Here is a 143,419-nt window from a genome sequence, read left to right on the forward strand (position 1 = left end):
ATGATGCTCCCATCGTACATCTGAACAACACAGTCGTAGCCATGGGAGCACTTGAGCCACGACTCATTCAGGTGCTCATAAATTCTTATGTGACTTAGAGGACGAAAATCACTCCTATCCTATAAAGGGGAGTTGTAGAGAGGCTCATCGTACTCAGTTAGACCAAACAAATCATCCCATTTCACTATCGGCCTCCCCCCTTCTTCCTCATCCCTTCTCGTCCTTACCCTCCATTGATCGTTGTGGTTTCAGTTTCTAAGTACATGGGCCTTCTATAGATGTGTTGCAGCAACATACATCCTTTTACCGCGGCATAATATAACCGATAAATTTGTGTTACCCGCACACATACAACTGTGATAATAAAACATGTATTCCTTTTTTAGACCTAGCTTTTTCAGAATTAGTCTTCTCATCAGTAATCTTTTCATAGCAGTTTTTTTCAGGCTTAGGCTTTTCAAAAGTAGCATTTTTATACCTAGGTTTTTCAGACGTAGGCTTTTCAAAAGTAGCCTTTTCAGTTGATATGACTACACTTTACTACATAATCAACTGTTTTCCAGGGTCAATTTTTATGGACTTAGTCCATGCACCAGTCCGAAATCCACTGTATAAAAAGATGATCTCCTGCCTACATGTAGAACCAAATAACTAGCATCAACATTCACAACTCCGACAAAAATGGCGTCCGATCCTTTCCCCAAGAAATACATGTACTACATCTGATGGGGTTAAAGTGTCCATGTGCTGATGTGAAGATATTTGTAGGGTGATGAAACACTTCAAGTTCTCCTACACCTATAGAAGGAGATTCTTCCTGTGTCGTAACTATGTGTACGATCCACCCTAGGGAAGCATCAATATTGGCTCCCGCCGTCAGGTAATAACTTCTTACTAAACTATTTCAAAAAAAACTAATATTTATCACTTAATATTTTAATCTTCATTGCAATCGTCTCTACCACTATGTAACTTATTACAGTGGCTAAACACTAAGCAGTCGAAAGTAAAAGTGTTCATCCTTCACACTAAGCACTGCGCTACTTGTAGATGCTTCTATAAGATAGAAGACGACGAGAAGAAGGAGGTTACACGTAAGTGTATTCAGTAGGAAGGAAGGAAGGTAACCACATGATTGTTGAGACACGTGAGGTGGAGATCGGGTGGAGATGGAGAGGAAGCGCGGGCACGTCAGATGCGTGACACAGGACCTAAAGTGGTGGCGAAACGCGCGTCTGCCGCACGTCCACAGCATGGCCAGAAGCCCAGTAAGGCGCAACCACGGCCCGACCCCGGAACATGCTGCAGCAGCCTGGCGCACGGCACGGCCGCCTTGCACGTCGGTGTGCGGGGCTGTCTCCAGGTCAAGTGGCCACCTGCCGCTTCCTTGCGGCAATGGTGATCCTTGTCCTGGATTACAATACGTGACAGTGTGACACTGACACCCTCTCGTGCTGAGTATTGACCCGCTGGGCGTTGCAAATTCTTCGCTCTCACACGTGCGTACGCGTTCTTTCTTCGCTTCACGGTTTTGTCGTCTGTCCTTGCCGGTCTGTCCGGAGCTGATTCGCTGTCGTTAATACACAAAAGTAATGTTCTTGTACCTTGCTACTTCTGCATATTCAGTTGGAAGATTGTGATATCCCCGGAAACATTTGTGCAGCTGATAATCTGGGCTCAAGAGTGAGTCGACCCATTTTAATTAAGCTAACAGTGACAAAGATATTCGGTTTCTGTGGCACGATGCAGTTTTATATCCTCGCAAGATTGTCCATCCACAGGAGTGATCATTTCGCAACACACGTCGTGGTGATGGGGACGAGGGTCAGAGCGGTTTCTCAAGCCACTGGCCCTGCAAGACTGCTAATCTGAGACATGCCATGCAGGAGCCTGGAACCCTACACGGCTAATACAACTTATTCCGAGCAGAGACGTCAGAGATCCACATGTTTCCACTGAAAATAAAGCACACGCAAGGTACTCCCGGGTCCCCTCTTGGCCGTGTTGCTCGTCCCTGCCTGCATTCTCCCCTGATCAACAAAACTACAGTACATGTGCCGTCTAGTTAGGGACGGCGAAATTCAGACATCTAGCGGCATAAACCAACTGGGATTCTGGAGACAGCAATGATGTTCAGGACACGATAAATTTCGGTGCCAAGAAAAGCTCGTAGGTTGGTGCGTTGCATTGCCGTGTGTACATTCATACATGTGAGGCACATGACTACCATTTATGCATATGCAGTGATACTGCATTGCTGGTTGTACTGACCTTTCATTCAGGAGGTCGGACATATACGGCGCAAACAGAATCAATAGCTCAAGTACATTGGGATCCAGTGTACATTCATACATGTGAGGCACATGACTACCATTTATGCAGATGCAGTGATACTGCATTGCTGGTTGTACTGACCTTTCATACAGGAGGTCGGAGATATGCGGCGCAAACAGAATAAATAGTTCAAGTACATTGGGATCCAGTGTTCGTAGATCTTTACCCTGCACTCATTCAAGAACCTCGCGACATCATGCCTAACTCTATGGATCAAATTCAGTAGCAAACATAGGAAGTGCAGTCTGCTTCAAATATTATATACTCACAAAGATTGTGAAATATACTGGTGACATATGAATTGAAACCCCACATCCCTTTACATAAATGTCACCCCAGCAGACGAAGAAATACATGAACTAGAGTATGAATGCTCCTCAAACATACACAATACAAGATATTAAACAGAAAAAGGGAAGCAAATACATCACCCTTCTGTTTCTTCTGAAACTTACGCTGTTATCTTTACTGCGACCTCTGCAGGACCAAAGTGAAGATGAAACTAGAGAAAATAGTCATCCATGGCATACATCAATCATTTTTCTTGATGGTTTGATCTGTTCTAATGCTGGCCCTTCTTCTTCAGCAAACCACCAAATTTCTTCATCAAAGGCTTCTTTTGTTGCTGTGGCTTGATTGCAAGCTTTGTGCTGTTGTTCATCTTGTCTATGGACAACATGCGGCCACCAGAGGCAACGTCTCCCTTGTTGGACTCCAAGTCAAGCTCTGATTCACCATCTTTCTCCTTCTCTGTAGATAAGTCATAGTCGGTGACCTTACTGTTCTCCCACATTTTCGCGACTACCACTACAGGATCATCTTCCTTGGTATTTCCCTTGTCACTCTCATCTTTTGGACCTGTGCCATTTAGCACTCTATCTTTTGCATTTCCAAGCATGGAAGATAGCTCCTTGATTTTTTCTGAAGTGGTCGATTCTTTGACCTGCAGATCATCATTCTCCTGTTTTATGTTCTGCAATTCATTCTCTCTGTCTAATAGCTTTTCTTTCCAGCCCAATGCTTCAGCTTTTGCTTCATCCTTGGCTCTGTTGGCTTCCTCTACCTGAGCTTCCAATTCCTTCAGCTTCTCCTCCAGTTCAGCATTTCTATTTTCCCAGCCTCTCGCCGCCCCTGCTGCCTTATCCATCTCAATTCTCATTGCGTTAATTTCTTCTACGGACTTGTTGATGGAGCTCACAAATCTGACCTCTTTGGATTGCCACTCCTCAGATGTATTTTTCGCTTCTGCTTCCATTCGTTCCACCGTTTTCTTCAAGCAGACTCTCTCATAGTTTGCTTCATCAAGCATCACCTCGTAGTTCTCCTGGGTGTTCTTGAGATTCATGTTGAGCTCCTCTATCTGTTCCCTGGCACGCTCAATCTCTTCTTGTTTGTTGAGGTACCTCTCCCGTGCCGCTCTAGCTTCGCCGGACATTTCATGCAATGCTGAGGCTAGATCTTCCATAGCCTTCTTAACTTTCTCATATTCATCTTTGCTAACTTCTAATTCCATAGCCAGCTTCTCCTTCTCTTCGCATAATGACTCAATCTGTGAACTTGCATTGTTCTCACTGTTAATAGCATCCATCTTCTCTTCTTCCAGTGCTTGGAGTTTTGACTGAAGCTCCTTGATCTCTGCCTTCAAGTCAAATGCTTCTTTTTCTGCAACATCAAGACGCTCATTTGACGCATCAATATCTTCATTCTGCCTAGCTACCTCATCTTCCAAGGCCTGCAACTTGTTGTGAAGGTCAGAAAGTTCAGATTCTTTCTCCGCGAGCAAGGCGCTTGCTGCATCCAATTCTTTTATCACCGAATTCAAGGAATCGACCTTCAACATGTAAGACTGATTGGCTTCCTCCAACTTGATTTCCAGTAATTCAGCCTTTTGCTTCCATTCATCAGCTAGCTCCTCTGCCTCAGTTTTGGCCTTCGTAGCATTGGCAACATCAGCTCTAAGCCCTTCAATCACACCTTCCAATTCAACTATCTTCTCTTCAACAAACTTTGCTTTTTCAAGCTTGATCTTCAGTGCAGATGCCTCCGCCTCGAGCCTCCTGATTTGCTCAGCTTCTTGCTCTTTGCTCTCTAGCTCAGTGTCAAGCAATTCTTTCAAGCGAGAAACCTCTGCATCGAGGAGCTCCACCTTGTGAGCATTCACTTCGCTGAGCCTGGTCGCATCGTCAGCCTGGTTGAGCGCCAAGTTCTTGGCGTCGATCGCATCAGCCAGCTCATACCTCGCCTTCTCGAGCTGCTCCACCGTTGATCGCAGCGCGGCAGCGTCGGACTCCTGCTGGATCCGCATGCTCTCTAGCTTCCTCTGCAGCTCCTCCTCCTTCCACTGCATCGACTCAATGCTCGTCTGCTCCAGCTCGACTGCGCGGAACATCTCGGTCTCGGAGGCCTCCTCGGCCTTCTTCCTTGCAGCGAGCGCGACCAGCAGGTTCGCATTGGCCTCTTCGGCCAGCCGCTTGGCATCCTCCAGCTCCTCAAGGACCTTGCCCTTCTCCTTCTCCTTCTCCACCAGATGCTCCTTGGCCCTCTTGAGCTCCTCCTGCACCGCAGCGAACTGCGCCTGCAGCTCCTGAGACTGCTTCACGGCGCTTCCTTGCTTCTGCGGCCATTCGAACGGAGTCACACATAGGTCACAACCCAATACCTCAAATGGCAACAAAGATCACACAACACTAAAGAATCAAAGAACTCCTACCTCGGCAGGGGGCGTGCTGAGCCGGGCGAAGACCTTTGGCGAGCGGCGTTCACCCGAGGGTGGCTTGTCAACCGATCCGGGGGACCTGTCGGCGCCGCGCCGCGCCGGCTGCGGGGTGCCATTGGTCGGCTTGGCGGGGCCCGGCTTGCTCGCCCTACTCCCCTTGGGCGTCGGCGGCGTGCCCTTGCCGCTCTTGGCGTCAGCAGCCGCAGATCTGCGCCCAAAGAACCAAACTTTTTGCTCAGATCAAGAACCGAACCAAGCAAACTACCAGGATCTGCAGCCGAAACAAAGAATTATTGCGTAGAATAGGAGAGATTGATGCAGATACATGCTTACTTTGGTCTGGCTCCCAGCATTGCTACGGTTGCCGCCGCCGCTCTCTGTGCCTCCAGACGGGGAAGGTGGGTGTGGCCTCGGCGCAAGGTTGGAACGGAAGAAGCAGTCGGTGTGTCGTCGGTGTTGGTCGCTATGAGCAACAGCACAGCACAGGGCAGCCGTATTGGTAGCTAGGGCCTAGGGGGAGGGGGAATAGAATCTGATCACTAGCATTGGCGTCATCAACAGCTAAGCTAAATGTTTATGGGTGATCTGTGTACGGGTCTGACGTTATTAGGCTGGGGAGAGATAGTGAGACAGTGACTGAAGGTGAAGGTAAAGTGTAAAGCAGAAAGAAAGGCAGGGCTTGGAGCCTGTTTAAGCTTTACATTAGTAATGCTTTATTACAGAGAGAGAATAAGATCACATTGTGTGGCATGGTTAACGAGCAACTTTACTTGAGCTTGCAGCTGTTGCCCCCTCTAACCACCGAGAGCAAGCAGACAGAGAGTGACCGCAGAAAAAGACACCACCTGCTTGCTTCTTTTCCACTCTTTCTTCCTCCCCTCGCTTTTACAGAGTAGTACACCGGTGTCTCTTGTGAATAGCGGCAAGCCAAGCGAAAAGGCCAAAGCGGTCAGGTGATTCCACAAGAAAACACCTACGCTTTAGCTACTTGGCAGCGTGGTGACCATGTTTGCTCGTGTAGATTTCATAGAAATTTTGCGGGACATAAAAAAAAAATCAGGCGCTCTCTCGTGCGAGTTCTGCATTCCAAACACACCCTTAATTACCAGCAGAAGCTTACACGGCATTTGTGGCCGTACAGTACTTGATTGGAGTATTTAGCATCGAACATTTCCACATAAACACCGTTGTTTTCATATGGGCAACGTGATCCGGTCATAAGCATGCGCCGGTGTCCTCCGTCTCTGTCTCCTGGGAACCCGTTCTGCGCACTAGATGAGCCGGCATTTGTGGCTAAATGTTGGCTAGATTAGTGGTTGACGTATCGCAGAAGCGCATTAACTAGTTACAACATGCTCGAGAGGACTAGGAGGCAAGGACAGGAACGTGCACTGTGGGTGAATTGGCATCGGAATTCGGGGGGCGTTGATAGGCCGTGTCGCGGCGAAAGCTTGACGAAGGTACGCTACCGCGCGCAGCGATGCTGTCCGGGAGACCAGAGACCCAAGTGGTCAAGAAACAGTGAACACATGCATGCGAGTCAATGTGAAGTGTGTGCCAGTGCTGTCGTCCTAAAACCTCGTTAACTACTCTTGGAGGTACAATTGCACCGGCTGATAGAATGCGGCCAACGTGCACGCACTAGAGCAGCGTATGATAAAATAATGCTGCTGCGAAGGAGGATACTGCTACTCCATTATGAACTTTTTTAGGACAGTACTGCATTATCAAATGAGTAGAAGAAAACGGCTTGCTCATCCTGTAAATGCCTGAATGGTACAATAGCTGACAGCTATTCATATATGTTCTTACTGTAAACTCTGGTTCAGAGAATTATCAATTCTCTGCTAAATGATTTGTTTGGCTGGACAATTCTCTGCTAAATGATTTGTTTGGCTGGACAGGATTCAGGGGTTTTTCCTCCTATTATCTCCTCACAAAAACTAGAAAATATTAAATATGGTGTCGTATTGGCCCCTTGCCTGCCACTGCTATGCCTAGTATGAACTAACTAACCCATTTAGGTATTTTCTTTCATCAGTAGCTAAGATGGCATAAGACTGAATCATGTTCCACCCTAACAAGTAAACGAAGCTTTTCAGAGGACGCCTCTACACAAGTTTAGGTACAGTAAAGCAATCCAAGTCCATCTATTGTGTTGGCCCACTGATGCAAATTGCAAAATCGAAACGCAAATTAGTTGTGCAGTATATGCACGATGATTTGGATGGTCATGCCCAGATAATTGACACTTTTTTTCTCGTGGCTTTTATCATGCCGGCTGCCGGTGGCTAGAAGATGAGACGTCAATGTAAGCACAAATTCCTTTCACCGACACAAAAAAAAGAGAATATTAATTCTTCTATTCAGAAATAGTAGATATTTTTTAGAAAAGTTAAATTTTGTGTATTTTGACTAATATTTAATCAAATTATAAGAATATCTAGTATATAAAAATTATACAGCTAGGTTTATAATTTAAAATGATTTCACGCTATATAGATTTTGTAGATATAAATAATATATTTTGTGAAAAAATCTTAATCAAAATCTAATTTTAAAAACGAGCCAAAAAAATGTCTACTGTTTCACACGGATGGAGCAATATGCTAAAATAACACAAGAAAAGAAGACACTTCTTTTGGCCTTTTCCTTAAAAAATTTACAGGATTCTAATCTGTATCCTGCATACAAAACGTGCATCTCAGACCAGTAAACACAAATCACATAACCCCAAGAAAGAAACAAAGCGTGCGGAAAAACCAAAGAGCCGCAACAAACATACACGCACAATACATGCCTGATTAAGCTAAAGAAAATTCTACAAAACTCTACATCAAAAGATACTTATGAGATTCTAATCTATATCATACTTTTTTATTCAACAATTAGCACGTGCAACTAAGAGTAAAATAAAATACGCGTAGCATACATCTTTGAATTTTCTTCCCGATTAAACTTCAAAAGAGCACTTATTACAGCGATGGGTCCCTCCTTCCCAGACAAATAATTATCTTTTTGATCAACATGATCCACGCATGAACGATCAATCAACCTCAAAATCTTATCTACTGCCTCCTGGAGCCAAATAGCCCCCAGCCGGATCTTCTTTTCTTTCAGCAGCACATGAACTGGGTCTTAGTTGGCATGGAAAAGCAAGGGCCAGACGGACGGTGGCCTTGAGAAATCATTTCCTGTTGCTACAATGCTACAGCCAGAGGCACCACCGCACGAGGCCACTGATCAATCGAACATTGCAATCTTCCCAGTGGAACAGTGGCCACTGATACTTGTGTTCTGCTTGGATACTATTAGAGTAGCAACTTGTATTTTTTTAATTTAGATCAGTATATATACATATGTATAGATGATAATATGTAAGAAATTTTTTATATATTAGGGATATTACACATAGTAATATATATATTTAACACCTTTTAAACTTGGAGATTAACCATATAAAGTTTGGAGAGATAGAACGTGTGTTGAGTTATACTTATATGTCTTTGTGAAGAAATCAATCTACCGAAGCTCGAAGGAAACATATTGAAGAGCATGAGAAACTAAATTGAGATGTGTCTTGATTTATCTTGTGTGATGAGTGATTGATGTTTGTGTGGCTTTTGTTAGTTAGCACATGCATGGTTATATACTGCAATATTGATTTTGTCTAACCAAAGTTGAAAAAAATTGAAGTTTATATCGTTGTCTCAGTGCACAAAGCTTACACTCACCAGATAGTCCGGTATGAGGGTTTTTGACCTTATCGGATAGTCCGATGTGTGGTAGATGTGAGCATCGGAGCCTTTCAACGCAGAGACAGAGAAAAATTTATTCACCGGAAGATCCGGTGTGGGTGAGAGTGGGCACCGGACTAATTTTTCCACAGAATGGTGTAAATATGAAAGTCTAGTGCGGTAGCCTCACCGGATGGTACAATGTGCACACGGGTGATCACCGGAGGCTTCACCGGATAAAGATTTCTAGAGTGGTTGAAAAACTAAGTTCTGTTGATGATGTACTCACCAAATAATCCGATGATAGGTGTGTAAACACCGGAGAGTATCATCGGAGGCTTTCGGTTCTGAGGCAAATATTGAGGTGTTCACCAGATTGTCCGATGTTGGGATTTTATGATCACTAGACTAATTTTTTCAGAGAGGGATGCAAACTGAATTTCAGTGGAGTTGTACTCACCGGTCCGGTGGTGCACTTATGTGAACATCCGACCATCGGTTGTTCACATTTTTGTTACGTCTGATCTTTTTTAACTTGATTTCGATTTGGACTAACATGTGATGATGTTATATGGTTTTGGAGATGCATTTTTGCTAGTCTCATGGTATGCAAATGATGGATGCAAGTTGGCGATCGACGGTGGGTGATCAAGGCTAAGTCGAGTGCTTGGTGCCGGATGATCAAGAAAGCCAGGTTGAGTCAAGGATGATCCTAGTGATACATGTGGAGGTCAAGCAAGACAATAGATAAATGTTGATGATGACAACGTGTTGACAAAGTCAAGCGAAGGGGATGACAGTGCAAGTGACAAGGTGACCTGAGCGATCAGGAACGGAAAAGACTTGCCAACGTTCAAGATCGCAAGACGGAGAACACGCCTCAACATACAAAGACTTGCTTGAGCTCAAAGTAAGCAGTCGTGAGTCACGCCTTAAGAAGCATACGAGTCGGTTTCCCAGTTTGGCCACAAAACCATGTGGGGATAGAGTGCATGTGGCATCATCGTGAAGCTTGCGTCGAGACGAAGCTAAGTTATGAAGACGCAACGGTCGTCCGATGCATAGAGGAGAAAATTGACCAAAATACCCGAGATGGTAGGTAGGAATGCCCCAAATGCAAATAAACCCTTGAACTTTCCTATTTTCTATAAAAGCCCCTATCTTTTTACACTTTAGTCCCTAATCTTTTCTATAATTACAAATAAGTCCCTCTATTTTTACAAAAGGTCTCTAAACTTTCTATTTATTTCAAATTAAGTCCTTTTCCTTTTCAAATTAAACCCTAAACTTATTTTTAACGTAACTTTGTCTTCCTAGCTCCGTTTTAAGTGATTCTTACTCCATTGGATTCATTTTTTTAAGCTTTGTCTTTTTATATATGTGTTTGTTTTGTTGTTATTTTATTTTATGTATTGTTCTTAGTGTGTTTTGTTTGTGTGCTTAGCTAGTAATTGTGCGATTTGACGACAACGTCCCAAATCAGTTTGAGGAACATCAAGACTAGGAGCTAGAGTACACTAAGTAGCTGCAAGAAGAAAGCAAGTGTCCTTGATAATCTTGAACCTATATTTTAAATATTTTATTTTACAAAATTGTATGCAATGCCTGTTAACTTGATGGGTAGTCATCTATGTTAGGGTTTATCTAGTTCTTCCTTTACATTCCTTGAAGCCTAAGTGGTAGTTGAGATTAGTCTCTTGGGTAGAATTACTTAGCCATGCTTTGGGGATATTGGGGAAGTGTCATATACATGTTTAGAGGACATATGAAATGGTGATGATAAACTTATTTTAGTAACATGTAACCCTAGGACTTGAGCAAGGAGTTAGTTTGATTGGTTCATGTAGTGGACTTGTGGATACGTTTCAAGAAAATGTGTTAGGATTTGTTGGTTATTTTTCTGTTGGATAGTCTTTACCCAAGTATCACATATAAGGACCGATTCATAGAGCGATATCCCAAGAAATACCGTACCAAACACGAGATCAATATGGGTAAGGCTTAGCATATCGATTAGACATCTGACTGGCATTCATTGAAGTACTAGGACCTAATTGATAGGCCATGCTTCGTAGTGATTCTCCTGGTGGTACACCACTTATGTGTGTTAAGTATCTTGCAAACATGGCAATATAGGTACGACGACTCGTGGCTAAAAGTTGGATAACCTCTGCAGAGTGTAAAACTGTCATAACAGCCATATTCGCGGTTACAAGAGACTTGGATCTTCACGTGATTAGTTGTCCATGGTAATGGTTTGGCTATAGGTTGGTGATATGGGTGATGGTTGGATGGTTATGCTTTGTAGGGTGGTTAGCCTTGGATAATATCTAGGTGTTGGGTTATATTCACTTAATAATAGTTTAATGTTTTTTAATTACATTATTGTTTTCTTTACTTGTATTTGCGTAAATATACCATGTGTTAGTCTATTCTTATTGTAGGCCTGCATATCATTATCTTTCTCACACTTAATGAGTACTTTATGTGCTCACCCTTGCTATCTCCTATAATACATATATTGCTCAGTGGAAGATTTTGAATATTTTCAAGACAACGACCTGGTATACTAGGAGTGTGTCTTCCGACCGGTTCCTGTGGAATTGCTTGGTCACCAATGTTTCTGTTCCGCTGTCGTTGTTTAGATGCTTTCGTTTAGCTAATAGGTTGTTTAGGTGAAGTCTTTAATATAAGAGTTAAATGATTGTAAGTTAAAAGTATTGCTTTTGTTACTTCACATGTGATATTTTTATGTGTGTTGAACTTCCTAGACACACATAAACCATACTTGGTTTTATCTGTTAAAACTGAGTATGACAACCAAGCATCAAGGAACTGAAATGGTGCTCGATGACATCCTGAAGAGGTGACAAAATTACGGTGATAGCGCAAAAGAGAAGCAGTAGTAGATGACGAGAGTGTAAAGGTAGCGGCAAGCAATAGCGAGAGCGCAAAGAAAGCGGCAAGCTGCTAGAATTTTTTTCCTAGGTTGTGTTACAAGAGGATATTTTTTAGAGCCGCCTAGAACAGAGTTGAGAGGCAATGGAGAGGAGGTAGCCGGCGGGAGAGGATCATCGGCGAAGAGCCAACCAAGCGTGCGGGCGGATGGCCGAGCGGCCAGGCTGAAGGTAGTGTCGGCCAGTTAAGTGGCACGCGGGAGACATGTCGGTGGTCGAACGGTTGGTCTAGGCGTAGCCGAATCCGATTCGGTTGTGGATCAATGGCGCAGCGATGGGCAGATGCGAGCAGACCCCGATGAATCGACAGTGCGTCGATGGGTGGACGCAAGCAACCGACAGGCTACCAGTGGGTAGGCACGCGGCCAACAAGCGGGCGTGAGCGGTCCACCAAGCGGATCAGGGACGCGCAACGGCGAGGGAGAACCGACGGCTCAGACGAGATCGGGGATGGGAAATCCGATGAACTATTGTAGATGAACAGTAGCTAAGGAAAAAAGATGCCTAAAATTGCAACACTCGAGAAGAAACGAATCATAACCCTAAATTTTGGCTTTGTATGCCATATTAAGAATAGCAACTTATATTCACTAGAGGCCCTGAACCAATATATATACACAGGTTACAATATAAAAAAACTTATATATTGTATATCTATTATCTGCCTAGGCGTATTGTAGTTCACTGTTATGTCATCCCCAATTATAATTTCAAAAGTAATATAGTTACGATCCACAAGATATGCAGTTACTACAAATATACATGGTCGTAACTCGGTACCTTCTCTAATCATAATTATGTATTTTATATCATGCGATCGTAACTTGTTCACCTCTGAGCATACCCTAGTTACGATTCTAAAAACAATATAGTTACGATTCACAAGATATGTCAGTTACGATTCATATAGTTGTTATCATAATTCAATTATTTGTGTCATCGTAACTAACTATTGTACTAATCGTAACTGGCAGATATAATAAGTATAGGAGTGATCGTAACTATCCAAAAGATAGGGCAGTCTAGTTATAATCGTAACTATACATATGATAGGTTAGTATAGTTGTGATCGTAACTGATTATTTTTTTTAATCATAACTAACAGATTTTTGAGTTGTAACTCGAAGTAGCGCAACAATAAACTACAGTCCATATTGTCGGAGGGTGAACTCCTGTCGCAGGGATCCCGAGAGACCCCTTTTTAGAGATTCGGCCGGGGGGATGATCCTGGAAAAGCTTGTTTGGGAAATAAGCGGGAACGGAAACAAATGCGATGGCTGGCGGGAGATGATTGCCCAAATGCGAGGAAAAGATGGGTGCACCGGGGTTTAGACAGGTTCGGGCCGCACGGAGGCGTAACACCCTACTCCTGTGTGAGCGCTATATTTATCCTTGAAGGGAATTCTTCAAGGATGTATCTGGTTCTAAGGGGAGAGCCGTTTACAAAGAGCTTGAGGCTCTCGTGTTCTAGCTTGGCTAGAGCTGGTTCGAGCGTCTGCGTCCTCTTCTTCACACACTTTCGGTTTCTTCGGTCTTGTTCGTCGGGGGGTCCGGGTCCTCTTTTACGTGTTCTCCATCCTTTCCTTTTATAGGCGCGCCGACCTCAACATATCCTGAATGGGAAAGAGGGGATGCGAATGCCAAGGTGCCACGGAGAAAGGCGCAATCATTTCGTCTTGGCGAAGTGACAGGGGCGGTGGAGAAATGCGGTGCGCATCCGACCACCCGCCACTGTGGAAGCCCTCGGACGCCATAAAGGGGGCCCACCGGGCAGCCTCAGAGGTGCCCGGTGCGCCCACCCTGTCTTGTTCTTCTGCCAGGGCAGGGTGGCAGGCAGAGCGCTTCGATTCTGGCAACGTTATCCCGAGGCACCTGGATGAAACGGGACTGGACCCGTGCATTTAATGGACCCACGCCCCCCTGCCAGTGCATGCCAGGGTCTGACACTGGGGCGTGGGCAGCTGAGAATGTCAGGATGTCAGGATGTCAGACCGCGCGTGCCTATTAAATGCGGCATTGGGCCTTTGACTGGATGACACCCTGACGACGGGACCCTTCGGGTCGTTGAATGATCTTGCGCGAACCTTCGGGGAACCGAGTCCTCGGGGGCTGCCACGTGCAGCCCCGAGCACTCTCCCCCGAGTACTTGAGTGAGACCTTCGGGGAACCGAGTCCTCGGGGGCTGCCACGTGCAGCCCCGAGCACTCTCTCCCGAGCACTTCGGTGGGACCTTCGGGGCATCGAGTCCTCGGGGGCTGCCACGTGCAGCCCCGAGTACTCTCTCCCGAGCATTTCGATGGGACCTTCGGGGCACCGAGTCCTCGGGGGCTGCCACGTGCAGCCCCGAGTACTCTCTCCCGAGCACTTCGGTGGGACCTTCGGGGCACCGAGTCCTCGGGGGCTGCCACGTGCAGCCCCGAGTACTCTCTCCCGAGCACTTCGGTGGGACCTTCGGGGCACCGAGTCCTCGGGGGCTGCCACGTGCAGCCCCGAGTACTCTCTCCCGAGCACTTCGGTGGGACCTTCGGGGCACCGAGTCCTCAGGGGCTGCCACGTGCAGCCCCGAGCACTCTCTCCCGAGCACTTCTCTCTTGGTATTTGGGCTCTACGGATCATCGGGGAACTAGGGTGCTCGGGAACCAGAGGCGGCGGCCCCGAGCACCTTCTCCCGGGACTTAGCTTCTTCTTACCTTGCAGGGTGGTGACATGTGGTGGATGGCCGGCCTGGCCTCAGGACTTAGGGACCCCTGGTTCTGAATACACCGACACATATATATATCACGTTGTCGAGTAGGCTGCCTACTTCCTCAACATCTCGTACTGTTTTGTAGGAAAAACAATTTAGCTATAACTGATAATTTTTTAGTTCTAACTGGAAGTGATACAATAGTAAACTACAATAAAACCAACCAGAGGTGTATATATATGGACTGCAGGCTAGAAGCCAACCAGAGAGCTGCCCCTGCCTCCTTGTAATTGGTATGGGTCAGTGTCATCAGAATCGCTTGATTTGGGAGTCTCGCCAGTTAGCAACTTTGATCAATTTCACGCGATGTGATTCACAGTCCGGCGCGCGCTGAAGTGTCCTGCATCCCATGCTTCGTTTCGCAGTCTCCGTCGGTTGTGCCTCGAGTCAGCTCTTAGCTGTGGACAAATAAGCCGGGAGTAGTAGTATATTACTACGTATTAGTGCTGCTGATACTGGAAGACAGTTCCAAGATGACAGCACAGGCAGGGCCTAAAAAGACTTAAAAATTGTAGGACACGGAAAGACATCTGCTGGTGCTGGGTGATGAAGCCTATCAAACGAGGAGAAAAGAGAAGTTGTCAGCACAATGAAACAAAAAATTGGGGTGAGAGAGGCTCGAACTCTCGACCTCAGGATAACTCAAATAGCTATGAGACCTACGCGCTAGCCAACTGCGCCACCACCCCTTTGTGCCCAATGTTTCTAATGTTACACTTCATGGTGCACACCCTTATGCCTTATACAAACAAAATTGGTCGCTTTCATGTAATTCTGAACATATATGTAGCGCTTGGGCTTCTTAACTGACATCCTAAATCACCTGTTATAGCAGGTTTTCGCTGGCGCACTTCCATGAGAACCGGGATAAACTGGGGCCGATACTTGAGCAAGTAGCCGTGCATGGTGTCCGCGATGGCGCTCTTCACGGGACTGCAGCTCGCGAGGCATCCTCTGGTACTCCTCCCACCTGGGAACTCCCAGCTTCGCCATGTCCTGGCTCAGGCGCTGCACGAGGTTGAACAATCTCGTGAACTTGCCGTAGCGCGTCAGCTTCACCATCTCCGCTGTGGCGGCAAGTTTCACCCCGAAGCGATCTTGGATGTAGAGGCTGAAACGCTTCTTCCGGAGCCGAATCCCTCCTCGTCTCTTCCTCGGTTGCTTTTCTCCAAACTCCATCGGGCCGCGCAGGTGTTGTCCTAACTTTACCCGGGTTTAACTATATAATGATACGAAGGGCCGGTAGTTCCAGGTTTGGCTACGAATCGTGGATTCACGGGAGTCTCACAGCGATTGGAAAAGAAACTGGATTAATTTGCCTGTTCAGTGTAAATCAACCTTTCTTCCTGCAAGTTCTGAGGTTCTGCCATTCCAGCTCCTGCATGAGACCTCTTCCCAGATTCCCACAAGGGTCAGCAGCCAGATCCTTACGTCCCTTTTTCTCCATTCTTGAATTCTCTTACGTATGGTTAGATTGAATTCTGTCAAAAAACTGGAATAACACCTACTGGAAGCTGATTAAAGTGGCCAAGAGTAGGGATAAAATACGTATATTGAAGTTTCACATGGTACACAGGGACAGTATCAACCATCCATGGGAGCTGGAACCCGCATCGGGAAAACGCAACAGCAGCGAGACAGCAAAATATAGCTGACTAAACATAGCAGTCGGAGAAAACATCAGTGACAAAGACGAACAAAATTGTCGTTTGTTCTGCTACGGGAACGAACATAACAGTGACATGTACAAGACTCAGCACAAAAATAGATTTGATTTCTTTTCGCTGGTTGGTTCTATACAGGATAAGCACTGTTCCATCAAAGTATGCTACCTACTAAACAAAATGGACAGTTGGTACAGGTGCGAATCCCATATACCATAGTCGTGCGATGACACATCAAAAGGAAGCAAAAATAGAAGCTAGATTAACTAACTCTTAAGCCCTAATGTACCCTGAAATCAATCTAGCCAGCCATAAAGGCTATGACAGCAGAATTAGATTAGCAGGGAGTGGAGGTGGCATGGATGCCAAACAAAGATATACAGCATGAGTCGCAAAAAAGAAATAGGATATACAGCAATACTAGATTTTTGGCGCTCAAACTTTGCTTGAAAATACCTAGTATTGAAGAACCAACTTCCTTTTCTTTTTGTCCACAGGGTCACTTGCGGGGCATCTGCGAGAATCCTGCTTTGCATTGTGCTGTGTGAGCATGCAGTCCAGGAAACCTTTTCTTCGTGAGGCTGGCATGCCCCTCATCAAACGTGTTGCATTCGAATCAACACAAGGGCCCTTCATAGCTTTAGATGCAGATGCAGCCTTAGCTTTCTTCACCTTCGATTTAAATTTCACTTCCAGTTCCGGAAGCAAAGGAGTTTCCTCATCATCTGTAAATGAGATACGCAGAAACATGTGTCATTAAAAGGTGAATGAGCAATGTAGCATGTAAGATGATGAGCGGGCCAGGAAAATGTTCAGATCATGTGCAAAATAATTAGCACAACACTGCAACAGTCTGATGTTTCTAAATGAAGATATAGAATCACATTCTCTAGGATAAGCCCATTAAACATTGAATCAAGAAGTAATAATTATGCAACCAGACAGTAAACTGTGGAAATTATATGAAGGTGCATAAGAAAGATGCATTGCAAAACCCATATGTTCACAACAATCCTAGTTGGAATAGCATGCTTACCGAAGTCCTCAAACTCAAACACACCAAGATCATTATCAGAGAACAGTCGCTTGTGGCGTGGAGGAGTAGAGGGTCTATCCAGATTGGTAGTTTCAACAGTACTGGGACATCTAACAGAGGCATCATCTTGGAGAGATGCTCTGCATAGGCTGATTTCATCTTTCATATTATTGACGTTGGAAGCATCAAGTAGACTTCTCTTAGATGGCTCCTCAGGAAGGAATGATGCTTTGTATTCACTGGTTTCATCTTTCTCTAATTCGTTGCACTGGCTGGTTTCCTGTTTCTCTAACTTATCACCTGAACAACTGCTACTAACTTCACCAGAAGATGTTGAACAATTTGCATCAATGTTCTCCAAAACTGACACAGGAGATGCACCACGAGCGTTCTTGGCATGTAGGGCATCCTTGCCCTCTAGCAAACTGGAGAACCACGGGAATTTTCCCTGCCTAACATAGAAGAGAATATATGCTTCCTGGTTTAGTGCACTTGCCTCAGTAATAGAATCAACCTGCAACAGAAGCAATCATTACAAGGGTGAAAGGATTCATGTCATAAAAGAAATAACAACTGACTTCTGGCACATACATGAGAGTCATTCATCAAGTGCCAAGTGTTTGGTGACGAACGAATTGCACAGACATAATGGCCATAGTTAGGTAAGCCCGAATGCTCAACAACACCATAAAGATCATATTTCAGCTCCCCCTGCATGTGGAGGTATAATAAAACATCAAAATGTACCTTAATAGTAAAACTATTAAGGCCTCTTTCAATGGAGTGGACTGGGATCCAAATCATTAGCCTAAAAATTCCTAGAGTAATTTCCCTCTTCCAAACAGGCATTTTTAGTAGCAATAAAAACTCACCGCAGTGTCTGGGTTGCTGTGGAATGGTTTCAAATCAAGCTCTGGTGAGTACACCACATGTTTGTCAATCTTCTCAATGGTATTCTCAAGGGTGGTGAAACGCTTGAGTTGAATTGCAATGACATCCGGTGCTTTATCAAGCGTAAGCTGCTTGTTCTTACAAACTTGAGCGTTGCAATGCTCGCAAGTGAGCTTGTCTTCAGAGTCCCCAATCTGCTCTACCTTGGTAAAAGATTCCAAAGCATCTACAAGGTGATCAACCTGATCAATCTCCAAGCTCAGATCCAGGAAGGGCTCAAACGTCTCTGAGCTGTGACCACACTCGCAGCAAGACAACTACATATAACAAATAGATAGCATTAGTTGCAAACTTGCAATGCCAGTGCAAAGAGAACAAATAAGTGACAAAAAACTAAATTACCTGGCTTTTCAGTTGGCCTCCAAAAACTTGCTTAACCATACTTTCTTCATCAAAAGATGAGGACTTGCCCTCTGACCCGGGATCAAGGGTGCACTTATGCAAGTTATCCAGCAAGCAACGTAGGAACTCATGTGCATCTTCTTGCTGTCCTGGCCTAAAATCTGAAGATAACTCTGGAAAATGTTAAGGAACCCCATACACCAGAATTCCATGCAAAAGGATTATAGCAAGTTAGCAACAGTTAAAAAGGATCCAATAGCTCAGCACAGTATTTCAATCAAGACTCAAGAGTAAGATGAACAGAATGGTTGGGGGGAAGCATGAGGGTGTGAACTAAAAGCTGCCTAATAAATTTCCAACTACTGACACACATCGATTGACAAATTTAACTCTTATAACATAGCGTATATGAAAACAGCAGTTGTAATGGGGGCAAAATTAAACAGGCCAAGCAAAAGTTCAAGAGGAAAGGATACTTCTTAAATTATCTCTGAACTTCGCTGGCATTATAACAGATCCAGACCTTCGAACGGATTCGTCAACATGCTCTTTAAGGGCACATAAAGAACAGAACCCATCTTTGTTATCTGCAGGTTACCAACAATCCTAAGCATATGGAAAAGAACATCTGAAAAACTTTTTTCAGACAATAATAAATAATCATCAGAAACTATCCATACATGAGCATGGAGTGGAATGATCAGTTGAGCAAAGCTTAAGAAAAAGTGGGACTGTATGAGTGATGCACTGAAGAGTTGCATTTAGGAAGCATGTGTTCCCCATATTGCTAAGACCAGCTCCCTGCACATAGAGAAGTTTTGTAAAATAATAATACAGCCGTAAAGTGTGTCAATAATGTATCAAAAACTTAGTGCAGAAGATATTACATACCACAGATTGGGGTTGCCTTCTATAAGAAAATGAAAAAGGAAATTGCTTATCTTCTGTGTCACAAGGTTCGATACCAATCTATTAAACAAATCACATCAGTACAAATGTCAGTGTAAGGAAGGATCAAATCAGAAATCTAACAAACAACAATGCGATAAGAAAGGGAGGAACTTACGTTTGAACTCGGCTGCTCTGAGCTAATAGGTTCTGCCTGCTCATTTGTTTCCCCATCTGGCACACCAAAGTCATCCTATAATGTAGCAATAAGAAAAAATTAAGGATTTTCTGACACAGAACAACACATAAAGAGATGTATGGAATTATAACTGCAGATCAGCTGGCTGCAATCTGAATGGTACTCAGTCATTTCAGCTTTAACTTTTACACACAATTAAGCAAAGTTTTAGTGCACAAATATATTAAATGTGAGTCTTTATCACTATCCAATCATGAGACTCGAAGAAAAAATAATTTAGCTTAAAGTGGCAAGCTAAGACTAGCTTTATACTATGCAGTTCTAAAAGATTTAGGTCACTTAGTGAGGATTGTGCAAACTTTCATAGCAGTATAAGAGCACAGAATAGAAATACGAACTAATGAAGTACATGTTCCCTGAGGTTGATCGTAGATAAAAATGCCAAGGCTAATGCTTAGTACCATTGATTGGTCCATCTCCATTGCATCTTGCACCAAAGTGACTTCCTTATCTACTGGATCAGATATGCTCTGAGACAACACATCCGTGAACCAGTTAGCAAATACCACTGTCAGACGAGCCCAAACAAACTCACCAGAGCAAGCTCTTAGATAAAGGATGGGGGAAAAGCACACACCTCAGGTTGAGTTTGTTTGTTTTCAGGAGAAAAGGATGCAATCAGCATGGGTTCATCAACCATTGGATTCAGGCTACTCTGTATCAGAGAACAGGCATAACAACATAATTACAAGACAGTAAAGACACAATAAATCTCGAGCTACTAATTACAAGCTCACATTGTGATCATGGTCATTGGAAGCAGGAGCACAAATGCCTTCCCACGATTTTGAATAGCTCTGTAAGCACAGCCAGGGAACCCATAAAGACAAGTTAGGACCTTGTGCATAATAACACATAGACACTACGAATTTGTACAGGAGCATGAGTTTTGTTAGGATCTTACAACAGAGCGAAGCGGCTGGCACATGGAGAAAAATGGTTGGTGCTGCTCAGTATTCTCACCCCCATTTTCAGCACCGACCCCCTAACGAAAACAATTTTCACGATTAGATCCATATGTTCATGATACACAGATTACGGAGGAGTACCGTCCATGATAGGCTTTGCCAGTTTAACAAAAATCGTGCAAAACAGAAGGTGCAGTTCAAAGGCAGATCGGAATTATCACCGTTTAATTTTATTTGAACACGGGTAGACCGTTGCATCAAAAGTTCAAAACGATTTGAGCAAACAAAATGGTCACCTCATCACGGCCATTTCTGTATTAGAGGTGGTAGAAGCGCTCGCTACTGTAGCTAGTCCCGCCCCGAATTAACCAGATCGGGATATCCACCCGCACGAACTCCACAGTACCCCGAACTCCACAGTACCCAGATTAAAATTCGAGCTGAAACCACCACAATAAAATGCCCTAAAACGCCAAACCCCTGGCGCAACCACCTCACAGCAGGTCAGCCGCCCTCGAAAAACACGTCCTGAGTTGGTAAAACCTGAGACTCCAACTCCAAGCGTACCACGTAAGCTGCCGCTTCCGGGGGGGAAACTAATCAACTTCGAGACCCCAAACCAACCCAAGCACTGAACCAAGCAAGCAAGCGAATCTCACCAGAATGGAGACGGGTGGGCTCTGCCCCGCGGCGCCGTCCTGCTCCGCCATGGGATGGAGAGGGAGGCGGCCGCCGATTAGGGTTTCGCGCGGGGTAGGTGGCCGGCCGGTTGGTGCGGGCGTGAGGGCGGGAGACCTGGGATTTTGGGGGAGGAAAGTCGGTTTGGTTGGGGATTGGCGAGACTAATCGAGACGGCGTGGGAGCAAAATGGGGAGGCGATTTGTTGGGTTGGGCGGAGGCGAGGAGGGAAAGCTAATTTTTCCGGGACGGCTGAAAATTTTGGGTTCGAAATGGAGCCGGGCGCGGCGCGACGCGTTTCGGTTGCAGCGTCGATGCGGCGGGGAGAGGGTGGGGAAACAAACGAGGGCGGCTACGAGAGGGTTCGTGGTTTTTGCGTTTCCCGCTCGCGGCGCGTGGGGTCGTGGCTAGTGGGCGCGGGATATTTTTTTTCGCCGCGCCGCGCTACCAACGTGTGGGTCAAAGTCGGACCTTCTTGCCCAGGTGGTGTGTGGACGCCGAATGTTCTATTGTTTTCCAATTTTCCATATATCAAAATATTATTTTTTGCGAGGTATCAAAATATTGTTCTTATACTAGTATCAGAATAAATGATCCTCTTTATGTCCAAAAATTGTTAATACATATCAAAATTGATTTTCTTACTTATTTGGCCGATAAGCCTTGGTCCAGTAAAAACCCTAGTCAAGTTTATGACTTGGACATACACAGATATTCGTTACTTCCTTTTACGAGCCCTATGAGTGGTTTTCAGTAAATCAATAAAGAATGTGACCAACAGTTCTTCACGATATAAGACAAGGCGCGATGGTAAGCAGAGACGTGACAAAATGGATCTATCTACTCTTTTCAAAATAAAATAAGTGTTATTTTAGTTTATCTGCAGTCAATTGTTTTAAAAATTAGCTACAAATTATTTTTTATATATTAATTTTTTATGGTTGAAAATAACACCGGTAAATTTGTTTCGAAAAGTATTTTTATAATAATATAATTTTGCTACACTCTATGTTCAGAAATAATAGGTGTATTTTTTAGCTTGATTTTTTAAGTTAGATTTTGACTAAAATTTCTCATAAAATATATTATTTATAACTGTAAAATCTATATAGTGTGAAATTATTTTGAATTGCAAACGTAGTGGTATAATTTTTATACATTAGGTATTCTTATAATTTAATTAAATGTTAGTTAAAATACGTAAAGTTTGATTTTTCCAAAAAGACATACATCTATTATTTCTAAATGGAAGATGTATGTTTTATCAATATATTAAATAAAAATTAATGGTCAAAGTTTTATTTTGGGAACCATATTAATATCTAAAATAATACTTATTTTAAACTGGAGGGAGTATATCACCCGATGTATCTACTTTCATCTCTTTTTGTGTGGTCGTGCATGCACGCAATCAATTAATTCACTAACATAAAAAAAAAACAGCAAAGATATATTTTGCCACAAAGTGTTCATCCACATTTCTATCCGATAAGATCATCTCCAAGGGGTTTCCGTTACGATACCCATTTCCTTCGCGAAGGGAACAAAACTGGCATTCCAATAACTTCCTGTCAGGGGCCTGTAAGGGATGGGAGAGGAGAGAGGTTTTCAGGAGCGCGAGACTCTATCTCTTATCCCTTCGCAGATATGACGAGCGGAGCATGGGCTCGTGCGCTTGGGTGGAAGAGGCGAAAGCGATGGACGACGACGATTGGGCTGAGCAAAGCGCAGCGCTGTTGAGCTGCCTCCTCGCCGTCCCCTCTAGCCATCGGTTGCTCGGGATCCACGATGAGCTGCGTAGGACCTCGTCCTTTGACCCCTCCCTTGAGCTGAGCCAGCTCATAGCCGCCGCGCCGATCGCACCTCAAGCTCCGCCGCCTCGATGTCGACCCGCCACCACGGGCCATCCATGTCCAATCCAGAGCCACGGTGAGCTCTGTCATGCTTCACTGAAGCTCTCCGGCTCCTTCTCTCACCTCAGCGCATCGCCGCCATCGCCGTCGACGAGCTAGCTCGCTGGCGTGCATGTCGTTGCCGACCACCCAAACAAGTACACCTCGTCGCGCTAGCCCTGTTGTACCCTTCCTCGGCCGAGCCCCACCGTCACTCAATGTTTGCGAGCCGATCAAAGGCGGGTCAAACCCGCCGACCCCCATCTGGTTTTGACCCGGTCAAGTGGACCTCTGGATCCACTTGCATGTGTAGGGTTACATGGTGTTGTGTAAAAAAGAATATTAGAAGTTACATGAAAATGATAGAATATTAGAAATTTATTAGGGAATAAAATATTGTTAGAGTATAGGAACTTGAAGAGAACAAGTCTAAGAAAAAAGTCTCTATGGGAAGGAAATTTGGGCTGAGAAGGGGAAAAATGAAAAGAAATGGTTGGGATAGTCTAATTAAATAGCAAGACCCTCAATTGGGAGTTATCACACCGACAATACCGTTTTAACTTAAAGGATCTGCAACACCGAGATTAATCTCAAAGGTTCATATATATTAAAAACAATGGAAAAGTCAAAATGAATATTGTGTTGCATTATGACTTTACGCTTAATCCTTAAATTATTTTCTTACAACTTAATCCTTCATTTTTTTCACTTAACCCCTTAGCTTTCAAAACCATATCATGTTATCCATAAGATCCGTTTGTTTACCATCTTTTATGACGTGAACGGCAATATTGCCACATGGCTACCACGTTACTTGGTTTTGCTAATGGATAACATGTGTGGGCACCGGCATTCATATGTGTGTAAACCTAGAGATTCGTTGGATGTCCACGAGAGCCAAATCTCATCTTACCAAAAAATTATGGGCTTTGACCATGCTTTGGATCGATTTTAAAATATGGACCGGCGTTAACTTTATTTGGCACTTTAGTTCCATTTCAAGATAAAAAAAAATGCTCCCTCCTATCATAAACAAATGTAATTTTAGATAAAATACGATCCCTAATGTATAAACTAAATATTTTGAAAATTGTTGTTAGTCAAAGTTTTAAAATTTTGATTAAATATTTCTAAAATGATGTGTATTTATAATCAAAAGGAGTAACAATACAGCAATGCCCGGGCATCTAGTTTGATGATCTCAAATTTTAGTTAGGACTCCAATCAACTCATCCTAGAGATTCGTTGGTTTGATGTCCACCAGAGCCAAATCTTATCTTACCAAAAATTACGGGCTTTGACCATGCTTTGGATCGATTTTAAAATATGGACCGGCTTTAACTTTATTTGGCACTTTAGTTCCATTTCAAGATAAAAAATGCTTCATCCAATCATAAATATATATAATTTTGAATAAAACACAGTCTTCAATGTATAACTTTGATCATTTTTATTAGAACATAACTATAAAATTCATTGAATTTGTAGTATTATAAAATTTTTAAAATAAATCTATATATATAATTTTAAGGTTTATAAACTTAATATTTTGAAAAATATTATTAGTTAAATTTTTAAAAGTTTAACTAAATATTTTCAAAACGATATATCTTTATAATCGAAGAGAATATCAATATAGTAATATCTGGGCATCTAGTTTGACAATCTCAAATTTTAGCTAAGGCTCCGATCAACTAAACTCATCAACGGCATTGACGATCGTGGTGATATTGAAAGTGTTTGGTGTAGCCTCTATGATTGGATTACACGTACATATACGCGCCAAGCGATGTAGTGGTGATGCTGCGATCACAGTGTCCAAGCCACGTCACACGGCGGAATCAATGACAAAACTATAGTTTATTTGGAACAAACAAACAACCCAGCGGTATAGAGAATCATGCTACTCGTAAATTATGTTTTTTCCTTAAACAATCTATTAGAGGCAAGTATGACAATCAAGTCGGTTTGTGACTCCTGAGAGCGTTGTGCGCGTTATTTGACTATTCCTACGAAATGGATTGGTCATGCATTCTGTTTGGACTTGGTAACTATTTGTGTATTATAATAAAAATATAAAGCAACATTAATCATAGACTTAGTATAGCGATGTGGCTATGTCATGTGAGCGTCTGAACGTATACGTAGATATGGTGCCATAGTTTAATTTCAGATGATATTCGAAAAAGACGGATGAGATTATCCGCTAATTTTTTATCCTAACTTATCATTTATTTTTATTAGTAAAACGAGTTTCATGTCTGTAGCTAGTAACATGATGGGGAGGCTAGAAGATTAAAGTAAAACTACTCCTAATGCTAGTTTTTTAGACATTAATTAAGTATCCATCTAAGCGAAAAGATGATATAGAAAATAATTTAAATATGAAAGAGAAGGAATTTATTTCTATAAAAGAAACTAGCTTTTTAAGCTATCCTAATTAATTATGAAATAATAAATTACTTTGAGAGGTTTTAGGAAATTAGCAAGACATATGCATCCATTGAATTTTTTTTTTCTTAATATCAATTTCTTACTATATCTTCTCTTAAACATGAGAAATAAAGTATTAGAAATGACTTAAAAGAAGATGTAACATAAAAACAACTCTTATTTTATGCAGTAGAGACAAGAGATTGACAATCAACAGTCCTAATTAAGAAAATAATAGAGTCTAAAAAACATAATAGAGTAGAAGAGTAACCCAAACCGTCGATGGCGAGATCCAACCGCTTTAGACTATGTCTAAGGGATTTTTGTCGCGGGCGAAAATTCTGTCGTGAAAGAATTTTTATTTTTTTAGCGCTCTAACAGCTTCCCTTCACGGTTCTCGTCACGAAAGGATTTACAAAGTCATTCACTTCACGGCGGGATTATCTCTCCTTGTTCTTCACGATTCACTTGAAAAAAAGCTATTGAAGATAAGAGAAAAATAAAAGGAATGAGAACGAAGAAAAAAATTAGAAAGTGAACGAAATAAAGAGAATATGGTTGGAGATAATTTTACCCACATCCGTCGTTGCCTTTAGGGATGAAAACGGACGGGATAAATTCCGTTCCGTTCCAATCTGTTTTCTATATTTTCTCATCCATTTTCGAGAGAAAATGTGAAAATGAAAACGGTTATGCGGTTTTTCCGACCGTTTTCGGATTTCCTGTTTTTAATCTATAATTTTCCGTTTTTCTAATTGATACCAAACTTCACAAATTATAATATAGCTCACACGCCAAGCCTGACCGACTAGTCCAAACATAACTCCTATCCCAAAGTTCAACCAGATCCCGGTAGTCCAGTCTCAGTCGGCTACTGACCTACCGATGTTGTTCAAGCTCTTGCACCACCTCTAATCCTAATCTTTGTGTGATTGTATGTTATATCGAGTACTCGAGTTAAGGACATAGTAGTTGTTTTTCAGTTGATACTTATGTCATTACGTGGTTCATTTGTGTATGATATAAATTATTTTTATTGATGTGAATTAATTATGTGTTGTTCTGATGCTTGAAATCATTGTTCTACGGATCGGTGTTCTCATTTTAAATTATCGGTTCCTGACTGGTACCCGCATATTTATGTTCGGATTGGTTCGTTTTTGATATTCCGATATTCCCGAGTTCGTACCCGTTTTCAGCTTTCCTGTTTTCGATTTCGTTTTTAAGAAAAAAATATGAAAATAAAAATAATTAATGGGTTTTCCAACCGTTCCCGTTCTTTTCATCCAGTTGCCTTCGTCGCACCCACTGAGACCCCTTCCTTTCCCTTACCCGCCGCCGGCCGGACCAGCCCGGAGCCGAACCCCGAATCTTAGCTCGCCTCCCAATCCGCCGAAGGCGCGCAGCCTTCCGCTTTGCAGCGCCTCGCAGCGCAGGGACATACTATTACACCCCCTTGCCGGATCTCCCTTCCAGTACACCCCACGGCTGCGCGGATCTCGTACCCACCATCCGCCCCTTCGACGCAGATGGGGCTCGACGACCTGGAGGCTGCGTGCTGTGCCCTTCCGGTACTCGTCTCCTTGCTCGCCATTCGCTTCGTCTACGTGTTGTGGCGCAGCGGCCAGCCGTCGTCGAAGCCCTCTGCCGCTGGATTGCGGTGTCTCATCGTCCTCGGATCCGGTGAGTACTTCTTGTCTGTCAGATACCTACAGTGATTAGATGAAATGGTTATTCTGGTGTATTGAACAGTACAAAAAATTCCAAGAGATGACAATACTGAATAACTGTTGGTAGCTGCAAGTTCATTTGGGAATTACTTCGTCGATGACTTAACATGATTGACACTCAGGTTCTTGATCGTATGTCAAAATATTAGTCGAACAACAGTACAGCAGCTCAGTCCACCATGACATTTCTGATGCAGCAGTTCTGCTTTCTGAAACTAGTTGTCACATCAACTTTGCACAAAATGTCTGTTTTTTTTTGTTTTTTTTTTTACAAAATTGCCTTATAGGTAACTCTTATGCAACTACATTTGTTACCTCGTAGGTTTTTCAAAACCTAATTTACAGTCCTATACAAACTTGGTGCAACATTTGTTACCTCGTAGGATTTTTAAAACGTAATTTATAGTCTTATACAAACTTGGTGCATGATCAAACTCAGTTTGTGTATACATTACCATGTACATCATCCATAAGATAGATCAATCAACCATGGGAAATGTCAAGTACTGAAAGGCCAGATATTGTTGTCCAGTTACGAGTAGCTTATATGTGATGTCCAGTGAATAACTCTGTGAATCGTCATGCTTCCTGTCCAACTCTGATGAGCACAACATCCACTGTGCTATCAACTAACTTGGACTGAGCTAGAGTTCGCCTCTTGTAAGTTTGTAACCTTGACTGGAGCTTTTCCAACTCCAGATTCTATTCTAATTAGGCCACACCTCTCTTTTCCCCCTGTTTGCACTTGGCTTGCTGGCAAGGCTCCTTGCTCGTTTCTCTTCACGCACATACGATGTTGTTGCCAATGTTGTAGTGTTGCGATCATGTGATGTCTTGCATTAGCTGCATTTCCATTCTGGCCATATGTAGTGTGCACCAACATATGTTCGCACAGTTACATAAGCTCAGCGTAAATACTATAATAACACGTCACTTAAATTTTTGCTATTTTATTGGACTGCATGCTCTTGGAGGAACATTAGGTAGCTACCCTGAGTATTCTTAAGTATCTTTAAGTCGTAAAATAATGTAGCATACATACATTAATTTGTGAATTTGATTCCTAGGAGGGCATACCGCAGAAATGATGAACATTGTAACAACGCTTCAGAAGGATAGCTTCACGCCAAGGTACTATGTGGCTGCACTTACTGACAACATGAGTCTCCAAAAGGCACAGGTCTATGAGCAGTCATTGATTCAGGTGGAGGTCAATTTCCATGCTGTGTTGAATTAGATACGCTAGAAGCCTAGAACTTTCTTAACTAGTTACATTCTGGAATATGATTCTAGTTTATGCCTTTTCAGAGTGATGGGGAGAAGACCATCAAGAACGCCCACTTCATGCAGATATACCGTAGTCGTGAAGTAGGCCAATCTTACATTACCTCAATTGCAACAACATTGCTAGCTACATTGCATGCTATGTGGCTAGTAATAAGAATCAGACCACAAGTGGTGTGTGCCCTGTTCAAATTTGTTAGCACCCATTCCACAGCATGAGCTCAAATATACTAAAGATTTGTTACCCCTGTAGATATTTTGCAATGGTCCAGGGACATGCTTCCCTCTGTGCATCTCTGCTTTCATTCTGAAGGTAGCCTCTCATCTTAGGTTCTATGCTCACTTTCTTGATGCAGTTTAAGATTTCTGCCTTTCCCTTTGTTAGTCTTATAGAACAAGACCTAGGAGGTCAATGTTGCCATAGATCTTATACCCACTTATAATTTTTGGTAAAAAGTCCACTTTACTCTCCAGAACTATGTAGTGGTCTAGATAATCTCCTGAACTTTCAAACCGTTTATTTTACTCTCTCGAAGTTTCAATACCGGATCACTTAAACCTCTGGAGTGGTTTTCCTAAGCGGTTTTGATGACGTGGACATCATATCGCTTGTTTTTTTTGCCACGTGGCGGCCACATCATCATCTTCCTTCTCACTCTCTCTCCTCTACTCCTTGCCCACGCCCTCCTCTGCTCTTGTGCCACCGATATTGCCATCGGCGTGTCCTCCCCTGTTGACCCGCTCGACACGCACAACTGCGAGCGCGCCGCGCTGCTCAGCCGGCCCAACCAGCCGATCTCGCTCGCACGCCGTGCTGCCATGCCCGCGCACCGTCGAGCTGACCCGGCTAGCCTCCTTCCTCTGCGACGTCGCTTCCCCTCTATGCTCTCCCTTCCGCCGTCCCGACAGCCCAAGGCCGCGCCACCGTTGGCCTGTGCCGTCCCACCTCGAGCCGTCACCCTAACCACCCATGTGGCGCCTCGACCACGATCGCATCGCGCCGTGACCACCCCTGCGACCTCCTCTGCTTTGACGATGGTAGCATCTAGGCACCTAGTGACTAACAATTTGTTTTTGAAAGGAATAAAAAATCTTAGTTCGTAATGATAAGTGGATATTCTTGTCCCTAAGATGATTAAATAGTCGATCAAAGGATATGTGCATCAAGATTGAGGATCTTTTAGTTCTAAGTGTCAGAAAGGCGATGAATGACACTTAGAGTAGTATAGGTTCTATTTTCTTAGTCTTTTGACCGTACTATAAAAAGGGGCTAAGAGTGGTAGTTTGACCTAGTTGAATTTAGACTTTGTTTGATGCACACTTGTGAAACTCTAGCACTAGGTAGCTCATAGATCATTGAAGCACATGGTTGAGATGTGGAGAAGGTAGAGCTCAAGATAAGGTTGAATTGGACGAGCTCAAAGTATTTTTCAGTACACCAGATGATCCGGTCCTGCCAGAAGTGATCTCACCGGAGCTTTATTTGCACAAGTCAAAAACATCCTATATGTTCAGTATGATCTGGTGTTTAAGGCCTGTACCACCTGATAATTATTTTTTTGCTGACACGTGTCCAAAATTTTTAGAAGTGTTACACCGGATGGTCCGGAGTTAGTGTGATGAAATAACAAGACTAATTTTAGCAGAAGTGAACTTGCTCAGGAAAATGAAGTCGAACTCACCGGATGATATGTCGAGGTCGGCGCGCCTATAAAAGGAAAGGATGGAGAACACGTAAAAGGGTGTGTGGAAAAAGAAAGAGGACGCAGACGCTCGAACCCATTCAAGCCAAGCTAGAACACAAGAGCTTCAAGTTCTCTGTAAGCTGCTCTCTCTTGTAACCAGATACATCCTTGAAGAATTCCCTTCGAGGATAGATATAGCACTCACACAGGAGTAGGGTGTTACGCCCCCGTGCGGCCCGAACATGTCTAAACCCCGGTGCACCCATCTTTCTCGCACTAGGACGATCATCTCCCACCGGCCACCGCATTTATTTCCGTTTCCCGCTTATTTCTCAAACAAGCTCGCTCAGGATCATCCCCCCGGCCGAATCTCTAAAAAGGGGGTCTCTCGGGATTCCTGCGACAGGAGTTCATCCTCCGACAGCTGGCGCGCCAGGTAGGGGGGAGTATCCCTGGATTGTTTGTTTCGCTTTCTTCCCACAGGAAAAGATGGTCGGTGGGCACCGCCTCCAGCGTTCCGGCTCCATTTCCAGTGACGGGGCGCTGCCTGACGCCAGAGGAGGCCCAGTCGCTGCTACGTACCAGCAACAGCCGCCATCCACGTGCGCGTTTTTTCCCGCTCAAGGGGATCAAGGCGCTGGGCCCATCAGGGCCGCCGCCGCCGCTGCCGACGCACTTTTCGACCCCCAGCAGGTGGTCGGGACCCCGGCCGCTAGATCCGCCTCTGGACCGCGTCGGGTGCCACCTCGACGCGGGCTCGCTTTCAGCGAGGCCAGCCCAGGGAGCGCGCTGCTTGGAGCACACGCTCTCGTTTGGCACCCGCCTGTTCAGGCCACGCCGAACACTCCGGAAGGCCGGTGGATACAAGATGTCGTCGCTTTGGTCGGCACTGCTCGTCGCCAGGTGCAGGCCGGGAGTCCTCGCACCACTTCCCAGCATGGTGCCGCCAGAGCCGGCTCCTCAACGGGCCGAGGGGTCTCCAGGCGGAGTGCCGTCCCCCTGGTCGTGTCTGAAGTCCGGGACCTTCGTTTGCGCCTTGACGAGCGGAGGGGCCACGAGGATGCCCGAGTTACTCTCGAGCGTCAGCGGAAGACCCGGTAGGGCGTCGGGGCAGAGGACCAGGCTTCCTCTCTCCCGGCCCAAGGCCACCGGGGATCCCCGGCTCGCCGCCACTCGCCACCAAGGACCCCCGCTCGCGCTGCAGGGTACGACACCGGCTGCCGTGCCTTCACCGCCGAGCTCCGCCGGGTCAGGTGGCCTTCCAAGTTCCGCCCCGAGCTGCCGGAGAAGTACGACGGGTCCATCGACCCCGTCGAGGTCCTCCAGATCTACACAACGGTCGTCCAAGCGGCCGGAGGCAGCGAAAAGGTGATGGCAAACTACTTTCTTGTTGCCCTGAGGGGCTCCGCCCGCTCTTGGCTTATGAACTTACCCCCAGGGTCTATCGGCTCCTGGGATGACTTGTGCCACCAGTTCGTGGCCAACTTTCAGGGCACGTTTACGCGTCCCGGTTTGGAGTGCGACCTTCACGCCGTCCAACAGCAGGAAGGGGAGACGCTACGACGCTTTATACAGCGCTTCAGCCAGGTTCGCAACACCATTCCACGAGTGGCCCCCCACGCTGTTATTGTTGCTTTCCGGCAGGGCGTCCGCGATGAGCGGATGCTCGAAAAGCTAGGTACGCACGAGATCGAGACCACCGCGGAACTCTTCGCACTGGCCGATAAGTGCGCCATGGCTGCGGAGGCCAGGGCGTGGCATGCTCCTCGCCCCGCCTCTGACCAGCCAAGTTCTTCCCGCTCCGACAAACGGGAAAAGAAGAAGAGAAGGAAGCGCGAGGCCGCTTCCGTTGAGCCAACACAGGTCCCCGCTCACAGGGTGCCGCAAGAGCCCGATCACCGGCAAGGGCGCCGGCCGGATGTCGATCGACGCCCTGTCAGGGCCCCTGCTCGGGCTCCTCCTCGGGCCTCCGTGCCTACGAGGGCCCCGGCTCCAGCAAGGGCACCAGCTCCGGCGAGAGCCCCGGCCCCCGACCGAGCTCCCGCTCCAGCGAGGGCCCCCGCTCCCACGGGGCCCGAGCCAGGTAAATGGTGTCCCATACACCAGACCAGATGGCACGACCTCACGGAGTGTCGTACGGTCAAAGGACTCGTGGAGCAGTGCCAGAGGGAGCGCAACGAGTCCCGTGGAGGAGGCGATACTGAGGTCGCCCCCAACAACGCCGAGCTCGGCTTCCAGGAGCCCGAGCACACCGTCGCCTTCATCGACGGGGGCGCGTACACGCCTTCCTCGCGCCGTGGCATCAAGGTCATGCGACGCGAGGTGTGCTCGGCAACCCCGAGCGAGGAGGCCGCAAGGCCCCTAAGGTGGTCGGATACTTCGATCACGTTCAGCATGGCTGATCACCCCGCCAGTACTGCAGCCGTGGGGCGACTACCTTTGGTAGTGTCCCCCACTGTCTGCAATGTCAAGGTCGGCAGGGTGCTGATCGACGGTGGTGCCGGTCTCAACCTCCTTTCCAAGGAGGCTTTTGAGAAGCTGCAGGTGTCTTCCCGACGCCTAAAGCCGTCGCTCCCTTTCTGTGGAGTGACCCCTGGGCACTCCCTGCCCCTCGAGCAGGTTGAATTGCCTGTCACGTTCGGGAGCTGGGACAACTTCCGCACGGAGTGCGTCCTCTTCGACGTCGCGGAGCTCCCTCTCCCCTACAACGCCATCCTCGGGCGTCCGGCGCTTGCCAAGTTTATGATGGCCGTGCATTATGCATACCTTACGGTTAAGATGCCCGGCCCCGCAGGCTCCATCTCCGTGATCGTCGATTCCGGCGGCGCCGTCTCCTGCGTTGAACAGTCATACATGGCTCTGGTCTCAGCGCAGGCCGAGATCGATGACTTACAGGGGGCTCGGGACTCTCTTCATCCAAACCCCGACTCGCCGCCGACACCTCTGTTCCAACGAAGGAGATCGTGGTGGGCGAAGACGCTACCCAGGTTGTCCGTATCGGCGGCGACCTGGGCAGCAAATAGGAAAGCGCGCTCGTCGCCTTCCTCCGGGCTAACGTAGACGTGTTTGCCTGGCAACCGTCCGACATGCCCGGGATCCTTAGGGAGGTGATCGAGCATCACTTGGCGGTGCGTCCGGACGCCCGCCCGGTGAAGCAGAAGGTCCGGCGGCAGGCGCCAGAGCGCCAGGAGTTTATCCGCGAGCAGGTCAGCAAGCTCCTCAACGCCGGATTCATCCGAGAAGTCCTCCACCCCGACTGGCTAGCAAACCCGGTCATCGTCCCGAAGGCCAACGGTAAGCTCCGCATGTGCGTGGACTACACCGACCTAAATAAGGCTTGCCCTAAAGATCCATTCCCCTTACCTCGCATTGATCAAATTATAGATTCAACTGCGGGATGCGATCTTTTATGCTTTCTAGATGCAAACTCTGGGTATCACCAGATTCGCATGGCCGTAGGGGACGAGGAAAAAACTGCTTTTACCACCCCGGTGGGGACTTATTGCTACATGTCAATGCCTTTCGGCCTGCGCAACGCTGGATCATCCTTCCAGCGCGCTATTCGTATTACTCTTGACTCGCAGGTTGGCCGCAACGTCGAGGCTTACATCGACGATCTCGTGGTCAAAACCCGAGACCGTGCCACCCTGCTCGAGGACCTTGCCGAGACTTTCAACAGTCTCCGTTCTACCCGCCTCAAGCTCAACCCGGAGAAGTGTGTCTTCGGGGTGCCGGCGGGCAAGCTCCTTGGTTTCTTGGTCTCTTGCTGAGGGATCGAGGTCAATCCAGAGAAGATCCGGGCCATCGAGCAGATGCGACCCCCGGTTCGACTCAAGGAGGTCCAGCGCCTCGCCGGCTGCATGGCAGCCCTCGGGCGCTTCATCTCCAAGCTCGGGGAGCGAGGGCTCCCCCTCTTCAAGCTTCTGAAGAAATCCGGTCGTTTTGACTGGACGCCGGAGGCCGAGCAGGCCTTCCGCGACTTATAGAAGTACCTTACTTCGCCACCCGTGTTGGTGGCTCCCTCTCAAGGTGAGCCCCTACTACTCTACGTTTCGGCCACTCCTCAGGTCGTGAGCATAGTGCTGGTGGTGGAGCGCGACGAGTGTTTGGGGCCAGGTGCTGGGTCCCAGCTCCCAGAGGCCCCCGACCACTCACTTGTCCTCGCGGCTCCCCCTGGGCAAGGGGTCGAGCCCGATCACACTGCTCTTCCCAGCCAAGGAGTCGAGCCCGAGTGCTCGGCCAGCCCCGATCGTGCCGCCAACCCCGGGGGCTGCAGTAGCCCCCCGGGTGGAGCCGCCGTCCTGGGTCGCCGGGTACAGCGACCGGTGTACTTCATCAGCGAAGTCCTCCGGGAAGCCAAGACAAGGTATCCCCAGGCGCAGAAGCTACTCTATGCCGTGCTCGTTGCCTCCCGGAAGCTGCGCCATTACTTCCAGGCGCACAAGGTCTCGGTGGTTACCACTTATCCACTGGGACCCATTCTCCGGAACCGGGAAGGCACCGGGCGCGTTGTCAAATGGGCATTTGAGCTGGCGGAGTTCGACCTACACTTCGTCAGTCGCCAGGCAATCAAAAGCCAGGCGCTCTCCGACTTCTTGGCAGAGTGGACGCCCGTCCCCTGCGTTGTCCCAGAAGAGATCTCTGCCTATCCCGGGCACGACGCGCCCGGGTACTGGGTCATGCACTTCGACGGCTCCCTCTCGCTGAAAGGCGCAGGGGCCGGAGTGGTTCTCACCTCCCCAACAGGTGAAGAGCTCCGGTACGTCGTTGAGTTGCAGTTCCGCGCATCCAACAACATGGCGGAGTATGAAGGTCTCATCGCCGGCCTCCGGGCTGCGGTGGGGCTCGGGATTCGTCGCCTATTGGTCAAAGGGGACTCCCAACTGGTCGTTAACCAGGTATCTAAGGAGTACCAGTGCACGGATCCTCAAATGGCGGCGTACGTGGCTGCAGTCAGGAAGCTCGAGAGACGCTTCGACGGCCTCGAATTGCGGCATATCCCTCGCCGCGACAACGCTCTGGCCGACGAGCTCTCCCGCTTGGCCTCCTCACGTGCGCGCGTCCCTGCCGGAGTCTTTGAAGAAAGATTCGCACGGCCTTTCGTCCTTCCTGCCGAACAGGATGAAGGGGAAACCTCGAACTCAATTTAGGGACCCCGGCGATGCCCTCAGTGGGAAGCCCCGTCAGGGCGCCGCCGTCCGGCGAGTGCGTTGTGCTCGCCGAATGTTCTCAAGATGCCTCGTGGATGTCTGACATCCGAGGGTACTTGAAAGAAAAGTTCCTACCCGGGGATGAGGCGTCTGCCGAAAGAGTTGCTCGGCAGTCCAGACGTTATGCCATATTAGATGGGGATCTCTACCGGCGTAGCGCAGGAGGTGTCCTCCTGAAATGCATCTCCCGGGCAGAAGGCGGCGATCTTCTCGCTGAGGTCCACGAGGGCGAGTGCGGTGGCCATTCATCGTTCCGCACGCTGGTCGGGAAGGCCTTCTGGCAAGGTTTCTACTGGCCTACAGCTCTCCAGGATGCTTCCGAGCTGGTTCGGCGCTGCAGGGCGTGCCAGTTCCATGCAAAGCAGATTCACCAGCCAGCCCAGGCTCTTCATACCATTCCCCTGTCATGGCCTTTCGCGGTCTGGGGCTTGGACATTCTGGGTCCATTCCCCTGAGCAGTCGGGGGCTATGCATACCTATATGTCGCTATCGACAAGTTCACCAAGTGGCCGGAGGCGGTCCCAGTCATCAAGGTGACCAAAAACACGGCGCTCCAGTTTATCCGCGGCATCACCAGCCGCTTTGGCGTCCCGAACCGGATCATCACCGACAACGGCACCCAGTTCACAAGTGCCTTGTTCGGGGACTATTGCGAAGACCTCGGCATCAAGCTCTGCTTCGCTTCCGTCGCTCATCCTCGGAGTAACGGGCAGGTCGAGCGCGCCAACACGGAGATACTGAAGGGCCTCAAAACCCGGACCTATAACGTGCTCGCTAAGCACGGGAAGGGATGGGTGGACGAGCTGCCAGCCGTGCTGTGGGCTAATCGGACTACGCCAAGCCGCGCCACCGGGGAGACTCCGTTCTTCCTCGTCTATGGCGCCGAAGCAGTCCTCCCCTCCGAGCTCACTCTGGGCTCCCCTCGAGTACATGCATACTCTGAGGGTGAGCAGGAACGGCAAAGACGCGACGACGTGGACTACCTGGAAGAGCGCCGGGGGCGTGCCGCTGTCCGGGCGGCTCGGTACCAGCAGAGTCTACGGCGTTATCATTTGCGCCATGTCCGGGCCCGGTCTCTCGAGGTGGGAGACCTAGTTCTCCGACGCGTCCAGTCGCGCGAAGGAATGAATAAGCTATCCCCTGTGTGGGAAGGTCCCTTCACCGTGATCGCGGTCCCCCGGGCAGGTTCTTTCAGGTTAGCGACGGAAGAAGGACAGCCACTCCCAAATCCGTGGAATATCGAGCATCTCCGACGCTTCTACCCGTAGATGGTCGTGCTCGCAGCTCAGGTCGGCAAGGCCGGGGGCTTCTCCCCGTCCAAGTAGTCCAAGGGCTCCGACCCCTTGGGTAAGTCGCTATCACCCAACCTTGTAAATATTGTACATTCGGTATTTCAATAAGCAATCGCTGCGTCGAGATATTTTTTCTGGATTCCGTGTGTTTAATCTGTCTGGTGAGGTGCTCGGTTGTGCGAGAAAATGTTCGCTCTCTCTTTTTCCCCTCTGATAAAAGAATCCCAATCGGTATGCATGCGAGCAGTCGCCGCTGACTTACGTTCGGCATGGTAGGCTGTGGTGTTCGGTGTCGTGACAGGCTCCCGGGCACTACCAAGTTTCGGGGTGCTCTGGGTAATCCCATCGCTCGAGCTGCTCGAGTAGTCCGGAGCTCGGGCCCCCGGAGCGGGCTGTCGGTGCTTGGTCTGGTCTGTCACACCCGGGCGCCACCGAACCATAGGACCTCTGGGTTATGCCTCTGTCCGCTCTTGTCCGCCGGTTCGGGTATTCAAGAGGTCTCGGGTCGAAAACGAGAGCAGTCTATAGCAAGTACCGCACTAACAGAGCGCACCAGACAAAGAAATTCTATATTCTCTCTTAAGTCAGAGGCTGGCAATCACGAGCAGTTCGGCCGCGAGGGCTTCAATGCCCCGATCTCTGGTCGGCCCCAAGGGTCCTCGGGTGGTCCTACCACTTAGGCATGGGTGGTCGAGATCACCCGACCCCAGGAGCCTCGTATGCCTCTGGGCACTCGGGCGCTCCGTTGAAAGAATCAAGTCCCCGGGCACCCGAGCTCGGAAGCACACCCCTCCTGGATCGGTTGGCCGGAAGGCCGACAGCTGTCCGGTAAGTGGTTATATTCAGACAAGTCTGCTTTAAGTAAATTTATGTCCCCGAGTCATTCTCGGGGGCTCTCGCGCTTTAATCTGTTCGGCGAGGTGGTCTCCTCGCACACAAAAACCCTGCCGCGTGTCTACTTTTTACCAGAGCGACAGAGCGGTTTGCAGAAAGGAGTAGCGCGCGTGCGGTAATGTCTGACCGAAGCCCTTCGTGGTGGTCGTGGTGTTCGGTCCGCTTTTAAGGACCCTGAGCACTACCGAGTCCTCGGGTACCCTGGGTAATCCTATCGCTCGAGCTACTCGGGTAGTCCGGAGCTCAGGTCTCGGGGGCGGGCTGTCAGTGCTCGGTCCGGCCCGTTTTAAGCCCGGGCACCACCGGACCACGAGGACTCTTGGTCACATTCTCGCCCGCACGCGTCTCCCTTCTACTAACTGAGTGGTCGCGAAGTGAAAAAGTGTTCACTAGGCACGGCGTGTTCCGAGCGGGATCGATCTATCTCCCGGGCAAGGAAGTCTGTGTCTTTGTTTCTTAACTTTGGCAATACGGACTCGCGAGAGCTTGAAGGCCGACTGCGGCAGCAACAGCGATCAGGACCACTTCATCCTCGGGGACGGGAAGGTCGGGAACGGGCCGACTGAGTACTCCCCGGGACTTCAAAGTAAAACACCAGAAGAAACATCAAATACTCAGAGAAACTGGAGTTGCGAGCCCAAGGAAAAACTGCCATTAATATTCACAGGATATATACAAGGCTTTTTCTAAGGGTTCACTCCTACATCTACATTCATAAAGACAACAGAAGAAAAAAGACTACAAAAGATCTAGTCGGCAGCAGAGGCGTCGGCTGAATCCTCTGAGTCGTCCCCGGGGGCTGGCGGCGGCGGCACCTCTCGCCTGAAGCCAGCCGCCACCACGGCGGCGGTACTCCGGACCACTACCCGGGCGGCCTCTCCCTCAGCCTCGACCACTCCCTCCCGCGCCGGCTCCAGCGGGAAGTTCGGGTCCCTGCTTCGGTAGCAGGCCAGAACGTGCTCGGCCATTGCATGTGCCAAGCCACGTCTCTCCCGGGCGGCGAGTTCCTGGACTGCCCAAGGCAGGGCCTCGAGGCGCTCGCAGACCTGCTGCAGCCCCAACACTTGTCGTGCGGGGCCGTCGCCCTTCTCGCCTTCAACGAGCCGTCCGAGACCGCCCTACTCTACGGCCCGCCGCATCCGCTGGAGTATGTCTTCCAGCATATGCTCGAGGTTGACCCGTGAGACAAAGGCGGTCTCGAGCTTCTCCTTGGCGGCCCGCAGCTGCGCCTCGAGTCCCTGGTTCCCAACCGGACCGGAAGAACCGCCAATTGCTGCGGGAGCGGCAGCCTGCTTCGTCTTGGCCACCATCTCGGATAAAGCGCGTTCGCGGGCGGCCAGTTCCGCCTCATGCTTCGCGTTCTGCTCCGCCCTGGTCGCCATGGCCGCCGCCGCCGCGTCAGCCTCGCCTTCTCGACGACTCAGTTCGCCTTCTCGGCGACTCAGCTCGCCCTCCCGCCGGGCCAGCGCGTCCTCCTTCTAGGCCACCGAATTCTCCCGGGCGTCGAGATCCGACGCCGACAACTCATTGTCCACCTCCCGGATGGAGACGTTCTCCTCCCAGCGGTGGATCTCTTCTCTGATCATCCGGAGGTCGTCTTCCCAGCGCTGGAGGTCGGCGCGCGTCTTCTCGGCGGGTCAGCTCGGCTTGCCGCTCCTCCGCCGCCTGCTCCCGAGCTGCGACTGCCATCTCCCTCTCCTGCGCCTGCCCCATCCTGGCAAGGGCCTCGGCAGCTTGCTGCTTCGAGGCCTCAGCCAGGCGGGCGGCGTCTTCTCGTTCCCGCGCGGCCTCTGCCCGCACGGTCTTCAAAATTTCTTGTTCTCGCGCGGCTTCCGCGCAGATGTCTTCTAAGAGCTTCTGCTCCCGCGCGACCGCCGCACGGGCCTCCTCCTGGGCGCCCGCCAGCTGCGCCTTCTCCAACGCCAGGCGGGCGCGCTCAGCTTCAAGCTCCCCCTCCTTAGCGTTCACCGCTGCGCTCAGCCGCCTGACCGCTACTTGGACGCCTTCAATGGCGGCCAGGAAAGGGTCGGCGGGCTGGCGGGGCGACGGTGGGGCCCAGGCTTCTCCGCAGGGTGCCTCCAGGGGGGCCGAGCTCACTGCAGGGCCCTGCACTGCCATCCGCCCCGGGCTCTGCCTGCCCGGGGTAGGCTCCGTCGGCCCCGGCAAAGCGTCCACCGTCATCCGCCCCGGGCTCTCCACGCCCGGGGTAGGTTCCGCCGGCGCCAAGGGTCCGGACGTTTGCTTCGTCCTCCCCTCGGCCGCCGCCTCCGTCTCTCTCCCGTTGGCCGCCGCAACGGCTGGCGCCTCCGCCGTTCCGGTGCCCGCCTCCGTCGGAACGGCAGGCGGGCTCGGATCTGGTTCCGGCGCCCGCTCTTTATCCGTCGCAGTAGCGCCTACGGCCGGCCTACGGGAGACAAATGAAAAACGCCGAAGCTTAGATCGGGCCAGAAATGCCCATGGAAAAGCAAGAAAGGAGACTCACCGATATCGCCATTTGGCCGCTGGGAGCCTGATGTCCGGGTCCGGCGCTGTCGGTCCGGACTCCTCCCGCCGCCTCTTCCGCTGGGGGCTCGGCTGAACCGCTACGCGGGCCTCGGGCGCCGCCGGGCGGGCCTCGTGTGCCGTCGCGCGGGTCTCGGTTTCCGCCATGCGGGTCGCGGGCGCCGGTGCAGGCCCCATCCGCACCAAGCGCGGCTCCAGCACCGGGAATGCCGCCGCTGCCGTTGGCGACAGCGGAGAGTCTGGCACTAGGATCAGGGCCCGGGGACGTTTTCCCCGATCTCCCGGCGCCACTTCTTCGACGACTTCAGTCGCGCCCTCCTCCCTGGCACGGCGGCTGCTGCCTGCGGCGACCCCTTCACCAGCCCGTGCTGAGCTGCCAGCGACCTCCTCGCCAAGTAGCTCCTCCAGCCCGGGGAGCTCGGAGGCCTCGGGACTCCGGCTTCGTGGCCGGTCCACAAGCCCCTGGGCATCGAACTCCGGCAGCCCCGCTATAATGGCCACCCGGTTGGGGTTGGCGCAAAGCGCCATCTCCGGCCACGGGAGCTCCGTCCGGCCCATGTCCTCCGTTCCGGTGATCACCCGTGTCATCCCCCGCAGTTCCGCCTGCCCCAGATCCCAGCTCGCGCCGATCTGGGTCCTGGTGATGTCCTCCGGCCCGGTATAGAACCAGCTCGGCCGGGCCCGCTCTCACAAGGGCGCCAGCCGACGGCGCAGAAAGTCCACGACCACCATGACGGAGGTCAGCCCGGACTCGCGCAGCTCCAGGATGCGCTCCAGCACCGGCTTCAGCCTCGCATCTTCTGGTGGCGGCGCCTCCCACGTTGATCGCCGAGGTTCCGCCGCCGCCTCCGGCAGCTCGAGGCGCTCGTGGGGGTCGACGTCGACGAAGAACCAGTCCCGTCGCCACTCCTCCCACTTGCTGCGCAGCACCTGGGGAATGTAATGATCCCCCAGGCCGTCCCGGAGCCGAAGGTTGCAGTACCCCGCGACGTCCGCCGTGGAGTGCCCCCTCTTCTTCCCCACCGGCCGAAGGACGAAGAAATGGCGAAGCAGCGTCGCCGATGGCATCACCCCCACGAACATTTCGCAGAAATGCGCGAAAGTCGCCAGCGCCACCACAGAGTTGGGGCTTAGGTGCACCAGCTGAATGCCGTACGTCTCCAACACTTGCAAGAAGAAGGTGGAGAACGGCGGCACCAACCCCGCCGCCACAAAAGAAGTGAAGAGGACGATCCGCCCAGGGACGGTCGTCGCCGGCGTCAGGCTCGCCGGCCTCACCGCCACAGCACCTTCTTGCCCCTTCGGCACCAGCAGTTTTCTGATTTTGTCCGCCGCCTCCTCGTTCCTCAGACGAGACTCCGGCAAGATGCTGACCGAAGCCTTGTCCCGGCGTCCTCCTCCAACCCTCGTCATCTCGGCAAGGATGGAAAGTGTTTTGGTGGTGGAAAAAGAGAGAGAAGGAAGAATGCTCCGGTCGCCTGAGAATTTCCTAAGGGCTTCGGAGCGCAAAGAAAGCAAGAGCACAAGTGCGAGAAAGCGTAAAGAGGGGGACGGACCGATCCTTTCCCCCTTTTATATCTCAAAGTTCAAAAACTGACCGCCCAAACGTTTCGCTCGGCGAGGCGTCGCCTCGATCGACGCAACTGCCAGGCGAATCTCCCGCCGATCGCGCGATATCAGCGGCTGCCAGGCGTATTTTCCTCGATCTGCGCGGCGACCGCGCGTGCCGCCCGTATGGTCATCATACCCTTCGGAAGTTGTGTGGACACGCGTCCACCCATTTTTCCCGTTGGGGCATACTTGAGGTCTGGGTCCGCAAGGGCCACCTCTTGAAAGCCTGCCACATGGCGTCTGCGCCAGACTCGGCCTCGGCCGCGACGAAGGACCCTTTCGCAGTCTCCGTCCCGTCGCCTACCAATGGACCCGGGGGCTACTGTCGGTGTATTAGGAACCACGGGTCCCTGAGTCCCGAAGATCGAGCCGGCCATCCGCCACATATCACCATCCCGCGAGGTCCACCCTGCAGGATAAGAAGAAACTAAGTCCTGGGGGAAGGTGGTCGGGGCCGTAGCCTCTAGGTTCCCGAGCACCCCGGTTCCCCGATGATCCGCAGAGTCCAAATACCGGGAAGGAAGTGCTCGAGAGAGAGTGCTCGGGGCTGCACGTGGCAGCCCCCGAGGACCCGGTTCCCCGAAGGTCCCACCGAAGTGCTCGGGAGAGAGTGCTCGGGGCTGCACGTGGCAGCTCCCGAGGACCCGGTTCCCCGAAGGTCCCACCGAAGTGCTCGGGAGAGAGTGCTCGGGAGAGAGTGCTCGGGGCTGCACGTGGCAGCCCCCGAGGACCCGGTTCCCCGAAGGTCTCACCGAAGTGCTCGGGAGAGAGTGCTCGGGGCTGCACGTGGCAGCCCCCGAGGACTCGGTTCCCCGAAGGTCCAACCGAAGTGCTCGGGAGAGAGTGCTCGGGGCTGCACGTGGCAGCCCCCGAGGACTCGGTTCCCCGAAGGTCCAACCGAAGTGCTCGGGAGAGAGTGCTCGGGGCTGCACGTGGCAGCCCCCGAGGACTCGGTTCCCCGAAGGTCCCACCGAAGTGCTCGGGAGAGAGTGCTCGGGGCTGCACGTGGCAGCCCCCGAGGACTCGGTTCCCCGAAGGTCTCACCGAAGTGCTCGGGAGAGAGTGCTCGGGGCTGCGCGTGGCGGCCCCCGAGGACTCGGTTCCTCGAAGGTTCGCGCAAGATCATTCGACGACCAATCGTCGGGGTGTCAGCCAGTCAAAGGCCCAATGCCGCATTTAATAGGCACGCGCGGCCTGACATCCTGACATCCTGACATTCTCAGCTGCCCACGCCCCAGTGTCAGACCCTGCCATGCCCTGGCAGGGGGGCGTGGGTCCATTAAATGCATGGGTCCCGTCCCGTTTCATCCGAGTGCCTCGGGATAATGTTGCCAGAATCGAAGCGCTCCGCCCGCCACCCTGCCCTGGCAGAAAGACAAGACAGGGTGGGCGCACCGGGCACCTCTGAGGCTGCCCGGTGGGCCCCCTTTATGGCGCCCGAGGGCTTCCACAGTGGCGGGTGGTCGGATGCGCGCCGCATTTCTCCACCGCCCCTGTCACTTCGTCAAGACGAAATGATGACGCCTTTCTCCGTGGCACCTTGGCACTCGCACCCCCTCTTTCCCATTCAGGATATGTCGAGGTCGACACGCCTATAAAAGGAAAGGATGGAGAACACGTAAAAGGGTGTGTGGAAAAAGAAAGAGGACGCAGATGCTCGAACCCATTCAAGCCAAGCTAGAACACAAGAGCTTCAAGCTCTCTGTAAGCTGCTCTCTCTTGTAACCAGATACATCCTTGAAGAATTCCCTTCGAGGATAGATATAGCACTCACACAGGAGTAGGGTGTTACGCCCCCGTGCGGCCCGGACCTGTCTAAACCCCGGTGCACCCATCTTTCTCGCACTAGGACGATCATCTCCCACCGGCCACCACATTTATTTCCGTTTCCCGCTTATTTCTCAAACAAGCTCGCTCAGGATCATCCCCCCGGCCGAATCTCTAAAAAGGGGGTCTCTCGGGATCCCTGCGACAGGAGTTCATCCTCCGACAGGCGTGGAGACATTTAATGCACGGGTCCCATCTCGCGTCATCCGGCGCGCCTCGGGATAGCGTCGCGAGGCCCGAGGCACCCTGCCTGCCGCCCTGCTGTGGCAGGCGTACAAGACCGAACGGGCACGTCGGGCCGTTCTGCGGCTGCCCGATGGGCCCTCTCCACGGCGCCCATCGCCAGCGCCATCATGACGACCGAAGATCGAGCGGGGGGCGCGTTTTTCAACCCCCCGTCACTTCGCGCAGAGGCCATGATGACCGCCTTTTCATTTATGGCGCCTTGGAACTCGTGCCCTCCCTTTCGGGGCACGCTACCGCCGGCGAGTATTTAAGGAGCCGACGGGCACGGACAAAGACAAAGGGAGCCTCCCGAACTTTTAGAGAACCCAGAACAGAGGAACGCTCGAACTCTCAGACACTTGCTCAGAGATCGAAGAACATCTTCGTACAAGCATAGAAGCTGAGACCACTGAAGAACAAGGTGCCTGAAGCTCTAGGATAGACCAATATTCTTGTAACCAGCAACATTCTTGAGAGACATTCTCAGGGTATTTATAGCATCCACACAGGAGTAGGGTATTACGCTCAGTGCGGCTCGAATCTGTCTAAAAATCTCTCCAGTGCATTTACTGCGTTCTGCATTAGATCATTCCAACCCACCTACCATTGCATTTATATCTATTTATTTCTCCCGCAATCATATTTAGAATTATCCCCCGGTCGAATCTCAAAAAGGGGTCCCTCAGGATCCCTGCGATAGGAGTTTACACTCCGACAGGTGCCATCCCTCTTCCCTAGCTTCGGGGAGCCCACCCCGAGCATCCCCTCCCCCTGCGCGTCTCCAGCCGTCGCCCGTTCGAGCCACCGCCACCCTCTCTCTCTGCTTCGATGGAGAAAGGAAAAAAGAAAGAGAAGAAAAGAAGAGAAGAGAAAAGAGAAAAAGAAAGAAAAGAAAAAAGAAAGGGGGGCTGATCGGCAAAAAAACCAAGTGATATGACGTCCATGTCATTAAAACCGCTTAGTGAAACCACTCTAGTGGGTTAAGTGATCCGGTATTGGAATTTTGGGAGAGTAAAATGGACAGTTTGAAAGTTTAAGGGTTATTCGGACTACTAGTATAGTTTGGGAGAGTAAAATAGATTTCTTTTTTCTAATTTTGTTGTCCCAAATTTCAAGTTGATGCAATACTTTCTAATCTCTAATGAGTTTCTGATTGCTGTCTTTCTGTAGGTGTTTGGTTTGAGGTGGTCCTCCATTCTTTATATTGAAAGCATTGCAAGAGTGAAGAAGCTTTCGTTGAGCGGTATATTGTTGTACAAGCTACGGATAGCCGACCAGTTCTTCGTGCAGTGGCCCCAGCTGCAGCAAAAATACCCTCGGGCGCAGTATGCTGGTCGTTTAATGTGAAGATGTATGCATATCCGATATTGGTATACCGTGTTTTCCAACTGAAAATCTAAACATGCTGACATCTCTGTACAATTCGACAAATAGAATTGTGGTTGCCTTAAAAATAGGGCTTCAGGAGAATATAGACACTCATACTTGATACAAGGGATATGGAAGTGCAGGTTACTTAAGATATTCATTCTGGATGAAATAGAATCAAAGTTGACCGATAGAAGTTACTGCATAGTGCAAACTCATTTTGTTAAGTTTCAAGAGACATTATCTGTTTTTATTTGTGGCTGGCGTCCCCAGTTGACTGGTGTTGGATTCTAATATACAACATGGAATTTAGCATTCTTTGATATGTGCCTTTGCCGATGGGTATCTTTGCTTCTAAATTTGTTTCTCCAAACCATTTTGGAGAGAAATTTATTCCTCTAAACCGAACAAAGGAAAGAAAGAAGTAAACTTTTTTTTAGTGGAAAAAAGGAAACTTATTAGTATCAGTCTAGCAAAAACATCTCGGCCCAATTTAGCTAATTGCTGCACATTTTGCTCTGAGCCGGCCCAACAACAACTCCTGCTGTGGTCACGGGCGGAGCCCTCCGGGACACGAAAGGACAGGTGTCCGGGTCGGATCCACGTCATCACTACTCTTGTTATCCCATAGGCCATATCCATCACGCAAAATAAAATAAATAGAGGAAAATAGAAAAGGTAGGGGATCCGAAGTTGTCAAGAGCTCCGATCCCACCCACCTGCGCGCTGCGGATCGATCGACTCCGATTCCCTCCCAAATCGGCCCCGGGAATCCCAACGCGCAAGCGGAAGAAGGGAAGCGGGCGACGCGAAGCGAGCTCGAGGTGATGAATTGTTACGGTTTATGGACGGAACAAGCAAGGAGCCTCTCCACAAGGTACGACGCGCGATTCCGATTTAATCCCCTGTTGTTCGGAAGGACCAAGTGTTTGTTGATCTATAGCTTCAGTTCAGCCACACGGGACGCACTGGATTTGGACGAACGCCGCTTGTTTAGGAAGGAAATTTTGGGCTCAGAGGCCCGTTGTTTACATTGTTGGAGGTGTTGGGAGAGTATTGTGGCTAATCGTGGTGTACTTTGGCCAGCAAAGGCGGATAGAGTCTGCGCCATTTTTTTTTGGTTGGTTTGAATTGGAGGCTTGGAGCTGCTTTTGCGTGTGCGTGTGCGTGATCCCCACTACTAATTTTGGCGCTACTGTATTGCTTTGCTGCTGCCTCGCTAGTGGAGAGCACAGGGCTGTATCATGTATGGTCGGTTTGGAAGTGGCCAAAATTAGGCGTGCTCAACTGTGGCCTGTGACTTCTTTAGCCTGCTGATTTGTAGCATCCCAGTTTGCGGCTGTCATACTCGTACATGTACGATAGCTTTCAGTTCACATTTCCTCGCAACATTTACAAATTGCTTATTTAGTGCTGATCAGAAATGCAGCGGCCAAAATGATCCCTATTTAGATGTAGTTTTTTCATGACTCATGAACCAGACAATGGCTAGTTGGCTACCATGAGAACTCTGTTAGCTTGCAGGGTTGGCTATGGTATCGCTAGATGAACTGACTATCTTCATATCTTCTGAATCGTGTATGGCTCTTAACTGTTGCAAGCTTAACCTGCCGTTCTGGTTCCCTTGCCTCGCTTGCTAGCAAGAAAATCCTTGTAGAGGAGGAGAGCCAATTTGGTTCTCACAAAGCAAAAGGATCCTTGCACAAATTTAAGTTTCCTTGCTTGATTGAACCAAACATGCCCTCTCTCGGTAATTCTCTTGTGTTGAATCAACAGTTTCATTGTGCTCCGGTACAGTGTTTGCCTTTGCGCACCGCTGCCCAGGCTTCTAAACTGCATGGTTTCTTACTGTGGTAGAACTCCTGTCTACATTGGTTCTCTGAAGAGCTGAACGTGGTACAAATACTGAGCTCGCCATTTTTTAATTAGGTTCTTTGCCTAAACTTGACATATTTGCATTAGAAGCTCATTGGTGGTGTTTACTTATCAATTCGACTAGTATATGGCTTCTTGCCTCAAGCCACACCTGTTGTGAGTTGTGACTTGCAGAAAGTGAACAGGTACCAACAGGGTTCCTTGGCAAGTGTGACTTCTTCGACTGAATTGTTTTTCTAGTAAATGCTATCTACTATGTGTATTTAGCTCGTATTGTTAAATGTTTTAATGGTTTTCTGGTGGTCAATAGGGTGTGAAAGACATGAAACAATTTGGCATGCGGTTGACTATATCTTTCAGACTTTCTCATGTAAAATGAGCATGACCTATCCCATATAAACACCCAGAGCTCGCGACCTTCAACAGGCACATTTTGTACTTTCATATGGGCAATCTTTTTCTTCACACAACACTCTTAGACTTGGTTGATATGTTTTATTTTGTGGTTCTTAGCTCTTTGTCGATATGTCCTACTTATCCGCAATTCACATGTACTGTGGGTTATAATGCCATCCGAACAATGTTAATTGAAATATGTCATATATGGTTCTCACCGTTATCTAAAAAATATGGTTTTCACACACTTACAGTAATTCACCTGTTTATTTGTTCTGTCTTATCCACTATCTTTATTTCATGAACTTCATTGTGATCACAGGACTACTACAAAGTTCTGGAGGTTGACTATGATGCATCTGATGACACTATCAAATTGAGTTATAGAAGACTAGCTTTGGTAAGCTGATGTCCAACCTATATTCCTCAAGCTAGTATTATGTATTATCCATGCAAAGAATGTCTGTAGATCAACTCATTGTAGCTCATGCTTCCTCCGTAGATGTGGCATCCAGACAAGCATAAGGGTGATAATGATGTCACAGCTAAATTTCAGGAGATTAATGAAGCATACAAGGGTATTCTTCCAGTCTGTATTACTTTGATACTTATAATCTTTTTAATCCTCCTTAGAACTAAGAGTGGATGATCTCACAACTACGCACAATTACCAACCGTTCTTACATGCTTCACTAATTTATCTCTTCGGTTCGCTTCCTTTTTTCAGTTTTAAGTGATCCAGCTAAGCGACTAGAATACGACCTTTCCGGCTGTTACGAGATCAATCAGTATACTTTGCGTGTAAGATTTTCTTGTTCTTTAGCCAGACATCAGTCACTTCACATTATCCTCTCCATAGCCCTTCTTAAATTCTCTGTCCTCTCTTGTATTTCAGGAGTACCTTACAAGATTTAAGGGTATGATACTTACCTGCAATGGCCTTGGCATAGATCATCCTTCAAAATGGTAAAGACAATTCAGTTGAACTCAGGCACCTAATTGTTTCGATTTAATGTTATGTTTTCTACTTTTGATTAATATTGGCAGCACATGTGTTGGTAGGTTCTGTTCGGAACTGTATGACGATGTTATGTATTTATCATTTCCAGGGCCCGACATTTGAGGGAATTGAAGCCCCATTGATCAACAGGTACAGACCGTGCCATCACTGATGCTGATCAGATTTGCTGTTCTTTGTAAAACCACAATGTGTTTTGCCGCATACAATGGCACTTTGCCACTTTCTGCCACTAGAGATACATGTGCGCCATTTCCGGATGTAATTGTTGGTGACTGACTGGTCACGAATACAAAAGTAGCTCCTTTCTCATGATAAATATAACTCCAAAGAAGATGAATAGAAGGGACTACTTTAACCTCACAAAATTCCACTTCATGTCTTTAAGGGTTTTCTTCATTTAGTTTGATACAAGGAACTAGAAAGATGTCCTGTTTTTAGCCCAAATGGAAAGTAAATCAGAGTGCATTGCTGAAACCTCCTGAGACCATCTCCAGCAGCTACTTTAAATTTTCATCCTCAAAAATACTATTACAGCATCCTCTATCACTATTACAGCGTCTCTTATTTTTTTATCTCCAGCAGCTACCCCATTTCCTATCTTCTACTCCTCTTTTTCTCTATCTGGACCCGTCTGCCAGCCTCTGTGAATAGTGCTGCTACAGTGCTGCTACAGTACCACGACGCGTTTTTCTGCATCCGGGCCCACTGGCAGTCCCTGGGAGCAGTGTTGCTACAGTGATATACGCTGCTACAGTAGTCCGCAAAATACAGACCCCCTGCTCTGCTCTCCGCAACACTGTTCGGCACTGTAGCACTGGATACGGTATTTGCTGGAGTGCATTTTCCAGTGCTACAGTACTCCACACTACCTTTGCTGGAGTTGGTCTGAGTCAACATCGCTACTGGAAGTCTTAGGTTAAGGACAATATACATCATTACTGAAAATCGTTCCATCTTTTTCAGACCAGCAGTTCCTTTCTTATAAAATCAGCAAGCGCCTTGCTTCTGAATTAATGTCAGCTATTGTCTCAACAATCGCACACAAGTGTGATCATCAAGTCGCAATGAATCATCAATAGCCTCACTGTTTCCTGTAGGGCAATTGCTGTGTGGTGTTTTACCCAGTGGGTTGGCATTAGCTATGCAAATTAGTGAACCTAAGGGCGTCCATTGATTCTTTTTAGTTCAATCAATAACATTACTTTTTTCAAATTAAGTAATTTTTTTAAAAAAAACTAGTGTAATTATTAAACCAAAGAGGGTCGATGGTTACCTTTGAATTCATCAATTTGCACCCCTAGTCGGCATCTATAACTGTTTTGTGCAATGGGCTTGATGTTAAGGGGCTACAAACGTGGTCTGCTTTTGTCCAAACGGAAACAGAAAACGAAAACCAGCGTGCATTTCTGAAACCACTAGAGTCAAGATCGCTCCTGTCGTATTTAGGCAAAGGACAAGATGAACTATTACTGAAACCCATTCCCTTTTTTCTCGGACCAACAATTCCTTTCTTACAGGAGTACCTTTCTATGCAATCCGTGCAATCAGCAGGTGGGTTGCTTCTCCTAGTGTACTCTAATCTCGAAGCGTTCTGACCGGTAAAGCGTGTTGAAGCTGCTTTTAGTCACTTCTAATACTGGTTTCTTAAACATTAATTATGTATTCAACTAAATAAAAAATAATGTAACAAGCAATTTAAAAATAAGGGAAAGCTTGTTTCTTATGAAAAAAAATTAGTTCTTTGAGCAATCTTAGATGACTATGAGATAATAAATTGTATTGGACGTCTTTAGGAAATTAACAACATATATACATGTATTGATAGCTTGTTTCTTAACAATAATTTCTTTATTTCTCTTCTTAGACATCTTCTTTATTTCTCTTCTTAGACATCACCTAAGAAAAAGGTATGGGAAGTGGCTTTACGCCATCTCAGCTTTTGTCTCCGTAATCGCACAGGTGCGATCATCAATTTTCGCAATAGAACGCAACAGACGTTCTTTACATCACTTAGCTCAACTGTATCGGATCTCTGTTACAAATTAAATTCATTTTACGAAGGGATTTTCGTTCTCTTTAGCATTTTAACGTTTGTTCTCTACAGTTATCATCATAAAAGTTATTCACTTCAGGACGCGATTCTCTCTCCTTTTACTTCACGAATCTTTTGGAAGTGAAACTGTTGAAAATGAGAGAAATAAAGGGAATATGAACAGGTAATGAAATCGAGAAGAGAATAAAATGAATGAAATATAGTTGGAGATGATCTTAGCTCATTGCATCCCTTTATCTAGAAAAACCCTAAAATCACTCATGATGCTAACCATATAGAAAATTTGAAAAAAATTATCTTTGATCATGAAGAGCAACCGGTGGCGATCAAAATAGTGAAGCACGTCTTTACCGAGGTTGAGGTCTGGACCTTAGGGGGGCACACCATTTAATGTGCCTAAGTTCAACTCCAGCAGAGTCTGCAAATCTAGTGATACAGTGTTTTTTGCGGATTACTGTAGCACCTGAAACCTTCTTCAACAGCACTCTATCTAGTGCTACAGTATCACTACAGTGTTGCGGGGAGAGAGTACGGAGCTGTGTTTTTGCCGGTATTGTTCACAAAGGCTGACTGTGAGCCAGAGCGAGAGGAGGACTGCGGTAGTACTGTATCAACACTGTAGCGATACTGTTTATAGAAGTTGACCGTGTATCCGGAGGGAGAAAAATAGTAGTAGAAGGAAAGAAATAGGGTAGCTGTTGAAGATGAAAAAATAAGGGATGTTGTAATAGTGATAGGGGATGCTGTAATAGTATTTTTGATGATGAAAATTTAAGGTAACTGCTGAAGATGAACTAAGGTGTGAGAATTGGGCCCTTATTTTTTCTGTTTTTTTGGCTGGGCAGGTTTCACACTCAGGGTTTATAAATGTATTTGATCTTCAAAAATCGGCTCACGGTGATAACCGCGAAAACAGCGGTAAGCGTATACTAATTTAGTGGAATTCAGTAGAAACCAATCAAATTTTATAATTTTTTGATTTTTTTAATTTTGAATTTAAATTTAACCGAAAACTGATTTTTTTTTTTTGACCAAATCGACCAATAATTTGTGAAACCTGTCCACACCCCAGCTTCGCCGCTGCTGTTGCTTTGTACCTAGCCCGTCGGGCTTTTCCGTTTTTTAATATAAGAGTCATTACGTTTCAAAAATCAATTCGCAATAGCATAGCCTCACTGTTTTGTGTAGCCTGTGGCACGGATTTGATTCCAGATCTCAAATTGGCGAGCTATCGTACCGGCTCCATGGCCCATGGTTTTCGTAGGGCCTCGCGATCGAGTGAAAACGGACGGCCGATAGGATCGGACGGTGCCGTGGGCTCTCGCCGTACGACAGACTTGATGAGCAAGGCAATATAATGTTGGTGTCAGACGAAATTGTCCCTCCTCCTCCTTTGTCCTCTCTCTGCTCACTCCAATATTTATCAACACCTATTATTATATAAAAATCAAGAAATATTAAAATCGAGTGAAAAAAATACAGTGAGATGATTATATTACCTCTAATCAATATAAGTATGAGAATAAATAATTTATTAGCGTTAGAGTAAATATATATATATTTAAGAGCATAACAGAAAAATAAATTATAAAATATTTTTATTACCGTAATAAACAAACAATTTACGAAACGGAGTAGGTACTTTTGTTTCCCTCGTTGGGTCGTGGCCGGTGAGGTAAATTGAATGTTCGCGTGCACGCGGCGGACAAAAGCTGCGCTGGTCCATTCTGCTCTCGGCCATCCAGGACCATTCAGGCGGCTGTCAGAGCTGTGGTCAGCGGTCACTCGATGCACTACCTACCGTAGGCACCCAGCCTGGGGCAGCAGATCGTGTGTTCTTTTCTCGGCTTTCCTATCGTGCTGCTGCTGAAAGATTCAAGTTTGTCTGTTTGGGGACGAGGTTTCAGTTGGGCCAGCGCTAGACATCCTTACGCTGATCATGCCATTGGGCTAAGAAAGGGCATCTTGACCGTGAACCAGACGTTAACCTCACCGGACTATAGTTCATCATTGCGAGCATCTGTTCCCACCGAAATGACAGGAAAGCAGCTCGACGTAACGGGACGAGACGGGAGCTGTTACGGGATAGCAGATCAATTGGCACTTCCCCTGCAGCGCGTCGCGGCACGCGAGGATCCAACGCGGAGCGGACCAGGCCGGCACATCAGGATTCGTCTCGGCGCACGGTGCATCAGCTAGGGGCCTGTTTGGTTGTGCATATAGGTGTTTGTAGAGCTGCATGGTACATCCTACATGTACATGGAGGGAACCTCATTGGGGTCGTATATTTATGTAAAGAAGAAAGAACGTTTGATTACCTGCAGCTGGAGATACCAGTTAAGCTGAGTTTGTGTTTGTAGTCCAAATATGAGACTGTATGGTGGGGCTGAAAAAGCTGTGAAGATATTTGGTTCCTCATTAGGTAAGTGTAGTGATCTTGCACCTGAGGAGTGGTGTTGTTACCCTGTGCCTGAGTTTTGTAGGCAAGTGTGCATGCTTATAGCCAAAGAACTATACTATTGAGTCCACTTTGACAAAGCAAAATTTGTGCCGCTACTTATTTGGCCAATGCATCACTTCATCAGTTGCAAAAACATAAGAACAAATTCCAGTACAGACTACAAGCAGCACATCAGTGTGGCATAGTAAAATAGAGGATGAAGAATAAGAGGAAAACAAATTCCAGCAGCCCCTTACGAATCATACAGGGAAGGAACTAAGATATGAGCCACCAACCAGTGTTTTTAGCATCAATTGTCAGGCCTATGGCCATATTCGTTCTACAACACAAGGTAAGTTTCTAGAACAATTTCTCAATTGAACAAAATGCAAAATACCTCTCTAAAATCTAAACCAGTTGCCAGAACCATTTCGGTACACCTAGCATTAGGTTACTTCTACGGCATGGAGATTCAACAGTGACAAGTAAAATCATCTTAAGAGTTGTCTATCAGGTTATCAATCGAAGTTGGGTTGACCCCACCATTGATATTGCTTTCTTGATGGTTGACTCCCACTCTCCTCTCGGCTCCAAAAGTGAAATTAGCAGGAACATTATTTGGGCTGGCTCGCTCGAATATGGATGACATATTCATTTGGGTTGACACATGTGCTTGGATATCACTGCTGGTTTTAGGAAACCAAATCCAAGAGAAGCAAATGATTCAGTGGGAACCAAAGATTGAGCACTAGGTTCAAAAAGCTTCTGCTCTTGCTCCAGAAGCTCATGCTGAGAAGCTGCACAAAATAAACAGATTACTGTAAATTTATGATAATACATTTGGATTATTCATGAATTCACAATATTGTTTGGAAATATAATCACAAATATGTGAGATGTCTTCTTAGCTCCATACCCTTCTTAAGTAGGTTCTAGAAAATACAATCACAAAAGTACAATTCACTAAGAAGAATGATAATAAGTTTGAACTAATTCCCCAAAAAATAATTCTCACAGCGACCTCCCTAATCATACCACTATCGTAATAAGGGAAGGAAAAAGATCACTGGATTTATACTGTATGTGCCAAAATCAAGTAAACAAGAGCAATCAAGATCATAAGATAACACACATAACAACTTCTCATTAAACTAAAATGATCATCTACCAATGCCTATTCACTATCATATATATATATATATATATATATATATATATATATATATATATATATATATAAGTACTATAATTAATTCACATAATAAATTTATCAATAGTTGATTAGCAAGGAGCCAAGGATTCAAATGCAGAGAGATGATATCTTTGGTTACTCAACAAACATTAAAGGGTATGGAGCTAACCATCTGCCAGTTGAACCTGCGATCGCGGATCTTTCACCCACTCGAAACACTAAGCAAGTCTCCATCCTGTAGACTTCATCAAGAAGGCTGCAACAATAGCTGTTGAGCTAACAAATTTTAGAAAGAAGTACTAGGGGAAAGGCTGATTTGCAATATACAAACAAAAAATAACCTGAAATAAGACATTACATATGTTAAGTCCATTCTTAACAAAGACAGGAATCAAGTTAAAGGAAAGCTGGTCAACTAACTTTATTTGCAAAATAAACACATGTCTATATTGCACCTAAGCATGAACCCCCTAGCATATACACAAAATAATCACATGAGCGCATCATCATCACTATGACACAACCCATAGTGCCACCTCATATACTAAGGTTAGCTATTAGAAGATGTCCATAGTTTCATCTTACATAAATAGTTAGGGCCTTCCTGGGGGAGGAATCTTCATCAACCACTAAGTAAGCAAAAGGTTAGTGGTTAGATGAGAAGCACACTAGTTAGTGAAGTAGTGCTTGGTGATCCAACGATACATTCACTTACGACGATGCTTAACACTCATCTGCACAAAACCAATGTTTTGTGGCTTGTGGTCGTAGAGCCAATCGAGAGCGTCCAACAATGCATCCTTGGTAAAGCCATAGAAGTTCATGACAGAATTGTACACATGGGGATGTGCCTCAGCCTGGACGGTTGCCTTGATTGCACCTGCCATATCCTTGATAGCCTCGGTCATGCTGTTGAAGGCGATGTCCTCATCTTCTGTGATCATAACCCTCTTTCTCTTGGAACTAGCCCCACTAGAGGAATCCTTCCCTTTCCTCTCTATAGATCCAATAGCAACCTCCTCATAGGCATTTGGTGGAATCCATGTTGGTGGAGGAGTGTTGGTGTTGGTGTCATCATTCACGGACTCTCCAATATTCTCAAAAAGATAAACCTCGCATTAGTGACAGTGGAAAGCGGGTTAGCATTGTCTTCACTCTCCACCTCATTAGGAGAAGCTCCCAATGGCTCATTGGAGCTCATGGCATACCTCCCGATGGCCTGTCCAACAGAGAGGATGACAACCATCTACTCATAGTTCTCGAGAGGAATGTTGAGATAGTCAACATCAGCAGGGTAATCCTACAAATAGAAGTGGTATTTGTCAAAAAATAAATCATGTTCAACAAATCATAGAACATTTGATTAAAGTGTTTCACACTGAATTCAGTTGTGATGCGTCAACATTGTTGTGGCCCTGTAGTGCTCGTCCTCTAGTACGATGGAGTTGGTGTTGTCATCCCACGAGGCACTACTGATGTCCCACAGCTTGCATATCTTCACCCACCTTGTCCTCCACTCACGGAGATGGTTGCACACCTGACTCCCGCTTACCTCTACACCACACTGATCAGTCACCTATCTTGCAATAGTGTTTAGGTGCGCCGCCTTGAAGCCCTTGTCAGTCCATACTCCACCCTCAATCAGCGCAACCAAACAACACAGCATCACGTTGGACATGTGAGCTGTACACCTCAGTTGATTTCTCGCCCCACCGCCACCCCCATGCTCAGTCATCATCTAAAAACTCAGTAAGTATTGCACTTAAATGAGCTGCAAACTCAGCTAAAAACATGACTAAAAACTGCACTTAAATGAGCTACAAACTCAGGTGAAAACACAACTAAAAACTGCACTTAAATGCACTACAAAGATAACTAAAAACAGAACTGCAAACTGCACTTGATGTATCAATAATACATGATCAATTACATATAAAAATAGTCTACAAACAATTGCATAAATAGAAATACCAATTATTACACGGTGTCATCACACGCATGTTACCCCTATTATTTCACATAGCTAGTGCCCACTCGTCCCTCTTTGTTGTACAAGAGTTATTGTCATATGTAACATCATTATGTGCTTCGGGCTCGACAGGGTTTCGAGTCCAATCCTATTCCCTAGGGACACACTCATCTGAGCCATGTGTTAGGATCCAATTGTGCAAAATGCAGTAAACTAGCAATAACTTCACTTGGGTTTTGTATGGGTGAAATGACTTGTTGTATAGAATTTTGAAACGGTTCTTCGATGCATCGAAAGCTCGTTATACTATGACTCTAAGAGACGAGTGCCTCAGAATGAATAATTCTTGAGGGCTATTCCTTCCACCATACTCCTTTTAAGTGGTATCGACAGCCACGATATAGAACAAACCTAGAACGAATAGCGTATCCTGCATCAACCAACTAGAATTTACCTGAGAATGGAGAAACTGTGTCCAAGTAAGCACATTTTTAAGTTAGCCAACACTTTGTTGTCACCAAATGACCAACACTTACCATGGGGCATCATTAAGTCGTTATCCATCTCTAATGCATCTACTAGAATGATGGCATCATGGGGCAGATCCCTCCTAGCTAGCTAAGAGAAAGGTGAACTTAAGATCAAAATCAATAGCAGCCATGACATTTTGCATAGTCACCCTCTTCCTACCTTGAAAGGCGACTGCCATGCTAGCTAGGACTCTAGCTAGCACATGAGTGTCATCTATAGCTCCAATACAATCCTACACAAGAGTAAGAAACAATGATAGTTAAGCATTACGATAGGCTAAAATGGAACCATAAAGTATGCAACCTAACACTAGTACTTAAAATATGGGTTGAACCCATGGCTGTTTGCAATTTGGGGTCCACATCGTTGGATGGTGGTCGAATCATCTCTCCACATAACTCCCCAATAAGATACAAGACTTCTTAAAAGTAACGACTAATTGTTTCTAAACCCCTTCTAAAATTAAGCTCTATCAACCTAAATCTATAATTGTGACCAACCACTTACAGAAACATGGCAACTTGTTCCTCAATGAAGCTATAAAATATGTCTTTAAGCAACCGTCTTGTCCTGACTAATATGCATAAGTGAAAAAGGGGATCTTCTCATGCAAAGATATTCTACACAGTGCAGATCATCATTGTAGAAAATGAACCTAAGGTTGTCCATCCTAATTTTATCTCTTTCAGCTAAGGACCATAGGTGATGGGTGCTTCATGGCCTGTACATCTATACACAAACAGCGTGTGCGTACACATTGTAGCAACCACTCTCGCAACATGAGCAATGATTTTACGCTGCTTGATAACCAAATCATCCATCTAACCATTGTAAACAAGAATAAATTGTAATTATCTTTAGAAAAATCCATATGAGCAACAATAGTCTTTCAGCTTCATCTCGCACACATATACAAATTACCTCGTTTCTTCACAAAGACGCATAGCAAGACCCGAAGCTGCCTCCTTTTCGGCGTTCCGATGTGGTCCTGTAGAGAAAGAGAGCGAGCGAAGAGTGAGGGGGACACCGTTTAGATGAACTGTGGTTTTAACATTGATAGGTGACAATAAGCACACAAATTCCAACATTACATTCAACTTCTAGAAATAAAACTGTTGAAACATAAACATCTTCTATGATCCTTAAACTATAATGAGTCAAGTAATATTTAGCAATTAATAGATGAACAGATGTGCAACATAAGGTCAAAATTCTAAAAGTGAAATAGGGGAAAACAAGCAACTTGTAGAAAAATATAAATTGGCTAACGCAACTGATTATTCACTGGCCTAATCCAATTTAATGACATAACATCAAATAATATGAAACTAAAACATAGAACAGAGAATACATAGGCCCAAGTCTGCACAATCCCCTTTGAAAACTTACTTGCCGAACAAGAAGACCAACTGAAACAGACATCCCTAACTGGTTAAAAGTCCTGACAAATGGATAATTTGTGCATAGGAGCCTTCATGATCTATAACATTCTCTAATCTCTAATCTACTACACAGCACTACTAAACAATCAATATTTGCGCCTAACTAACTTATAAATAGAGATTACCCATAGATATTCGATTGCCAAACCCTAGCCTCATGACGGAGCATGGAGAGCAACACTTAAACCATCTTCTAACCATAGGATGCTTGGCAGATATCTAAAGCCACAACAACATTATGGACCAAAGACGAACCAGAACTTCCCGAACCGAAACGCAAGATCCTACACCCTACTCGAGCCGCTGCCCATGAAGCCAAGTTCCGCGGAGGCTTCGAGCATGAAAAAGGGACGCAGAGGAGGAGGGGGGGAGGGTGGGGCTTACCGGGATGGGGGTGATAAGGTTCAGCTATGGTAATTCTTTTATTTTAGATAGAAGAAATGTCCGAGCCGTAAAAGGCGGTCGTGCGCTACGAGCGTGGTGGAGGCGGATGGAGTGGGCGCCACCATCGACGATGGCATGGGATGCAGCACGAGCGCGGCGGAGGCAGATGGAGTAGGCTCCACCGCCCACAGTGGCAGGGTCAGATCCGACCTGCTCTGTGTGGTGGAGGCGGCACAGGATAAGAGCGATCTGGAAGGTGCGCAAGAAAGGTGTCGGTGAGGAGGAGGATAACGCGAGAGCATTCTGACATGTGGCCTCCCACGAAGATGCTGCATCCAGAGGGGCTAGATGAAATACAGTTTCACAATATATTTTTAAACATACAAATATAATTTAAAATATACAATATATCTAATCAAATATACTTCTCTTCAAATTTATAGATATCAACTGAATCAAAATATACGAGAAACAGTTGACCGAACGGACCGTAAAGCGCTCCCGTCGCAAAGCCCAGACGACCGCAGGCGATACGACGAGACAAGGACGGGGCGCCTACCGCGCGGCGCCCCCATCCGCTGCAAGCGGCGGACGTGACATGACATCCATCTGAGCCTCTAGAGTGTTCCGAGTGTCGGACGTTTCTTCCTCACCTTTTTCTGAGCAGTTTTTGCATCAGATCTGGGGCATGCTTGCATCACAAGCTACTGATTGGTGAACAGCCAAAAGATACTACCAGTAGTACTAGTGCTCGGTGCTCGAGCCTCCAGCAGCGAACTTCCTGCCCCGCGCTTCCAAATGATTCGACAAAATCACAAAACAAAGCTCAAGCTGTGGGTGAATGATTGATTACCTACAGCATCGGAGCGAACAGGCAATGAATCAGTAGAGTGTGCAGTGTAGGAGCGCAGCTGGAAAGAGGAAAAAGCAGGCAAATCCGAGGCCACTGGTGAGTGGTGACTGCTCTCAGTGCTCGCTGCTGTGCCTGCTGCGGAGGCAGAGCGCTAGAGCCTAGAGCAGAGCAGGCTACACTCGCGCTGCTGCCCTGCTCCGCCCACAAAGGAACGAGGCCTGCTACAGGAAGCGAACTCGCATTTTTTTCGTTTTTATAAACAATTCTTTCGCACGTTTTTTTAAAAAATTATAAGAGAAAAGTTTAACTCAAAAAGGTTCTTTAAAAAATTAACTACAAAGTTTAACTCCAGAGTTTTAAAAAAAGTTTAGAAAAAATTTGATAAAAAATTTTCAAAAAAAATTGCATGGGCGCACGTCGTCCGCGACTATAGCGTCACACGCAACTATAGTCATCACGCGCGCAACAAGATTTTCTCAAAGGAACACTACTCCTACAATCTAGTACAGTCGGATACCTGAGTGAATGAATGAGCTTACGAAGTCAACGCTAAAGATGATTTTTTTTCACATTTCCTGCATTTCAGGTAGATACTTTTTTCAGTGGAGAAGGTAATGCATTTTACGTACGGTAGCAGATGAAACAATAAAATGTGAGTATGTAAACAGTAATTTGTAGCAGAACTGTAGCATAAACACTGTAACAATAGAGATATTGTTTTAAGATGAAACAGTAAAATGTGAGTACGTGGAATAGTTATCTACAGCAAAACTGTAGTATAAATACTGTAGTAACAGTATTCGTTATACTTTAGCAGTCGGGGATTGATTCAAGGTTACTTCATCACCGGCTTTAGAGGAAGATTCTGAGGAGGCGGACCAGCCCGACGGAGAAACGGGCGCGGGAGCGGGGCACCACCGGCCACGAAGGATGGCCTCCGCCTGGTGGGACACGGGAGCGTGAAAATAAGAGGTTAGCGAGCGGGGGACAGTGGCCGCAGATCCCGTGACGGGGAGCAAGCGGCGCACTCTAATGGGGTAGAAGAACCGAGCGCGCAGGCGAGAGGAGGAAGAAATAACCACGACCGTTCGATTGAAATCGGACGGCTCGAGAGTGTAGCCTGAAAACGGCCGGTTTTTCAGGCATCAGAAGGATAGCACCTGACCTTTTTCCCCTTCAAAGCTAATGCTAACTCTGCATTTGTACACCACCGTTCCAAAAAAAAAACCCTCTGCATTTGTACACCACCGTATATCATCTGCCAACTGCAAACGGTCAAGTGGGAAAAACAGAATGCAAACGTGGTACTCCAGATTAGTTCATCGGGAGATGAAGTAGTTATCATAGGATCAAATTGGAGGGCTTAAAATATCCAATTTGGTGTTACAAAGTGGAGCACAAAGCACACTACGAAAGTGAGGGAAGCATGAGCAGATCATATCACCCACTAGCATATCTGCATATGCACACATTCCGCCCAAATCACAGGCTTTCACGTTTGATCTAACTTAATCATGAAATCAGCGGCACGCGATCGACCACAAAAGGAGAAAGGCGAACGCTCCTCTAACTCACTGCCTTAGTTAATTAATTAATCACCTCGACCACATGACCTCCACCCACTAATAACTTTCCAGCCATCTCGAGGTACCTCACGCCCGCCCCGGCGCGCTCGCCGACGACCTCCGGTGCCGGAACGCCTTGAGCGGGCTCGGGAAGTGCCACCCCCACCGCGCCCGAGCCGCCACCGCCGCCTTCGCCTCCACGGCCGTCGCGGACACGGAGCTCGACCGCGGCAGCCCCAGCCCCTCCTCCTCGTCAGGTTCCTCCGAGTCGCCCTCCCTCGCTGCCGCCTTCCAGAACGGCGGCCAGCCCCAGACCCTCGCCTTCCGCCTCCCGCGGCCGCCTCCGGCGGTGGCGGTTGTGACGGCGGCAGCAAACGCGATGGAGGAGGCCGCGGCGACGGACCGCGACCGCGCGATCCGGTGCTCCCGCTCGATGAGGCTGTGGACGCGGCCGACGGCGTCGACGGAGGCCGAGGAGGAGGAAGACGGGGAGGCGCACGACGCGCCGCAGGGGCATGGCCGCACGTGCGCGCAGTTGGGGCAGAAGCGGAGGAGCCTGTCCCGGAGGCAGTACGGGCACACCCCGCCGCCGGATCTCGCGGCCGGGTGCTTCCGGCACCGCCACTCGTCGCCGCCACCGACAGCTACGCCCACCGCTGCCTTCTCCGCCTTCATCTGTGCCGCTCCGCGCGGTTGCTCTCTTTCTCTCCCCTTGGCGGGCTGCCTCTCTCCTCTTCTTGCTCGCTCCCTCTGCGCCTTTGTGAGGGGACGGGCGTTACGAGATCGCAGCGTCGCTGTAGAAAGAGAGAGCGAACGGCACGGAGTCTATAACAAGGGGCTTAACGGCGTGTGGTTTTGGTGCACACGAATGTGGGCATGGCCTTTGGGTATATCTACGGGAGTGCCATGGAGGGATCTTCTGCGGTTGTGAAACAACTGCATAAACCATCCAAGAATTGTTTACCTGCGAGTGTTTTTACGGTACTTGAAATATATCTTCGGATTTCGTATCTAGTATCATATTTGGCACCTCTCCTTGTTATAATTTTTTGATAGCTCTTGGTACCCATGAATAGTAAAAAGTCTCTTAATTGTGGTTTATTCTAAACAAATAACGTTCACTCGGTTAGTCGCAGCGATCATATCAGGTACAAACGCCTGAGTTTTTTCACGTGCAAAAGGAGCTAAACCAAACCAATTATTTTTACAAATTGAGCCCTACACACAGCACCCTGATTTTTTCCTATTCTGAGAACACACGGTATGATAAAAGTTGCAGAGGATCCTGGTGCGGGTTGAAAGGTTTTTTTTTTTTTGGCGAACGGTGTGGGTTGAAAGATAAGGCTGCTGTCGCACGTGCGGGCGCGGGAACGAGCCGTGTCGGGGCCAGTAACATGAGGCACACATGTCGGCCTTGGTGATGTGACCGAGAGTCCGAGATTTATGGTTGTTTCCCTCTTTTTTATGCTGCCCGTGTGGACAGCATGTGTGTGCTTGATTCCTGCATCCTATCCTGACCTTAGAATTTTGAAAAGAAGATGATTGGTTGCTTATATATTCATTGTTAAAGCTTAGTTTAGTATGTAGCTATATTGGTTAGTATCAAAAATTTATTTTTATATGAGTAACTAAATATTGTAAAGTCTTCATTCTTATATCTGATCATACAAACTCAGATTAAAAAATAAAATAAAACTCAACTTATATTGTTTAGATAAGTACAACTAAATAAACACTATTTTTTAAATAAATATAATTTTATCCAATCTACTTATACAATACATTCCTACGAAACCTCACACACAACCCAAGCTGCAAAGGTACATATTAGTAGAAAACCTGTAGAATTTGTCCATAGTCGCTACCTAGTAGGTATCATGTCTCCTGAAAAACGCATGTTGCACGTGTTGCGTGTTGCCAAGCGTAGTGTGACACGATGTTAATGGGTGTACCGCATGTGAGCTTCACAATTTTTGCAGTGCACGAGCCATGCGCTATCCGATTCTGGCATTCGACGTGTCAAAATGGTTAGGATGGGATTATTTTCCAAACTTTATCTCAGTTTAGTCCTTAACTCCCATGAACATATTCAGCCATAATTAGGTATGCCAATCGGATATGACAGGTACAAATAGTGCTCACCCATAATTATATATGTTAGTTTTTTACTCGCCTACGGTATACCTGCGAACATTCACAGGTGAAGAGCCAGCCTCAAATCCATCAGTCGCGGGTATATCCATTTACCTACGAGGTGGGACAACACGGAAGAGTGGAGGGGCTGGCGGCGCGACGGGGCGGTGAGGCGAGCCGAGGCAGGGCTGTGGAGTTGGTTGGGTGATGCGACGGGTCAACGCGGGGCAACACAATGGGGTCGGGCGGCGGGGCTACACGACTGGTCAGTGGGGCGGGGCGATGCTACTTGACGGGGCAAGGCAACGCGACGAGTCTGCACGATGGGGCAGCATAACGAGGTTACCCAGGGCGATGGGGTGATGCGAGGCGGCACGACAGGGCCGCATGAGGGCGGGCCGAGGCTGGGAGGCACGAGGTAGGTTGCTGGGGGAGGGATGCTAGTGGGCAGCCAAGGCTTGGGTCAATAGGTAGAGGCACAGGAGCGACGTGCTGGATGGCAGGTTGGGCAACTGTGGGCGGCGAGGGTTAAAGAGTAGAGAGCTCGAGTATTTATATGTTGTAGAATATTACGGTTTGAAGGAATAGCCTACTTATTATAGATTTATATGGGTATACAGATTTCGTGGATATTTACACAGGTAACCATTTACTTATTAGGTAGTATTTTTTACTCACGAGCGTATTCATGATAGAAAAAACTATCTATATCCTTTTCTATTTAAGTATTTACTTATAAATAAACATGTAATCCAGATAAATTACTATCCTAACCGTAACGTGGCACGTACTGGTACTACTCTGACGGAAGTTTGATGGCGTCAAGCTACGACAACACCCGTCCACCGTGCTTCTTTCGGCGGCCGGGGAATGCATGCACACATGTGTCGTGCAAAACCGTGCAGTCCGCAACAAGGAGTACACGTAATTGCGTTTTGACAATATATTTTTATGCTGTGTACACTACTGGAGCGAAACTGCATATACGTACCACGGAATACTGATATCAGGGTAAAGAAATTTATTATTAGTAATATGTTCATATTGATCATATAAGTTTGTATATATTGTTAGATGTATAATGAAGTGATATTAAAATTATTTCGGCTGCAGCTTCCCCTTGTACACCTAAGTGGTGACGAGTTAAACAGTTGCGCACTCATATTCCGTGGTACGTACCAAACCAAGGGTACTCTACTCCAGCCAAACAAACTACTACTCCACAACAGCCATTTCTCTCGGGGTCCACAAATTTTTTTCTCTGTGGGGTTGTGCAGAATATTTCGCTCTCGAATCAACTATCATCGTGCTCATCATGATTGTATCCTGCCACCAAAACCATCCAATTTGTTTTGAAAGAGACCAATGCCAAACCTCCTTCCACGTATCAGTCCACAAAATAGCTAGTACGAATAGATCTAGTGATGTCGAAGGCTCGGTCACCAGGGGTGAAGCTGCTCTCTAAAGTCTAAGGGGTCGTTTGGTAGAGTTGTGGAAGCTGATTTTGTTTTAGAATCGACGAGAGCTCTACCAAACGTCTTGTCAGGAATCGATTCTGTAGCAGAATCAGAGAGAATCACTCCTACGTTTTGTACTGCGAGGTGTAGGCTAAAAAATCTAGCTTCCACCGATTCTCAACTGATTCTACTCAATTTCAACACAATCTTCTCTCAAGAATCACTTCCACCACTAACATACCAAATAATTTCAGAAACAGAATCTACTTCTACCACAAAATCAGGAGGTTGGAGAGCTCTACCAAACGAGCCCTAAGTGCCCACTTTAACATATACATATAACAATAAATATTTAACATAATATGCAATAACAAAGAAGTAACGATATAAATGCTTATCAAAATGAAGGATCTCATAATATTTATTAAAATAATATAACAAATGTAAATAACATAGAAATTACGATGAACCACAATATCATTTACATTCTTTCAAAGTCTTAAAGCGACAAACCACAATATCATTTGTAATTTTGCATTTCTAATTTTTCCACAAAGCAAATGAGGCCATTACTCCTATATTAATTACTAATACGATTGCGCAAATATGTTTTCACAGTTTTTATGGCTGAAAAACATCTCCCAACTATAGCAGTGGCAACAACAAATACAAGTCCTAGCTTCAAAAGCCGATAAAACAAAGGATGGCAAAGATGTTTTTTTGTCTCTACCATTTTTTTAAAGCTCATCAATAGTTTGTATGTTGGAGAATCTATTATCTTTTCACACGTCAGCAATGTAAAGAGAAAGAAGATAGTTAAGTTATCTCAATTTATCAGAATCAAAATTATTAGGATATAATTTAGCTAGCCTTATTAAACTCTCTGTATTGAAGTCATGAAATGAATTTTTTGAATTGAAAGCATCCAAGCAAATAAGCAGTTGAGAGGTTGTCTTGTTAAAGCGACTATCAAGTTCTTGAAGTAACCAATCTAAAACATCATCAAAGCAATCAACTTCAAAATGATATTTGTTGGTAATTTTGGTTTTTTGCCTTAGCTTCTTTGGGTTAATATATGTCTCATCCATTTACAACTTATAAATATCATGTTTATCACAAAAACACATACACTTAGGATTTTCTCATATCTATCTCTTCTAAGTTCATCTAAATGGCTTCTGGTTGCTTTTACATAATTAATAGCATTCACAGTACCTTGATCTTTCCGTTATAATGCAATCGATAAGGTATTTGTGATCATTAAAATAGTTAACATGAGATGTAAATAGAAGATAAATACAAAATACTGAAAACACACTTGAAAACCGCATGCTTGTTCTCTATTTTTTCCATCCCTGTCTTCTTTCTAGACAAATTAATAATATTTTGATAATTGTTAGGAACAAGTCAACCAAACTTTTAAGAGATTTATAGTGAGAACTCTAATAAGTATCTCCGAGTCTTTAAAGACATTGCTCTTGATTTAATCATATCCCGGTTTTAAGCAGCCTATAACCTAAGGCTTTACGCACTTCTTCAAGATTGAAATCTAGAACCATGTCCCTTCTCTTTGAAGATCTACCCACCACATTCAACAAGGTAGAAATCATACTAAAAAAATACTAATGTATGTATACTTTCTAACAACAACAACTACTACTAGCTGAAGTTGATAAGAAAAGCAATGCATATAATATGCGGTACTACTTTCTCTCATAACCAATGATTGCAATTCATTGAACTCATCTCGCATATTGCTAGCACCATCATATCCTTAGCCTCTTACTTGCTTTAAGATCAACTTAAATTTTACAAATAGTGAATTAATACATGATTTGAGGTTGAAAAAAGTTGTCTCTTTCACATGAATAAGATCAACAAAGTTCTCTTTCACAACTCCACAATTATCAATATATCTTAAGAGCACCGTCATTTGTTCCTTACAACAGATATCTCTGAATTCATCAATTAGCAAGCAAAACACATCATGTCCAATGTCTTCAAGTATGAAATGTAAAATTTTATTTACAAAATATTTAATAATATCTTTTTAGATATCAGAAGACACCATAAGACTATTATCTACAGCATCAATTGTCAATATCTTGCCTAAAGCTACATTCTGTGCTACGCAAGCATAAAGTTTCCTGCAGTCTCCTTTGTTGTAGGATTTGTTTAACTCACCATGGACCCGAAAAGACAATCCTCGCTTTAGTAGTAATTTGGAGGCATCAATTGCGCCATTAAGTAGAACAAAATATACATTCTTAGATGTTTCACTATGTATATGAATAGCAACATCAATGTGCTGTTCTCCTTGCAACAAAGCATCACAATTTTTCAATGCTATATTATGAGGGCTGCCAACATCACCTACATGATCCCTTCACCTGTCTTTATTATACCAATTATTTCAATCATCTACAGCAAAAAAATTATATCCGTCTCTTTCTTAGTGTGATCTCTCATCAAGAAACAACTAAAACAATATGCTCAATCTGTAGACTCACTATACTCAAGTCAACTTCCAAATTCTTCAAACCATTCAAGACTAAACCTTCTATTTTTTTTCCAATCCGATTCACCGAAAAATTAAGAGTGAGAGGTTGACAAGACCTAATTTCTAAGATCATCTCCAACAGCTATATTAAATTTTTATCCTTAAAAATACTATTACAACATTCTTTATTTTTTCATCTTCAATAGCTACCCTATCTCTTACCTTCTACTACACTTTTCCTCCATCCGGACCCACTGTCACCCTCTGTGAACAGTATGCTACAGTACCCGATAGTGTTTTCTTCCTCTGGCCCCACTGTCAGTCTCTGCAAACAGTACTGACACATTATTGCTGCTGGTACAGTAACCCGCAAATTTCCAACTCCATACTTCCCTCATAACACTGTAGCAGCACTGTAGATCTGAATAGAGAAACTGTAGAGTGCTGTAGCACTGGAATCTACAAATTTGAGGACTCTGTTGGAGTTGATCTAAGTAACTTTTTCTTACTACTTCTCTGATATTAGAATGGTAAGTAGTTATTTTTTTTTCTTTTATTCGGATCAAATTAAATCTTCTCTTTTTAATTAATATTTTGTGGAGCTAAATTTCTAGTATTGATATCTTATGAATAAAAATTATCAACATTGTTAGCATCATCTAAGGCGCAGACGAGGATGGCTAGAGGCATGTTGTAACATGCAGCGACCGCCGACCGTTGAGGCGACGTGCTGCTGCAGCAACCAGGCGAGGAGGCGTCAGCGGCAAGCCTCACTTCCTCCATTCTGTAGTTCTGGGCGAGCCTCTTCGACTTCGTGGATGAACGAGCAGGCCTGTGAACGAGACAGAGAATGACAGGAGCATCGAGATAATGAGCTGTGAGCGTGTGGCCAGTGGCTATAGCCTTTTGGGTTGTGCACCCTCATTGATGGATGGCTGCCTGGATGGTATGGGTTGTGCACCTAAAAAGTTAAAGATCTAGGCCTTTGAATTTCTGATAGAATGGTGGATCAGTGGATGATAGGTTGTGCGCTCTGGTGCACGAGTTGGAAATAAGGTGATGCACTAAGGTGATTATGAGCTAATAACTACTGATATTTTGGACCCTGATGACTGTGCACCCGGGTGAGCCAACCTGGCTTCGACCCTGTCGGTCACCAGTTAACGACCGTCGGCAGGGTGAAAATCTAGGAAATTCCGTTCCAGTCATCTCTGGTCCACATGCTTTCCAAACAGTATTTGGACTGAACCCTGCCCAGAATCCCGTTCCTTCATCCTAACCCAACATCTGACATCGCAGATCGAAGTGCCATTTGAATAATCGGAGTAAGGCCCTTGTTTCAGTTTAGGATTATGGATTATAGCATTTATAATCTCAAACTGAAATAACCAGTTAGTTTTTTGTCACAATTTTTTATAATCTACCTGCAATACAATAAGTTGGTTTCTCTTAACTTTTTTCTGATTGTAAAATTCTATTTTACATAATTGTCAATCAAAATATTTTAGAATGCATAATCTATAAACTATTTTACAATGAACAATCTAATAGTTGCTTTTTAAACCTCTAGCTAAAACCAACGGGACCTAACACAGGGAACCACCATCCAACTGCGAAGCGCAAACAAACACGCACGGCAGCAGCTGCTGCGGCACGTATCAACCCCCGGCGGACGCGCCATCAGCTGGTGCGCGGCCGGCGGCACACGGGCACACGCCCCGGGCCCTCCCAATCACGGGCCCGGTAGGTGCCGCGCCTGTGCCGCCGCGCGGCACATGGGCAGGCGAGGCGGCCAAGTGGGACGCGAGACGGCGCAACGTCCAGGCGCGCGGTCGGCGTATATCCCCGACGGCGACGTGGATCCGTCGACCGAATAGTCTAATCCGGGTCCCCTTGACGCCCAATACTTAATGGAGGTCATAGTCTCGCCGTCACGTTGCTCTGCGTTAATTAAGCTCGCATGGGACTAGGTAGGTTAGCGGCTTAACTAACTGCTCCCGGGTGATTAGGTGGCGACTGCTGGAATAAAGCCGTAAAGGTGGCTAGAACATGTTACCTGGAGCTGGAGGCGTCAGCTTATGATTTTGTATTTTGTGGCTGATCATGCATGCTAATCTTGCCGGGGGCAGTTGCTCTTAGGATCTTAGCTTTGGAGCGCAGAAAAAAGTTTTCGACAGTGCTGATCAACAAAAAGCGCATCTTCGCCAAAAAAAAAAAAGCGCAGAAAAAAGAGATCCTAAGCTCAGAAAAAAAGAGGCAATCTATAACATTGTTCTGGACAATTTAGCGTGTTTGGGTTGGTTGTCGCTGGCAAGCGTACAAGGAATGATGAATGATGAATACAGCTTGTTGCCTCTGCTATCACTGTAAAAACAATGATGGATGCTAGGTTTGGACAGAGATCAGTTATAACTGAACATGCCCGTTCCAAAACTACGCCTGCTGCATAAATTGACTCCAGAGTTTAGACGACTGTACAATCGGCGAAACGCCAACCCAAAACATTCCATTTCGCTTGTCTCTGAAAGGTTAATGTCTCGAATAAAAACACAGAACTAAAATCATGTAGCACTGGACCCTAGAACACGGAAGAATGACACGGAGTTTCCAAAAGCAACTTGGACACTGGATCAGGATCACTGGCGCGTAACAGTCGCACGGTACATTGCACACCTTATCCATTTCACGATAAGGTATGATGTATCCAGCGTGTCAAACAGTGCAAAAGAAGTGTGTGTGTGGGGGGGGGGGGGTGGCTTTATTGCAGAACCATGCTCTGGAGTCTGGATCAGCAGGCAAGTTGAAAGGCTCGCCAATAATGCGGAGGTTTCTTCTGGAACCAATCGAGCTACTCTATACCGTTCGTTCGAAAGGTAGACCATATTCATATACTATATCTACGTATTTTTTCCAAATAAATGTCGTATTAATCGGAATAGGCTCTCCAAAATACCCCTGAGTAGCACAATTATCAGTTTAGGCTCATGTTACTTAGAGATCCAGTTAAAAATAGCGCATCAACCACTTATACACATATTATGTTCCTCTCATTCGCTCTACTAAGTCCTTTAACGATATGCTAAAATCCAGATAGGTCTATACCGCTCGAACCGTAACCAATCTGATGTTCACTATAATATATCTAAAAATATAGCTTATCGGACATACCTGAAAATATCCAAAAATATATCCAACGTTAATACCAAAAAACTATACTTTTTAATTATCAAAACTATGACCAAATTACCAAAACCAATTGTCATCTAACAATATATTTAGTTCACTACAATCAATATTGCTCCTAAACAATCTAACCAATTTAGACTAATTAAACCCTTATTTACTTAATAAAATTTATAATTATCTATAATTATTACCTATATAATTATTTTGTAAAATCTAGATAATTGAAACTACCCTACACTAAATACAACTATATATCTGATGGCTATCATATCATATTGAACTAGATCTTTACAATATATTACAAAAGACAGAAAATGCTTATTTTCTTATTAGCTTGCTAAACCCTAGGACACGTATAATGTAATTACTGTTATGTCGCTAAACCCAAGATCAAGTGGTACTTTAATTACTAATAAAAATATATGTCTAAAAAATTACTAGAAACTAAGATCTAAAATTCACAGACTAAAAACAGTAGAGCTTCGCCACGCTGTCTCTCTCTCCTCCCTTCCTCTCTCTCCTCTCCATCTCTTTCTCTTTTTTATTAAAATAACTATTTTGGTTGAATTTCAGCCTTTGAGGAAGACTAACCGTTCCATGAGAGAACGATAAGAGGTGATATGGCCGCACCACCGGAATAGGGCCTAACTGACTTCTTAGAGAACGGTAAGGGGATACGTACGCTAACCGTCCTCTAAAAGAGCGGTAAGGGGTACAAGACGGTAAGGCAAGAGTGAAACCTAACCACCCTCTGATAGAACGATAAGGGTACTCATGACATCTTGACATCCTTACCGTTTTTTAAAATGGCTAGATGGTAGACGTCTATTATTTAAATATTAATGTTAGAAAATGTAAAAAAAACTTGAAGAAGCTAGGAATGAGCACTGCTGCTGTGCATTCAGGCCATACCGGCCCAAAATGATGTACGCTTCCACATTATACTGGCCCAAATAAAACACAGAGCTGCTTTTCATGTTGACCGCCCATCTCATCAAGCCTGCATGCAATTCCTATCTCTGCAGGCTAGGCAAGCCCAGAAAGCTCAGCAGTACGAGATAACTTTACGTTTTTGTGCTACATAAATCTTGTCACTGCATTCTGATTTTTGTCACGAGGACAAAGAGGCTCACTCCTTGCGACACAATTGAATGTGACTTGGTAGTTGGCTATAGGGAGGCATCTGTGGCAGGCTCCTGCCATACTGTATTCATGTACACTAAACACTTTTAAGCAGGGGCGAAGCCAGCGTCAGAGAGGGGGGGGGGGTGCAGGCTCTTTACTGTTCATCGGAGCTACAGTAATTTACTATTCATCACAGCTAATTTTAGTAGTATTTTTAGATAGGAGGGGGGGTGCATATGCACCCACACTCTATAACGTAGCTTCGCCCCTGCTTTTAAGTAGTGTAAAGTTGTGTTTATTGACCTACATGTAAACACTAACACTATTCATGATCTGTGCTGTAATGACTGGAATACCGTGATATGGTTACTTTAGCAGCGGTATGTTTAGAGCGAGTTATTAGGGAGCTCTTCAGCCTATTTAGACGACAATCTAGGCTATGCATAGAAGGCCAACAAGAAATAATCTTGCTGAGTTTGTTTCAGAATTATTTGTCACTTTGTTTGGTTTTGGATAATTTACTTTCATTTGGTGTTTTTGCTATGTACATTCTAACAATGCAGAGCCTAAATGATTGTATTATTTTGATGTAACGTGGGAGATAATAAAGTTTTTTAAAAAACACGATTTTCTTTTTTACTGTATGGATTGGGGTACATGGCTTGCGGCAGAGGAAGTTGGCAAGTTTCTGCATGTCCATACATGGTCATGCCTTATCCACGCACGCTCCAGTCCAGTCATGATCTCACCGCAATCAACATTCAACAGCCCTTGTCTATTCCACGACTGACAAGACACGGTATCTTCATATCTAACCTCGCGGATGAAAAACAAGCGCGGATGGTGGCATCGGGATTGGCGAGGAGAGTCCCGAGGCGACATGTGCTCCGGCATTCCGGCTCGTCCGAAGTCCGAACGACCCCAGGAAAACGCTTGCAGAGGAACGAACTAGCCGGCCGAGGGGGACGCGCGCAACTCGTACAGAGTAGTAGCTCCAGTTGCCTCTGCCGTTAAGTAGCCAGCTGGAGTGTTAGAGCATTAACTGTATTTCATTCATTTCGTTTCTTTTTTATTTTTCTTTTTCTTTTTATTATTTTTATTTTTTCTTATCTTTAATAGTTTTTATTTGAAGAGATTTATAAAGTGAAAGAATAGAGGTCGAAGAGAATAGATTTGAAAATCTCTTCGTGATGAAAATTGTAAAAATAAAATCATTACAACGCTGAAGAAAAATAAAAAAAAAATTATAAAAAGATTTTTGTCCACGAAGAAAATATGTTAGAATGCTCCTGGTAGTCAAGCGTATCTCCGATCTGCACCAGTTGCAGTAGTTAACTAGACAACATCTAAACAGCGGCAAACGAAGCGTAGCAGAACAGCAAGAAAGGGACCAGGGCTCTCTGTCTGTTCGTACCGCCAGCACACGACGAGAGGAAACCTCTCGTCTTTAGCGCCGCCGTCCGCGTCACCCAGAGTCCGCCACGCACGTTCCATCGCGAGGTACATATACCCAGGCCAAGATCAGCACAAACGCAGCCGCTCTACGCGTCAAGCGCGCACAGGGACAGTGTTTAGAATAGCCATTTCCGATCAATCATGCACGCCGCCACCTTGGCCTCTTCTTGCTTATCGTGCGTCAGTCTCAGTCGTCCACGGCAGCCAGCGGCATTAAAGAACGCTTCAGGATCGATCTTCCCCGCTTGCTGAAGCCTGAAGGCTACCGCATTCACGATTGTGACCGGCACTAGGATTAGGACTCGTTAGTATACTAGTAATGAAGTACTGATCAAGTTGCACAACGCAACAATCCGAGCTGCTTAAACAATGCTGCGATATCTTTTGCCGCCCCTGCGGGACCGTTTCCGGAATGCACGGCAGCCGCCATGGAAAGCAGCTGCACGCAACGCCTACAAATTCTATGCTCGTGATGTAGAGCTGAACTGATGGCGCTACGTGGAAATGGCAACACTCTCAATGCAAGTGTTCTTTATTTTGTCTGACGAAGAAGTCATGAACTGTTGGCGATGGAAATTGGGCAGCACTCTGAAATCTGAATGAATGAAACTCACAGTGACAGTGTCCCGACATGATAACGTGAACTGACGCACCACCATGTGTCAGAATTCAGAAGAGCCATGAAAAGGCTCGTCTTTCTAGACGGATCCGGTGGGTGTCTGCAGACGAAGGATAGATACAGGACTGAGCAGTATGTATATTATAGATAAGCACTTCATCTTTTCTCTTTAAAGTTAATATTTGTCTCTTTCTTCTTTATTAAAATGAGAAATAGTACTAATCATAATATTAAAAAATATGTTCTCTCAGCTAAGTAATAGCAACTATCTATAAATATTGAAGATGTCTACAGTGGCTTTCTCCTCTTTAGAGTATATAGATGATTGTAGAATAACTTCTTGCCGGAGGAATCAGGAACTCGAGCCACAAGTGATGTATGGTGAGCAGATGCGATGTGTGCATAGCTTTAACCGAAATCATATGGTAGCAGTGGATGGTCACTCTGATTGTGCACTACGCTATGTGTGCAGGCTCGGTGGAGGTAGCTACACAACAAGGAACGCACAAACGCTAACTAGCCCATAAATACGAATTGCTTATTCAACTACGAGTAATAGATTTTTAGTGAATACTTGTGAATCATTTGGTCAAAAACCTGGGGCCAAATTACTGGAACCTTAAGCCTGATTATGCGAGATTTCTTGATGCGAAGTTAAGCCACATGTGCATGCATGTTTGGCATGATACTCCACGCAACCCCAGTATGTATCTCTAATGAATTTAGCGAACCACGTTCATCTGGGCTCTAAAGAGTGCATTGATGGGTGAATGTGAAATGAGCTTCATGTCAATGTTTGCTTGTTCATTTCTTCGATCGGGGGATCCACTTGTTTAACATGCCTTGCTATAGTCGACCGAGCCATTGGTCTGTGCATGTAACTGTTCGTCCCTATCAAACAACAAAAAACAATGAAAGAATTGGATCGGCTCACCGCAACCTTGGGTGGCCAGAACCTTATATAGGTTGTTGTCATACATAGTACAAGATCCAAATGGCAACAAATAAGCTATCGATTGGTTACAATCAAATCTCTGGATTCTAGGGATTACAATCAATTTCCCAATTCTAAGGATTACAAATGTGTCAATAATCTTAACACCATCTCTCAATCTCAACCGGGTGACGCTAGATTGAGATTGCGTTGAAGTCGAACAAATGATGTAGTTGGAAGGGGTTTTGTCAAGATATATGCTACTTGATCGGTCAAGGAAATGAATCTGATGGTCCAATGTCTTTTGTGCCACACGCTCATGTACAAAGTGAAAGTCAATTTCAATATGCTTTGTCCGGTCATGAAAAATGGGATTGGTAGATAAGTAGGTGGCTCCCATATTATCACACCAAAATGGGATTGGTAGATAAGTAGGTAGCTCCCATATTATCACACCAAAAGCACCGGTGGTCGACTTTGATAAACATCCAACTCTTTGGGTAGCGACTGAATCCACACTATCTCTGCAGTTGCATTCGCCAGTGTCTTAAATTTAGATTCAATGCTCAACCTTGACACGGTGGTTTGCTTTCTTGAGCTCCATGACACAATGTTTGAACCAAAGTATATGATGAACCCATCAGTGGAGTGCCTATAATCAACACAGCCGACCCAATCTGCATGTAAGAAGGCACTGACAAGAGTAGATGAAGAACACTTGAACTCGAGTCCAACATGCATAGTATGATATATGTACCTTAGCATCCTCGTAACGGCTGTCATATGCACTGATGTTGGAAGGTGCAAGAACTAACACACCTTGTTTACAACAAAGGCAATGTCAGGTCTTGTGAGAGTGATATATTGCAAGGTCACCACAATGCTTTGATATTTGGTGGCTTCACTTGAAGAGAGAAGGTCACCCTCAAATCTAGACAACTTCTTTGAAACTGTTATAGGTGTTTTCACTGGCTTGCAGTCTCCCATATTCAGTCTTTGCAGTAAGTCATGAATGCACTTGTGCTGCTTCAGTACAATTCCATCCTGAATTTTCAATACTTCGATGCCAAGAAAGTAGTGCAATTCTCCAAAGTCCCTGATAGCAAACTCCTTTTGCAATTGCTATAATAACCATAACGCTGCTTATAATCAAAATCATAACGCTGCTTAAATCATTTGGCCATCAGTGTAGCTTTACACTGATTAATGGTTCTACCTGCCTTCCTCTTGATCTTGTAGGCCCACTTGGAATCAATAGCATTAGCACCTTGCTTTGGAGGGACAAGATGCCATATTTTGTTTCGGAGTAGAGCCGAATACTCCTGGTCCATTGCCTCTTTCCACTATGGGACTTGCGATGTTGCATTGTGATCAGTTGGTTCAGTCGAACAGAGCAAGAAACACTTATTGGTTGAGTAGAAGACGGTTCCATTTGTGAGCTGCTTGGGTTGACTTATATTGTCTCTGAGCTATGTCCTCATGTGGTGGTGCTGCTGCTGAGGTTGTGCTTGCAATGCATCTCCATCAGCCGACGGTGCAACAACAACAGCAGTATCATTTGATGAAATAGCAACAATATCATCTGAGGAAAGATGAAGGTGACTGTGGCAATCTGACAATAGCAGTGTCATCGGAAGATGGTTGCAGACCTGTACACAGTTGGTGCTCCCCTAGCTACAAAACATCTGAGGGTAGGTGTCGGAGGGTGAACTCCTGTCGCAGGGATCCCGAGAGACCCCTTTTTAGAGATTCGGCCGGGGGGATGATCCTGGAAAAGCTTGTTTGGGAAATAAGTGGGAACGGAAACAAATGCGATGACTGGTGGGAGATGATCGCCCTGATGCGAGAAAAATGGGTGCACCGGGGTTTAGACAGGTTCGGGCCGCACGGAGGCGTAACACCCTACTCCTGTGTGAGCGCTATATTTATACTTGAAGGGAATTCTTCAAGGATGTATCTGGTTCCAAGGGGAGAGCCGTTTACAAAGAGCTTGAGGCTCTCGTGTTCTAGCTTGGCTTGAGCTGGTTCGAGCGTCTGCGTCCTCTTCTTCACACACTTCTGGTCTTGTCCCCTTTTACGTGTTCTCTATCCTTTCCTTTTATAGGCGCGCCGACCTCAACATATCCTGAATGGGAAAGAGGGGATGCGAATGCCAAGGTGCCACGGAGAAAGGCGTAATCATTTCGTCTTGGCGAAGTGACAGGGGCGGTGGAGAAATGCGGCGCGCATCCGACCACCCGCCACTGTGGAAGCCCTCGGGCGCCATAAAGGGGGCCCACCGGGCAGCCTCAGAGGTGCCCGGTGCGCCCACCCTGTCTTGTTCTTCTGCCAGGGCAGGGTGGCAGGCGGAGCGCTTCGATTCTGGCAACGTTATCCCGAGGCACCCGGATGAAACGGGACGGGACCCGTGCATTTAATGGACCCACGCCCCCCCTGCCAGTGCATGGCAGGGTCTGACACTGGGGCGTGGGCAGCTGAGAATGTCAGGATGTCGGGATGTCAGGCCACGCGTGCCTATTAAATGCGGCATTGGGCCTTTGACTGGATGACATCCTGACAACGGGACCCTTCGGGTCGTCGAATGATCCTGCGCGAACCTTCGGGGAACCGAGTCCTCGGGGGGCTGCCACGTGCAGCCCCGAGCACTCTCTCCCGAGCACTTCCTTTGGGTGAGACCTTCGGGGAACCGAGTCCTCGGGGGCTGCCACGTGCAGCCCCGAGCACTCTCTCCCGAGCACTTCCTTCCCGATATCTGGGCTCTGCGGATCATCGGGGAACTGGGGTGCTCGGGAACCAGAGGCGGCAGCCCTGAGCACCTTCTCCCGGGACTTAGCTTCTTCTTACCTTGCAGGGTGGTGACATGTGGCGGATGGCCGGCCTGGTCTCGGGACCTAGGGACCCCTGGTTCTGAATACACCGACAGTAGGGCATTAGTAGACACAGAAATAGGGGTATGTCACAAATCTCATTAGGTTCATGCTGAGCGAAAGACAAAAGCAGGGAGCAGAACCATGGATTCAGTTATGGTGGTAGAGTGGAGTGGCGATGCTTTGTGAGAGGCATAGAGAAAACAATGTTCATTAAAGACTACATATTTGGATATGTAAATTGGAGAAGTAGGTATATGAAGATATTTGCATCCCTTGTGCATATCACTATATCCCAAGAACACACACTGTTGTGATCTAAATTGGGGTTTCCTTGAGTTATAGGGGTGAAGGTGATGCAAACATGCACAACCAAAGGTGCAAAGCATATTGTAATCAAGTTTGACTCCTAGCAAAATTTTCAGAGGAGTTGATTGGCTAATGACTTGGTTTGGAAGACGGTTTATGAGGTAACAAGCTGTCAAGAAGGCCTCATCCTAGAGATTCAGAGGTATGGATGCTTGAGAGAGCAATGTCAATTCCATCTCTACAATGTGTTGATGTTTCCTTTTTGCAGACCCATTCCATTGATGGGTATAAGGACAGGAAACATGGTGTTCAATGCCAACTTGTTAGAAGAAAGGATTGAGTTTTTGATACTTGCCCCTCACTAAATTTGAAAGCACAATATTTTTCAATGAAAACCTTTGAACATGTTTTTGGAACCTCGCAAATAAATGGAAAACATCATAGTTATGTTTGAGGAGATTGATCCATATGAACTTATTGAAATCATCTATAAAACTCACGTAATATCTATAACCTCCTGAGGATCATGGACAGGACCCCATAAATCAGAAAAAAAAACAAGCTTCAAAGGTGCATAAGAAACACTAAAGGACTTTAGGAAAGGTAGTTGATGACTCTTGCCTTGTTGGCAAGTATTACAAACTGAATTATTTGCGGGACTGGCATGACATCCTAATTTATTGGAATTGAAAACATGGTGAACTGCTGATAACAAGGGATGATCGAGGTGATAGTGCCAATCTTCAGAAGATAACTTGAAACTTGAAAAGGCTTGCTTTGGTGGTGATGGAATTGGATAGAGACCCTTCTCACATTGGACTTGAAGAAGAACCTTCTTCATTGCATGATCCTTCACAAGATATAAATTAGGATGGAATTCAAGAAAGACGTTGCTGTCAGTAGCTAGACGATGGACCAAAACAAGGTTTTTAGTGGCACTAGGAACATGAAGAACATCTTTAAGATTTAAGTTCTTTGATGAAGAAACAAGAGTAGCATGACCGTGATGAGAGAGAGACAATCCTGATATGTTTATAGTGTGAACTTGCTCCTTACTGGTGTAGTGCTCATGGAACGTGAATTTGTTCGTCTCGCCAGTGATATGGTTAGTAGCCCTAGTATCAGTGTACCAATTAGGATCTACACTATAAGAGTTGTTTGTCGACACCACCATTGCTTGAACGTGTGAATCTTCCCCTTGGAAGGCATGATCAAAGCGGTGCCAACATTTGGCAACAACATGCCCGGTCTTCCCACACAGTTGATAGACATCCTTCTTGTCCCTGACGCTGTTGGTGTTGTCGTTGTGGCCGCTGCGCTGATGGTTTCCGCGGTTGTGACCATTGCCACAACCATCACCTTGACGCGCCATGAAGTTTGTCGAAGCGTCAACCATCTGGAGCACTGCATTGTTGTGCTCTTTGCGCATCTCAAAGCTGATGAGATAAGCATAGAAGTTGGCGAGGGAGATTGGCTTCGTCTTGTGGTCACGGATGTCACCAGGGAGCTGTAGTCGTCATCGAGTTTGGTGAGCATGTATGTGACGATTTGCTCATCCTGCATTGAATGACCAATAGCAGCGAGGGTGTTGACGTGCACCTTCATCTTGTTGTAGTATGCCGCCACTGACATCTCCTTCTTGTGAAGAGTTGCCATCTATACCAGGATCTGCATGACCCAAGCCTTGGAGCGAGTGGAGAGCATCTACTCCAGGGTGGTCCAGACCTCGTATGCCGATGTGAGGAACTAGACTTGAGCAATAACATCTTCAGAGAGGGATGAAAGCAACATGCTGAGGACCATATGGTCTTTGTGAAGCCAGACCTGGTACTCGAGATTCGGCACCATGGTCGCCTCTCCATCAGTGACAGTCTGTGTGATTATCTTTGTCAGTTCATGCGTCGTGCAGTTGATGAAGCTGAGGAGCTGATGGCCACATATGTACGACATGATCTATGCCTTTCAAATAAGGTAATTGGGGTTAGTCAACTTGATATTGATCAAGTGGTTCAAGGTCGGTGCAGGAGGGGTGGTCAACCGAGGGTGATTGATTGTAGGCAGGTGGTGGTGGAATTTGCATATGAGTTTGTGATGGTAGCGGATTGTGTTGTCATCTCTTGAGGAGAACAACGACTCTTGATACAATGTCAAACCACAAAGAACAATGGAAGAGTTGGAACGGCTCATCAAATCTCGGATGGCTAGAACCTTACGTAGTATGTTGTCATACAGAGTATATGATTCAAACAGCAACATATAAGCTATCTATGGGTTACCATCAAACCTTAATTAAATCTCCAAATTCTAGAGATTACAATTAATCTCCGGATTCTAAGCATTAATCTTAACAGTCCCTATCGACCAAGAGATTACGGCTGCCCAGATGATGCGACGTATAACTGCTGCGAGACTAACCCATACGGTGCTCTGACTTCTCATGTAACCTGTCACATGATTTTTACACCGATGCGTAGTGCAGCTGAAATGACTAGCCACACATGAAAAATGCGACGCGCAAACGTGTGCCCAGACACCATCACCGCAACGGTACAAATCGGTGTGTCCACAGCACTGTACCACCCTGGGGGAATCGCAGTGGGCAGCAGTGGCAAAATGGTTGGGACGCTACTGGAGTGGGTGGCCGAACCGCCACCGGACGGCGGCCGGAAAACCTGCAGGGTAGCATCACTTGCCCGATACGAAGGGAGGCCAGAGCCATCGGGTTAGGTGCAGAAACGGCAAACGAGTTGCTGTAAGCGAGCAAATGGGGGCTCGTCAGTCGTCACAGGTCCAGATCGTGAATCAGCATGGCCGGAAAAAAAAACGAGTTAGACCACCGGGAGAAAGGGACCCTACTTCCAGAACGTGTGGCATCTCAGCGGCGTGCGTGCTCCGTCCAAAAGGTGTATTAGTTTATGGCAGTATCTGTACGCACGGCTAAGGGTGAATCTGATCCTCTTTTGATCCACTGGGGAGGCTAATGGATGCCAAAGGTGACACACATTACCGTGGTAATGGCGTCGTTAGTGGCCATCGACTTTTTGGCCTTTTTTTTTTAACTTTTCTGATGAGAAAACGTGAGGCTACTGTTTCCGCGTCTCGCACCGCTCTTGTGGGAAGCTGAAACATGTGCGCGCGATAGAATCTCCTAGCGGATGTGATGGAGAACTCAACATGGGGCACTGGGAATAGATAAACAGATTGGAAGGTGAAGGAAAAACAAAATGGAAAGGGCGTGCTGTTGCATAGGATTTTAAGTCGATCAAATGTAACACATGTATTGCTTACCTGGTCCAGGGACAAGGACAACCCGATCCGCAGCCGAGTTGATAAGAACGACCCAGACCTCTCTCTCAAGTGCTAGTGCTAGTCTCAAACAAACCCCCGAGTCTCCCTCCTATAGTCTACTTCCGCCTGTGTTCCGAAACTTTTTCGTCTTTCCCCCTGTCTACAAAGACTTCGCTCGCAACCCCGGCAAGCTGCTGTCTTGCGAAGGCTTCTCTCCCTTCTCTCTTCCACCCGCCTTCTCCTGGCCAGCACCGAGATGGCTATCGATCACGCGTCCCCTCTCGGACTGAAGAGCAGAGGCGCCATGGTAAGTGATTGATTGGTTGGGTGGCTTACCGTTGTTTTTTCTTTTGTTGATCTGTTTCGTGGTTCTTGATTGGTGTTTCAATGGCGACGTTGGACTGAATGTATGTGTATGGCGTGTGCGCGTGCAGGGAGGAGGTGAGCGCGACGACGAGGTGGAGAACCAGGGGTGGCCGCCGTGGCTGAAGCCGCTGCTGTCCACGAGCTTCTTCGTGCAATGCATGATCCACGCCGACGCGCACAAGAGCGAGTGCAACATGTACTGCCTCGACTGCATGAACGGCGCGCTCTGCTCCCTCTGCCTCGCCCACCACAGCGACCACCACGCCATTCAGGTCAGTAGAGTACCGATGCAACTAAGCCTTGCGCCACATTCCAATACGTCCTGCATATTTCCTCCCCTGTTCCATCGATTCCTTTGGTTGGGTGGTTTCTCGGTGGCTGACGCGTAAATGTTAATTCGGGCATGGATCGGAGCAGATACGGAGGTCGTCGTACCACGACGTGATCCGGGTGTCGGAGATACAGAAGGTGCTGGACATCACCGGCGTGCAGACGTATATCATCAACAGCGCGCGCGTGGTGTTCCTCAACGAGAGGCCGCAGCCCCGCCCCGGCAAGGGCGTCACCAACACCTGCGAGGTCTGCGAGCGCAGCCTTCTCGACTGCTTCCGCTTCTGCTCCCTCGGATGCAAGGTACGTGTATACACAAGCTCTGTTGCATTGCGCGTTTCCAGATGTCTCGTAGACTCGTAGTACCTAACATGCCATACTCCTTTTTACTGCGCAGATTGTCGGTACGTCCCGTGGCTATCTCCCCAGGAAGAAGTACGGTGGCGGCGGCGGCGGTAACAAGAAGAAGAGGGCGGCGCTCAAAGTCGTGCGTTCGGACTCGGAGGAGTCTTGCACCAGCACCAGCGACAAGAGCAGCGTCGTCCAGAGCTTCTCGCTGTCGACTCCGTCGCCGACCTCCGCCGGCTACCGCCCCGGAAACAAGCGCCGCAAGGGCGTCCCGCACCGGTCGCCCTTCGGCAGCCTCATCGTTGAGTTCTAAGACAAGGTGTCTGTCCTGAACTCCTGATCAACACTTCGACAATGTACTCTGTACTGTATACATGACATAGCCAAGAAGGTAATAACCGCGCGCCCCGACGGCTACCCCTGCTCCTCTGGACGTGGAGGCTGGCCGGCGGCGCAACGACGGCGAAGGGCTCTAGCGGTAAGAACACACGTAGCACTACTATAGTTTTGCATCTTTCAGGTTTTAGTTTCGTTACAGTTGCTAGTTACTAGCAGTAGTACCAGTAAGATAGCTGCTACTTACAGCCTCGTAACCGCGACTAAGTTTTGCAGCCTTGTACATTGTAATATTACAGCACTCTCGATATGGTAGATGCATATACAGATTTACTGTCACAGGGTGGGGTACCAGCAATCAGTGAGTTGTTCGTATGTGCATCAGCCGTGTAATAAAAATAAGAAATACTGTCCCTAATGGGGCCGGAATTTCCAGGTTTGTTGGGTGAACAGTGATTGAGGTAAACAGTAGCCGATCCGTGGTAACGTTACTGTATCGTTAAATTCTACCCATTTATCTTTGATGCAATGACTTACAATAGAGTGCCTCACTTCACCTAAAGTGGAGAGTACTCCACCGTAAAGTCGGAAGATACCATTCCGTTTGTTGGTGCCCCCAATGCTGCTGCTGGCTTGCTGCTATGCAGGATAAGGTTGGTTGCTGCTGGTTCGCTGCTATGCAGGATAAGATTGGTTTGCTAGAGTGGCACACCATTCAGAGCAGTAGCAGTGCCCGTGTCCTCAGTCCAGCCCTCAGCATCTGACACTCTGTAGGTGACCCCCAATGCCAATCCAGATGCCGCCGCGGCACTGCCCCTGTGTGGCCGCTGATCCGGTAAGTAACCCATTGAGCCATTGACACTTCAATCGCACGTCCGTGGCTGTGCGGCCAGCGCACATGCGTCGCGAGTAGCCGCGACATGCCAGCGCGTCTGGACCCTGAAGCCCTGCCCTCCGTGCGCCAGGGGATGGGTATCGCGATCCGCGGGCGGCACGTGTATGGACCCCCGAGCGCGCGTGAAAAGCGCCGTGCCGCGCGGGTCGGTATCTTCTTCTGAAGCCAACGCTGAGTCATGAGGCGGTTTCCTCCACCCGGCGTGAACTGGACGCTGGACGCCGAGTCGGGCGGCCCGGGCTGGGCCGTGCCGTGCGACGCCGCCTACCTTGCTTGACCCGCCATTGTCCCCGAAAGCGGCAGCCTTGACCCGGCGGGTCGTCCTTAAGTTTTCTTCCGCACCCGTTCCCGTCCGTCTAGAAGAAGCCGTGCCTCCGATCAGCGTCGAGCATTGTCGGCGCAGCAGACCGAGTTCCCACGGCTCTGCTCTCCACGGCCGATTTTTTGCGAGGCCGACGTGCACATCCGGCCATAGCTTCTGTTGCTGGCAAGTGGGATCCATGTGCCACTAGCTAGCTACCTGCTGCTTCGACAGTGCTCTGCTTGATAGATGCTCCGGCCTCCGCTGGGTGGGTCAAGTGGGTCCGTGCCACTGTCCATCCGCTGCACCTTTTAGAGTTGAAGCCTGCACGGATCGACTCGGCGTCTCCATCTTAAATGGCGACACCCCGTTCGTAACGTACAGGCGCAGAGCCTGCCTCCATCGACAGAATTTCGTGCGCGCACCGGCACACTCGTTGCCCCGCCCAATTGAAGGCCGGGAAACGCCTCCACCAGTGTGCCATGACATGTTGACGTTGCCACCCACCATCCAACGCCTCGTGACCTTCTGCGAGTTATTTCCTGAACGGTGATGTCATCCGCCCCCAATCTTCGGTCGATCGGTCACCGCCGTGACATGGACTTGGCAGAACGACCTCGCCGTCCCGTGTGGCCGTGTCCCCAACTTGGAGTTGGTCGGCCGTGACACGTCGTGCACGCGAGTGGGTCGTTTCACATCGGACGCCCGGCTTTATCGGCCTTTCGTTGGTTGGCCGGCTTTACCTTCCGTTGGGGTTAGGTTCGAGTGTGCTGTGACTACGCATTGCATTGGGGCGTTGGCCATTCGCCCATCCTGGATTTGGATTGCTCCCATCGTGGACGGTTCGTTTGCTTTGGATAACGAAAGCGACGGGGATGCGTTGTACTTGCACACCCCGTTGCGAGATGGTGGGAGATGGGGTTAATGGTGCTCGTCCAATCGTCATGCGGGCTTTTTGGACTAGATTTGTTCTTGTCTTATGCTGAGGATCACGGATTGAACTGCTGAGACCACGGCGGCCGATACATCATGTAGATAGATATGAATAATACGTTGATGATGCTAGCTACTGGTTATATATTGACACTCTGCTTTGTTGGAGACCGGATATATTCCTGTTAGCTTGCGGGGTAACTTACCTTTGATCAGCAGGTACTTTCGAAAGTGACGGTAAGATATAAGATGCACGAAATGACGAAATGTTACTTGCCAAAAGATTTCTAAGCTATCTCTGGGATGTGGAGTTTGAACTTTGAACACGAGAAGAAACAGTTCAACGAAGAAATCGAGTGAGCCTTTTCAGCTATAAACTTGCACAACTTCAACTGAGATTTTTTTTGTTCCTCTTTGCCTTTCGCTTCTTCATCTGGCCACCCATCAAATGCCTCTCGTGAGGGAAGGATATGGGAAGAAAACCAGTTTCGTTGTCTAGTATGGAACAATGTGAAACCTGCCACCAGGTGAGCTCAACTTGAGATTTTTCTCTGACCCCTTTTCTGATCATTGATACGATAGGAGACCACGATACAGCCGAATTGGCCGAACTAGGCACCAGGAGGCCAGGACTGCAACCCGCTGATCTCCGAAAGTTGCCTTCTTCAGGTATCAACAAGAGGGGCAAGATAACGAAGCCACCGGGACCCACGGGATTAGGCACGAAATCAATCAAACAAGAGAGCTCACAAAATGCATCTCAAAGTGATGCCATAACCAACCCTCTGGCCCCGCGACACAATTCCACATCTAAAGCTAGCGCACGTTGTTGAGAAGTTCTGCACCTACGTAGCTAGCAGCATATTGTTCTGCTATGAGTAGGACCCGGAGTACAAAGCAAATGAGCGCTCAACGAATGTCAGATGCAAAGCCCCGCACCTCATTAAGATCATATTGGCATACTCTCCCAAAAAAAAAAAAGAGCGGACCCCATTGAAGACGGGAGTGAGGTACAACAAGGTCATTTCCGTCCACCTTCTCACGGAGCCGTACGTGTGAAGATGACCACATCATCATGCAATCATAGAAGATCTCAATTTTGAACAATATTGTGTGTGCTTCGATGGTTCCGCAAAACTAAGGTCCAGTGTGCACAGCTGCAGCACCTGCGCTCCCTTAGGGCTTATTTGGGAAAGTTTCATTTGGTGGATTCTTGTATAATATGGAATTCGTAGACTAAAATAAAATGGTGTAAGTATATACTTTTAGTTAAAAATAGGAAAATTTGACTCACGCAAACACCCCTAGTCAAGGCTGGTCCTAAGATTTTAGTGGCCTAGAATAAAACTAACGAGGTTCCCATTGAATTGAAACATAAAAAAATAATCAATATATAAATTATAAAGATAATATTTAGTACATTAAAAAATTATTTTTGATAAACATTTAAAGGATATTAAAAAACAACACTCACCTCAAACACTTTCTAAAGATCATTTTAAACAATTTGTTTTAACATTTCTATATGTGAAGTAATTGAGATTTTGGGGAGCCCTCTCATATTAACAACAATATCATCCAGCTATTTCTTTTCAATGCGTAAAGTTGCTAAACAATTTAATCTCTCTTAAGATATTATGGACATCAAATAGTTCTATAATAATTTCAACTTTGAAAAGATTCTTTCAGCTGACGTCTTAATCACAGACACAATAAATAAGATTTGACAAACAATAGAAACATTATGATAACAATTTGTTTCTTTGTTATACTTAAAAATCTCCACATAAGATATTAACCTATCTGGCAAAGCCATTTGTATAACACTTAAATTAGATGTTAGATCATTTAATTCAACATCATATAAACCATTCAGAGAGAAAGTATTTACAAATTTAACATAACAATCTTTCAATTTAATATCATCCAATGACTTCAAAGTTATCAAGCTCACTACAAACCCAAATATACTTTTGAATGCTTGAAGTTCTTCAAATCTATTTTTTAATAAAGTATTTGCCATATTGTCGGTGAATCAGGAACCAGGGAATCCCGAGGCCAGGCCAGCAGTTTGCCACATGGCGCCCTCCCGCGGAGATCATCTCTGCGAGGTACGAAAAGACTAAGTCCCGGGAGAGGGCGCTTGGGGCCATGAACAGTGGTCCCTGAGTACCCGGGTTCCCCGATGATCTGCGAAGAACAAGTGACCGGGAAGAGAGTGCTCGGGAAGGTGAATAGTGACCCCGAGCACCCAAGTCCCCTGACGACTAGAAAAGCCGAGTACCGGGAAGGGTGTGCTCGGGGCCGCGAACAGTGGCCCCCGAGCACCCGAGTACTCCAAGGACCTAAGGAAGGTAGTTCCGGGAGAGAGTGCTCGGGGTTGCGAACAGTGGCCCCCGAGAACCCGAACAGTCAATTCCGGGAGAGAGTGCTCGGGGCCGTGAACAGTGGCCCCCGAGCACTCGGTTCCTCGAGGACCGAGAGATGGCATTCCGGGAGAAAGTGCTCGGGGATGTGAACAGTGACCCCCGAGCACTCGGTTCCCCGACGGTCCAAGAAGTCCTTCATCAGTGGCCCCCACATGGGTCCAACGGTGAGGTGCCAGCCTGTGAAAGGCCCGATGCCTCATTTAAGAGGGTGCGTGGCCTGTCACCTCCAACTGCTCCTGCCACGCTCGGTGTCAGTCCCTCGCCACATTCTGGCAGAAGGGCGTGGGGATATTTAATGCACGGGTCCCATCCCGCGTCATCTGGCGCACCTCGGGATAGCATCGTGAGGCCCAAGGCGCCCTGCCTGCCACCCTGCGGTATCAGACGAACAAGACCGGGCGGGCACGCCAGGCTGTTCTGCAGCTGCCCGGTGGGCCCTCTCCACGGCGCCCGTTGCCAGCGCCATCATGGCGACCGAAGGCAGGGCGGGGGGCGTGTTTTCAACCCCCCGTCACTTCCCGCTGGCGAGCCCATGATAACTGTCTTTCCATTTATGGCGTCTTGGAACTCGTGCCCTCCCTTTCGGGGTACGCTACCGCCGGCGAGTATTTAAGAGAGTTGGTGGGCACGGACAAAAACGATTCGGGGACAACTCTTGAACTTTTAGAGAACTCGGATACACATTCTCAGAGGCTGAAGAACATCTTCGTACAAGCACAGAAGCTGAGACCACCGAAGAACAAGGAATCCGGAGCTCTAGGATAGACAAACATTCTTGTAACCAGCAACATTCCTGAGAGACATTCTCAGGGCATTTATATCATCCACACAGAAGTAGGGTATTACGCTCAGTGCGACTCGAACCTGTCTAAAAATCCCTCCAGTGCATTTACTTCTTTCTGCATTAGATCATTCCACCCCACCTGGCATCGTATTTACACTCATTTATTTCTCCCGCAAACATATTTAGAATCATTCCCCCGATCGAATCTCAAAAAGAGGTCTCTCAGGATCTCTGCGATAGGAGTTCACCCTCCAAAACATATCAACTATAAAAAAAAAAATTAACTTCAAAAACCTTCTCAACTTATAAAAATAATTAATTATAACCAATAAATCAAATACTAAAACCCATTCACTTGATATGAGAGGGCTCCCCTAGATTTTGAGAGCCTAGGCCGGCCGCCCTGCTTGCCCTTCCCAGGGCAGACGCTGCTCTCATTCCATCATCAGCTACAACTCTAAGAATTTTTAAGCTAAAAATCCCCAACTCAAAATAAGCTAGAAGTCTGACACGCACACACTGAACGCTAAAAATTTGGATTTTCGTAAGCATCACTTGTGTACTGCGCATTACTTTTCCTCCGACGAACCACACATTTTACTGATCGGCATCCTTTTATTCTAGCCGTACTGATTCTGTGATTCAGGTCCTAGCTAGTGTGGTTCCTTTTTATTTTGAGAGGAAACTAGTCTGGTTCCTGTGAAGTGTTTAGGGTCTGGAGGATTGTGTCATGTTGTAGGCCCGGCCCACCCTTGTCAGGCGACGCCTTCTTTGGTCCATCGTCAAACGCCCGACGGGTTGGGCCCAACTTGAGTTTGAATCGGACGCGGCCTGATGAGCCATGGCGGTTACAAACTTCGTCGCTCGCGGCTGCGGCGGCGCCTTGGTCTGCCGCCGAGCGGCCGAGTGCACCCGGCGAGCGTCGTCGCTGGAGGGTAGGAAGGTCGAGGGGCGTGCGGCCGAGGCTTCACGGCACGGGGAAAACGGGAGCTCCCCACGCCGGAACCACTTGCCCTAGACCGCCAGGTGCTCAACCGCCGATCGAGGTGAGAGGCCAATCCCCTATCCCGATTTAGAAATTCCAGTGTCCGGTGATGAATTCGAGGACGCAGGCAGATGGTGTATATGGAGGCTTCAACAAACGGTGCGGCCGTGCGGCTGGCTGTGCCGGTTCAATTGCTTGCTGTTTGATGGGAGCTTTAGTTTGAGGACCCTCAGTTTTACCACCGTAATTTGCAGCGTAGTTGCAGTATCTATTTTAAGCCCTGTTTTGGATAGATAGGGATTTGATCCGATTATTGAGTTTGGAAGAGGAATTAGTTCATTTTCCCTTCTAATGCATAGGATTTGGGTTAGGCCTAATCCCTTTGCACCATGTATAGTTCATTGCTGTTCTCGGAAAGGATTGGGAGGATGCCTTGGGCCAATGCAGCTAGCCTCACCGTGCAGAACTGGGCACTGCCTTACTAGCACGTGGGAAAGCATCTAGACCGGTAGCTGGACGTTTACAACTGACAAAAAACTAACATAGACCTTTAGTGCGGCTGTCTGAGTAGAGTACACGCCAAAATGGCTTCCAAAGAGAGGCCTCAACATTATCAGCTAGCAAACGTGAATCCAAAAACTAGGAAAGAAGGTGGAAAGCTTAGACAAATGGTAACCGCATATGTTCGGCTTTACCGGAAGCATAATTTTCATGTGGCATGATATTATGCTCGATATAGCTGAAGAATTGATTCTAGCTAGCTTTTGTTCCGAACACCTTTAAGCTTATGGTAGCTTGGGTGACAACTTCCTCAGTTTTGCTAGAAGCTATTGTTTGACGTGGCATAATGTTACATATCTGAAGGCTCTTATATGGTTGTCTGAAAGGCAACTCTTTCGTGGTAATACCAAACTCATAAGATAACATCTGGTGTGCACTGAGAAGTGAGAATGCTGTTGCCTGCAAAACGCAAATGATGCTGCCAGATTGAATTCCACAACCCGGTGGCTTGATCAGCAAGCCCAAGAAAGTCTGCCAGCTCCTCAGATGTAGGACAGCCCAGTTCAAGTGTGTATTTTGCAGCTTTACCTTTAGATCAAATCCAATCGTATTGCCCATTTTGCACTAGTTATTACCAACCAACTGTAATTATTGTCCCTTTGCTTCTAATGTACTGCCGTGTTGCTTTCTGCTGCAATTGTACATGTTGTTCTAAGAACCATACCATCTGATTCCAGTTGTCACTCATCCTCGTCATTTGCATTGCCCTGGTTTCTTTCAAACAGTTATAAGAGCACAATAGTTTCTGAATTGGTTTGGCATGTGCGGCTGCCACATAGCTCCACACTGTCTCTTTTCATAGTGTCCAACTTTATTTTATTGTGCAAGGTGAGGTCCAACAAGTGGGATCTGTCCTTTTCCACCTCATCAAAGCTATGGAAAGCTTGAACTTGGTTGCCCTTGTCCATGCTTTCCCAGGTAAGCAATGATTTAACTATTTCACTCGTCATGGATCTGATCACCACTTTAGTACTTTTCATCCTTACGGTACCATGATGCTTGTGATTTACCTAGTCCACGTTTACATTTACAGGAAAATTAGTTATTTTCGACATATGTGAGACATAATCCTTGACATCTCTATTATTTTATTATTAAAAGAAAGTCCTATTTAATTTATCACTTCGTCCGTCTTCATTGAATGTCAGAAATAAGTTGACTCTACCCTTAGAGCAACCTAGTAGAAAATTCCGAGCTTAAGCATTGAACAGGACCGGGAGAATCGAACCCAGCGACCCTCCCTCTGAGCTATCGCTCAGTTTCTAGACATCTCTATTATTCATTTTGAGGTCTAGACACCCGAGAAATTTCTACTAAAATCCTGCATTTCAAAGGATACCTTGAGTCGAAATTCAAAACTACACCTCTATGTTCCAGTTAGAACTGTCCAGTTATATTGATTTCATATGGAACATAACTGGATTCATCACACCTTCTGTGTTTGTTCTTTTTAGAAGTTTTAAATTCTCCACGACCAACCTTAATATTCTAATGAAACATTGAAGACTTGAAGTCATGCGTTGCATGCATTTGTGATTTGGGCCGGGATTATTTTTGAATGAAATATTTGAGTACTCAATAGTCACTGGATAGCATATGAACATGTACACTGGATCTGAAGCTATTCTATGAAAAATTGAAGACTTGAAGTCATGCGTTGCATGCATTTGTGATTTGGGCCGGGATTATTTTTGAATGAAATATTCGAGTACCCAATAGTCACTGGATAGCATATGAACATGTACACTGGATCTGAAGCGTTCTTTCTCATATTGGGCCATAGATTCGTGCATCGTACCTCTCATTTATAAACCGTACAATATTGTTGTGAACTATTTAGAGAAATTTAAGAAAGGAGAGAGCACTATCTTTATATACAGTTTCTTGATGTGATGTATGAAAATAGATCTATTTGTTTTGTTGTATAAAAAATTAAAAATAGACAATATACCCATCTATTTAAAAAATAGATATCATGCTGTTGTATTTACAAATATAGCCAGTGTATTCAGCATGTGGTGTGTCGAAATCAACTTTTTAGCAAACGATGCGCCGGAGACATATAGGATATATGACTGAGAATGACGACTAGCGGGGTGAATAGACACCTCAACAATTTCTTTCGAAACAGATATCCTTCACTTATTTTGTCACCCAACCAACATAAAAAATGGATCACAACAAAGTACAACGCAAGACACAAAAACCATAGTGGAAACAGAAGAACTCAGAAGTTCTGAGTTAAACAAAACTGCGATTCGAAAATTCAAAATCCAAACATGACAATCCAATCAATGGTGAGTCTCATGAATGAAATCGAACACTAGTTTTTACATCATACCAATCTATGACTCATCTCCACACAAGACTTAGATCTTGAGAAGAAACACCCAAATATCAAAAGAATGAACACTAGGTGAAAATAGTCTCCAAGTTGATAAGAGGCAAGAGAATTCAATATCCAATTGTGTATGTTTGTATGCAAATTTTATGCCTCTAGCAGCGAGAAGAACCACTCCAACAAGGTGAGAAATTTCAGCTCAAGCAAGAAAACAAAAATCGCATCCGAAGGACGAAAATCTTACAAACTCGCAAGGGAACCGATAGAGGGAAACAAGAAAGAGGTGAATTCAAGCAGAACAGTAAACATAAATTTCATTGCTTGCAGAGGTCAGCCCTATTTAGGTAGATTACAAAAACGATTTTTCTTTACAAAGCTCTCACATAATACATAAGCTAAGGAAAAAAGTCCAAATTACTCTCATGAACTATAGCCGGTGTTCGAATAACCCTCCGAACTTTAAAACCGTTTATTTAACCCTCCAAACTTTAAATATCGAGGCACATAACCCTCGGAGTGGTTTGCAACAATGTTTTTGATGATGTGGCTGCGGTTTAACTGATGTGGCAGCTCACGTCACCTGTTTTTGCCACGTGGCTATAACGTCATCTCTCTCTCGCCGCTTGCCTCCTGCCAGCCTCCACCTCGATGTACGCTCCTTCTGGCGAGACGACGCAACGACATGGAGGAGTGGCGTGATGTGACGAGGCGCGCGGGACGGCATGCGCGGGCGCAGCAGCCTCGACCGAGTGGCGCGGGCGGAGATGGCCAGTCGGGCTTGGCCAGGGCAGTGCGGTGCGGTGGAGGGGAGCCGGTCGCCACTCCACCCCGCTCCTCCCCTCCTCTCCTCCCTTCCTTGAGCGAGCGCCACCCCTCCCTCTACTCCCCCTACGCGAGCTCTCGAAGCTGCGTGCGATGCCGAGGCCGCAGAAGGAGCGTGGAGCCTCGATGCTGCGCGCCCCTCCCCTGCTTCCACCCCGCCTTCTCCACCCCATTCTCTGCCGTCGTGCATCCCTGTGGTAAGTCACTGCTCCACTAGCTCCGCCCCGTCCCTCTCTTTCTTCTCCCCTAACAGCAGGAACCCTAGGGCCCCATAGCACCCCCCTCACCGCCCCCTTCTTCTCCCTCTCCAGTCTCCATGGTTAGGCCGACCGATGCCGCATCTAGGCCCGCTCGGTTGGGGGAAACACTCCCCACAATGAGGCGGTGTTGGTGCGTGCCTCTGTTAGGCCGTCGGCCATTGGAGGGCCGCCGACACCACCACCCGAAGGCGCGGCACGCTGCTCGTGTGCCCTAGGCGTGGGGAGGAAGAAGAGTGGGAGGGAGATACCGATGGGCCCCACATGTCGACTAACCCTCCTCTCTCTGAAAAATGGGCTCAAGGCCATTAAAAATCTAATCAAAATCAATTTGGAAGGTTAAGTCACAAACAAGTGGGCCTGCTTGCCATGTGGCAAAAAACTTAGTGAAACCACCGTCATGTTATCAAAACTGCTATTGCAAACCACTCTAAGAGGTTATGTGATCCGGTATTTAAAGTTCGGTGTGTTAAATAAATGGTTTTAAAGTTTGAGGGGTTATCCGAACACCAAGAATAGTTTAGGGGAGTAATTTAGACCTTTTCTTAAACTAAGCACTCATCGTCCTCTTCTCTTAAACCCTATCACAAAGCTCTCATATGAATATCTCAAGAGGCTCAAGTGGTTGGTTCAAAGGGCTCAACTAGTCATCCCGCTCTATTTATAGCCTATGTTTCTTGACACTTAAGTTTTCTAACTTGTTTCCAAAATACCACTCTCTTGTAGTACACTCCTACCTACTACGGAGGGTATTTTAGTTCATTTTCTTCTCTATCCATCGAACGACCGTGGTGCCTTTATGACTTAGCTTCATCTCGACGCAAGCTTCGTGATGATGTCATGTGCGCTTTCATCATTCCCACGGTTTTGAGGCCAAACTACGAAACCCCTTGCACGTTTCTCAAAGCATGACTCACTGTCACTTGCTTGACCTCAAGCAAGCATCCCGATGTTGACATTATACTCCGTCTTGCAATCGTTTGAATTTATCAACACACCTTCTCCATCCATCTTCCATACTTTACTTGACCTCCACGTATACAGCTAGGATTATCCTTGACTTCGTTTGCCCTCCTCGATCATCTGGCACCAAGCACCACGCTTGGCTTTGATCATCCTACCGTTAGCCGCCAAGTTGCATCCATTACCTACACATCATGAGACAAGAAAATATATTTTTTCAACTCTAACTCTAGTTAATCCAAAATCAAAATTCTCAGTTGAAATCACATTCCCATAAAGAATCATGAAAACGGGACAAACAGACTTCATCCAGGGTGCCTGGAATTTCTGGTCCAAACCTAGAAGTTCCGGATACCCAGAAGTTTCGAGTTTACCTCCGGATGGGTCTCTCTGTCTTGGTTTTCCTGCAACCAAAACTGAACACTGGATGTTCTGGGTCCAGGTCGGAAGTTTCAGGTTCATGCAACTGAAACTGAACACCAGAAGCTTCGGCGATACAAAAACTCTGAACGCCAACTAATCACCTAGAAGTTCCGGGTTTAGACCGGAAGTTCCGGGTTCACCAGAATCAACACATCAAAGCCAAAGCAAAACCGAAGATCATCAAACCAAATCAATACCAATGTCAATCACTCATCACAAGCAAAACAAGGCACATTTTAACTTGGTGTCTCAATCTCCCCCTTGATGAGTGCACTGACAACTCTCAAAGCACAAAACATTAATTTGGAGAAATTCAAGAAAAGAAGCTCATCCAAGTAAAAAAAACTCGAGAACAAAAGCATGTTACTTGGTATAAGAAAGATTGAAAAAAAAACTAGGGGAGGCAGAGACAAGCCAAAAACCTTTTTAAAAAACTAATAAAAGCACAAATGCTCCTTTGATGAATGCACATTTTTCATATATTTTCTCCCTCTTTCATCATGCAAGATTTTTCTTTATGGCTTATTACATATTTTTGTCCCCCTTTGGCAATGCAAACATCAAGGATAAAACACTATACAAAGAATAAACATGCAATCCTAATGAGCTTTCACACGTATACCACGAAGCATCTAGACCCCTAAGTAAGTGGTAAGTGTTTCGGTGATTAATGACAACCGTATCACTGTGACTAATGCGTATGTTTTGAAGGGAATCAAAATTCTTTAGTTCATAATGATTGAATGGATTTTCTTGGTCTCTCGTGAAATTCTATTGGTCGATCAAAGTCTTTTGCATCAAGATTAAGGATCTTCTAGTTCTAAGTATCACAAGGTGATGAAGGACACTTACAGTAGACATAGGTTTCTTTTTGTCTTTTAACCGTACTATAAAGGGGGGCTAAGTGTTGTAGCTTAACCTAGTTGAGTCTAGACTTAGTCGGATGCACACTTGCGAAATTCTAGCACTAGATAGCTCAAAGAAGCCCATGGGTGAGAAGTTAGAACTCAAAGTCGATTGAATTGGACGAGTTCCAGAATATTTGTTCTCACCGGATTGTCCGGTGTGAGAAGGATTATACTCACCAGACTATTTTTTTTTCTCTGTGAAGATTTCAAATGACCTCACCGGATTGTCCGGTGATGGAAGGAATTTTGCACCGGAGTATTTAACAGAAGAGTCATTTTTCAAAGAAATTTGAAGTTACATGCACTAGATTGTTTGGTGATCTGAAGGACGCATACACCGAACTATTTAATAGAAGGATTGTTTTTCTAGAGAAAATCAGAGTTGAATTGGCCAGATTGTCCGGTGACTTAAAGGAGTTATCACCAGACTATATAACAGAAGCTTGATATTTTCAAAGGAAATGGATTATAACGCACTGGACTATCCGGTGATGCTATGTGGAAGAACACCGGAGCATTTTGCAACGGCTACTGACAACTGTCAGATCAACATGTGGAAAAAGTAAACTCTCTGGTGTTAACAGAGGCGTGTGCACCGGACCATCCGGTGTTTACTTTAAAAGTGAGTGGTTGGGCAATGGCTAGATTTGGACCTCTAGCCTATATATACCCCTCACTTGGTTTCATTCATCGCCCTTGTAACCCAGAAGCATTCACACACAGTGTGTATCATCTAGAGGCAAAGGAGAGCACTTGAGGTGATTTGCAAGTTCTTAATTGAAGATTAAGGACTCCCTTAGTGCTTCAAGAATAGTGAGTGTGCATCTAGCTGTTGTTTAGGCTTGATAGAGATCAAGTGAACCAGTTAGCTTGTTACTCTTGGTGGTTGGCAACACCTAGCCGATCGTGGAGATTGGAGGTGTTCTCGGTGAGCTCTTAGAGGTCTTATGGGAGCCCCGGGAAGCTCGTGTACTTGGTTTGATGCCCGCCAATTCGGAGATGGAAAATTAGCAATCACTAGTGAGCGCTTGAGTCTTGGTGACTCAAAGGGGAGCGACATCCTTGTGTGGATGCTCCAACGAGGATTAGCGGAGAGTGCCAATTTTTCGATACCTCGGGAAAAACTCAGTGTCCCACTTCCCTACTTTTGTTACATTCTGCATTTTTTCTTCTAGCATTTCCTTCATGCAAGTTTCAATTCCGCACTTTACTTATGTTATATGTGCTTGCATGTTTGTGCTTATCATTCTAGCTTGCTAGGTCGTCTAGTTGCTTTTATTCATTCTAGGTTAAGGTTGCTCTTTGTTCTAGAATTCGGTAGTTGATTTAGTTTTTGACTAGTGCCCTATTCACCCCTCTCTAGGGCCATTAGATCCTTTCAGAAGTCAAATTCAAAATCGAGCGCAAGAAATCCGATTGGAGATATAGCAAGTTGTGCTAATAGCCTCTGTCCAAAACTTTTTGGGAGTTCTATACTCATCGAGCATCGTCCTAGCCATCTCCACTAAAGTGTGATACGTTCTCTCAACCAGGCCATTCTACCGAGGAATGCGTAGGGTAGAAAATTGATACTTAATGCCGTGTTCATGATAGAAAGCATTAAAGAGACAGCTCTTGAACTTATTTTTATTATCACTGCAAATTTCTTTGAATGCTCCACGGAGTTCTTTAAATAATCTCAAAGTTAAGCTTCAAAAGTGTGAGAACACTTCATCCTTACTCACAAAAAGAAGACCCAAGAGTAGTGAGAGAAATCATCAACAATGACAAGTACGTACCACTTTCCACCCGCCAAAAAATAGTGTCTATATAGAGAAATTTTCCCGGTCATTCAGTCATCACTAGATTAACTGGTGGGTGAGATGTGTCAACCATCTTGCTATACCGACAAGGAGCACAAACAATGTTCTTCTCAAACTTGAGCTTGGACAATCCTCGAATCAAGCCTAGGACACTCAAATGAGAAAGCAAATCAAAACTCATGTGCACTAGTCTCCTATACCACATCCAAAGATCCGAAGAGGCTTAAGTAATTAAGCATCAAGAAGAACCAACAGACTCAGAAAAATTAGCTCCAAAACCTCTCCTAACTCTGAAAATCCGACAAATTAAAGCCCCCGAAGAATCAAGAACTCGAGAAGTATCGTGTTTAAAACACACTTCCAAGTCCTCATCGAACAACTGAGATACATAAAGTAAATGGTATCCCAGATGCTCCACCAAAACCACATCTTTGAGAGTGAAACTCTCATTCACCTTTATCATACCTTTGACTTTCACCCTTGCTTTCCGATCATCTCCAAAAGTGATATACTCATGTCTCTTCGTCGGGGTGAGACTAGAGAACTATGATGAATCTCTAGTCATATAGCACGAACAACCGGAGTCGATAAGCCACTTGTTCTCTAGTCCTTCACCTGTCACCTAGATCTGAGAAGAATAATAACTGAATGGCTCAGTACCGGGGTTAGACAAAAACCTTTTGGGAATCCAGTACTAGGTCATCCGCCTTAAAGTAGTAGAATTAGATGCATGCAAATTAATACTAGTGCATTGAGAGCGAGTGGCACGATAGGGAAAATGTGGCCCGCCAAAGTGCTGCAACTCAAAACCTCTTACACGTGAACCGAAACCATATGAATCGTGCTAAGATTCACGCCAGACACTGACTCTAAAAGAGAACTGAAGGAGTGTCTAAAACTCATGGGTGGGAGCATGGAAAAGGCTCGTGTACACCAAACGAATGGCGGTACATGTCCTGAGTGCTCCACTCCCACTCACGTTGCTCATCTCTCTTACGGTGAAAGCAAAATCCAACCAAGTGACCCTCTCTCTAGCAGTAGGTGTCATGGTGTCACGTCCCAAATCCGCAATTACATAATTAAGACTAATCATGCTTCATAAGCATCAGGTTTAATTTTGAGTAATTTTGTTTCAGAGCATTACAAGATTTGGTTTTAAGTCAATTGGATGAAAGAAGAAAATTCGGGAGAGAAAGAAATGGATTCGCAGTTGAAACGGACTTATTCTCTAATACGTGGGCCCCACCTAGTGGGCCAACCACCCCTCACTCTCTTGGGCAGCAGCCCACCTTCCCTCTCTCCCCCTCACTCCCACTCGAGCTCCCTCTCCTCTCCAATCGGCCAAGACAAAGGAGCCCCTCCCTCTCTCAAGCACTCTCTCCTCCCAAAAATCCCACCTCAAGAGAAGGAATCGAGGTATGCATGTGTTACTAATACGATCCTTAGCTCCTAAGCTCATCATCCATCCAATTCATTTTCATTTTCCTGAAGAATTCAAGCCGGTTTTAATGTCTTTTGGTATTCTTGGTTGAAGCACGAGGAGTACTGGTGTTCTTCATCTTCCTGAGCTTTTCCACCTTCCACCGATGGTCACCATCCTCTGCAAAGCATATTGGGTGAGTCTCCTAGGCTCCCATGGCAAGGATGTGTGTTTTGGTGGGTCGATTTCGAGTTTGGAGCTAAGTTTGCAAAGTTCTCGAGTTCTTGAGCTTTGGAGCAAAAAGAGACGATTTTGATGAGTTTTATGCTAGGAATCATGTTGTTAGGTTGGTGAGTGAGTTCTAGACTTTATGAACTATTTCAAACATGTTTCCCTTGGGTTGGAGAGGCTCGCAAATCAAATCGGACGAGTTTTCCCCCTCGAAGCAACCTCTTTGTAGAACCTTGATAGTCCGGGTAGCCCAGTGAAAACCCCGATGAATTGTGCTAAAAAATAGTTAGAGTTTAGGGTGCAAGTTGAGTCTAGAATCCTTTGTATAGTGTATATGTATGTTTATGTATAATAGATTTAACATGCGAGTCGAATCGGCTGAGGAAGATCATTGAGAAGTGCAAATATGCCTAACCCGGAGGGTGTGTGTAATTCATGGTGCTTTTAATCGAGCACCCAAACTCGAAGCCTCACCTGGATAATCTGCCCCACTCGGATAGTCTGGGTTAAACCCGGAGGGTCCAGGTTAATTCGATTTAGACTTAACAGAGAACCCTCGCTTGGAGTCTCACCTAGACATTCCGGCCTAACTCGGAGGTTCCAGACTTAACTCGGACCTTCCAAGTTAATTGAAAATGGCTGACCAAGAACCCTCACCCGGAGTACAACCCGGATGTTCCAGAACCTGGAGGTTCCGAGTTCAACCCAGAGTCTCCGGTCTCCTGTTAACTTTTCGAAGTCGTTTAGATCGCAAAGTTTGCTATTATTTCACATGTCTTGCACTGTTAGCTTGTTGTTATGCATATAGTAGCATACATTATTGTACTTCATTCATACTCATCATTGCACATATTTTTCTTTAATGAACGAGGATACGAAGTGTGACGCGGGTGTGGTTGAAGGTGACATCGAGTCACACGGGTTCTGTGAATTCTGTGTGGGTAGCATCAAACAGCTTCCCGCAGCACGACAAGCATCTAAGCATATTTTTCACATTAATTTGGATCATATGTTTCTAATATGATAATATATGTTTTATGTACGTTATGCATATTGTTGAGTTGATATCGGGTGTTATATAGGTAAAACCTATGTTGATGCATTATACCCCGTCTTGAGTCATTGGTGATCCATCTCCTTGTAGCCGGGGTTTAACTTAATGATGGTCTAGTTTAAAAGTTAAACAAAATGCTTAGCCATGCATAGATTCTTCGGTAGAAGCTAAGCGGTGGTTCAATACCATTCGCGAGCTATAGGATTTAATTACTGTCACATTGATAACAATGTTGGATTGGTGGTGTTATTTGGTTGAGTAGTTAGGATGATGCGAGATGTGAGCGGTGTTAGGGATGTTTCTCCTGCCTCGATGTGGAGTTCCTCAGGGTAAGCTGGGAGAGGAACCTGGACACTGTAGACCGCTTGCATCACTGTTGTAGTTGGCTTTAGCACTTATCGTACTTACCACATGTCCATCTAATGGTAAGATAAGTCAAATATCTCTGTAGCCGTAATTATTTAAGCTTGCACATCGACGTGTGAGCGGACGGACTTGTAAGAGACATTTGAGGTTGCTCCGAGAGTTAACCTAAGTGGGCTCCGTACCGAGCGATACCTGATTCAAATAGTTGGAGCTTATTGGGAAAGGTTGGCACATGTAGCCCTTTGGGTGGACCTGTGTGGTTACTCAAGCCGTATGGTATTCGAGTCTTGTGGGTAAAGATGTACCCCTGCAGGGTGTAAAAACATTTCGGAGTACCACGCTCTTGGTCATGAGCATGCTTTTATCCATTTGCAGCAGTTGTAGAGTTATAAGTTTGGGCTGAGATGGTTGTTGGACTGAGATGGTTCTTTACATATGTTTTTGCTATGGTCCCTTTTACATATATGTTCAGTCGATGGTTATGAGTTAGATAGTTGTGTTGGTTATGTCTAGATGCTCATAGATGTTTTTGTCAAATTTTGCTTTTGAATATAAATTTACTTAACCATGTGGTCGTATTCTCACTAACATCCCAATTCATAATTCCTGTAGCAGGCTATAAGTACCTAATACGGATTAAGTCTTGCGAGTACCTTCGAACTCATGCTGCTCTTTCAGGTGCTACCAACCAGGAGGAGTTGGTCTTTGGCTACTTCACACCATCGAGGGTGATGGCAGGTATGAGTAGATAACTACTCGAAGGTCGTTTGTTGTAAATTATAAGAAATTATGGATACTTAAGAACTTGTAATATAATTAATTTACTCGCTCTTTGTTAAGTTTTGTTGTGATATGATATGTTGAAAAGTCATGTGTCCCGATCTTAGGCACAAAACACGTGCGGGTACTACCAGAGTAGTATTCTAATTAATCATTTAAGTCGTGATTAAGTAAATAATCGATTTAATGATTAATTAGAATATTGTTTGGATAGTTTTTCACAGCGTGGTATCAGAGTTTGGTTTAATAAAGTAGCCTAAAAATGCTTAGGACGTAGGTTAGCAAGTATGTCAAACTCGCTAAGCAACCCATTAAAGTTTCTTTTTTACCTCTTCATGCTAATATGTATAAACTTGTTATGCTATGTCCTTAAGTGTAACATGTGCTTCATAGTTGCATTTAGAGTGTTTTTTTATGCATCATATTGTTTTCTTTTATGATGCATTTGTTAATCATGTTGCATCGATGTGTCCTGATAGCGACAAAAATTGAGGGCTCAACCAGTGCGAGATAGGGGCCTGGTATGTTCCGTACGATAATGGTATGAAAAGTAAATACGTTAGTAATAACGTATTAACATCCACCATACGACGGTAGATATGGTCATCTACCCATATAACGATTACATGGGGTGCCCAATAAAGCGATGGTACAGAACGTGAATACGTTGGCAACAACGTATGAGACGTCGCTTGTGCGGTGAGTTGCACAAGCACCATTCGAACGAGTACTTATTCTTTTCGTGCGAAGGGTGATGAATATGATTGTGATGATTGTTTGGGAGAGATGCACTCAAGAAAAAAACATGTAGATAAGGATCTAGCATATTTTCATACTCTATTGTTCATTTTGTACCATACCCTTGAGCATGTATTATCATCAACCAATAGTATATGGGTCCAAGCAAGCGATTTCTGACATAGTGAAAATAACACTTGCTTGATATATGTCGGAGTTTGACTTTTGCCTCTTTTCATCTTATCGTCACAATAGGATGAGGACTCACAGTAGTGATCTTCTAAGGGTTCTAATAAGAACAACCCCATGCTGCCTGCTTCCCCGAGTATGGCGGATGTCCTAATGTGGATAGAGCAGAATTGTCATGCTTAGATTGCTCTCCTTGAGGCCCTCCGTGCGCAACACGACCCATCGTGGAGGAGGGGGCCGGGCGCCAAGACAATTTCTCAGATTTTCTCCAAACTTAGCCGTCCACCTTCACACGGGCTGAGGATCCTCTTGACGCCGACCATTGGCTTCGCACCATTGAGCATAAGCTCGCTCTTCTTCGGTACGATAACCATGAGAAGACTCTCTTCGCCGTCCATCAACTCCAAGGCGCGGCTGGTACATGGTGGACCAACTACTTGGCCATGCACACCGTCGGTCATCGCGTCTCTTGGGCGGAATTCCACCAAGCCTTTTGTGACTTCCATATTCACAAGGGGCTAATGGAGATCAAGAGGTGAGAGTTCCTTAACCTACAACAGAGGGGCAAGTTGGTAATGGAGTACGTGCAAATATTCAATCACTTGGCACATTATGCTCCGAAAGAGGTCAGCACCTAAGAAACAGAACCGCTTCATGAACGACCTCACTTCTAAGATGCAAAACAACCTCTCGGTGAATGAGTTCGCTGACTTTAACAAGTTGGTGAGCACCTCCCTCACGATGGAGTTCAAGATGAAGAACCACCAAGAAGAGAAGAAGCGCAGGAGGACTTAATCACCTTCTGTGGACATGAGCTCTCAACTCCCGCGTGCAGAGAGTCAACCTCCTCAATCCCACATGAAGGCTTCGGTTCCTCCACAACCAATGTGGATAGTGCGGTGCCCAACTTCCTGAGCTCCGCAAGGACAACCTCCATGACCCACGGGGTCTGAAGGGAGTGTGACATGTGGCCATGACGGTCCATGTTACAACTGCGGGCATGTCGGGCACTTTGCGCGGGAGGAAGTGTCGATGTCGCTATGCGCTGCCAGAAATGCCTTTGAAGCTACCTTGGCCTCCTTTTAGCCATCTTGTCACGGTTCTTGAAGACGAGCATCTTGGGCTTCTTGTGCTTGTTCTCGTGGTTGCGATCTTCACTCTTCTTAATCTTGGGGTAGTTCGCCTTGAAGTGGATGGTGTCAACACACTCAAAGAAGGTCCAAGAACTACCTCTCATCCGGTCTCAGCAGTTATTGTAGAAGCGGGTGAACTTCTTCACAATCAGTGCAAGAACCTCATCTTCAAGCACATCCACATGTTCCTCTAGTTAAGGGGTTAGTACAAGAAACACTGTGAGGAACTGTCTAAATAATATTCTAATTAATCATCAAGTCGATCATTTATCTAATCAGGACTGCAATAATTAATCAGAATATCATCCCGATAGTTCACCATGTGTTTTGTGCCCAAGATCTAAACACATGCCTTTCCAACATAGATCATCACAACAAAGCTTAAGAAAAAGCAAGTAATTAAAATCATATTACAAGTCATTAAGTCCTTACATTGTCATACACATATACAAGACACGCAGTGGAAAACGCAATCTATAGACAATAAAAGGTGGATGGAGCCATTGCCCTAAGGCACCACCCCAAAAACTCGCCACTCGAGTAGTTTGCACTATCATGCCTGCCACCTACATCGACGAGCGTGAAGTAGCCAAACACTAATCCTCCTTGCCTATAGAATTTGAAAGTGCAACGTGAGTACGGAGGTACTCGCAAGACTTAATTAATAAAGGGGTACATATAAATAACCCAACTCCAAGGATTATGCATTTGGATGATTAGCAAGGAACAACCACAATATTAAGTAGATTCACATTCGAAAGCAATTTTTGACATAAATGTGTAAGCATTTACACATGGCCACCTATACCATTTTACCCTGTAATCAATAACATATATATATATATATATATATATATATATATATATATATATATATATATATATATATATATGTAACTGGAACCATCATAAATATATCTGAGAATAGAACCATCCCAACTACATCCCAACATACCATACCATATCATCCCACATTCATGACTCTACGACCGATGCGGATGGTCAGAAGCATGCTCATGATTGAGTGCACGTCAATTCGAATAGTTTTTACACCTTGTAGAGGGTACATCTTTACCCACATGACTCGAGGAGCATTTGGCTTGCGTGACCACACATGCCCACTCGGTACTGGTGTCAAGCTTCCTCATATCCGGAACTGTCCACTTGCACATGTTCCTATGGCACCGGGATTACTACGAGCATATCCTAGACACCTTCGACTCCCTATCACCTTACTTCTCCTTTTCTTTTTCTCCTATGTGTCATAGGATGCATGGCAAGCGTTAGCATGCCGTATAATAATCAACTTGTCTTACCATTTGATCAACATGTGGTTAGTACAGAAAAGTGCTAAAGCCAACGGTACCAACTGACGGTGCTTAAACGATGCAAGTGGTATATAGCATATGGATTCCTCTCTTGTCCTACCCCTAGCACCGCCCACATCTGGTCTCATTCTCACCACTCCTCAACCCATCATTGATCTCATGGTGAAAGTAATTAAGGCCTATACTCGCGAACGATGGGATGTTCCACTGCTCGACTTCTATGAAAGATCTATACATTGCTAAGCATCTCGTACCACTTTTAAGCTAGACATTCTCATGATTATACCCAGGCTATAAGGATGGAGATCGTCGATACAAGATAGGGATAATAAAATAATTAGGCACTACTCAATTTCCCGACATCAACTAACTCAACATGCATAACATGCATAGAGCATAATTTATCAATTTAGGCATTACACGATTCAAAATAAGAGGTGCAATATGCTTAGATGCTTGCCTTGCTGCTCTAGCGCCTGCCTAATGCTACCCGCACAACACTCATAGAACTCTGGTGGTTCGGTGCCACCCTCGTTCACCCCCGCATCACACACCGGACCTTTATTCTCTAGAGAAGAACACATGCAATCATGAGCATGAAAGAAATGTAAATATCTATGTCACAAGGTGCATAACAACAAGTTAAAAGTACAAGGCATACGAAAGACTAACGAAGTATACGATCTAACAAGTTCGGAAACTCTGACAGAATCCGGATGTTTCGTGTTGAACTCGGACGAACCGGTTCACCTTTATTAAGGTTAGTAAATGAATTTAGCCAATTCAATCTAGTTACATAATTCCATGACATCGAAGTAAATTTAGTTATTATTTGATAGTCTGACCAAAAGAGGAGAATGGTGTCTTTCTGGAGGTCCAAATCAATTGCTCAAGCATTAGCAAAGGTAGCTATAGGTGGGAGTGCATCTATTGTCATTGAGACAAGTGCTGGCAATGTCGGCTGAGCTGCGAAGGCAACAATCTTTGTTATGTCAGATCATGTGAGATCGTGTTATATTAGTCAGTCATTTCAACATCTATAATTCATGCAAAAATTGGACAATTGACAAAGACATTTCATTGCATTGGCACATCTAGTCCTAAATTACATCAAAATTTTAGATTTTTTTGTTGACATCAACCAGACATCTACATCACGAGCCACACAACTCCAATGAGTACAACCATCAAAGACAACAAAAGAGCAATGCAACTAACGTTGTTCGCTATTTTTTCTAGACATATGACATATTTCTTCTCATGCCCTCTGTCTGTCATCAAACATATCATCCCATTGTTTAGTTATATACATCAACAACTCTGTTAGGCTTTGATTCATCGACACCAGGTCCTCAATCACTCTCCTTTCCCTACCAACGAATTCTTGATCGATCCAATACTTAAAATCGCATGGCTATTGCACTTGCGAGCAAGCTAGGAACCCCCTTCCTGCATTTCAACCAGATCAACTGCAAGCCACGATTGGGTACAAGCCATGGCGGCACCTGAGGCGTATCTTGACCACCATGCCCTCTCTATGTTCTTGGAGCAATCGTTCTACCTGTGAAAATCAATCAATACAACCTGATTTTGAAAGGCCAATTAGAAAAAGGGACCAATTTCAACCCTAATCTATCCCTCGTACCCTCAAATTGGGCAAATACTGATTCCCAAACCCTAAATCGAATTTATAAAAAAATTATCTCTTACAGTCGAACCTATTATGTGATGGAGGGGTACGAAGGGGCATTATGGACTTTTTGCCTACACGAAGAACGCCACATGAAAGCCCTAGCTAGACTCGGCTGACTAGACACGCCAACATGGATAGCCACATTGGATTAGGGACAAGATTGGACCATACACGAAAGTTCAAGAACTCGAGTGGACAGTTTGATAGTTGGTGGACCAAATTGAGCCTTTGGACAAACTTGGAGGACGAAATTGGCTATTTTGCCAAACGAAAAAGGAAACTTGAGTTATCACGTGATTCAAATTGAGCAACTTGTTTATAAGAAAATAAAGGGAATATCAATCATCTGTCTTGGAATTCCTACTTCTATTCTGTCGGAGCTTGGATTTAGTTCTGCTATTTTATCTAGAAGACGCGAATGTTCTGCACCTGCATTAAGGTGTGGCACCTGTCGGGAGAAAATCCCTGATAATGATTTCGGGGTGTATTGGACGACGGGTGCATGATCTTTGTTCAGGGAGTGCCTACTGAATTTGTTGGTGTATGTGCAACTCAAGAACACCGATGATTATCCAGGTTCAGGCCCCATTGGGGTAATAGCCATACATCCTGTGTATTCTTTTTCTGTGGTCTCCGTTAGTTCAGATGATGTTTTGGCCCCTCTTCGGAGCCCTCTCCTCTCCTCCCTTTATAACTCGGGGGAAAGATCCTTATAGGTGGGCCCATCCAACTGACCAATCCCTATCTAGACGGTCAACAATAGGCTATCATTACGGAGAACACACATGCCATGCTAGCTCCAGAGCGTTGTGAGGCTTGTCCCATCCATCAGATCCTTTTGTACTTATCAGTCCGGGTCGCTCGACCTGCTCCGTCCTATCACCGGTCGCCCACGCACGCGTGCCACACCCTTAATGACGTCCATGAACCTATCCTGTAACAATTAATGCCGCGGGAGGGAACACGGAAGCTCTGCGTCCGCCCTAGTCGCCTCGGCCAGTGGGACGCGCCTGGGAAAGGAAAACTGCATGGGCATTAGCATTAAATGAGAGTGGTTTGGTTTAGACGAGTACCTACCCCGTGACCAGTAGGGACTGGTCGCAGAAAATCCAGCAGGGGTTGGGAGTGTGGTCGTGCGATGTCGAGTGGTCGCACGGTGGACCCTGTTTAGAGAAAAAGAACTAGTCCCGTAAAAACCGGTCATTGACGTTCGTCTTGGCAGGGGACCCCCATATACCTTACACCGACAGTAGCCCCCAAGCTGCCCCGCGGGTATGGTGGCCTGAACCGATCCTTACACGGACGCGTCTGGGTCTAGTCGTGCCATTCGAGCCCCGGGCGAACTCAAGCCATGCTCGAGGAGTGGTCAGCGATGCAGCCCGTTTCAGCGATGGGTTTAGAAAATTGCACCCCGAGGGGAGATTAAGCGTCCATAGAAAAAGGATAGTGAGAGAGAGAAAATAGAGAAGTGTGCGCAAGGGAGAGAATCGTGGGAGAGAGAAACCTTAATGGACACTGGATTTTGAGGGAATTTAGGTTCCCCAGATGGATCCTTGGGAGCTGAGGAGTCGGAACCGAGTCGATCCTATAAATGGAAGGACAGAAAGTCCCAGAAATCTCTCCACCTTCCAAGCCCTTGCACTAGAGACCCTCGCATGTAATCCCCACTAGAGTCTTTCAAATAACCACCACTGCATTCCCATGAAGCTAAAGCAGATGTACTGCACAACAGAAAGGAGGTTGACTTCACAAAATCCAAATGCACCGCCATGAAGCTAAAGCAGATGTACAAAAATCAACTACTTCTGTGTAGGCTGTCCTCCGATACCGCCCTGGGGGAGAAGTTCCTGCTCCCCACTAGGGGGAGATTGTAATCTTCGCCTCATTTTTCCTAGCGGGTCTCGTCCACTCTTTCTCCGAGTTCTTCTATACGGTCATTTCCTTCTATGATATCTGCCATCTTCATCTAAACCCCAATTCTATTATCATGCTGAGCATCTTCACTCACATGTGCAAAAACTTCATCGGGGTCGAACCATGTCTCGATCTCTTCAGGTTTTTCTATGTGGCCCGACTGCAGCCAGGGCCGACCACCAGGAGCTGCAGTTTTCATCTCCGAGATGGTATCACCAGTTCCTACCTGGAGATGAATCTTAAATCGTCGTGGTTGGGCTGGAGGGAGGAGTGGTTCTACCTCACGACTGACGACTCCTTCGACAATCTTTGCGTGCCGTAAGCGCCGGCGCGCCTTGTAGAGAGCTGGGCAAGCTCTCCCATGCCGACCACTGAACTACTATCCCTTGTTGACTGGGTCAGGGCGCTTGCGAAAGCTGGTCTGTCGGGGTCGGATGTCATCCATGACTTCATCAAGCGCCGGCTGTGCCCCTTATGGCGAAGGGTGCGCTAGGCCTACCTGTACACTGAAAGCAATGATGATACCCAGGAGAGCTCCGCAGGTAATATTACAGCCGCCCTCTTGCCTTGAGAGGCTTGGTCGAGTGGTGTTTTGCTATTATTGTTTTCAGATCTTCCCAACGAGGTCATCGACTTGCGGGTCCGATCGCTGTTGGCAGCGGCCGACAGGAAAGGTCGACCTCCGAGTGTCCCTCTATGTGAGCTCCCTCCAGCGGAGAGGGCCCGAGTTAGGCTGGTATGTTTAGCATCTTTCCAGAATTTCCTATTCTAAGTTTGTCCCTTGGTCAGAGTTTTATTTTTCGAGCTACCTTCAGCATCTTCCCGAGGTCGATGCCCTGACACCAATAATCGACGAGGTCAATGAGGCCCTTTGGGAGATTGATCGTGAAGTGTCTGCCCTCGCCCCGGATCTCCCTTGTCCTAGTTGCGCTTCACACCCGACTGGGCCGGGAGGCAACCAACCTTCGCAGGGTCAGGTGGTGGTCATGGGCGGTGGCCTGGTGAGTGATGTCGGTCAGCAGGAGGCCGACCAGGTGCCCCGTGACCGGTCTAGGACCAACCTGGCATCTCGCGACCAGACCGAGACCGACCGGGCGCCTAGCGACCAGCCCGGGACTGACCCGGTACCTCGCGACCAAATCGGGTCTGACCCGGTGCCCCGCGACCAAACCCACCCTGGCCAAGCACGGTCCGACCCCACCACCGTGGGCCTAGCGTCTACACGGTGTGGGAAGAGGGCGACAGAAGAATTGTTGGACGCAGTGGCGTCAAAACATCCCCATGGGACCCCGAGCACCGGCGGCCCACTCGCGGGGTTATCGTCTCCAACCGGCTGATCTGGCGGTTTCGTGAGGGCCAAGCTGGTGCTCCGTCCTCCATCGCTGAGGTAAGTTTTTCTAGGCAGGTGTAGATACTTTGAATTGCTCTTTTCTTCTTGATTTCAGAACTTTGCTCATTTGTCGCTGGCCATCGGCGACCACCGTGACAACCCCTCCGACGGTGCCCCGGTCAGATACCCCGACCCCTCTGCCAATGCTGGCCTTGGTCCTCAGAGCATCAACGGCAGCTCCAGGCCCTACAGGCTGGGTCGAGGAGTCCGTTCTAATTCCTGACTTGCTCTCATGGGTTGGCCATTTCCCGGCTGCCGTCCGCAAGCTGGTCAAAGATAAGGAGATGGCGACTAGCAGATGTGTGGAACTAGGGAAGTAGCTGGCCGAGCTACAGTGGAGGTGCGGCGAGCTCTCCCAAGAGAAGGCCGCACTGGCCGTCGAGCGCTCTCAGCTCAGGGAGGATGAACGCACTACCCTCAGCATTCTCCGGGAAGCCTTCAGAGCGCTGGAGGATCCCCTAGGTAGCCTCGGGCTGGGGGTTATCGAGCCAAAAGATGACCGCACCGCCCGAGCCCAGGCCTATGCCCTCAGGGTCCTGTAGAGCACTTCACTGAGCTAACAGCCACCCTGGTGTTGTGGGGTGTGAAAGACGTCTTGCGGGCGGTGAGAGCGACCGTGGAGTATATCTTCCGATGCTACTGCAGCCGTGACACCAACTTCAACTGGACTTGGTCCGGGAGGGGGCTGTGGCTGGCAGACCTAACGCTGAGGAGAGACTATAGCGGGAGTGCCAGGGGGCGGTGGACTACATGACATCCATCTTCCGGGTGGAGGCCACCGAGGAGTAAAAAAAACTTGATTGTAACCTTTGTTCTGTAACCTTTTTGAATGGAGCCCCCACGCTTTTGTTTTCTGATAAGTTTGTGTCGTTGTGGTCATAGGGTTCCCGAAGTGTCTGAACCTTCCACCTGAACTGATCTCCTGCCTATGCTGATTGGCTCTCCAGCCCTCACTGAATCCCCGACCATACTCGTCGACCACCCTTCCGACCGACATTTCTTGGAGGCAGTGGCTAGATGTGTGCGGGGGTCTGCGGCCGAGCGGCAAGTACATCGAGCGACCTTCAAGGTGCATTGCACCAACCACCCGCATCACGTGATGGTCCTAGGTCACACATGTAGGATTCGACTGGCCGACACCGGTGTGCCTTACGATATATTTTTTGACTAGCCTACCGGGAGGAGTTACTCGGGGCGCAAAGGGACCTAGAATGGGTGACTAGGGAAAGCACCCAGTAGAGAGAGGATTTCTACGACCGCCTTCACCACTGCCAGGAAGATCTGCATGCAATGCGAAAACAACTCGAGCGGCTAACCTAGGAGAGCGACGAGTGGAGAGTGGCATTCTACGATCAACTCAGCCGAGCTTTTACCCCTTTTGACTCATTGCTTCGATCCGTCGGTGTCCAGGTTCGCCCGACCCCTGGGAACACCGTGACTGATCATATCGAGTGGTTTCTGGCGGCCTCTGAGGAGGCAGGTGGCCTCGAGAAGAGGATTCGCGAGACCGTCAGAGACCATCTTTTCTAGGTTAGAGTCTCCTGCGTCCGTGACCACTTCCCTGACCTGGACCTTTTGCCAGCAATTGGCGCTGGTTTTGAGGGTACTCAGATGACCACAGAGGAACTCGGCGTCCGTTCTGATTCATTTTTGTAAGTTTGATCGTTCTTATCTTTGGACCGTCCAGTTTGACCCTCGTAGGGGTATTTTTGGGTCCTAGGAAGAATGTCTTAGGTTTTTCAGGAACCAACCCCCGTGCTTTGTAATGACATGCACTTGCCTTTACGTGGGCCTTTTCCATGTTCGGATGATGAATAGCCTTCGGAGTGGCTGTAGCGCTTAGGGAGGATCGCATCAAGTCGCTCGCAAGCAAAGTTCTTGGTGCTAAGGGAGACCCATAGCACGATGAGCCTTTCGGTGGCGACCAACGCTCGACCTGAACTATGACTTGCGGCCTTGTGGTCGTTAACCCTCGGGCGCCTTTACCGTGTCATCGTGTGAGTGGGTTAGCTTTAGATCTCATCCCATCAACACGAGTGAGTGGGCTAAACAAATCTTGGAATTTGGCGGGAGACCGCATTTGTCTATGGAGTCCTGCAACATAGAGAGTTCGATTGCTTGGATTTGAAATGCTCGTCCGGAAGGTCCTGCAAAATAGACAAACAGGCTTGTCGCCGAGCAGCCTTATACATAGAGCTGGCACTCCGTGAGCTGTACGATCGGCGGCCGACCACCCCGGCAAACCCGACCGCGTGAGGCCAGGAAACTGGAGGTCGCCAGTGACCTGCGACCAGTTTCGCAGGTGGTGGTCATGGACATGCCTGAGGCCCTGTTAGGACCTGGCTCTCCGGGCCATGGAGTATGCTCGTGGACCTCTTCGCTCGAGTTTTCATCGTTGTCTTCGCCGGACCAACTGGTCAGGCCCGACTGGCTGGCCAGCAGAGACGGCCAGCGAGCGACCACCGACTGGCGAATCAGGTTCCGTTGTCCACATGTATGCAACTTGGACTACTAGGCTGTGTTGCCGGCACTCATTTGAACCTTAACCGTTACTGCAGCGGTAATCTTCCTAACAGGCTTGGCCTCGAACCTCCTTGTGAATTTGTTGATTGCCACGAGTAGGAATTTAGGATCGCCTGGGACTTTAGAGAATGGCCCCATGATGTCCAGCCCCCAGACAGCGAAAAGCCGAGGGAGTGGTATGATTTGAAGTGCCCGGTGTCAGGACCCCGAACCCAGGTTCCCCTGTGCCTCCTGTATCAGTCCCTGGATCAAGTAGATGATACACACAGAATTAAACAGAATGATATCAAATACATACTTCAAATACAAATAAGTAAAATAAAATACCTGAAAAGTGAAAAGATGGTCTAGTGGACAAGAATCCATAGCAGACCAACTAGGTAGAAGAGCCTACAGCACAGCGGAGCGAAACGACGATGCAACCCAATGCTATAGGCATCTCGGGTGCGAACGCGACCTTAGACTTCTTCTCTTTGACGTCATCTGGGTTAAGGTTGATCTCTAACTCAACAATATGAAAGCAACAAGACTGAGTACGGAAGGTACTCAACAAGTCCTATACTACTTCAAGAGGTTGATAGATGCATAATGAATATTTCAAGGACAAGGCTTTACGACATAGTTTTAAGCGTAAAGCAGGATTCATGCAGGTATCCAGTTATATTATCCACTGTTAACCTTTTAAAATAAATATAACAAAGCATTTGAAAATAATTGCAGGCATCTTCTATTGGTACTGAGTATCACCTCAAATCCCCAACGTATTAGAAGGTAACCTGGTAACAAAGCTGTCAAAATGGTTTAGAAGTAAAACGGTTCAGGCATCTTCTGTTGGTACTGAGTATCACCTCAAGTCCCCAACGTGTTAGAAGGTGACCTGATAGCAAAGCTGTCGAAATAGTTTTAAAACCAAAACCAGGGTAACAAGTTATATCTGGGGGTTTTCGGACCTGGGAGGAGCTATACCTCACTCCGCAGTCCCTTATATCACATCTGGTGTACCTCTAGTATCACACAGCTTCTGGTGGATCGAGCCAGGAATCACATCACATGGACATATAGTCCACACACTCATTCATCAAGATGCATGCACTCGGAGTCTATTCAAGCGTGACCATGCCTTCGCACGTTCATGACCGTGGACACGGCTATTCAAATAGATTTACACTCTGCAGAGATTGTACAACTTTACCCACGCGATATGCTCAGCCTCCAACCGTTGCAAGAGGAGGAGCGAATCATACCGAGACTCTCTAAACACCTTTCCTGCCGAGCTTTTCCACGAGACACGCCAAGTCCCAGAGCTGCATGTTCCGAAGGCTAGCATCCCTTTTTAAGCCTAAGCCGGTCCCTGAAACCTCCAAACAACGGGACAGATGGACCGTTGGCTGCTCGTTGCTCTCAGCTTCCTGGTATGATGCCCAACTTAGTCCAGTGAAAGAAGGTCAAGTTCTGCCCATATAGGACGCATGGTTGCACGGGGTGGCTAAGCATGATGGCACAAGACTCGGTCCTTAAGTGGTCGGGCTAGGCATCTTCATGGGCAATGAATATCATCATGTAACTCAAGCCCCCAAGAGCATCCTCCCCAGAGGACCACTCTACCTGCTTGCGCCAAAACAATTTTAACCTATTTTTACACATCACTATCCATGTCTCACATGACATCGAGGATTTCACAACCATCATGGAATTCACAACCATCAAGGAGGCATGGTATATGAGTTATCATTGATAACAGTAAATCTTGTCTCTGAGGAGAGGTGTTTAAAAAGCGATATCTCCAAGGAGACGTATTTTAAAAGTGACATCTCCGAGAAGATGTATTCAATCCTAAGCATGCTAGATATCATGGAGTCATCTATCGTTAATATATTTAACAACATGTATTCCTATGGTGATATGCATTCTGGAGGATGACATGTAAGGCATGACAATGTTGATAGGATTAATTACTACAAGTAACTTTGAAAGAAAACGCGATATATAGTACATGCGATATTAAGTTCGGTTTTAGTTGATCATGTATATTATTTGAAAACATAGGTTCAATATGATCAAGGAGATAGGACTTGCCTTCTTGAAGGGTAAATTCACGATTGGTCTTGTCGCTTGAGTCATCCAGGGTTCTTCTTCATCCTTGGACCTTGCCTTCAGTTCCTTCCTCTCATTCTTGCTTAGAACCATGACTTCGAGCCTACGCAGATTAACGACAAAAAGCGCACAACGACTAAGCAATGAACACCAGAATAAAACCAAGAAATACCAAGCGGAAGAAGAACGATGGAGAAAATGACGAAAGCTTACCTAGCAAAAAGACGATCGGCAACTCTAAGCAATACAAAGCTAATACACAGAGAATAGCGGGATCATCTAGTGAAGCTAAGCTATAAACTTAGTTATTTTATTAACCTAAGAGAAAGCCTAAACAAATCACAATTAACTAGATTAACGTTTATTAGATTAACTGCCGGAAGGCGACAGCTATAGATTCTACTTGTAGGTGAGTGAATGTGTACTGACATAAACGTATGTGTAATACCTACATCTATATGTATGTGAGCATGTATACATATATACGTAAGTATAACTCTAGGCAATTATATGTGCTTAAGTGTTGGATTAAATATTCTAATCTATTGCACTAAATATGGTGAGTTAGTGATTAATCTTAATTACTTAGTGTTGTTTAATTTCCACACTACTTAAGTTATATTTTATTGCTATCATAAAAACAAGGCTATAATTAATTAATTAGGTTAATCTATTCTTTGAATCTAATTAATTAATTATCAAAAGGTTATTCAATTAATTACTTATTAACATTTAAATTATTCTACCATATTCTAATGACTAGTATCTATTTATTTAGCAGTTACATGGGTTAATTTATTACCTTAATTGAACTAAGATTAATTTATAACCTATCACATGAAATAACAATATATTGCAACATTAATTAAAAGATTAATCTAAAAACTACCCTTTACTCATATGATGACTAATCTACCCTTAAGCGAGATTAATATAAGCAACTTATACATGATTATATCTTAAACATATTTATGAAATTATCTAAACTCGACTTTATTTATTAAAACACAAAATCTAAATCTAGATCAAACACGATGACACGTATTAAATACCGGATGAGAAAATAAACAAACTCCAAAATTTACAAGATTTGGCAGGGATGAAGATTATGATTTTAGAGGAACATCGGCGAAAGAATCGCCAAAATCGGAGTTAAAATGGAGGAGTTATGGACGTCGGAAGATTTGCCGGAATAGAAATCCTGGAAATTGGAAAATGTCACTGTTTCACGGATTCGGTCTACGGGATTGGTGAACCGGAGGTGCTTGTGAAGGCGGTGCATCGTGGATCGGCTCGGGTGGACTCGGTTCTTGATCCATGGGCCGGTGTTGGTCGCGGGTGTGCGGTCCACCATGGACCACGATTGATGGACCAGCCCGTGTGGGTAAGGATAAGGCCGATCCTGTGCGGCACAAAGAGAGGCGGAGTGAGGGGCGGTTGGACAGAGGGAGGGAGTCGGATGGCGGCCGAGTAGAGGGGAGTGGAGGGAGGCGGTGGCCGGTGGAGGGAGGTAATCGAGACGGCGGCCGGACAGAGGGAGGGAGTCGGATGGCGGCCGAGTAGAGGGGAGTGGAGGGAGGCGGTGGCCGGCGGAGGGAGGTAATCGAGACGGCGGCCGGTCGGGGAGATGGAGACCGGAGAGAAGCTGCAGCCGAAGAGAAGGAAGAGCCAGCCGGGGCAAGGATATGGCCGGCAGCGGTTCTTGGTCGAGTGGTTGACGGCGCGGAGCAGGGAGATGGTCGGAGGGGAGAGGGGCTTCTCGGCTGGCGGGAGAGGAAGGTGGGCCGGGGCGAGAGGACGCCGGAGAAGGGCGCCGGAGAAGAGGGCTCAATGGCGGAAGGGAGGTGGAGTGGCAGCGGTGCGAGGACGGCGGCACGACGTGGCGTGGCATGCAGCCGAGCAGTGTAGCCCAGAAGAGCGGTGGCTCGGCAGACACACGGGCCAGCGCGACTGGCGGGCGGACGGAGGCTCGGCACCGGCCAGCACGCAGCCGAGAATAGAGAGAGAGTGAGATGTGAGAGAGAAGGAGAGATGAGAGAATGTGAGATATTTGTGAAACCAATTGATGTAACTGAATTTGTAATTATTTAATTTGAATAGGTTAAATTGAATCGAATTGGCATAATTCAAATGAGTTTGAATTAGAAATTGAAATGACTTGAATTGAATTGGATTATAACTTGAATGATTCGAATTGTATTTGTATGTAATTCGACTAGGATTTAGATTAATTTGGATTTGAATTATTTGGGATTAAATTCAAATAGGAGTATTTGAATTTGGATCTGGAATTGGATTTGGCACTATTCCAAATAAGAGTATTTGAATTTGGACAAGATTCAGACTTGAAGACATGGGATTATAGAGAGGTTTGAACTCAGAAGAATTGAATTCAATCTGGATTTCAGCTGAGTTGAAAGATCGATTTTCTTGGATTGATTTGGATTAGGAAATTGCTGAAAGGAACTTAAATGTATTCGAATTTGAGAGACTTCAACTTCAAATTGCCACACAAGGAACCACAAAAGCAAATAAACCACCAATGCATATGATCAATTCAATGCAACGATTTATTTAGAAATTAATTTAGTGCTCTTTGGAATACTTAGCCAAAATAATATATTTGAATATATACATCAAATATATAATTCCTCGATTTTATAATGGTTTAATAAGTAGAAAAAGTTTTAATTTGGAGAAAATTTTGCTATATTTTTATATGCTAAAATTCAGGGTGTTACACTCGGGCTGGTAGGTTGGTATTCCGGTCGTGGTGCTGGCATGACCCACACCTTTTCACCTGCTCGCGAGCATCCTGGAGGGCAGTAGGAGGTTCGACCTCCACGTCTGCCTCCGAAGATGTTAGGGAGCACTGTGCTCTCCCATCCTGAGCGCTGTATTTCAGTAAAGGTTCGTTGCTCCCTTGGTGATAGAGGTGTCTCTCTACCAAGGAGGATTCTCGCGGTTAGCTTGCGTGACCTTTTCTGCTGACACATCGTCATTAGGGGTTGCTTGATTATGAAGGTAGTCCGAGATCTGATCCATCCAGGTCGTACCCGAATCGAGCAGGGCGACTACATGATTGCCACCTGAGGTCGACGGCACTGAGGGAGGCGTTTCCTCCAAAGGTGTTGCCTCTGGTGTTCCATTTCCAAGCGGAGCATCCCTTTTGCGTTGTCCCGAGACCGCAGTGGGAGGCCGTGTGAGTCTTTTTTCTCAAAGACTCCGACCGGGACATGTTCGCAAGAAGAGGCTAGATGGGTCATCCAATTGGTCAGGGAAGAAATCCTTGCGAGGGACGTGTGTGACTTCCCAGCAGATGGAACGTTGCTCTAGCTTTCTCACTTCGGAGAGGTATGTCACCATCGTCCATTCCGAGTATTGAAGACCCTCATACTCCGCTTCACATTTAACATAATTGAACCATGTATCCGACGATGCATGATCTTGTGCTCGCTCCTTCCTGGTCGAGGGAAAGCATGCCTCGCTTAGCGACCAATATCGCGTCTGTGGCCCTTTGAAATCCTGCATGGTAGGACAAGGATTCCCCCTTCTGATCGAAGGGTGGTCAGCATCGGGAAAGGAGAGGGTTACCTTTCTAAGATTCTGGTAAGCTACCTTCCTTATTAGTACCCAACGTGGAGTGGTCATTACTCATGCAAAAATTTCAAGGTGTAGACCCTTCTGTTCGTCCTTGGGTTGAACCTGCTCAGAGAAACGACACACGCGATTAGTTCCCAGATACTCCTTTGCTGAATCGAATCATACATGCCCGATGGTTTCGGTTCACGTCACGAGGCTGGGGGTGGCAGTCCCGGCGCTGTGAGCACTCTTCCGGGTGGGTCTGCCACCGAAGAAACCAGTTCCCCCAGAGCTTGCGGTCCGTGAGCTCTCCTTGGCGCCGGGAGCATGGATGCCTCTGCTGCCCCTCGTCGCCTCCCAAAGCCTTTGGATCCTAATCCAATGTCCTGAGTTTGGGACATATCGGATCCGTTTGGGTCGTACCCAATGAAGAACACCTCACAGCGACTCGGATCCCGAACTCGGAAACGCGCCCTCTACTTGGTGCGCCAAATGTCAGGGGAAAAATCACTGACAATGATTCCGGGGTGTATTAGACAACAGGTGCGTGATCGTTGTTCGAGTAGTGCCTACTGAATTTGTTTGTGTATGCGCAACTCAAGAACATCGATGATTATCCAGGTTCAGGCCCTCCTTGAGGTAATAGCCCTATATCCTGTGTATTCTTTTTCTGTGGTCTCCGGTTGTTATAGATGATGTTCTGGCCCCTCTTCGGAGCCCTCTCCTTTCCTACCTTTATAGCCCGGGGGAAAGATCCTTACAAGTGGGCCCATCCAACTGACCCATCCCTATCTAGACGGTCAACAATAGGCTATTATTACGGAGCACGCACGCACCACGCCAGCTCCAGAGCGCTGCGAGGCCTGTCTCATCCATCAGATCCTTCTGTACTTATCAGTCAGGGTCGTCCAGCCTGCTCCGTCCCATCACCAGTCGCCCACGCGTGCCTACCACGCCCTTAGTGACGTTCGCGAACCTATCCTGTAACAATTAATGCCGCGAGAGTGAACACGGAAGCTCTGCGCCTGCCCCAGTCGCCTCGGCCGGTGGGATGCGTCTGGGAAAGGAAAATTGTATGGGTATTAGCATTAAATGAGAGTGGTTTGGTTTATACGAGTACCAGCCCCGCGACCAGTAGGGACTGGTCACAGGAAATGCAGCGGTGGTCGGGAGGTGGTCGTGCGATGCCGAGTTGTCACACGGTGAACCCTGTTTAGAGGGGAAAAAACTAATCCCGCAAAAACTAGTCGTTAACGTCCGTCGTGACAGGGGACCCATATACCTTACCTTTTATGCATTTTGAGCACTACGAACTTGCACGTTCTCGAAAAGAACTATATGTCAAGAAAAGAATCAAAGAAAAAAATTGGTATGGACGGAATAAGAGAAGTAGCCGACCGATTAGAAAAAGATGTCCACACGCTGTGACTAGCTTTTGATTTTACCCACTTGTACGCTGGCAATTGCACCATAGAGCGCAACTCGCTTTTTATCATTTCCCCTGCATTTAGTTCATATCCTTGCTTGATCTTCTTCGGTCATCTGCTATAATATCATTTGTTTTATTTTCATCAACCTGCTTATATATTGTTTACCATGGGGATCTTAATGCAATCCATGGTGATACTTAGCTGCGTTCCATGGTTACTCAGTATGTGAAAATATTGAGTGCCATTTGACAGTCTTCTGTTGTTTACCTTCCAAAATCAAAGCACCCAAATTAGGTGGTCTTTATCTGTCAAATGAATGGAACTGGACATCTTCCTTGGTCCGCAACTCTGCATGTCCCCTATTTTTTTTTCTGTCATCATTCATATCCTGTTGCTGTCACACCGCTGACCCCACTGTATGACAATGATGTGTTCATGCCCCAAACAAAAATAAATACAGTACCTATTTAATCAGTTCGTCCTTGGCGATCTAGTCCATCAAATTAAATCGTCTCTTCCTTGTTTGCCAGTTCAATATATTCATCAGTTTTTTGTCCTTCCTACCGAGATAATTTGGCTTCTACCATCAGTGGCTTCTGAAAAATCAAATTAAAATATGTCTTAGTTTATCTGTGATGAGTTATTGATAAGTGTGTTATTATGATTTGATGATTTTTGAATTGCACGAGCATGTATATGTATTGCAATGATGTTTATGATTAACTAAAGTTATAAGAAAATAGAGTTGACATGTTTGCCTCTGGGTCCAGAAAAATTGTGCATGTCGGATGATCTGATGATGGGGATTCTGTACACACCGGATGTTCCGGCGCTCTAATAGGACACACGCCGGAGCATTTCAACTCGGCAGTGAAATTTAAAGTACACACCGAATGATTCAGCGATGGACATTGTAAATGCTAGAGTAATTCTTGCAGAGAGATTGCAGAATCGGCTCTAGTATACTTGAAATCGTCGGATGGTCTGACGATGCTATGTATGAATGACGGAGTGATCGCCAAAGCAATTCTTGCAGACAGAGTGCAAAACCGTGGTCTGAAGAAGTTGAACGCGCCGGATGTTTTGGCGATGGGACAAAGTACACGTTGAAGCATTTTGTGCAGAGAGGTTGCAAAACTTGCCGGTTTGACAAGTTGCACACGCCGGATGGTCCGGTGCTTAGGAGGTGTGCACGCCGGACCATCTGGCATTCCCGATTTCTCTGAGATGTGCTGTAACTGATGATTTTTATGGACTAATCTATAATGAAATTGGAGATATGCGTTTGATTATCTAATACTGTATAGGTGATGGATGTAACTTGGCGGCCGAAGGTGGGATGATTGGGGCTAAGTGTGGTGCTTGGTGCCGGACGATCGAGGAGGCCAAACGGAGTTAAGGGTGATTCTAGCTGTGTATATGAAAGTCAAGCAAAGCTTGGAAGGAAGGATGAAGACGATGTGTTGACAAAATTAAGCAAAAGGGATGTCGGTGCAAGTGACAAGGCAGCCCGAGGGATCGAGAGCGGGAGAGACTTGCTAGCGGTCAAGATCGCAAGATGGAGTACACGTGTCGACATCGGTATGCTTGCTTGGGGTCAAAGCAAGCAGCAATAAGTCACGCTTTGAGAAGCGTGTGAGAAGGTTTCACGGTTTGGCCTCGAAACCGTGGAAGGGTGAAGTGCACATGGCATCATCGTAAAGCTTGTGTTGAGGCGAAGTTAAATTATAAAGGTGCCACAACCGTCTGACGGATGGAGGAGAAAACGAACCAAAATACCCTCGAAAGTAGATAGGAGTGTACTACAACAGAAGGATATTTTGAAAAAAGTTATGAAACTTAGGGGTCAAGGAACATAAGTATATAAATATAGAGGTAGAGCTATGGAAGAGGGGAACCAGCCACTTAAGCTCCTTGAGCTATCCATATGAGAGCTTGTATTAGGATTTTAGAGGAGGAGAATAGTAGTGTTTAGCCTATGTATTAGATGCGATCTTTGTGAGAATTTTTTTAAATTTGGTTAAAATATGGTTGACCTTTAGAAGTAATGAAGTTTATTTTTCTTCTCATGCTTGTATTTAACTTATTCTAGTTTATCTCTGTTAGTTCCCTTATAAGTTTGTAAGTTTTTTTGTTTTTGGCTGTGATTTTCGTTTTTATGTTTATGATAAATTTTTTCATCTTGTTGGAGTCATTTTTCTCGTTACTAGTAGCATAAAATTCGCGTGCAAACATACATAATTGGTTATCGAATTTACTTGCCTCTAAATCATTAACTTAGAGAGTTTCTTCTCATGATATCTATCTTTTTAGATCAAAGTATTTATTCCTCCAAGTTACAATCTTTTGTGGCCATGACTAGTGAAATTGGTTTCAATGTAAATTAGCGTTGATACAACCATGAGAGCCATGATTTCATTTGCTTTCTTGATTGTAACTTGCTTCTTTTAATATTTTACTTTCGTTTGAGTTTTAAGGTACGTTAGGTGAAAAAAGAGAAAGCCATTCGATTCGAATTTTTTTGATAAGACACATATTTATTCTGCTCTAATCGTGATTCTGAATCTAATAGTTTCATTCAGGCATGACCTATAGTACGATTAGGATGCAACATGAGGGAATGTGCATGCAGTTTAGTGTATGCTTGCGTTCTGAGTCTAGTCCACACATCAACCTGAACTAGCTAGGCAAGGTTAATTTGGTCCTGAAATGAAGTAGGGTTAGGTGAGCAGGCTCACATGTAGTTGCACCTGTACAAAAGAGATCAGAGACTTATCTTGGCAGAAGCAAGGATAGGTGTCGGAACGGGAGAAGTAAATATGAAGAAAGCAGCCGGTGTGGCAGACTGGCCGCCGTTGTCTTAGTTTACTTGAAGCGAGAAGAAATCAGATTGATGTGAGAGTGATTTCAAGATCCTCAGTCGCTATACCAGCTATTTTCTTGAGAGAAAACTGACGTACTATGGCCTTTCACAGCTTGGCTTTAATCGAAGTTAGTCCTGTGATAGTCAGCATTTTTTATGTGAATCGTACATTCTTCTATGTTCCATTTATTTTTCAGTGACCCTTACCAATTTACAAATTTCGAATGCCTCTGTTTACTCCATGCGAGTTGTGCTGCAGTATAATTTCATTATAGGGAAGTAAGCATCCTAGTTAATTCACTTCTACTTCTATTATCTTATCATCCAAATATCCCTTGCTCTTATCTGCCTAGGGAAATTTGATTATACATCTTAAAATTGATTAACTTTCGATAATATATTCGAAATAAATCATCTTTTGATCATTCATATTGGATAAGAGGAGTGGAGAGTAAACTGTTACAAACTAGTTCTTATATGACGTATAAAAAAGGATGATTAAATTCAAACATATTATTAAAAATGAATCAATTTTAAAACATATAATCAAATTTCGTCCGCAAAAGGAGACAAACCAGGTAAAGCAGGGGACACGAACGACAGCAGCAGCAGAGTGAGGAAAAGAAAATGAAAGCAGAGCGGCACTGTAGGCCCCAGATCCCAACCACCACCTTCTCCTTCCCTCTCCCTCTCAGCCTCTCACTTGCAAAATACTGGTACTACTTTGCTTTCCAAACAAGCACATTCTGGTCTGCAGCAGCAATTCCTTGGAAAGCTCAAAGCACATCTCACACTGGCAGCATCTTCTGATCTCTCAACGCCCTCTCCTCTCACATTTCCCAACAGCTGGAGAGCTTCATAGTACCAAGGTACAAGCACAGACACCTACCTCTCTTCCTTCCATCATCTGGTCACAATTTTGAGTTTTGGACCAGAAACTCATGAAGATCCTCTGCTCTAGTCTGCTACTAGGCAGTCTGAGAAGGATTGGCTGAGATAGTTGAGATTTTACTCAGCTTGGGGCTGTTCTCTATCCGTTCCTTCTTTTTTGGCCCTCTGGTGTTGTTAGGGTGCTTCTGTCTTCCATGGCGGCAGTGACCTCTTCTTCTCCACCTGCACTTGCTGGCCCGCAGCCTACGTGGGTGCCCTATGAGCCAACCAGGGATTGCTCCCAGGGCCTGTGCAGCATGTACTGCCCGCAGTGGTGCTACTTCATCTTCCCGCCCCCGCCACCGGCCTTCGACATCGCCGGCTCCGGCGGCGACGACTCCTCCAGCCCCACCTTCTCGCCCCTCGTCATCGCCATCATCGGCGTGCTCGCCAGCGCCTTCCTCCTCGTCGCCTACTACACCATCATCTCCAAGTACTGCGGCACCTTCAGCTCCCTGCGGAACAGGGTGTTTCGTTCCGGCAGGGGCGGCGGCGGCGGCGACGGCGGCGGCGTCCATGGCGGTTCACGGAGCCAGGAGCCGTGGAACGCCGTGCTGTCGGACGGGCTGGACGAGACGCTGATCAACAAGATTACGGTGTGCAAGTACAAGCGCGGCGACGGGTTCGTGGACAGCACGGACTGCTCCGTCTGCCTCGGCGAATTCCGGGACGGCGAGAGCCTCCGGCTGCTGCCCAAGTGCAGCCACGCCTTCCACCTGTATTGCATCGACACGTGGCTCAAGTCGCACTCCAACTGCCCGCTCTGCCGCTGCAACATCGCCTTCGTCACCGTGGGGGTGGTGTCGCCGGAGCCGGAGCGCCCTGCCACTCGGGAGGACCGGAGAGACAACCCCGAGCTGGTCCTGACCATAGACGGCTACTGGGAGCAGGCGCGTGAAGAGTCGCAGAATCATAATGTGGGGAGTGGCAACGGTGGTGACGGCCAGGAGGCCAAAGATTGTCCAGGGAGGTCCGAGGAGGCCACTGGCACTGTCGAGATCAAGGAAGACGGGGTGCTGCCCGTGAGGGCGTCGTCGTCGTTGTCAGACACGCACCGTGAAGGGCGCATGTCCATCGCTGACGTGCTGCAGGCCAGCCTAGAAGATGAGCTGATGATGGCCCGGGAGAGCGGCCTCCTGGCAGATTCATCGGGGTCGTCAAGAAGGTGTCATGGTGAGCACAGCATGGATAATGGCGGCCGCAGCGGCCGGACATTGCCGGATGCCGCAAACCCTGTGCCGACGAAGAGATTACCGGCGGTTGGGAGGTCGTGCTTCAGCAGCAGGAGTGGCAGGGGAAAGGATTCAGTTCTTCCAATGTGACGCAGTCAATTTTCAGCGGTTCTTCTAACTAGGATACATGACATGATACTTTTGTGTATTTGTGTGTGCGTGTTTCCGGTGTAGATCAAGGTGCCAGAACCAAACTCTGGAGATTCCATCCTGTTTCAACCAATTCTTGTGACCTGTGGTGCCACAAACTGAAGAAACCCTTCCCTCTGCCATCCTTGGTGACTGGTGAGATCTCCTGCACCTGCTTGGTGTTTCCTTTTCCTTCCATCATGCCACTCCTCTCTCTACACGATTGGATTCGACTACAGAGCATTCTCCCTGGATTAGTGAGTGAAGTCTTAGGCGAAAGGTTTTCTCCTGATGAGAAGTGGGTCAGGTTCAGCACTTGCGATTATCTTTCTAGTTGTCAATGTAGAACACTCATTTGCTGATTTGTGTGTTGATAAAGAAAGCGCAGCAAATCCAGCGTGATTCGTGCTCAGATCGAGCTGAATTCTATTCTGATTTGGTTCTGCTCTGCTGCAGTTGTTTGGTCTTGGTAGGTGACCAGTTGCTTGCTGCCCATAATGCCGCCGATTGATACTGGGCAACGGACCCTTTCCACTCAAGTTTCTGTTACGTGCAACAATACTGGTGAGCATTAGGTGTTGGCCTTCCCAGAACATGTGTTTCATATGTCAATCTGCCGTTGGGGTTAGGTTGGCTTGTATGCTAGACCACCATTTTCTCATACATGAGCCTTGCACTCAACCCAGCAACCTCTTGCACTCAACCCAGCAACCTCAGGGATCACAAACAATTAAACTTTATGTGAGTCCTTTGAGCAACAAACATATAATTTGTTGTGCTGATAGATGGGCACCTTGGGCTGTTAGTTGGATCCTCAGATGACATCTAGCATTTTGTTTAGCCTACTGTCAGTACTGATGCTTTCAAAGTTGGGTTAGAGCTGGACATCTACAAGTCCTGCGTTGTTTGGAGTGTACTGATGCGGTGGAATTCACGCAACGTTTTGGACTCCCGTTTTTCTATGACGTTGGTGGATCCTTGTTATTGAAAGGTGGTGGGTGCTAGAGTTTGCATGAATAATAATGACCTGCTTAGTGCGACTTTTTCTTTCATCATGCATTATTTTTTCATACCATTCTTCCATCATGCATTTGATCTGTCTAATTATTGCAAGTTTGGAGTCTAAGATCATCTCAAGATTCTCATCAAAAACTAAGATCTCTTTATGAAGGGATTTTCGTTCTCTTCAGCGTTCTAACGGTTTCTCTTCACAGTTTTTGTTACGAAATGATTTACAAAATCATTCCCTTCATAACGGGATTCTCTCTTTTTTTTTCACAAATCCATTTAAATAGAAGCTGGTAGAGATAAGAAAAAAAATAAAAATGAAGAGGAAAATCGGAAAGGAAGTAAAATAAAAGAAATATATGATCTAAAGAATGCTAGTCAGCATTGCCCAGAATGTTCGAGTATTTCTTAGATGAACGCTGTGTCTGCATAGGGAAGCGAGTGCTTACATAGTCTAGATCACTGCATTATGGTTACACGATATAAGAGGATTGGAACACGCGCGACTTGCGTAGTTGCGTGACTCCGAAGCATAGAGACGATTGGCCGGCCGGTCCCACTATCTCAGGCTTTCACATGGCAGCTGGGGGAAGAGACAGAAAAGAAGTGTTGCGTTCGTGCTCGATCTCGTCAGAGATGCACATACAGACGTGTAATTTTCTGTGGGATTGAACTATCAAGTATATAATTGAGCGGAATTCTTGGTCGGGTTGACCGGTGGACGAGCTTGCGTAGTCGTTCATGGCTGACCCATTCAGATTCAGGCATTCATGGACAGGTAGAAATTCTGCATCTTCCAAGTACTTTTTTTATACGTCTTTCTTCAAGCATTCTAGGCTTTATAGCAAAGTCCCTTGCCTCACAAATGATAGCAGAAGACTCTTGACGACTTGCTGTCGGTTCTGCGCTGTAACCGGTTGACGGTGATCTTAGGCTGAGATAGCGATAGGTCGAGGACAGTTCAGGCCTACATTACATGGCCTGGTTTCAGGTCGTGCACGGGCTAGATATATTACCGACTTACCTAAGCTTAAGGCCCAATCTTGCTCGACTCGCCAAATGCCAAACGGGCCGTTATTTCGGGCACTCGGTATCGACGATACGCTTACGTTTCTATTTCAGCCCATTAAGATACTTATCACCCGGTGGGCTTGTTTAAACCACCAGAAAGCCGCAAAATTCACTTGCCTGCTCGGCTGCTCAAATTTCATGCACTCCACGGCTACTTGCCCGAGTCTTGAAAGTGAGTATGCCAAGCTGATGCTTCGCTAGTAAGAGAGGAATATGCGAATCCTTGAACGGCAACGTAAAACTAGAGAGCCAAGCATCATACATCGAATGCGAAACGAAACACCGCAACAACAGGCCAACTACACTCTTACACATCCACGGGAAAAAAACAAATAAACTACACAGTTACACCGAGACGTTCCACCGGACCCCGCAGAACGTTTGGCGCACAGCAAAAAACCGGCAGCTAGAGCGGGACGCACGCCGTGCGGCAGCATGAGGCGCGCGCCGCACCTGCACCTCTCAGAAAACCAGTGCCTCGGCTAAAAAGATTGGCGTCAAGGCGCCAGCGAGCTTCAGTACACGCGGGCATGCTTCTGTCCTCGTCGGCGGCTCGCCGCGGCCCTATTGCCCCTCGGCGAGCAGCTGCTGCGAGGCCGCCTCGGCGTCGATGATGCAGAGCACGTGGTGCACCGCCGCGGCGATGTCGTCCACCGTCGTCAGGCCGCACCCTTCCTCCACCTGCAGTAAACACGCCACACGATTATCTACTTAGTAGAGTAGTTTTTAACGAAACAGGTGAACAAGGCACATGCACGATGTCAGGATGACTGCGTCAGGAATGAGGAGCGAGGGAATCTGGCAGTACTTGCTACAACTGGTCATAAACTAACACACAATGCCGTGGCTAAAATAGTAGTACAAGGGGAGGGCAGCAACATGTACGCTGTCGGCTGCCTAGCCATAGCCCTTTTCTGCCCATTTCTCGATGCCAACCTCAACCTACAGCCCGGCTCAGTTCAGCAAAAAGATTCGCACTGCCAGTGTTTTCTGCCCATTTCTCGATGACAATCTCAATCTACTGTCGTACGCAAAAGAAACAATTAATTTTTTGCATGAAGTGTCACGCTGCACAGATTAGGACTGTGTTTACTGCTAGACTGCTGCTCTGCACAGTGCACACTCCATGGACATGGAGACAGGAGACATGACAACATTGACAAGTCAGTAGGTGCATCATGCATGCAGCGCACCGCGGCATGGCCCCTCGCTAAACTCTCCGGTCAAAAGCAAACACCGACGCCTCTTCTGTACTAGTATTCAGTCGTATCAGAAAAGACACGGGTGTCCAGTGTTATTGCCAGATCCATCGGATTCTGATAAAAGTTTCGAAAATTATTTGATTCTCCACTCTTTTTTAAAAAGAAAAATAGGAATTTGATTCTCCTTGAACAATAATGCACTCGTTCGAACTTGGTGAGTGAAAGGATTGCTCCTGCTCGACTGCGTCGATGTGATGCCCTGATGTTTTATCTATCCATCCAAAAGCAGGAGAATATCTGGTACGTTTCTTTTCAGACAGATGGGTGCCGAATCAATGGGAGAGCGTAGCTCGACTGATTGGCAATTAATGTTGTTTCCCGGAGAGTGACCTCATGATTCTTAAATGATGTGTAGACACACACAAACTTTCGTGTTGGTATCGCTCGATATGTTCATTGGGAATTTTTTTGTCCTATAAAAATACAGGACTGAAAAAATAGAAAAAATGCAAAACCCCTAAAGTCACTGATTTTGAGATTCCCCTAAAAATTGTTTTTTTAACCCCAAAGTTAGTTTGGCTTTCAGATTCCCCAAATTTAAATTTGATTGAAATTTAGCTAAAATATATTTCAATTTGATTTGAAATATTCCTTGATTTATATTTCCATAAATATTTTCTTGATTTTATGTTAGTTTAATATTTCCTTCAATTGTAAATATATGTCGTTTTAACCTCTTCAACTATTCTCTAAATATAAATTATTCTTAAATTTTTATATATTTTTTCTATTTTTTTCATTCTTACCCTTGTTTAATACTAACACTCTTACAAATAAATGAATTATCTTTTCCAAAACAGAATAAATAAAGGACAATAAAATTATTTGATCTACTTTCTAATTCTTGTACATAAATCTAAAACGAAGTAATATATATTTTAATTTGATTTGAAAGATTCCTTGATTCATATTAAACTAACATAAAATCTAATTATTTTGAAATACATTTGAATTCAAATATATCTAATTATTAAACCAACATATATATATAATATTTATATGCATATATGTATATATTTAAATATATTATTTTGGCTACATGCATAAGCTCAATTTATTGTAAGGATTAATTTAGAATTTAATTTAGTGCTCTTTAAAATACTTAGCCAAAATAATATATATATATATATATATTAAACCAAGATATATAGATGTATATATGGATATGTAGATGTATATATGTAGACGTATATATGTCAAGGAACATTTCAAATCAAATTCAAATCTGACTGGAATCTGAAAGTCAGACTAACTTTTGAGAAATATTGCAAAAAAACATCTTTTGGGAATCTCAAAATTAGAGTGAGTTTGGAATTCATTTAAAAAAAAAAAATACTACCGAGACAACTGAAAGCAGTGCAGCTGCAAAGGCGCGTACCTTGACGCTGAGCGAGTAGAGCGCCAGGGAGTGCAGGGTGGTGACGGTGAGGTGCAGCACGGTGAGCCGGAGCGCCTGCAGCCCGCCGATCATCCGGAGCAGCTGCCCCGGCCGCCGCGGTGTCATCACGCGGAGGTTGGCGTGCGTCTCCACCAGGCTCACCTCGATGTCGGCCACCCCCGATCGGCAGCCGTTCTCAGCCGGAGGCGTCGCCGCCGTGGAGTCGCGCGGCGAGTGGCACCACACGTACTGCGGGAACGTGAAGAACCCCGCGAATGGGGGCGCGTCGGATAAGGCGTCCTCCGTGACGCTGCTGCTGAAGTTGCTCGTCGTCGTGGACTCCACGCAGGCAGTGGTAGCTGCAGTGCTGGTGGTGCTGGAGTGCATTGGCGTCGCGTCGGATTTCGCCTTGTGCTGATGAACCAGCAGTGTCCGCTTCTGGGCCTCGAGTGACTGCAGCTGCTGCTCGAGCTCCTTCACGAACTCAATCGCCCCTCCTACGATGGAAGCATGGTCACCCTGCAAGATTTTGAACCATCGATAGAGCATTAACTTTGTCAGGATTCGGATAGGGAAGCGAAGCAGTACTAGTCATGGAGCATTCAATTAACTCTCTGCAAGAACTAGAGGGAAGTTAATGACAAGGGGGGCACATTAATGCGTGGTTTCGTGGGTGTCTGGCTAATACTGGATACACAAACATCTCCTGAACAAAAAAAAAAAGAACACAGTAAAGGAAAGCAAATGTATGGCAGGCGTATAGTCATATTTGACCTAGAAAAGAGAATGCCTTGCATGAACTGCCCTCTCAATACTTCAATTGTAATGGTGGGTCTCTTTCAGCAAAATAAACATTCTTTCGCCATTCTACCTGGTTGCTCCGCCATCGCTTTCTTCGTCTTTGACGAACATTAGAAGAACAGATACAGAACAGAAGAAGAAAGCAACACGCCCGACTGAAGCGATGTCCCTTTGCTAGAACCAGAGAATGACAGAGACGCGCGTCCGTACCCTCTGGGCGTAGGATTCGGGCATGATGGAGCGGAGCACGGCGAGGTACTCGTTCATCTGGCGCCGGCGGTTGCGCTCCACGGCGATGTGCGTCATCCGCAGGCTCTCGGTCTCTTCCTTGGACTTGCAGCTCCGCGCCTGCCGCCGCCGCTTCCTGACCCTGGGGGCCGCCGACGTCGCCTGAATCTCCACCGGCGCCGCCACCACGGCCGCAGTAACCGCAGCCGCCCCCATAGCCTCGGCTGCCTGCTGCGCGGGCGCCGGCCCGACGGCAATGCCGGCGTCGCAGAACGCCGCGGCATTGTGGAAGAGGAAGCTGGCGGCGTTGAAGGTGTCGTAGATGAGCGCGGTCGCGTCGGGCGCGCACAGCGCGTCCACTAGCGTCGACATGGCCGCGGTGGCTAGCTAAGCTGAGTAGCTGGCTGCTTCTCGGTGTCGCTAAGCTCTTGGCAACGCGCGGCTACTTGACTTGCGTACTACCACCACATCGTCCTCTACTTATCTTTCCCTCTGCAGCTTTGCTGGCTTGCTGCTGTGCGTATCTGAGGTTCTGAGCTCTTTGCGTTGGTGGCATGCGTATGTTTCTTTCTCCCTAGTGGTGGGCTGAGTATACGGGGGAAAGGATAAGGCCGCATGCATACTGCATACGCCGAGTAGCCGAGGAACAGTGGATGCAGGTAAGAGCGGTGGCTTCGGCACTCGGCAGTGGCACAGTGACGTATGCAGGCTCAGTTTGCTCCCAGTAGTTCCAGTGAACAGTAAAGAGGCGATTTTTCTTCCAACCAAAAATCCATCTGTTGCAGGTTGGGTCCTCTGTGCGCTCGTGATTCTCTCGCGACGCAGTACTACTCCTTCGGACCTGTTCCTGCTATTCCGTTGTTTCCGGCTCCCGTACCTTTGCAGCTTGAATGAGAAAGTAAATTAAAATATATTAATTTATATAGTGTAAGTGATTGATAATGATATTAATTTGTTGCGAGGAATTAAGTTGAAATATATTTTAGTTTATATATAATGAGTGATTGGTAATAATGTTGATTTGGTGTGAGAAACTAAGTCAAAATATGTCTTTGTTCATATATGATGAGTGATCGATAATATTGTTAATTTGATTTGATAATTTTGAGATTATATGGGTATATTTATGTACTGCAATTATAATCATAACTAATCAAAGTTGGAGAGAAAATGGATTTGACGTGTTTGTGATTGAGTTCTAAAAAATTGTAAACGTTGGATGATCCGTCGTTAAAGAAAATGAACTCGTCCGATGATCCAACGTTCACATACAGTAACATTTCAATGAAGAAGCAAAATTAAAGTACACACCAGATGATATGGCGTTAGGAATCAGTGAATGCAAGAGCTTTTTTTGCAGAAAGGTTACAAACTGGCTCTAGTGGACTTGTATATGCTGGATGGTCCGACGATGGGCATAAATACACCTCAGACTATATCTTACAGAGAGGATTCTAGACGGCTGACATGGCAAGTTGAACAAGCTAGATGGTCCGACGCTCAGGAGGAGTAAACACTGGATTATCTAACGTTCATGATTTTTCTGAGAGGTGTATTGACTGAGAACTTTAATTATGGACTAATCTATAATAGGTTTGGAGATATGTGTTTGCTTGTCTTATTGTGTGTTAGTGATGGATACAACTTGACAGTTGACAGTGGGGAGATTGGGGCTAAGTAGGGAGCTTGGTGCCGGACGATCGAGGAAGCCAAGCGGAGTCGAGGGTAGTCCTAGCTATATACGTGGATGTCAAGCAAAGCATGAGATAAATGATAAGATGGTGTATTGACAAAGTCAAACGAAAGGGATGCCGTTGCAAGTGACAAGACGGTCCGAGGGATCGGGAGCAGGAGAGACTTACCAATGGTTAAGATCACAAGACTGGGGGCACATGTCAATATTGGAAGACTTGCTTAAGGTGTAAGTAAGTGGTTGTGTGTCACGCTTTAAGAAGTGTGCAAAGCAGTTTCCCGATTCACCGCAAAAAACGTGGGGGATAGAGTGCATGTGGTATCATTGTGAAGCTTGCGTCGAGGCGAAGCTAAGTCATGAAGGCGTTACGACTATTTGGTGGGCCGAGAAAAATTCGAACGAAACTAAAAGGAAAATGATGTCGCCTAGAGAGGGGGTGAATAGTCATTTTTACAAAAATTCGTCCTCTTTTATCGTTGGCCAAAACTTACAGCGAAAACTAAAATAACGAATTTTTCACAAATAAAAATTCTAAATATGTTAGGCTTAACTAGTGCATAATCACCCTAAATAAGTGTAAAGTTATAATCCTAGGGTGACAAAGATTATTCAAAATTAGCAAAATATTTGCAAGAAAACTCTAGTTGAAAATCTTGAAAAAATTGAAACAAACATTATCAATAAGAGTTACGACTTCTATTACTATCAATTGTAAGAAAACAATGGTATATGGAGATTTTACAAGTCCTTAATTGCTATAAGGCATACATTAACTTTTTTTCAAGAAGCATGAAAAGAAAGATTTTAGAAATTCAAGCATCATTCTTCAAATACATTCTTTACAAAGTCAACTATTATAAGTAAACACATAAAAATCATAGTTGATTTAATTCTAACGAGAAATGAGTCAAATTAAAAAAATCTTGAGATTAAATAGATCACAAGATAAGTACCACAAATCTCAAGTTTTAATTTAAACAAAAAAAGGATCAATTAATGGATTCTTACAAAGATGAGTTTTATAGAGCATCACATACCACATAGATGCTAGATAAGCAATAATATTAATTCTAAATGGTATTGCTCAAATATTCATATTTTATGGGTTTTTAAGATGCACAAAATATAATACTCCCCGTAATGTGATAATCCATTAATTTATCCAAAAAAGCCAAAATAGAATTCAATAAGACAGATAAGATTGAATAAAGCTCAAAACCACACAATCAATAAATGAAAGTGCAATGCATCCTATCCATACTAGTTGGGAAAAAAAAAGCTAGATACACCAGAAACAAATTTATAGCACACTTAGAAAGCAATCAAGACATGTATGAATATGAAACATAGGCATAACAACACTGCAATAGAGTCTACATATGCTAGAATAAGCATAAACTTTAAACAAGCATAGATACAAAACTATACATGCAAAGAGCTAGGAATTTCCATAATGCGGAACTTCCAGATACAACCCGAAACTTTCGGTTTAAACTCAGATATGCTGAATTCTGTAAATTCTAGAAAATTGTGTAGAACAATAAATCTATCATAAAGATGTAAATTACGAATTTAAAGATATTGTGATGGAAAGTTACCTTCATAGAGTTACATTGGGTATATTTTTAAAATAATTCTACACAACTTGGCTCTTTGATCAATTAAATAGATTTTTATATAATTTAGCTAAGTCTCCAATGCCCTTCATTTCATCAAAAGACTAAACACAAATTTCACTTGAAAAAATATTAGTCTCAAAGCATAACACATAGGATGAGCTCCTCATATATATGTACATCCAAGTACTTGAATTACTTGTAATATGCACTTAGTTCATTTGAGAATCTAGAGGAGTTTACCCTATATTTTGAGTTAAAGCACAAAATAAATTTATAAAGAAAATACTTGTGCCAAGAATGAACTTACAACTATAAGATATTGTAGATCACCACAAGATGTGAATTATGGATTGGCAATCTACATGTTTTTCCACTCGCTTTTTCTTCACATGGTAGATTAAGTTCATCTTCTATAGCCATCACTAAGTCCAAATCATATAGTGTTTCTTTTACCTTATATAGCTCACAAATACACAAAAAAGTAAAATTCACAAGAAATTGTAACAAAAGTTTTTAGCAATTACCATCCCTCTTTCAAATGTCTACTTGAATATCATTGATGGAATAGTTTCTTGGACACTTGACGAGCCCTTGAACCAAGCACTTGAAGTGGATGTCTAATTTTAACTTTTTTCTTCATCTTAACATACTTCCAACCTTCTGTAGATTTTAGAACTTCCAAATTTAGCCCGGAATGTCTAGTTTACAAAGACCAAAACTTCCAGATTCAATCCGAAATATTATGATTATCCAAAGAGATAAGTGCTTAGGGTTTTCTTGAGTCTTGATCTTTTCTTAATATTTTTCTTGATGACCACCACCAAACATTCAATGCCTGCATCACTTACAAGACCTTGCTCTAGTAGAGCACTATTAAACACACCACTTTATAATAATACAGAATTTCAAGCAAAAACTACCTAGATAACTTCAAGTGTTCGTAATCACCAAAGATTGTGAACATTCACACTACATAAGGTTAAGTAGGCTAGATATTTCAAAGTAGGTACTTGTTACCGAGATGTTACTGGTTCTTGATATTGTAATAATAATCTTCATATTTGGCGTCATTTTCACAAATGATGAGAAATACCACTTGAAAGGAAACTTGATATGATATGTGCAATATATTTCATCTCAAGTGAACTAAGTCTTCAATGCATCTCCAAGTATCTATTTAGCAAATTAAATATTTTATGATACCCAAACCATGTTGTGTTCTTTAAGGTTAGTCACGAGAGACTTAGGTACCCAAATGTCCCTTGCATTAGTATGAGTTGAATTAATTACCTTAGCAACACAAAGTACCACTCTTAACTTTCGTAATCAAATATTGATCATTACTAATAGAGTTAGGCTTAGGAATGTTACCCTTAGGATAATTTTTACCAATATGTCTCTTTTCACGACATATGTAGCAAATTTTGCCACCAAACCTCTTCACTTGAAGCTTCTCACTTTGATGACCTTTTGCTTCACCCCTTGTCTTGAGATATTTTGACTTAGCTTGGTGCCTCTTCTTTTGGTGTTTGTCATCATGATAGAGCTTGCTTGAGTTCTTGATCGTGATGAAGTTTTTTCCTTCTTGTAAGGACATGATCTAATTTCATGCTCATTCCATTGCAACCATAACACTTCCTTTTGTTGATTCTTGATTTCCTTCTTGGAAGTGTTGCTTTATCATCAACTTCGCTAGGACAACTTGAGGCAAAGTGTTCCAAATTGGTGCACTTGAAACACTTAATGTGAGCAAAAATCTTCTAATTTTCTTCTTTCTTGCTTATATTCTTTTCTCTTTTTTTTTCAAAGGACATGATGACCATCTTTCTTGCACTTGAAGCAAGTGATGGGAGCATTGATATTCTTTTGATTTTGCCCCTTGATCTTGACATTATTGAACTTGTTCTTCTTTGTGGAATTGAGTCCAAGCCTACTTTTATTTCTTGAATGTACTTGATCCTTGAGCTTCTTGATTTTCCCTTTACTATCATATAACAAGTAATACTAGGAAAAACATTAGCTTTAGAGTACCAAGTGTTAGTAGGAAATTCATCATTGGATATAGAATTGACATCAATTGAATTGCTAGAACTAGCGCATGCCAAATTTAAATTAGTCAAAAAAAAATGTGCTAATATCCACATAAGGTTCATAGAATTCTACCGTTGTGACCATTACCTCATGAATTATTTCTAGCATGGCATGAGAATCTATAAGTTCTTCATAAGTACATAAAAACTTATCATGATTTTCTTAAAGACTCATATGCTTGCTAGTAAGCTTTTCAAGTTGAGCCCTTAGCTCAATATTTTCTTTCTCCAAAGATACTATATGAGAAATAGAGTTAGAAGCGCAAGCATCATCAATAGGAGAAATAGTGCATTTGTCCTTAGATAAAGTATTGTAATTAGAACATGCTATTTCTAAATCTACTAGATGCATAACATCTACTTTATCAATTAGATAAGCATATTTAATTTTAAGATTCTTATGAAGATCGGATAAAGAACTATGAGGCTCTATAAGTTTTTCATGCTTGCTATTTAAGGTCTTAAGTTCTTGAATTTTTTCAATGAGGAATTCTTCTTGCCTCTCTAGACTTTCCTCATGACCTTCTATTATGTATACGAGTTTAACCATTTTAGGCATATCATTTTTGTTCAAAAGATCAATATCAAGCTCATAACTACCACTAGCATTAAAACTAGTATCGACACTATTAACCTCACTTACCGTTTTATTTTTACCTTTTGCCACAAGGCATAATGGAGCATCGGAGCGAGAGGGTGAGCACCTTGGAGAAGTGGATGCTTTACTTCCAAGTTGAGAAAAATCCATGTTATAATGTCTATATCGATAACATGTATAGCACATCCTCCTTGATCTTCTCTTAGGTAGATCTTTCTTTTTGATTTTTCTTGAGGCTCTTCCACCTAAATTTTGTCTCAAGTAAGCTTCTATTTTCTTTTCAAAATATTAGTCTCACAAATACTAATGAAAATGGATTCATTACAATGAGGATAATTAACTATATCATCATGATATATAGGTAATATTGAACTAGATGATATGTAAGAGTTAACAACACAAGTGGATATGGAATTTTCACTAGTAGTGTTGCCAAAGTTCAAATAAAGGTTTGAACACTCACTAATCCCACTCACGATATCATTACCTTGCTAGGATTTGTTAATTTGTGAGGTGGATGACAAAGTGGCATCCTTTTGGATAAGAGACAAAGTCGTGCTCTTCATGATGTGATGGTGAAGTAGAGCATTTCTCAAGTGATGTCTCTGGAAAAAGTTCTTCTTCATCACATTTGGACTTGTCATATCTTTCTTTAAGAGTAGTCCAAATGAGATGAGCGTCCTCAAGTGGCATAATAGATTCAAGCACATCTATACTTAAAGCATTAAATAAATAATTAGTAGTTTGAGCATTGAGACGCAGACATTTATCTTCCTCTTCGGGTGTTAGCAAGATGCCACTAGGAGGAGAAATGCTTACATCTACAACTCACTCGATTTGAGGACCCATGATCTTAAAAATTAATAGCATACGAGTACTTCACTCAAAATAACTGGAAGCATCTAATAAGAATAGTTCTATGTGCACTAATCTAATAGTCGATATCTTTACTCTCTAGCCGGTAAAGCCTGAAAAGAGAGACTCGACTTTGATACCAATTGAAAAGACAATGATATCGCTTAGAGGGGAGGTGAATATGCGTTTTTACAAAAAAAAAAAATCCCCTTTTACCATGGTCTAAACTTGTAGCCTAAAATAAACTAACAGATTTTTCACAAGTGAACATACTAAATGTGCTAGGCTCAACTAGTTCACAATCACCCTAAATAAGTGTAAAAGTTACGATCCTAGGGTGACAAAGATTATTCAAAACTAGTAAAAGATATGCAAAAAAACTCTAGTTGAAAATCTTGAAAACACTGTTCATAATAGATTCCAGGTTTAATCCGGAACCTCTGGGGTCAGATTTGATTATACAGAATCTAGAGTTTCCGAGTTAAATCCGGAACTTCCGTGTTTAGTAGAGAATGAACTCGAAACTGAAATTGAAGGACGCCTAAGGAGTTCTAGCTCAAACCAGGTGAAATCGTGTGTTTTAAACGATGATTCCAAGTAGATCCATAGAGAAACTATAATCAATTTCACATGAGCAAGTAGATCGAGTAATATGCATAAATGTTGAGTAAGAACTCAAAAGGAAAAATACAATAGAGGAGACATAAGATTCATTTTCCAACGTTTGAATACCTCCTCTAGAGGTTCCTACGTCTCTGTTAAGCGGCTCGGTAATACTTGAGTCGGGTCTCTCTCAACTCTTTTTCACTCCAAGTTCGGTTATACTAGAGCTTAGGTTTTCACTCTTGATTTATTCCCTTCTGAAGACGAAATCAAAGCCTTCATAAACTTCCCGCGAAACACCACAACCTTGAGTGCTCGCCTCCGACGCCTAGCCACCTAGGAGGTTGAATCACCAAAGGTAACAAATGCTTTGTGAACTTCTTGTCAATGAACTCGAGTTCTCAAGATGGAGTTTAGCTCACTTGCACTCAATCTTTCAATCTCTCAACCCAACTCACTTTTCTTCTCAAATCTCACATTAAAATATAGTAGGAAGAAATTCTTTTGGCTCTAGAATATTTTTCTTTTGTATCCAAGGAGCAGCAAACAAGGGTGAGATTTAGGGGATATTTATATTCTTCCCCCAAAAACTAGTTGTTACAGGCTTTTCTTGTCTACTCCGGGTGAAACATTTAGATCTTAATTGAGCATCCTGCTCAGAGCAAAGTTTAGAGACTCCGGTAACCTGGAGTATTCGGGTCAACCTGGAACATCCGGATAAAACTCTTAGACCCTAACAGACCACCCGGCTCGGAGCTAAACCCGGAGACTCCGGCCAACCCAGAGTATTCAGGTCAGCCCGGAATATCCGAGGTCAGTACAGCTGGCTCTCTAAAAATGATGATAACTTTTGATCCTGAAGTCCGATTTCGATGATTTTAAACTCTACAGAAAGCTTATTCAGAGAGCTATATATCTCAACTGAATTCATGATCTCAAACACATTAGATCAAACTAGGAATACTCCAAAACCCAATTATGATACTTTCACACTTTTCGCACCAGATTCCTAATGTAAACTCTCACTTTGGTTTGATTAGAAACTCTTGAGCACTGAGATATGACAAATAGCTCTACATTGCATCCCTCTTAATAGTGTGGCATGCCTGTACTCAAATTCAAAAGTAAAACTCTTTTGAACCAATTTGAGCATTTGAATATCTTCAAGTACCGCTTGTTTCTTTTAAACCTTGATGGTTACCAACTTCTATATCGTATTCACTCTATCTCTTCTTGATTCTTCATATGATTGATGCGAATCACTCATAACTTCCCATGACCTCGCACGGTATTGGCGCAAACCCTTCACTCGCTCTTCACCACCACATTGGTCCTTCGGTACCAAGCTATTTACTTTCCCTTCACCACCATATAGTCCATCGCAGCCGAGTCTTACTTGCCTTTCATCGTCTTGCCATAGAATTTTTTTTATCCAACATCTTCAATAAATTTACTTTATCATATATTAAGTCCAATCTTGTTCTTCACTCTTAACATGTTGGATTTCAATTCAACTTATGCTTTCTTATGTATTCTAACCCTAATTTACTCTTAAGCATAAAACACACGAGTTAGTCTATAAAACTCAATTGACAATAACATGCATGTAGTTACTTGATCTCTACAAGTAACTTAGCATTCACGCTTATCGCCAATCTTAGATGAGCTTTTCTTTCTTCTTATGAGCATCACTGAGAGCTCATTCATCTTGATGCATATGTTTCCTCTATGCATCACCTATGGAACAACTTACTAATAAACTCAATAATATTGTTATTAGTCCATAGGTATTGCCATTAATTACTAGAACCATATATAAAGGCTAGATACACTTTCAGAAACTACTTCTAGTGGTAGATGAGAGTGCGTCGTAAGTGAAGAACAGTTTAGGGACATGATTGTTTAAGAATTAAGTTACCTTACTAGGTCTATAAATAGAGGGGTAGGACTGTATGGAAAGGGTGAGCTAGCTATTAGAGTCTTTGAGAGTTTTGAGAGCCTTTCACTTATGTTGTATGGAGAGAGAAAGATGAGTGCTTAACCTATGTTTATATGATAGCTTTTGTGAGGAAAACGCTTTGTAATCTGTCAAAAGATAGCGTTCTTCTTAGCTTAATGAAGAAATTGTTTTTACATATGCTCCAGTTCATCTCCTTGTAGTCTCCTACTTTTGGCTCCTATGTTTTCATGCATATTTGTGGTGTTTTTTTTTTGTTGATTTTCGTTTTTTTAGAGTTGCTTGTTTTGGATCATGTAAGAGGTGTTATTCTTGTTGCTAGGGGATAAATTATCTTATATGAGTTGGTCTTGAACCATCTTAATCCGTTAGATCCATCAACTTAGAGAATCCCTTCTTCTGACAGTTAGTTCTATTGTGTTTAGCAGTTTTTCATCAAGTTGTTTAATTCTTTATACTACGACTCTTAATATGGTCTTAATCACAATTTAGTGTTCACTTTCATCTAAGAGGAGAGTTGGTTTTTTGGAATTCTTACTATTTCTTTTTGTCTCTCTTGCTTCCGCATGTTGTTTTGAGATGTGTTGAGTTAAAAATAGGAGAAAACTATTAATTTTTTAAAAAATTATTAAACACTCCTTCACCTTACTCTAATCGTCTATCTCAATCCTACGTCCTAACTAAGGGGTGAACCTTAGCTTCACTGTCCGCCCTTGGCTTGCGTCGTGATGAGGGTCGGGAACGTGCATGGGTCAGTGGAACAAGAAGGAAAGAGGGGGTGGGGGCATCCATACTTCGGCAGCTTGCGGAGCTTGGGGCTGATGCACAACCATGGTGGGGAAAGACCAATTGCCCCTGAAGATACCAAAGCAAGTGGCAAATAGAGGGGATTGAAGTTCGACCGTCCGAACACAATATGGCCGAGATGACCGGTTGTCTACACCTCCCCTCGGAGGAGAGCAATGTGTTGGAGGTGGCAAATGACGTAGAAGAAGGATTGGCAACCTCGGATTGCGTGGTTATTGGCAAGGTACTTTCGCGGGGGGGTCTTGCTCTTGCACATTCAAACAATTACGTCAGCACTAAGATCTGCGTGGCAAAATCTATCCTAAGGGACTGATGATGAGAACAATTGAGGATAACCTGTTCATCGTGGAATTTGCCTCGAAGCAGGACAAGGATAGCGTCTTGGATGGTTCGCCATGGACTGTTGGTAGGCGGGGTATTCTAACTCAGGAGTTTGATGGTTCTATGAGTCCATCGGACATCCACTTCGATCAAATGTCGATTTGGGCGAGAATTTACAACCTTCCCTTTGGTTTGATGAAAGGAAAATGGGGACATGAGATAGCAAGGAAAGTGGGGTCTGTTTGAAAGAGTAGAACTGGATGATCAGGAATTCGGGATCGGGCATGGGGGCCTTATCTCAGAGCAAAGGTGAAGATTGGTATAGCAAGCTACTCCGTAGAGGTGTGTCACTTTTCTCAGTTAAAAAACAAGTAAAGGAGCGGTATGAAGTGCGCTACGAAAAATTACCAAATTATTGCTACTCGTGTGGAATTATTGGACATTCTTCAGTTGAGTGCCCTACACTGGCCAAGCGAGATGCATATGGTTTAGTCTCTTATGGCACTGATTTGATGGTCCCCAATGATAGAAAGAAGACTTCTGATGAGGTGAAAGGCCAGAGTTCTGTTTCGGCAAGGAAAAGCGGTGGCTCAGCAAGTTACAAAAAAAAGTCCAAAACAGACTATTAGAACAAACACCAAGACCCTAAAAGATGTAAGGGAAGAAAAGGAAGCAAATGTGAGGACGACAGGGTGCAATGGCACCTAGCCCGTACAGGATAGCACGCCTTAAGCATAAAACAATGTCGCATGAGCTGCAGGATAATAACTGGATAAAATCAGTGAGATGGATCAATACGACCCAAGAAATCACAGAGTACGTGCAGCTATGGATAGCGATTCAGTCGGTATACCTGCAGCCCGACATCAGGGATAAGATAAGATGGCGATGGAACGAAGGTGGAGAGTACACAGTGTCGACAGCCTACAAAACCCAATTCTATGGATCTTATAGTACACAGTGTCGATAAGTGTTGTTCTTTGCATGGATTGCATTACATGAAAAAAATCCCAACTGCAGGTGATGTGAAAAAGAGAGGATGGGATAACAGCAGGACTTACCAGCTATGTTGACAGGAGCCAGAAACAACTATCCATCTGTTGATCCATTGTTCCTTCTCAGTACAAGTCATGCAACCTGTCCAGAGCTGGCAAAGTCTTCCGGGCGCTAGTGTCGGAATTTCGTCAGCTAGCCCAATGGCTGAGGGAAGCATTGTAGGGTACCGGTCGCAGGAAAGGAAAAAACTACAAACGCCATCATTTACATCTACTGGAACTGTTGAAAGGAGAGAAATAGAAGAATTTTTTATTCACAGGAGAGAAGCCACCTACATGTAGCACATATAGCAAAAGATGAGACTAACATGTATAGGGATGAAAACGGAAATGACATTTATCGGTTTTTCGAGGCTCGTTTTCGAAGAGTTCCAACCGTAGCAGCCGGAAATGATATACCGAAGAAATAAAAATAGAAATGGTATTACGTCCAAAAATGAAAGTGGAAATCATTTTAGGCTCTTCCGATCATTTCCGAATTTTTCCGTATTTGGCCAACAATTATCGTATTTTAGGCCCGGCAATTACCTTTTTGCACCCTCATATCTGAAGGCCCAAATCCACAAACAACCTAGTCCATACAAATCTATGTCAAGTCTGAATTATTATATGTCTATGTCAAGTCTGAACTAAAAACTATATATAATATATCTATCTTGTTGGATGTGGGCATGTTGCTATGTTATGGTGCCTGATTGTGTACTTTAGTATTTGTGTGCTTGTTTGACCTGTGATAAATCAAATATGTATGATATTATTACTTAAGTTAAACATATAATATTATCTTCATATTTTGTTTGTGTGTAATCCTCGATCAATTGACTTGTTCCTATATATGGTGTATGGACATAGTTACGACTAGCGCTACATCAGTGTTTATCATTCTATAATTTTGATTCTCGGTCGATACCGGTTTATTTTCGTTCCGACAATATTGTTATCGATGTTCCCGTAATATCAACGCCGTATTCATTTTCGCCATTATCGTTTTCGATTTTACTTCCAAGAAAAAATGTGATATGGAAATGGCAAAGGCTTCTTCCCATTGTTTCCGACCATTTTCATCCCTAGACCTGAATGCAATGGCCTTGGGACGTCTTCCTGTTGCAAGACAAGACGACGTAGAATCAGTCTTCAATTGGTTGTTCTTTTTCTTTTTATCAGTATAAAGCTTTGTAACAATATTTAATACCCTCTCTAGCGAAGGGAGGAGCTAAACAGGAATGTAACCTCCCAAAACTCTATCTTATCTGAATGAAGGGCAGAGCTCCTGCCAGCTTCCTTTTAAAAAAAAGGGGTGAAGTGAAAGCTGTAATTATGAAAAAGACTGAAGGTGCTGACCCCATGGAAATGGCACTAGTGAGTGAGGCTGCTACTTCTAGGCTAGATGAAAGAAATGAGAAAGAGAAGGAAATTACAAAGAAGCCGAAGATGGAACAAGACCCCACTCCAACTATAACGACGGCAGCTGGATTCCCACCCTGCCGGGAGCCATGCATGAATCGCTATTGTTGGAACTGTCGAGGCCTAATTTCTCCATGAAAAAATAGGTTCCGCCACTGGATGGATGGTTAAGGGTGAACGTGGATGCAACCGCATTCAATTATATGCCAGGTATGGGCATCAGTATTGTGATTAGGGACCATTCTGGTTCTTTTTTAGCTGCTTGCTATACTTTTTTTTCGATAGAATCGTTGATGCCGAAATGGCTGAAGCAGTGGCAATTCGTCGTGCAGTGTACTTCGTAAAGGAGCATAATATTCAGCAAACAATTGTGGCTTCAGATTGCTTAAACCTTGTCAGGAAGATACAATGTTCAGTGAGGGATGCATCCCATGTTGGAGCTATTATTCGGGACATAAAAAATGCTGTTTTGGGGGCTTCTATCTTCTTCATTCGTATCCGTAGATGGTGTAGTCCGTAGATGGTGTAATGAGGCAACTCATGTAATAGGTAGAGTAGCCGATCAATGTAATGGTTGTGTTTGGATTGATGAGGCTCCGGACTTGATCCGAGACACCCTTTTGTAACGATCGGTTAAATCAATGTAATGTTATCTTCCTAAACAAAGCTTATATATTACCCACATCTGCCATTATGAAAGAATAAACACAAAATACCCATATACCTGCTTCCATATTACCCATATCTGTCATTATGAAAAAATAAACCCAAGATACCCCAATACTTGCTTCTATACCCATCACTGCCATTATTAAAGAATTAAGACAAATGCCGGTAAAAAAGACAATATAAATTGATTAATGCATAAGTTTGTTACACCCTGCATGGATCTAAAATTTCAAAGTTACAATTCAAATGATCTTTCAATGTAAAATATAATAAATATAAACATAGCTCAATACAAGAGGTGTAAAAAGAAAAAAAAAAGATAAGACGTGATATAAGAGGATGAGCGATCTATTTAAATTGTGGAAAAAACAAGCATACTCTCAAAGAAAAAAACAATGTAATATATTCTCTCTCACTCTTAGATGATGTAGACG

General features: G+C 45.6%; 8 protein-coding genes and 1 non-coding gene across 9 annotated transcripts; 4 read left to right on the forward strand and 5 right to left on the reverse strand.

Moving 5' to 3' along the window:
- Nucleotides 1-2,561: 2,561 nt before the first annotated feature.
- LOC133921488 (WEB family protein At3g02930, chloroplastic-like) lies at nt 2,562-5,790 on the reverse strand. The gene is made up of 3 exons (XM_062366377.1): nt 5,384-5,790; nt 5,045-5,258; nt 2,562-4,948 (listed from the first exon to the last, which is right to left on the reverse strand). Exons 1-3 carry the CDS (start codon nt 5,401-5,403, stop codon nt 2,897-2,899), a joined length of 2,286 nt encoding a protein of 761 aa, XP_062222361.1. The 5' UTR covers nt 5,404-5,790; the 3' UTR covers nt 2,562-2,896.
- Nucleotides 5,791-15,093: 9,303 nt separating this feature from the next.
- Nucleotides 15,094-15,179, reverse strand: TRNAM-CAU (transfer RNA methionine (anticodon CAU)). The gene is given in 2 exon segments: nt 15,094-15,129; nt 15,142-15,179. It is a non-coding gene; the product is annotated as a tRNA-Met (tRNA).
- Nucleotides 15,180-16,243: 1,064 nt separating this feature from the next.
- On the reverse strand, nt 16,244-21,588 carry LOC133921489 (ubiquitin carboxyl-terminal hydrolase 21-like). Its single transcript, XM_062366378.1, has 14 exons — nt 21,198-21,588; nt 20,535-20,615; nt 20,368-20,427; nt 20,208-20,285; nt 20,032-20,100; nt 19,550-19,624; nt 19,375-19,452; nt 19,164-19,284; nt 18,960-19,070; nt 18,484-18,656; nt 18,063-18,398; nt 17,782-17,901; nt 17,191-17,704; nt 16,244-16,879 (listed from the first exon to the last, which is right to left on the reverse strand). The coding sequence occupies exons 1-14, from the start codon at nt 21,246-21,248 to the stop codon at nt 16,611-16,613; spliced, it is 2,136 nt and encodes a 711-aa protein (XP_062222362.1). The 5' UTR covers nt 21,249-21,588; the 3' UTR covers nt 16,244-16,610.
- Nucleotides 21,589-26,837: 5,249 nt separating this feature from the next.
- On the forward strand, nt 26,838-45,365 carry LOC133921490 (uncharacterized). The gene is made up of 5 exons (XM_062366379.1): nt 26,838-27,224; nt 28,339-28,475; nt 28,580-28,729; nt 28,809-28,868; nt 44,972-45,365. Exons 1-5 carry the CDS (start codon nt 27,071-27,073, stop codon nt 45,146-45,148), a joined length of 678 nt encoding a protein of 225 aa, XP_062222363.1. The 5' UTR covers nt 26,838-27,070; the 3' UTR covers nt 45,149-45,365.
- A 441-nt stretch (nt 45,366-45,806) lies between these two features.
- On the forward strand, nt 45,807-48,810 carry LOC133921491 (uncharacterized). The gene is made up of 6 exons (XM_062366380.1): nt 45,807-46,046; nt 47,763-47,840; nt 47,943-48,018; nt 48,168-48,241; nt 48,336-48,406; nt 48,550-48,810. The coding sequence occupies exons 1-6, from the start codon at nt 46,014-46,016 to the stop codon at nt 48,581-48,583; spliced, it is 366 nt and encodes a 121-aa protein (XP_062222364.1). The 5' UTR covers nt 45,807-46,013; the 3' UTR covers nt 48,584-48,810.
- Nucleotides 48,811-60,861: 12,051 nt separating this feature from the next.
- On the reverse strand, nt 60,862-61,707 carry LOC133921492 (uncharacterized). Its single transcript, XM_062366381.1, has one exon. It carries the CDS (start codon nt 61,563-61,565, stop codon nt 60,978-60,980), a length of 588 nt encoding a protein of 195 aa, XP_062222365.1. The 5' UTR covers nt 61,566-61,707; the 3' UTR covers nt 60,862-60,977.
- A 19,123-nt stretch (nt 61,708-80,830) lies between these two features.
- Nucleotides 80,831-82,572, forward strand: LOC133921493 (protein RGF1 INDUCIBLE TRANSCRIPTION FACTOR 1-like). Its single transcript, XM_062366382.1, has 4 exons — nt 80,831-81,070; nt 81,198-81,401; nt 81,547-81,762; nt 81,857-82,572. The coding sequence occupies exons 1-4, from the start codon at nt 81,020-81,022 to the stop codon at nt 82,118-82,120; spliced, it is 735 nt and encodes a 244-aa protein (XP_062222366.1). The 5' UTR covers nt 80,831-81,019; the 3' UTR covers nt 82,121-82,572.
- Nucleotides 82,573-121,895: 39,323 nt separating this feature from the next.
- Nucleotides 121,896-123,709, forward strand: LOC133921494 (E3 ubiquitin-protein ligase Os04g0590900-like). Its single transcript, XM_062366383.1, has one exon. It carries the CDS (start codon nt 122,361-122,363, stop codon nt 123,525-123,527), a length of 1,167 nt encoding a protein of 388 aa, XP_062222367.1. The 5' UTR covers nt 121,896-122,360; the 3' UTR covers nt 123,528-123,709.
- Nucleotides 123,710-125,848: 2,139 nt separating this feature from the next.
- LOC133921495 (transcription factor bHLH94-like) lies at nt 125,849-130,009 on the reverse strand. Its single transcript, XM_062366384.1, has 3 exons — nt 129,297-130,009; nt 128,286-128,804; nt 125,849-126,326 (listed from the first exon to the last, which is right to left on the reverse strand). The coding sequence occupies exons 1-3, from the start codon at nt 129,684-129,686 to the stop codon at nt 126,210-126,212; spliced, it is 1,026 nt and encodes a 341-aa protein (XP_062222368.1). The 5' UTR covers nt 129,687-130,009; the 3' UTR covers nt 125,849-126,209.
- Between the last annotated feature and the right edge of the window lie 13,410 nt (nt 130,010-143,419).

This window comes from Phragmites australis, chromosome 6 (assembly GCF_958298935.1).
Source record: "Phragmites australis chromosome 6, lpPhrAust1.1, whole genome shotgun sequence".
In the NCBI taxonomy this organism is placed as follows: Eukaryota; Viridiplantae; Streptophyta; class Magnoliopsida; order Poales; family Poaceae; genus Phragmites; species Phragmites australis.

Coding starts and splice junctions, on each gene's coding strand:
- LOC133921489 (XM_062366378.1), bottom strand. CDS start 21,248: ATGGCGGAGCAGGACGGCGCCGCGGGGCAGAGCCCACCCGTCTCCATT. Junction 20,286..20,367: donor CCAATGACCATGATCACAAT/GTGAGCTTGTAA, acceptor TCTCTGATACAG/AGTAGCCTGAATCCAATGGT. Junction 16,880..17,190: donor GTTTGAGTTTGAGGACTTCG/GTAAGCATGCTA, acceptor TCTCATTTACAG/ATGATGAGGAAACTCCTTTG.
- LOC133921491 (XM_062366380.1), top strand. CDS start 46,014: ATGGACGGAACAAGCAAGGAGCCTCTCCACAAG. Junction 48,019..48,167: donor GATTAATGAAGCATACAAGG/GTATTCTTCCAG, acceptor TCCTTTTTTCAG/TTTTAAGTGATCCAGCTAAG. Junction 48,242..48,335: donor TCAATCAGTATACTTTGCGT/GTAAGATTTTCT, acceptor CTTGTATTTCAG/GAGTACCTTACAAGATTTAA.
- LOC133921495 (XM_062366384.1), bottom strand. CDS start 129,686: ATGTCGACGCTAGTGGACGCGCTGTGCGCGCCCGACGCGACCGCGCTC. Junction 128,805..129,296: donor CCGAATCCTACGCCCAGAGG/GTACGGACGCGC, acceptor AAAATCTTGCAG/GGTGACCATGCTTCCATCGT. Junction 126,327..128,285: donor TCTACTCGCTCAGCGTCAAG/GTACGCGCCTTT, acceptor TGTTTACTGCAG/GTGGAGGAAGGGTGCGGCCT.
- LOC133921488 (XM_062366377.1), bottom strand. CDS start 5,403: ATGCTGGGAGCCAGACCAAA. Junction 5,259..5,383: donor ATGCTGGGAGCCAGACCAAA/GTAAGCATGTAT, acceptor CTTTGGGCGCAG/ATCTGCGGCTGCTGACGCCA. Junction 4,949..5,044: donor TCAGCACGCCCCCTGCCGAG/GTAGGAGTTCTT, acceptor GAATGGCCGCAG/AAGCAAGGAAGCGCCGTGAA.
- LOC133921494 (XM_062366383.1), top strand. CDS start 122,361: ATGGCGGCAGTGACCTCTTCTTCTCCACCTGCACTTGCTGGCCCGCAG.
- LOC133921492 (XM_062366381.1), bottom strand. CDS start 61,565: ATGAAGGCGGAGAAGGCAGCGGTGGGCGTAGCTGTCGGTGGCGGCGAC.
- LOC133921490 (XM_062366379.1), top strand. CDS start 27,071: ATGGGGCTCGACGACCTGGAGGCTGCGTGCTGTGCCCTTCCGGTACTC. Junction 28,476..28,579: donor ATGAGCAGTCATTGATTCAG/GTGGAGGTCAAT, acceptor ATGCCTTTTCAG/AGTGATGGGGAGAAGACCAT. Junction 28,730..28,808: donor TAAGAATCAGACCACAAGTG/GTGTGTGCCCTG, acceptor TTACCCCTGTAG/ATATTTTGCAATGGTCCAGG.
- LOC133921493 (XM_062366382.1), top strand. CDS start 81,020: ATGGCTATCGATCACGCGTCCCCTCTCGGACTGAAGAGCAGAGGCGCC. Junction 81,402..81,546: donor GCGACCACCACGCCATTCAG/GTCAGTAGAGTA, acceptor GGATCGGAGCAG/ATACGGAGGTCGTCGTACCA. Junction 81,763..81,856: donor TCTGCTCCCTCGGATGCAAG/GTACGTGTATAC, acceptor TTTACTGCGCAG/ATTGTCGGTACGTCCCGTGG.